The 130910-nt window shown below is 40.5% G+C and overlaps 4 protein-coding genes across 7 annotated transcripts; 3 read left to right on the top strand and 1 right to left on the bottom strand.

Moving 5' to 3' along the window:
• Window positions 1-31021: 31021 nt before the first annotated feature.
• Window positions 31022-72442, top strand: PPP3R1 (protein phosphatase 3 regulatory subunit B, alpha). 2 transcript variants are annotated; one of them, XM_086631877.1, is made up of 6 exons: window positions 31022-31102; window positions 55174-55213; window positions 64406-64582; window positions 66856-66915; window positions 67861-68045; window positions 70271-72442. In XM_086631877.1, exons 1-6 carry the CDS (start codon window positions 31100-31102, stop codon window positions 70316-70318), a joined length of 513 nt encoding a protein of 170 aa, XP_086488003.1. In that variant the 5' UTR covers window positions 31022-31099; the 3' UTR covers window positions 70319-72442. The 2 variants fall into 2 exon arrangements, with proteins under 2 accessions (XP_086488003.1, XP_086488002.1); XM_086631876.1 differs by lacking the exons at window positions 31022-31102; window positions 55174-55213 and adding an exon at window positions 57620-57792.
• Window positions 72443-73953: 1511 nt separating this feature from the next.
• Window positions 73954-80111, bottom strand: PNO1 (partner of NOB1 homolog). The gene is made up of 7 exons (XM_086631096.1): window positions 79926-80111; window positions 79638-79787; window positions 76741-76824; window positions 76023-76083; window positions 75157-75274; window positions 74547-74617; window positions 73954-74245 (listed from the first exon to the last, which is right to left on the bottom strand). The coding sequence occupies exons 1-7, from the start codon at window positions 80109-80111 to the stop codon at window positions 74178-74180; spliced, it is 738 nt and encodes a 245-aa protein (XP_086487222.1). The 3' UTR covers window positions 73954-74177.
• Window positions 80112-80275: 164 nt separating this feature from the next.
• DNAAF10 (dynein axonemal assembly factor 10) lies at window positions 80276-88219 on the top strand. Its single transcript, XM_086631091.1, has 8 exons — window positions 80276-80467; window positions 81389-81489; window positions 82519-82649; window positions 83118-83219; window positions 84448-84563; window positions 84897-85031; window positions 86485-86582; window positions 87328-88219. The coding sequence occupies exons 1-8, from the start codon at window positions 80276-80278 to the stop codon at window positions 87533-87535; spliced, it is 1083 nt and encodes a 360-aa protein (XP_086487217.1). The 3' UTR covers window positions 87536-88219.
• A 12773-nt stretch (window positions 88220-100992) lies between these two features.
• C1D (C1D nuclear receptor corepressor) lies at window positions 100993-115692 on the top strand. Of its 3 annotated transcripts, none has more exons than XM_086631873.1 (5): window positions 100993-101024; window positions 110243-110389; window positions 111729-111795; window positions 112269-112324; window positions 115157-115692. In XM_086631873.1, exons 2-5 carry the CDS (start codon window positions 110243-110245, stop codon window positions 115352-115354), a joined length of 468 nt encoding a protein of 155 aa, XP_086487999.1. In that variant the 5' UTR covers window positions 100993-101024; the 3' UTR covers window positions 115355-115692. The 3 variants fall into 3 exon arrangements, with proteins under 3 accessions (XP_086487999.1, XP_086488001.1, XP_086488000.1); XM_086631875.1 differs by lacking the exon at window positions 100993-101024 and adding an exon at window positions 105580-105660; XM_086631874.1 differs by lacking the exon at window positions 100993-101024 and adding an exon at window positions 108135-108149.
• Window positions 115693-130910: the final 15218 nt, after the last annotated feature.

Genomic DNA, 130910 nt, shown 5'->3' with positions numbered 1-130910 from the left:
ATCTATCTTAAAATCATACAGTATTCTTGAAAGATATAGCAGCCATACTTAATTTAGTTCTTAGAGTAAGAGTTCTGAGGGTAATCTCCATTTTTGTTTTAATGACACATTCCACAAATCAGTGAAATCCTGCAAATCAACTTTTTCAAGCCTGACCACTGTATTATACCAAAATCGACAGGATTTCTAACCTGCACTCAGCAGTGTCAAGAGAGTGCAGATCCCAGTGCATGTTTATACATGCACTGCACTCTTTCAAACAGAGATGAGCATGTAAGCATTTGCATGGTTATGACTCAAGGTGCTACATAAACACTAAACCAGTGTTTAACACATACAGACAATGGAAGTCAAACATATCTTTTCCTTTGGTAAATAAAGCAGGGAAACAAATATACTGCCCCATCCCCAACTTGGGCTGAAGTAAGCTGTCGGTTCTTGCGTGTCTGTTAGTTCCTTTGTGAATAATTTGTAAATTGTATATGTAAATGGTAACCATGACTTTTGATCTTTGTAATAAAGGACTTCAACAATTTCTTCTCTAGTACGACCATCTAAATGAGTCAGAAATATTGTTAATCAAAAAAGGCAGTGGTTTTAAAAAAATCAGGCAGCAGAGGGTACATAGTCAGTGCTTTATGAGAATCCAAAATACGTCATAATCTTTACCCAAAGCTACTGTTTCTAGAAAATAGAGATCAAATGTGCTAGAATGCAGAGAATTAATGTGGTAACACTCAACAGAGCTTACTGATCAAATTCAACAGCATTTTGTTGCATTAACATAGTGTGGAAAGTAGAGATTCAGGACAGAAGTGAAACACCAAAGAAATATTTTCTTCCATTGAATTATTAATCAAAAAACTGGACTGTTTGCAGATTTCTACTGAGAAAAGAGCCTCACAGTAGCACTAATGTAATACACGGCTAGAGCAACAAGCTAGCCAGCTCCATCTCCACTTGGAGGCAATCTTACACAGGCAAATTTCACTGCAATGAAATTCTAGAAATAATCTGTGTTAACTTCTTTCCTAGACTTTTCCTAGACTACAGAAAGAATTCTTCAAAATGAAAAAAAAAATCAAATGGAACAAATTCAAATGACATCTGGACTTCAGACAGAAGTGTTATTGCCAGCGCTTCAGCAGAAGTTTCCAGATAACAGGCTTCAATGATACCAAACTTCCAGCTGTCAATCAATTCTATCTCTGCACTACTAGAAAGCTGGTTTATTCTGCAACAGTTGGCATACTTGGGTTCATTTTGTTTGTACAGATGAACGGAAAGCACATCAGCAAGAAATATGTATGACAAATTAACAGAGAAACTTCTGTCCTGCTAAAATTAAAATATGTAAGACAGGCTTTCACTTTGAGTTCAGCTTCTATGAAATCCTTGGCCCACAACGTCCTAGCTCTCCAGCACTGAAGAAATGTTACAATAAATAAATCTAGCCTATCCTGGCACAGGAGAGCTGTAATTCCCAGCTAGCTGAAAGCACCCTCATCCCAAGGTAACTCATGCCCATATTATAGAATCATAGAATGGTTTGGGTTGGAAGGGACCTCAAAGATCATCTAGTTCCAACCCCCCTGCCATGGGCAGGGAAACCCTCCACTACACCAGGCTGCCCAAAGCCTCATCCAACCTGTCCTTGAACACTTCCAGGGATGGGGCATCCACAACTGCTCTGGGCAACCTGTTCCAGTGCCTCACCACCCTCAGAGTGAAGAATTTCTTCCTTATATCTAATCTAAATCTGCCCTCTTTCAGTTTAAATCCATTGCCCTTTGTCCTATCACTACATGCCCTTGTAAAAAGTCCCTCTCCAGCTTTCCTGTAGGCCCCCTTTAAGTACTGGAAAGCTGCTATAAGATCACCCCGGAGCCTTCTCTTCTCCAGGCTGAACAGCCCCAACTCTCTCCACCTGTCAAATTAATGTCAAATAGGGCAGCTCTTTTCTTACATCCTAGCAAATCCTGTAGCAATTCAGTTCAAAGAGCAGCCAAGAAAGAGACTGCAGATGGAGAGAGTTGCTTTTATAGTGAAGGAGAGAAGAGCCAGACCAACGGCATCTTGCAGGCTCCGCATCCTGAGACTGAACATTGCTGCCCAGGATTGCAGCACCCGTTTTACAGACAGTGGCAGCAATAAAAAGGATGAGGATCCATTAACAGCTTATCTCGGGGAAAGTGTAAACGGCATTTATCAGCTGCTACAGCCTTCTCCCCTAGATGAGGTTTAAGCACACAGAAATGTGGCTGGATGGCCTTGCATTTTTCCTAAATAGAACTTTATTCACGTGGTGTTTGTTGAGTATCTGTGCCACCAGTGCTTATACTCTGCAAATGTAAAGCAAAATAGTCCCATCAACTTGCCCTTGCTCAACAAGTGCTTTGCTAACAAAGCAAATGCTTGTTCCTAGAAAAGGAGACTCCAAGACTTTAGCAGTTCCCTCAAAGTAATGTTTTGAATTTCTTTCATCCAGGACAACTCTGGTAAATATTCATACAGCTTGAGTCACTAAAAAAGTGTTGCTGTGACAGGCTGATGCATTGGATCAGCACATTTCATCTCCAGACAAGTTTGCTCTTTACACAGCTTTTTCTAATTAGTATTTCCATTTTTGTACAGAACTCCAAAATTCAGAACAGGACACACTACATTAAGCTTAAATATACATATTTTTTAATCCAGTACTATGTCAGAAAATGCTTACAATGTGTTAGTCCAGCTGAAACCACAAAGCACCCGTATCTGAAGGTTTTATTCAGGAGAGACTTCAAGATTTTTCTCATTAAGTGTCCAGCTTTCATTTTCATAAGAAAGATTGAAACAAATACAGTGCATCTTTCAGAGTCACTTTTTCACCTACGTTTAGGCAGCAGTCAGCACTTTCAGACTGCTGAGTAAAAGGATCCGAGAGCAAGTCCTTAGTCATGATTATTACAGTTGTGATCCTGCATGGGGCTTGCATTAGATCATCAGCCTTTGCACAAGGCTTTGTGTTTAGCGCAGCTACTCCAGGCTTTGGTGTATCCTAACATCTGACTGTATCTGAAAAAGAAATAATACTGCTAAAGTCTCCCTGCCCACTAACACACACTAGGGAGGTTTCACTGGCTTCCACTGAGGCTCTGTCCATTGCTGTGCAGATGCAGAGTGACCCTTAGCGACTCCAGATTAGCTGTCCTGGTTTCAGCTGGGACAGAGTTAGTTTCTCCTTTTTAGTAGCTACAACAGCTCTGTGTTTTGGATTCAGTATGGGATTTGTTATGAGAAGAATATTGATAGCACGCTGATGTTTGTAGTTGGTGCTGAGACATCAAGGATTTTTCAGCTTCCTGTGTTTTGCCAGCATGCAGGTGTGCAACAGGCTGGGGAGGGAGCATGGTCAGGACAAAGGGCCCACAACTCCTCTTATTATTTGAATTTAGGATTGAGAGCTAAATTGGCAAATGGAATATTCCATATCATGCAACATAATGCCCAGTATATAGATGAGGGTTGACTGGGATGTTGGAGTTCTCTCTGTTCTAGGGAAGACTCTCTGTCTCTTCTCAAGACTCATGGTCTCTCAGAGTTCTCTTTCTCATCCTCTCACTCATCTGGGATTGCAGTGTCAGGACTTTGTTTCAGGATCACTTGCTGGGACAGGCACTGGCCACCAGGTGGTGAGCAGTTATACTGTGCATCACTTTTTTGTGTATATTATCATTACATCTATTTTCATATATTATATCATTATTACTTTTAATTTCATATTATTATTAAATTGTTCTTATCTCAACCCACAAGTCTCCTTCCCATTTCTCTTTTAATTCTTTTTCCCATTCCCCTGGGGACGGGGAAGGATGAGCAAGCAGCTGTGCGGCATTTAGTTGCCGGCCAAGTTAAACTAAAACACTAGCAGAGTATCAGAAAACTCTTCTTACTATTATTACATCGTTTATTACATTCTTCCTGTAAAAGATACGAACAGAACTCCTGTACAATGAAGCTGTAAGTTTTGTGATACAAGGCTTTTACATGCCAGCAGAGGTTGGTTTCCATTTGGTTAAGAGCACCTGCTTCACATGCTATGTAAAATTTTGACATGTGCTTGTTAAAAACTATTCTTTTAGAGTCTCCATGTAAAGCTTTGATTAAATAAGGAAGTGGCACACTGTAAATGCTAACCCCATTTCCAGATCTGAAACAAGTGCTGTGGCTTTCAGAATTCAAAGCACTGAGCATTGCCTTAACAGCTGTGTCAACCCTGAAGCACAAAGCAGCAGCATAATGAGTCTTAAAACATTCATGTTTTCCCTTAGCTCCACAAAGCTCACAAGCAATGATTGGAAAGTCCCCTTAGTGCAGTTAATCCAGATCTTTGGCCAGGAGAGACAGGCACTCCTGCCCACGGGCCTTCCCTGCTGCTTGCTTGGCAGCTTTCGCCAGCATTCCTTGGACTGCTTCCTTTTCTCCTCTCCCTGAGACCAGCATTTAAGGCTTCAAATGCCTGTGAGCCTTGGCTTTCAGCCTTAGAAGACAAGGCTGCATCAACCCAGGAAGAGCCAAACCAGTCCTCTCTGCATCGTTTTCTCTGTCCCTACCTCAAAGTTGTGGATTACTTCTCTTGTTAGTCAGCACAGTTTAGTTCTGCACACTCAGGAAGGATAATCCCATGACTGACCTTATACATTACATGTAACATTCTCTGCCTCTTCCTGCAGAAGGAATTCACACGGATTGCAGCTGTATCCCAACTGTGAATAAGAAAATGACCAGCTACCAAAAAAATAAAGAAGTGAAGTTGGACTACACAAAGGACTGCTGATGGCCAGTGGTGGAGCTCCTGCAGCATCTGCCGTTACAGTGCCGAGGAACTCGCACAACTACATACACTGTTTCCACAGTGCTTTAACACTCACCACATTTCTCTGTATAGCGAGTGAAAAACCATGAGCTTTTGTGAGTTCTCCCACTGCAATCATTGGAGTTTGTAATCTTTCGACCTGCAGTAAGTTGCACCACTCAGGTATGAGCGCAGAGACATAAACAGATCTCCATCAGAGACAAGGCTTAAAAGCAATGACAGCTTTTTTCATCAATGCCAAAAATCTTAAATTAAAAAGCAGCATCTCTGCATTGACCAAGTCTAAGGCTTTGATGTTCTGTTTTTCCTCATGGACAAACTTGAGTCCCAGTGCTGCCATATATAAGTGCTTCATATGCTATCCATAAGGCCGTTTTTTCTCTCCCCTAGAGAACTGACGCTCCCCACTCCCTTTATCCCAAACAGCAACGAACAGCCTGGTCTCCCATCCGGTAACTTCTGCAGCCTTTGAACAATCCTTGGAGAAGCAATAATAAACTATCAGTTGATGATGATGAAGACAGCACAGGCAATAATCATACGACTGTGTTGGAAGTAAGATGGACCTTCTGCCCCTTCTCAGCATGGTGACTGCAAGGTTAGGTGCCATCCTGCTGTTTTTGGGAGCGACTGCGGTAACTTCTACAGTAATATCTACATGAAGCTGCAGCGTACGTGCTACAGGAACCAAGTGTTCTCAGAAGCTTGAACTGAATCATTATGAGTTTTATGTGAACCCCAGAGGGCCTTGTCTGCAGAGAAGTGGCAGTAGCATGCCATAATATCACAACATATACTGTTTTCTGACTATGACAGAACTCGTGGAATTCCACTCAGTCTAAGTTGCTATGTCAACAGATTCATCTAAGGTACTTCCACAGATTTATTGTAGAGAAAAAGTCCCAATGAATTCTATGTATAGAAAATATAGACTAAAGTTGGTGGGTTTTTTTTTTTATGTGTCTGGGTTTTTTAGTTTTTAATTAACTGTATTATTTTTACTTTTAGCTTCAGAGACATCTTTCTGCCTAAATACTACACTACAGGCAAGCTGAGCAAATGCAATACCACTGTGTGAAAAATCTACTGCAGTCATCCCTGTTCTGCATGGAAACCATGCGACTCCAAAGATTTTTGCAGCATTAAAACAAACACAAAAGCCTTCATATGCCTGTCAGTTCTGTTGCAGACTGAACACAGTTCAAGAAGCTTGCAGCGTTTTGTGTATCAGAACAGGGCAATAGTCATACATAAATGTGCTGATCATCTTGTTTTCAAATGCGCAATGCTTACACTAAACTTTGCTACCCTTGAGGCAGATGATTAAGAAACCAAGAAAAGGTGCCAAATGCACTCCTGGTACAAAGTTCCACCAAAACGTATGGAGTTAACATGAGGATGAATTTGCCTCAATATGCTAAAATGTACATTAACTGCCCTTGCTTAAAACAGAACTAAGAATTTAGATCTAACCAACCTCCAAGGTGGTTGGTTGTTTTAAATATAGCAAAAAGATTTCTTCTACAAATCATTTGCCCTATCTTAGAAAGTGATTTCTTTTTCTCTAAGGATCAAGAACTAACATTTTGTGCTTGCATACAGGTACAGAATCAGTTATATAATGAGCTAGCAGGCATGAAAAATTTCTTGCAGTTTTTTTTTTGTTTTTAAAATAAAACCAGTTATCAATTCTTATTTCCTTGTGCTTGATCTTATAGCAGTCTTCCTGTATGTAAAGGAGGCCTACAGGAAAGCTGGAGAGGGACTTTTTACAAGAGTATATAGTGATAGGACAAGGGGCAATGGCTTTAAACTGAAAGAGGGGAGATTTAGATTAGATATAAGGAAGAAATTCTTCACTCTGAGGGTGGTGAGGCACTGGAACAGGTTGCCCAGAGAAGTTGTAGATGCTCCATCCCTGGAAGTGTTCAAGGCCAGGTTGGATGAGGCGTTGAGCAACTTGGTGTAGTAGAGGGTGTTCTTGCCCATGGCATGGGGAGCTGGAACTAGATGATCTTTGAGGTCCTTTCCAACCCAAACCATTCTATGATTCAGCCCTGCACTGCCAGCAGCTGCAGCAGTCCCCAAGCACAAATAAGCAAGCAAAGAAGGAATGCTGCCACAGACTTGGCTCCAGGACTGAGATACCATCCAAACAGCACAGGAAGGGGACTATTAGCCATCTTGTCAGTCCTCCTATAGCCTTGATTCTTGGAGAACCATTATTAGGACAGGTGAGTACACGTTTCTCTTCCACGCACTCCATTCTACAAATCCACAAGAGATCATGCCTTATCTGAGACACCAGCTTCTGTCCAGATATCTAAAGGGAAAACGGTGGAGGCACAAGAGCTTGGAGTCATGGTACTATAGAGAAAGCGAGACAGACAGGAGAATCTCAGAGCATATCCAAAGACACTTGCACTTTCGACCCACAGGTAGCAGATCAAACAGTCACTAGGAGTCTTCATATGAAAATACAACAATATCAGAGAACCCCTCAAAAAATTCTTTTGGTAGTCTCCATCTCAGTCACCTGTAACTCCTTCCAGGTTATGCTATAAAGACTGCTCCTAACCTCAACAATCTCCTATAGAACCTCCCACAGTTTTTATTGCTAAGTAGCTTTAATCTTCTGGCTCACTAAGCTACATATCAGTAACTTTCCACAGATTTCACACCAATCTCAAAACTTTTCAGATCTCACTAGAACATTCTCCAGGCAGCCAGCAGTTGCTAGTGAACACTGTCATAGCCTACCCACTATTCCCTCATGTCTCATCTCATCTTTCATCCATAACAGAGACAGAAAAGGCTTTCTCTTCTCTCACTATTTGCTGTTCAAGACTACTCGTTTGCCTTGAAGGCTCTGCAGTAAGTAGCTATTTACAAAACTTGGAAGGTCCTCACTCATTCCATAACTTTTAATATAATAATCCAAGGGGGTGGGTGAAGCAGCACTTATTCCACATTATGGGATGGGCAAGAAAGCCCTCATGCAGAGGGCATACCAACTGAGTACATCAACACCCTGCGGAGCAGCACCCCTTAGACTGGGAAGTACTCAAAGCAGAAGCTGGCACAGCTTGGACAGGCAGGGTTCATTGCTTTGATTTTGTGCCATTTTCTACTCTGGTTCAGGCAGCACTACTGCAGTCTTCGAGCTGCATTCCTGTAAGGCACAGCTACAACAAAAACGAGCAAGTGGCTAAGGAAATCAAAGAGCATTTGTTAGTTCCCAGGTCAGGGTGCATGTCCTGCCTGAACCCAAATTCAACACCACGGTACAATATGGATGGTAGCAATCTCCTTCCTCCAACAGCAACCTGTATCACTATGGCTAGGCTAGCATCTTAGCAACTGTCTCACCCACCTTTATTCTAATTAAAATATCAAAATGTGGACATTAACCATGTTCCATCACAGCCTCCTTACCTGCTATGTCACTACTGATTCTGTAGAAGAGCAGGCTGTGAAGAGGGATAACCTTACACTGGGAGAAGAGGCACAGATTCCTCCTGGTTAGCACATACCACCTGTTTTTACCTATCTGGCTCAAAAAAAAAAAGATAAATCTAAACTGTTTAACAATCCACCATCTTCTGACAAGTACTTCATGCAAGCTACACTTGGCTGTGAAAAATCCACAGACTGAACTCCAAAGTGGTTCTTTCTGCAGAAGGCATCGGTTTCACATTGTTCTTCCTACAGAAAGGAAGTGTTTTCTCCATCAAGACAGTGTAAGGCAGTGGAGGAAAACTCAGAGACAAATTTCACTGTCACTGTTCCCACTTGCTTGTTCTAAAGACTATTAATTTTATTTTTCAGATTCTTAATTTCTGCATGCTACAAATCTTGAGGTGAGCCAATAATTTGTGTGGACGAACAACACAATTACTTAAACAGCCACCTAGTTTTCTCTTTTACAGTACGTATGGTAAAACAACCAGTTCTCCCCTTCTGGAGCGAAAGATGACAACTCACTTACTCATATGCGTGTGCACACAACAAGCACGTGCAAAGAAGTGTTTTAACGTGTTGAACATTAGCCCCAATTTTAAAGATTATTTACAAATAAAAGAGCCAAAATCCAAATTAACAGCAAATTCAAGTGTCAAATTCAGGAAATCTCTCTCCTTATGTGCTCATTGTAAGTGTCATGCAAACACCTTTCATTCCACAAGATTCAAGCTTGCTCTACTCCACATTTTGTTTGATACTGGAGAACTTCAATTGGGGAGAAAAAAAAAAGGCAGAATCAATTTCGTTTTTTTCTTACCCTCTGGGCTTTTATTGAAAAGCCATAGAAATGAAAGATTAAATGAGGTAATGGTCCTGAGGATGCTGTGAAAAAGTAGGCTGGCTCTATCATATCTCAGATCAGTTACGACTTACCTGCTGTGTAGCCCCTTTAACGCAGAATTCCTGGAGGAGGACAAAGCTCTAATGCAATCTGTATCAGGTAATCCAATGCAGTGCTTTAAAATACTGCAGAAATACAAGAACAATTCTCCACAATTCTGTTTCACCTATGGTCTACAAATTTTTAAACAAGACTTCATCTAAAGTGAGCAGGTATAAATTATTAGTCATTACAGTCAAGAATAAATGTCCAGCTCTGGTAAGCTTTCTCTCCTGTATTTCTATCATTATTTTGATTCCCACAGCTCTAGTAAAAAGGAAATATTAACTGCTGAGGATTCAGGGATTTGAAGCAACGTTCTTCCAGCTCACAGCTGCTTCACAGAAATCACCATTATGTGAATACTGAAAACATAGCAAAATCTCTACTTTTGTTCTTGGTAATATATCACAATGAACTGTAGAACCTACGGAGTCTGATTTCCTGTCCGTCTCCTGTGGATTCTCTGATGTTTTAATATTACAGTTCAACACATATTGCAGCCCCTCTGTCATTATGGACACTGATTTCAGCCACCATACTCGGAGTTCTATGAAATTACGTATCTGATCAAAGTAACTCAGTATAGGACCTCATCCTCACTTTCAATTTTCATGAAAAGCATTTAACATGGGGTGGAGAAGCACAGAAGACGACAACAACAACAACAAAATGTGCTCAACACAAGATCCAATTTCTTAAGAAACTAGAATACAATTGCCAGAGAGAAAAAAGCAGCAATCAAAATACTCCAGGCAATCACTAGTGGGTGCTACTAAGAGGAAATATGTACCATGAAGGAACTTTAAAAACCCAGGGGCTGTCAGCCACATGAAAAAGACTCCCCATCCCATTTGTAACTGTGTAGGCAACTTTTCCTCCCATGCAAACATGCTACAGTCTTGCATAACACCTACTGCAAGTACTTGGATGCAAAAGGAATCCCCTTTTGCTGAGTTAATTTTAATTCAAATCGGCACATGAAGAGCAGCAGCCCCTGAGTGCTCTGTGGTTCAGAAGGAGATCAGAGTCAGACAGACATCCAGGGAGCTCAGACAGTACTGAACCTCACTAGCAGGGCACCTCTGCCAGCATCCCTCCTTACCCAGACTTCAGCCTTCATTGCACGCAGCCTCATGAGAAGTTTCCTGCTTTCCCACAAGTTCAGGAGCTTTCATTTCTTGACGAGCACAATCATTAAGGACTATTCATCCAAGCTATAGCATCTTCATAGTTCTTATGAGGATACTACTTTCTTAACAAAGCAACTAATTCTCCACTTCAAAGACACTCCAAACTGTGTGAAAATGAGCAGCTACACCATAAATTTCTAACGACAGAACCAAATCTCACTTCACCATTACATATCACAAAGAATGCACCAAATCACATGCTTCTGTAACCAAGCTGTGTCAACGTTGCTGTGTGCCACAAGCTAGAACCCAGCTAGCTCTGAACAAGATCAGAATTTAGCATTTTGTCAGTTAACAGGATCCCAATGCTCAATCTCGACACAGCATTCTTCTGCAGAGGGTCAACACACTGTGCTGTCTCAGTCCTCTACCTGGCAATGAATTTGATTTAGTAAATTTAAATCTCCACTGTAGTGCTAGATGATCTGCCTCTCCCCGCCCCCTTCAAAGTGCTAATTCTCAGAGGAATAACATTAGCATTTATGGAAGTAAATGCCTCAGGGTTTTACTAACGTGCTAATGAGCTAGAGCCTTCCACCTTCAGATGACAAGCATGAATTCTATTCAGCTCAAAGGTAAAAAACACCGTTTCTAGCAGAAATTTGATATCAAGATGAGTTCTAGTTCCAGCTCCTCCATCACAAATTCATCTTTATGCTTTCTGTGCAGTTGTATTTTCCGAGTCAGACAGGGCTTTGAGCTCAGCAGAGCCTTCCACCAAGGACCTCCAACTGTAGCAAGATCCAAATCATTTTGATATAGATCTTCAGGACATATATAGAACAGATTATTACACTTAGAGAAGGGAAAAATTAAAAGATTTTTTTTAAAAAAAGTAATGTAAGTTTTAAGAAATAGAATTTACAGAAGTGTCAGGAATACTGAGCTTTTTCTGCAAAGAGCTACAGAAAGCAAAATCTGCATAAATATCAGCTGCTTTAGACCCCTTTAACACTAAAGATTCCACTATGGCCACAATATATTAATTCAACTACCCAGTTTTGCTTCACACAGGAAACAGTTATAACAGATACACATTTTTAGAAAGAAGTCATACAAAATCTGAAAAACTTTCTTCGGGAAAAAAAACACGGAATAAGGTTTCGAATTCCAGTATCTGCAAACCCCTACAGGGCTTGTGCTCCTTTTTCCTGCTAATTTAAAATCACAGTACTACAACCTAACGTTGCTCCTAGTCACTGCAGAGGTTGCTCTGTTCCACAGGAGGGAGCTTTTCTCTTGCAAAGATGACTACATCTCTTTCACAGTTCTCATTTTGGAAACACGTAGGAGCTCTACACAGTTACGGAGTGCCCCGCGCCTGACAGCTTCCACACAGGATTAGCAAAGAAGATTCAGAAAATAAAGAAAAAAAAAAAACGTAAAACCAAAGATCAAGCATTTATAAGCTAAACTATTCTTGGACTCTTGTGTTATATCACACTATTACTACTCCCCACTTCGCCACCACTAATGCAATTACAATGTAAGAGCAGAAAAACCTGAGAACATCAAGTCCAACATCTTATTTCCAGACATATCTGACATATAAACTTCATTCATGTGACTGAAGTTATCAGCTATCCAGATAGTACTAGAGGAGGAACAATAAATCACAGTAATTGAAAGAACAAAACATCTCGAGAAGATATTAGGCCAAACAGATGAAAGAAATAACTGAATATGAATTGCAAAATATATTTTAAAGGACATAAATGAAAGCATTTCTCTCTCTGGACTACCATTTTTTAATCCAGCAAGTGCTAGCCAGCTTTTACTAGGGTTAACCTGAATGACTGCTTTTTCCAGAAAAAACAGTTCACTTCCATCATTAAAAATTCTGTGCTGCGCTTGTTCTGGAGCTCTGAGCTGCAATTTCTATCAAAGTAGCACTGTGCTGTCACCATGTTTCACAGCTGCTACTTCCACTACTGTTTCCTTAGAAAAAAAAAACAAAAAACTCAACACAAAACGACAAAAAACACACACCCAAACAAAAACTTCATAAAATGGAGAGGTGATGAGCCAAATGGGAGCAATGCTTAAGCTGTGCTGTTCTTACCATCTAACAGCTAGAGAATTTCATATTCCCTGCTGTCTAAGTTCCAGTCCAACGGGTATATCCTCCTGCTGATGTGTACAGCTAATTCCTGTCATCAACAGTGGGAACAACACATGCATACAGAGGGGACACTGAGCCCTTGAGGCCTGTTGCAGTGGTAATTTCAAAATACCAGGGTAAACGTATTTTGCATGTGATAGAAACAAGCCTATTTTGTAGGTGCCAGTTTGTGTTTAAGAAGGCACTATGGGTTTGTACACTCGGAGCACTACAGAGATACCCTACTCATCTAGTTTCCAGCTTTGTAAGAGTTTCAAGAAACAGTTCTGCCATGAGTAACTACCTACTACACACGCAGATCTATACACACAGATCAAAGCTCTGTGGAGCAAAATGTGGTAGAAAGGACTAGGTGAAATACATCTTCTGCTCCAGAGGTATTACAAGTTTGATTTATAACCAGCCAAACAAAAAATAGCACATGCTGCTTAAAAAAAACATTACAAGTCTTCCCTGTCTTCAGTACTTGCTAGTACTCCAAAGCCAACTATGGTGTAAGCACGCAGGCTGTGTTTTGACTTACACGTAATCAACACCAGTAAAGATAGATTCAGCTGCAGGTCATGGTCAGCTAAACACAAGGCTAAATGTTCAGTCAGAAAAGCCAGCTCTGGTGTGATGACTTAGTGGTGTTCAATTTTCTTTAATCAAAGCTCTATCTAACATTTTAGGAAAGAAAAAAACCCACATCCAAACAATCTGCAGACTGTGTCAAATCACACTCTGTGCTCAGGGTAATTTTTCAGAACCAAACTTTTCCTGTTCACAGGTAATTAACCTTGCAAAATTATCATGCTACATAGTAAACTGAAATTGCTAACAAAACACTAATAATGAAACAAACCAGGCCAGACAGTATAGTTTGAGAAAAGACCGCAACTCCTAATACAAGCAAAGGCAACCAGAAAGCCTTGTTTGTGCAACACTTAATAAGTCCCAGAGGGAAAAGGGACAACTGTGTAAAGCTGCCTTGGTTGTCCCTTCCCCCCACCCCCATAATTACATCTGTTACTGATGTTTCATAAAATGAAATGTTCAGAGAGTCTCCTGAAAGCTCAGTGTGAGTACCAATAAAGCTTGAACATGGAAAAGAGATAAAAAAGCATCCTCAGTGATACATTTTGGAAGGTAGCCAAGATCATCTTGGAAGGTTAAATCTCCTTAGGTCAAGTAAAAATCTTTACTGAGGAACACTGCATTTTCAGCACTCATTTGACTTATTTTGAGTACAAAGACTTAAAGTGAACTTGACATCAAGTTTCCCAGCAGGACTGTAGCTTGCAAAGACAGCATGTCAATATTTATACTCATTCCATGACTTCTGTTAAGTAGACTTTTTTTATTTTTGCTACATTTGAAGAGAAATCATAGCCTTTTTAAAGATCCTGAAGAGAATCACTCTCTTACAACTTGAAACTGCAACTGAGAACCACAGAACACTAGAGTAGATTTTACTCCAAGATAAAATGGCAAAGGACAGAGTACAAACTAGGTAATTAGAACTCAAGTCTGGGAAACCAGAATTACTTAGTTTAACTCCAGTTCCAATAATCACTTTCATAAACTAATCCAAAATGATTTAACCAAAGCTAGATACCTAGAATCTATAGATTGAATTTCAGAATTACTAAGCACCCATCTGCTTTGCTTTACTTGAATGAAAAAGGGACATTAGAAGATGTAAGAATCAGAAAAACCTTCAGGTAATTCTGAAAAGGGAACAATTGTCCCTTGTTATTTAAAGCATTTCCTAATATTAAAGATCCTTCAAAAATTAATTCCCTTTCAAATAAGGTTTAGAAAAAACACATGCCAATTAAAACTTTACCAAAAACTTTTCATTTCCAAGCATACTTAGCAGAAACTAAATATTTACATGCAAAATGTTAACTGGAAGTTTGGCATGTTAGTAGCCAGAAATTCTTGTAACAAAAAATTTTCTACAAAAAACTGTTCTGAAGAGTTATTTCTCCAGAAGAAGTCTTTGATAACTAAGATTGTACTTAACTAAGGAATATTATAGATTACTTACCGCTGTATCATGTCTGTAAAATCAGTATGGCTCACAGACATAAGCTGATAAACATGAAACGTGGTGGAGTTTTTTTCCTTTGAAGTATTGCTTTCTAACAAGATGAAGGGTTAAAATAATCATTCGGCTCTCTAAGGTTCTCTTATTCCAAATTAGCAAATATAAATGGTAGGGTATGATCCTTACAAAGCTACATATCTGCTTAACCCTGAACATTAATGAGTACCAGATCTTTTATCCCAATATGGTTCCTTTTTGTGCTACTCTTGCATAGGAAGCATACCACGATTTTAACTAAAGAGGATATGACTAGAGTCCAACTTCAGTCTCCAGAGGGCACGATTTAACTCCTGCCTAGCAAAGCAAGCACAGAAAAAACAAACGGTTATCAGGACTTTTCTGCTTCATTTAGGCTGCTATTTGAGTGTGAAACTTGAACTTTGGCAACAACCGTGCCTCCAGCTTAGGAGACAAGTCAATACATTGATTTGGAAACACACTTTTATGGAACATGAGACACTCATATGATGCTTGGACATCATTACAACATGTATGAAGCTTTACAGAAGACACTGAATCCTTTCAAAAGTTTTACAGTCCAGAATGGCTTTATTTAAGGTATTTGATCTGCCTGGTAGAAGACAGCATTTAGAACATCCATGTGACGCACTGCCATCTGTGAAATATTCACGAAGACAAAAGCATTTTACTTTCCATACTTCAAATACAACAATTAAATAAGACTAGGAGCCTGTAAAAGTGCCTGCATTGAACTGTAAGTAACTAAAAATCGAAATCCTCCATAAAAATACCTCATATTTAAGAAAAATTATTTAGAAAGCAGACGGGCGTCTTCACTGAGTTCTGAAACATATTGATCACATTGAGGCAGAGGAACCAAAATTGATCCCTTCTTGGTAGTTTAGTTCCACCCTGATAGACACGAGTATTGGAATTATTCCAAATTGCTTTTCATCTTGTCTATAATGGGAAATAATACTACAACAAAAACAGATCAGCAAAAGTAATTACAATAGAAAAAAGGCCGAGTCCAGTTGTGATAAAAGGTTTCAGATCCCCGTCAGGTTCACTGGGATTTGAGAGTGCACGAATCATACTGAGTCAGGCCATAACTCTATTCTATCTCCAATTTAATACTCTTCTGTGAACTTCTGCACAAGTATTTGCAACACACCAGAGAGCTAGCACAATCCTCCCCCCAAATACAAGTTGTCTCAACTTTTCACTGAAAACTGGGGCAAAAAAATCTGTTCATAGTACCAGAAATAAGTTTGGTTTCCTGCACACTAATATTCCGTATTTGTTTGGCTAGTCTTGAAAAAGTTGAGACTCTAGTAGAAGCTTTTTATGCAAGTGGGACAATAAGGTGTTGGTCCTCTACGGAATTTTGGTGTTCAACAAAAATTAGGTTTATATATCTTCCCTCCTGTAAGGATAAATAATTTTTTTTCTTTTCTGCTGTGGCCTGTTTTCACACAGAGAACTTACTAGAATTTTGCTCGTCAAATGGAGCTGATCATCACTGCACACATCTTGTCCCTTGAAGCTAGCTAAAAAAAAAGCTCCTCAAAATGTCAGTGGCAACAATACTCCTTCTCTTGGTCACTGTGGGTTTTTGAGGGGGTTTTGGTGTTTTGTTTGTTTGGTTTTTTCCAAGCTCAAATAGTTACTATTGAGTTACATTCCCTGGAAGAGTAATAGGAACTCAAGTGTTCCAGCAACAGCGTTCTTGTCATCAGCAGTGCCAGAAATGTCATGTGCACAGTTCATCTAGGAGGCTACCAGATCACTCGATCTGGCTAATAGATGAAAACCTTGCACAGTACTAACACTATGTATGGAGAGCTGCAGACTCTCGTTTTCTTACATGTATGCTCTTTTTTAAAACAGTGCTCAGAACACACACCAGATGTCTTTATTGGAGCTGCAGTCAAGGACACATCAGCTATAATGAACCAGTAAAATTTAACTGCTGCCAACAACATTCTGCTTCGGTCTACAGTCAGTTTGAGTTTCTGCCCAAGCACTAAGCTGCTTCGTCAAGAGTCTTCAAGTTTATTTTGCTTTTACTGCAACTCCTCACTGTGCACTTGCGCAGTAGTAAACATGACCTTCACATCGAGTGGAAGTCTGGCAACAACTTGATTGCAAATGTAATCTACAACAGCCACAAAAGTTAACCAAGCCAAAAGCAGAGTTAGAGCTCTTGAAAACTCAGACTATAAATGGCTATACAAGATCACACTTTGCACTGCAGTTTGCTAGCATGATTAACTGTAGTGCTGTGTTACACCTGCAAATCATTTATCTTTTTGCAAATACTGCAGATGTAACAGATGCCCCAGTACCTGACTGTCTTCAAATCAGGTAACAGTACAGGAAGAGTAATAAATCAGTGGTACTGCTTCAAACATCTACTGTTAAAACAAGTATGCAAGTCTCCATGGGATCAGGACCTTGGATGAAGAAGTGATGACCTACAGCGTGCTGGAAAATAAAATGGCACCACAATTTTAAAGGCTCAAAATGAAGGCCTGGTTAATGTAGCAGATAAAAAGCAAAAGCTCTCATCAAGTTTTTAGGATAAATATGTTTTAGAAGCTGAGACTGTAAAGTTTTGTAGTTATAAAACACATTCTATCGCAATGTTTCATAAGGCAGAGGGAGCAGCTGAAAAAGGAATACATCTGAGATGTATTTACAAATAGGTTACAGAAATAGCAAGCTACTACCCTTGCTGCTGTTAAAAAGAAATCTGAAGTAAAAAGATGAGGCTTCCCTGAACACAATCATCTATGTACAGATAAAAAAGATAAAACTGCAAATAAAGAGATACAGTAAGTTGATTATAACAGAGCTTCTGAAATGAACATCCCCATAAAATACCGTGGCTGCTTTTCAGAGGTCAGTGTATGAGAAGAGACATCAAATTTTCATCCTTTTAGCAGTTCTCTTTCTCAGGACAGCGCTTCAGTATAGGCAGTCGATATACTTGGCTCAGGAATATACTGCTAAAGTCACAAAAACACTTCAAATTAATACAGATTAGATCATTTCCTCACTTAAACTGGCTTAACTCCCAAGGCAATACCTGTTTTTCAACAATTTCAGCTACAGCATAGTCAAGCCCTGAACAAGCAGCTTCGGCAGCAGCTTTGTGATCAGCTCAATTTGTAGCTACCTCTCCCCACACTTAGCACAATCACACGTTCTGGACTCTTCTCAGTGCCTCACTAGTGCTCATGCAATCACGTGGTCAACCAGATCAGGACAACGATTTGGTGTGCGCTGATTTTTGGGGAGGTTATTTTTCAGTCACATTAGCTCCCTGTTGCCATGCTTGTAGCCACAGGGATGCAATAGTGGCGCAAGGGAGAGGTCAAGGTGTAGCATGGGCTAGCTGTGCCTCAACCAAATGTGAAACTGCACTTGCAGAAGTTCAGGCCTCAGCTCACTACAGTATTTGCAACCCTGCTCAAAGCAGAGCACACTGACTTGAGGCCTCAGTTACTATGGTGATGAGCATGGAATAAGAGTTTATATATAATTAGATAAATTCTCCCTCCAAGAAAGCAGTTGTCCTTCTCAAAGGCGGCTACTCTTTCTTCTTTTTAACTAAACAGATTGAGAAAAGCATTAAAATTTTAAAGCTTAATGATCACTATTATTCATTAGCAAGTTAATGATAATTTAAACCTGTGGCAAGAATGAAAAAAGCACACGAAAAATTAGTCAATGAGACTCCCATCTCTTCTGAAAACTAAACTGCTAAACTCCCTAGAGATGAAGTTGATGCTTGGTTTCACACATTTTAGGTTTTTGCTTAAGAGAAACAGGAACAATTAATAAAACTCTATCTCTTTGTTTAACAAAGCTTAAGAAATACTTGTTGAATAAAAAAAAGAATATATGAGTCCTTTTCGTCTGTGTAATCGCTAAATTAAATCACCCCTACTTCTGAAATATAAGCAGTTATTTCCTAACTCTAAGCCTACTGTAAAAGCATTAAGTTGATACAAACAAGTTAATTTAATTGAAATGCCTAGTTCATAAACTCGTGAGTAGCCTACTTCCTTTTTCAAAAGATTATGAATCAGTAATTACAATAGAACCATCTGCCACAGATGAATATTCTGCCTAGGGTTTTGGGGAACCCTTTGCCACAATATTTATGTTTAACTTGGACTTTTTTTTATGAAGAAAATCCAGTCCTAAAATGTGATAACTAGTCATATTCCTTAACATCTAAAATTGCTTTCAATTTAAGGAATACTAAATCCAGAGTAGACAAGATGATTTCCTAGGATCAATAACTATAAAAACTAACAACAAAACTTAACCAAACACTGAATTCCTCCCTGAAGAAAAACAAATAATTGGCAAAATGCAGCAGAATCACTGCCAGCTGATGAGCTGCCTCATTCTTTCCACTATGATGCCATCTGTTGCCAGCTCTTCCCTGTCCACAAGCACCACACTCCCTCCGACTCTCAGCCTGATCCAGATCTAGCCCCTAGTTTCAAGTCTGACAATGAAATCCAGCTTTACTCACCTGATGGGTGTCAATAACTACACCTGTGGTTGGAGGAGGTGCTTTGGTGACAACAGGTAAGTAAAGAGGCTTCTACTCACAGCCACTTACTGGCTGTTTTCTTTCACTGGAAGTTTCTCCCTGCTCCTCAGTCTGCCAACACAACTACAGGCATATTCCCTCCCCAAGCCAATCGTTGGAGTAATTAACTTCAGAAAAACTTCAGCTACAAAGTGTTTAACTTAAGAGGGATAATATTTTAAGAACTGAGTTAGGAAGCAGCCACAAGCAGGTTCATGCAAGTCGATCATATGGGTGAAACTTCCACTAAGAAGGGCAAAACTAACACTGTGCACTCTTCCTGCAGCACAGCAGGGGCCAACGTCCACATCTGGCATCTATCCACACACTATCACCTAGTAGTAAAGAATAGTGAGCTCTTATCCCTAATAAAAATCACTGAACAACATTTGGTCATCCTTTACATTCATGCTGCAAACTCCTCCAAGGCAAAGACTTCCTTCTGTGCCTCGTGCACCCGGCTGACACACGAGAGAAGAGGAAGATGCACAGCTGAGGGATTTTGACTTGCTCTAAGAATAGGCCAAATGCCTCCCTCCAGCTCGCACGCACATCTACTACTGAAGACAATGCAGACATCTGAAGGAAGAAACTCGAATTAGAATCTGAATATCTTTTCAGAGACCATCTAAATCAAAACCAGATCTTCTCAACACCGAGGTTACTGCCTTAGCATCTTCTATCAAAGGACTTTTAAGTGACATTTACACATTTATAGACCTCATCTCTGGTTATTTAGCTATAGCCGCAGATGGCTGGGTGTTATTGCAAAAGGCAATAACAAGATAATTAGGTCAAACTAAATCGCATTTTATCCTTAAAAACCATGTGTTACTATTAATTCACAAAACACTCATTTACATTTACGAGATAATCCATAGCAAGGAACCAGACAAACACTGACACTAGAGCTATCAGTTGTGCTGAGAGTCAGGTAAACTGCTTATTGTGCAGCTAAGCAATTTCAAAGTGGATTTTTGTTAATAACTTGAATATTTTGAGTTGTTTTCAAAATTATGGTACACAGTCTTAGAGATCCTGTTTTCATTTAAACATCAAACAGTAAAGAGTTTAGCTGAGTATCTTTAGTTAAAAAGCTAGATTCACCATGAATTTAGACTGCAGTACCCAAGCAAAGAAAACATGCAGCTTTTAAGATTTTTCTCCCTTTTAATAGCTGACATTTCATTAGTGAGCTATTCTGTTTCTCTCTTATGAAGATTTCTGCAGATAATAAAAAATTCACCTAATATTTCACTTTGAAACCAAGTCAAAAAATCCTTATTTTTTTTTATTTTTCCTGTACAAAAAAGTATTTAGGCTAAACATGTCAAGCAATGTTGTATTTACCATATATTGGACAGATTTGAACATCATGTACTGTTTTGTAAGTAATTATGGATTTTACTATGTAAATATCAAGGCACGTATAAATACACTACGTATTTGTATTAACAATTTCTGAATCCCTCCATGAAGCAGTGCTAATGCCTTTCAAAGAGGATATTTCAAAAAGAGGTCTTAAAGTTTACATGTTCACCTGAGATACCTAGTGTGTAAGGTCACGTAGCAACCAAGTGAAAAATTTAGTGGTAAAAATCCTCTATTTAAACTCAGTGGTATGAACAAGAATATTAGTGGAGGTGTTCTCAAAGCAACATTCAGGAAAGCATGTACACTGGAAAACTTGTCTTAGACTTTAGGGTTAACACTTATCTACCTCATAGATGTTCAAGGGATCAATTTGTTAGTAGTTCTAGCAAAGAACCACTGTGGTCCTGACCAAATTTCACATCCCAAACTTTACAGGGAACTCAAGTACTGAAATGCTTAGTAATCCCACAAACCAGAACGGAAATAACAGGGTGTAAGCTAAACCTTATGCAAGCAAGAACATCTGGACCCGTTCTGTGGGTCACTTCATCACTACAGCAGCAGGTGGGAACACCAGTACAGAATGCATTAGGACACATTAGACTAAGGTCAAAGTCCCCCTCACATTGGACTTACAGGTAGGATATAGGCTCTCCAGCATCCTGAAAGGGAGGGGGCAACAGGGGCTGCCCACAGCAACAGCCTTTCATTGGTCTGCCCAGGGATGCAGCACACTTCCAGCTCAAGGTCTTGTCTCAGTGGAACCAGACAATCCCTGGGAAAACATTTATATTTCTTAACTGGAAGTTACCTGCAGAGTTCCCCCCAGCCCAAACTCTCTCAAAATATAGTTACCCCCAAACTGTCATGAGACAGATACACTCCAAGATACATGAGAGAGAAGACTCCAAGCTGGCAACTCACAGAGATCTTGAGCAAACACTTAAACTGGCTACCACAATGCTAAAAACTGAGTATTTTAAGCTCTCATTATGTTCTATAGCACACATCTACAGATGTATGAATTCAGTCAGAATGAACACCCACATACTCACAACAAGATAAACATACACGTTCACTAAGAAATTAACCATTTGAGCTGTAAAGCCTGCACTGAATGTTACTAAAATACCAATAAACTAAAGGACTAACCATCAGGGAGGCACGTTCTTCCTTCACTAGTATATAAACCATATACTTAATTGAACACTCTACAAACAAGATATGTTCCCAAACCTGGAGTTACAGTAGTGCGAGTTTTCCAGTTTTTTTTTTTTTAAATTCTTACACACATTTCACTCCACAGTAACATGAATTAAAAGATGGCATAGTCCTTGGTTAAGTTGTAATTTAGCTCAGTTACGGAACTCCCAAGAATTCCGTGCTTTATCTACAGATCCCAAGGGCTTTATTTAGAAGATTCCAGCTCTGACTGCCTCAATGGTACAGATGATTTTCATCCTAGTACCACAAGCTTTATGGGCTTTAGACATTCTCTGCTCTTTTCTAGAGCCTTCAGGGGCCTTGATCAGCTAGCAGCATTTCCTTTTAAAAAGTCCATCTGCAGGATCTGGGAGGCTCTGAAAGCAACACAGCTCAGATCTGGGGAAGTATTTTATTTTGTTTTAAAACATTGCTTACTCCACACAACTATTTCAAAGGCTCTGACCTCCCAAGGTTTGCAACAGAGTTGTAGGCTATATCCAAAGGCTTCTGAGCGTTGACAACCAGGTTATGCTTCCCTGGAGAATTAATCTAAAATATGCTCTATTTATCACTCTCAGAACAGCAGTGCTTAAAAGAAAGAATCTAACAGCCCACACAAGAAGGGCTGCAGGTTGCTCTACATGAAAGAGCATGTATGTGCCTGAGAAAAAGAGGAAGCCTCCGTACACCCTGGACAAATTCTCTCACTGTACCAGATGTGCGTACATCCAGCATGCTATCAATCAAGACTGTCCAGTTCAGCAAAAGGAAAAAGGGGTTCACTCCCAAGGTGGTTACATCCATGTTCCTCCTCCTTCCTAACAGCAGTCTTTCTCTTTTCCCCCTACCCCGCACTAAATCCAGTAGTAACTGCCACTGTATTTGATCCACAGAAGACTCGGAACATGTTCCCTGGTATTGAGGCTACAACTAGTTCTTTTCATCCCGAGGTATGATTACAGGATGCAGGCACAGGGAACGGAAGCTCTCGGTAGCTTGCTACTGAGGTCCTCCTCAAAGTACCACCAGAGAGTTCACATCCAGCAGGGCAAGATAGTATCAACGACCTGTATTTATTCTTTGCTACACATGCCAAGATCAGTAAGCAGCACCCTGCCTCACCATGCCATGAAGAGTGTTTCTCAGAACGGTTTCTATTTGCAAGAGGGCAAGAACATAAACATCTCCCAGCCAGGTCCTACACTTTTAGCTCTGCCAGTTAGCAACAGGAAGGTAGCAAAATATTCCTGTGAGCACAAGTCAGCCAGAAAACTGCAAATTACCTTGACCAAAAAGCCACTACACAGTGCTGTTTATTCTAGTCCAAAACTGGAGTGAGCTATAACAGGAAAAAGACACTGACTGCAACTACACTGAGGAGGTTTGTCAGAATGGCAGTACTGTCTCACCCACAGGCTACCGGTACTTCGGGAATAGTGGGTCCAGCAGAACTGCATGCACCTCAGTAAATCTTTGTCCAGGTTCAATCCCTGCAGTTGTACTCAGAGGTAAGATGTTTATTACAACACTAAAGAAGTTTCTGCTTTAATTTTTTTTAAATACCAAGAGTTACATGCATTACAGAGCTTTCACAGCTTTGTGAAGTACAGTTGTGTACTCCATCTATCTAGGCATTAATTCTCCATTGCAATTTTACCAGCTATCCCTACATCTGCAGAAAGGGTCATGTAATAACTTCAGCTGAATGGGAAAAGACATAAAGTTGAAGTTCTTTACATGATAATATGATTTTTTTCCAGCACAAATAGATTAATTTCATTAGTATTATTCTGATAATGAATAACCTGCACTATTATTTTTTGTGTAATATTGTTTCTTAAACCTCCGTTCAGTTCTTTATGCATAAACACACGCACTCAGGCCACAAAACGTTCTGTTGGGTTCCCCACCAGCTGAAAAGCAGTAGAATCACTACTGGTCGTCTTCTTCCTGCCACAGAGCAGGTTTACAGGAATGGGTTTTTTGAAGCCAGATTTCACATCGAAGACAGCCTGGAGTATCTCTTGTTGTATGATATACGCTGCTTAAACTGGGAACAGCACAATTGAGGAGATCATCATCCAGTGGTGAAATTGTTTGGGCTGCAGTAAAATTCCAGTGGTGGCACTTCATGCTACAAAATCTGAAATTGTTTTCAGTGTGCAAAGCAGGCTGCGAAGTAAAATGCACAATTTCCAGAGAGTAGAATTCTTCCCTATTGACAGGGGGAAGAAAAATAGTATTGTATGACTAAGTCACCCAGAATTTCATGGTATTTACCTGGGAACTTCATTTTCATTATGCATACCTTTTGTCTGCAGGGAGACAGTAGTGGGGTGGAAGTCTGATATGAAAACATGAACAAAAATCTTTATTCTGACTTTTGAAATCTCCTCTGGAAATTCTGCAGGTCTTTCCAGAAAAGGAGATCTCCGTTTCTTTTTTTTTTTTCTTGTGGGAAAATTCAGCAACAGCATGATTGATCAGAATCTAATGTTAAATCCACTGAATTTATCAATCCATTACACACCAGAAAGCAGATGGTACTTTGCCAAATAGTAGGATGCAGCAGCATCATTACTTAGAGCATACCACAGTAACAAGCTGCACCTCATCTCTGGCAAGCGCCCCTTTTAATTAGGCAGTCTTGTGCAACATGAAGGCCCAAAGACTTAAATCACACAAGATCTTCAGATTAACACAGATTAACAGCAAGTCTAGCCAAGTTACAATTCCTGTAAGGGATTCTTTAACCTCTGTGCAAAGCAAGAGCTCCCAGCAGCTGTAACGACTCCACACACACAAAAAAAGCTGCAGTCTTTTAACTACTCTTTCTCTAAGGAAGAGAAAGATGCCAGAAAGCAAAATCTTTTTATTAGTCCTTCAGTGACCATACTATGCTAGAAGCACAAAGACCAAGCACTCAGTGACAGAATCTATCCCCTTCCAGCATTGAGGTGAAAGGATAAAACCCAGGATGTTCAAACACTTCCGATTCAGGACCTGAACCTGCTTTATGGGAACAAAACACAGAATCCCCATCCAGCAGCATGAGAGTAACTGCACTCTTCTACTGAAAGCAGCAGAGCAGGACCGAAACTTGACTCACCACCAAAGAGCTGAGGCGATTTTCTAGTGCACTGCTGCAGATACAGAATATTTCAAGACTACCACGGTAAGAAAAAGACAGTATCCAATAAGGACCCCAACATTGCCACACAGGCACAGAGGACAGACTAAGTGTTTTGCACCTTGAAAAAAAAGCACCACCAAACTCAGTTTCATCATGTCTAAAGTAGTAAAACTTGTCATGGCTATAAAAATACAGGTAGTATTCTGTATTAGCACCAAATTTGTTCCTTGAGAGTTTAGTTGCACCTTCTGAAAAAAGTCACATCCTGTGGCAAACAGACCTAGCTAGGACATGGGCTTATACTCTATCCTATTTCTCAAACTGAAACTACAAACTACACAGTGCTCAATAGGAACTTCCAAGAAAGTCTCTGCACAGAGCAGAGGAACAAAGTGGAGACTCATGTGTGCAGCACTTAACTCAGTGCAGTCACATCTCCTCAGCTGAGGGGTCCTTGAACATTTACATGAATACAAGTGATCACGTTGCATCATGTTTTCCTTGAAAGCTCTAACAAGCTACTTACTTTTTCACACAGACGATGGCACTGCAAACAAAAACATATTACATGAGCACTGAGATCATGGCAATCAAAGCTATGGAAAAACGCACACCTAAGATGGATGCAGTTCATCATATCATACTAATGCAATTATTTGTCTCTTCCATAACAACAAAAAGGGTTAATAGACACAGAGCTTCATATTACATTCATTAAACTTCCCACAACACATACTATGATATGCTAAAAGGTACTCTACATGACAACATCTATTTTGATTAGTTTTGAAAGAGTCAGATTACTTACTGCTATTCAAAATTTGTCCCCAACTCAAGCTTAGGGGATCAACAACCAAGCAATTCCCCAGTTTTCTCTCTGCCACAAGAAAAAGAAAGAACAAATTAAGACCTTTTGACGTTGTTTCAGTTCAGACTCTGTTGTGTCACTATTAAATTATTGGTTCAGTTTGCTGCATGAGTCACCATCTTCAGAATTTGTACTGGCCCGAACCTGAACCAGTCGGCCAACACATGACCAGTTACAAAACAGGTACCACCTTAAAATAATTCAAGTGATTGTTTCCCCAAGATTGAAGTTACATACATTAATAGCTCATTAATATCCTGCACAGGCCAATTTCTGCTGCCTAATCAGTTACTGCAGGAAGATAAGAGCTTCACAAGTAAGTCACACTGATACACGTGTATCTCTAGCCAAGTTAGACAAAAGCAATAAGCCTTTGCAACGGTGGTAGACGAGCAGATCAGTGAAAAATCAAACACTACTCGTGCTTGCAGCATTTACCTCCAGTTGTTGTGAGGTCTTTGAGCAGTCAGCCCACAGCTTTTAGCAGAGCTTCCCAGAACAAATGTATCAGAAAAAAACAGCCAATTATACCAACCCCAGCTACAGCTGGCTGCCATCAAGAAATCTTATCAGCTGCTAGGCAAATGAGATCACTACATGAAATTATTATGCCAACAGCAGGGTCTCAAGGACAATGTAACCTTTTAGTCTCAATATTTCTTGCAAATTGTTTCCATATATTGATTCTGCAGAGAGCTATATGATATAGTGATACAATTACAGGGTCAAAGACACAGAAAGCATTTTTATCCCCAGTTTATTCTAGCCATAACTGGCAGCAAGTCTAGGAAGTCAGAAGACCACTCTTCATAACCCAGTTAAGAAGGAGAAAAAAAGTTTCATGCAATGATTTTCAATCTGTAGCTTTAAGTCCTGGGGGCTGTTAATTACCACCAAGAGCTGAGGACACCCAAAGAAGTAATTCTACTATGAGGACATTTAAATCACACCATCTTGGGCAGCAACATCCATAAATCAGAAGCATTCACAACCACTGTTTCAGTGAATGTGCACATGGTAGAGAACTTTACATCCACACCTGCTCTTGTGATTTGAAATCCAGCCTTCTGCAGTGATGCAAAATGAACCAACAGGTAACCAAAAATCACCCCATTAACCTACAGCTTCACAACGATTCTGTGGCCCTCACCCTTCTTCTGGTCTTAAGGAGAGTCCTGTTCTTCACTGTCTAGGTAGAGAGCGAAGTGTTCCCCTGCATCCCTAACCCTTTCATTGGACTAGTTTTTTCAGCTGTGCCTTACTGCATCTGGAAAGTATCATCTCCTTCTCCTCCCTAACCTTGGCAATTTATACATGCTCTCACAAAAAAATGCAAGAAAATAAGGGCAGGCTCCCTCTGATTTCTTTCAACTGAAAAGACATATGTAGGTGTAAGAGAGAGACAATGAGAGGCACTTTACCTTTCCAACCATTTGTCAGTTCTAGTCAGTATTGTATCTTTAGATTTGCTTATTATTCCACCTGTTATTGCAAATGAGATGAGTTTAACAAATATGGTGCATTGGTTTTACAGACATGGGAGTTCAGGACCTGCACTAAGAGGGCAATTTGAACACGCTGAGAAAGGATAGCTTTCTGTTTTAAAAAGGCTTCCCCCACCCACTGTGGCTGAAAGCACTTTCCCTCAAAGCCAATTCATAAAAGGTAGCTTTCCTTTTTTCCTTCTAGGGCATTATAGAAGAATAAGAGTTTATTTGTTTTTATAAACCACAACAAGAATCCACAGAACACATATGCTTGAAAAATCATGTATTTTCAAGCTTTACTGCACTGTCCCAAGAGTTTACCTGCTTTGCTGGGAAAAGCTTCTTACAGCCTGTTAAGGGTCAAGGCAGAAGATTAATTAATTAGGTGGCAGCTCTCACCCTGGGTTACAGAGAGGGGAATGCTCCATACAAATTGCATCCAGCTACATTTGTGAGCAAGGGATGTTTATATGAAGACTAGCACGAGGCAAGACAAAGAAGGATATGCTCGGGGGATCAAAGACACATGCTATATTAAAAAAAAAATATCAAAACTTATAGACAAACAGCACTTCAAAAGAAGCATGCTATGAAAAGAACTGCAGCTAGAGTCCAGACACATAAGCAGGAGCATGGAAATTGTTTTCCAGACATTAGGTCAAGCCCTGTGCAAGCCGTGTCATTACTGTTAATAACACTGAAGAACCAAAACAAGTACAGAGTTTACACACCTGTTTATCTGTAGCTGAAACAGCTTCCAATTCTGTGGAGATACATATTTATCCTAGTTTGAATGGTTGTAATTATGCTGCAGAGGAGCTTTACAAAAACCAGAAACTGACAAAATACAGCATTGCCTGAAACTTACTTTAAAAAAAAATTCAAGTATCAATATTTGCAAAAATACTAGACAGAAATAAAAATTATGTAACTTAAAGTGTCAAATGCAAGTCACAATTTTCTAGACTCTTATCTACATATTAACAAATGCCATCTTGCAGTTTTTAGCTTATTTTAGAAGTCAGATATAAAAGTTACCTTGACACATTCACACAACAGAAATAAGAATTAAAACCCAATTAGCTCATCTTTGTATGGCATCTAGAGGTTCAAAACCATGAGCAGTGACATAACCGCATCACAAGGTAAAAATTATGTTGTTCTAAGTTCTTGGCTGTCTCTACCTGGAACTTAAAAAGGTAATAATTAAGGTATTGCATTCCTCATTTCTGTTTATTTTAGTCCCATTGCAATACAAATTCTAGCCATATTCAACTTCACATAGCTGATTTTACTCCAGATTTGCGCCTGCTAGATAAGGCTGCAGTAACAGAGATGTAAGCAGCAAGACTATTTTACATCAGAAATTTTCTTTTGGAAATCTGAAGTTATTTTTTTTTTTTATTTCTGGCTAGACTCCAGTCAGTTTTAATATCAGTTTTCAGTGAAATCTGGGAACTAGAATTCTACCTCCCCCTCCCAAAAAAACAGAAAAGAAGAGTTGTCCTGGCCACCTGTATCTCTTAGTAAGAAAAGGCAGGAAATTCCTTCCCTGGATCACACCATTTTACCACGTTCTTACCAGCAAGGCCTTTTTTGCTGATTTGCTATTCACTCAAACCTTGCAGTTATGCATTAGTGTTTGTTTCGCTTTCTGCTGGTGCAAATTACCTCTTGTTCGCCACCACTTAGTCTCACTCATCACCATATTCTTAATTTACTTACTTTGCTAGATTTTTTAATGCAATCTCTCTGCTCCACTCCTGGTTCTTCCAGTAAAGCCCATCCCTTTCTGCAGATATGAAGGCATGCTGAATATCCATTTTTGAAAAGAGCCTTCACCAGTCATTAATAATTTCTAAGAACTGCACATTGCCATGCTTTGCTTCAGTCTTTTAAACGACAGCTTCTAACCTGTTCTTGGACTTCATGGCCATCCTTACTTATATATTTTCATAAGCAGGCTTCCATGTTGGAGATTCCCCATTCCTCTGAGCATTTGCGCATCAGCATTTGATTCCAAGATTGCAGGATTCTCCAGGAATTCTTAAGGTAACCTTTGCTAGCCTTAGATCGGCTCAGACTCCCACAAACAGGGCAACAGTGACAAGGCAGTTCCTTTTCCAGAAGAAGCTGCAGGGAGAGGAAATCACCATTTTAGACTGGAAAGCTCATGCTCAGCTATGGTCTTAAAAAATTAACCTGGTTTTAAAATAATAATCCAGTCTTCCCTTCTCCCACAAATTAGGTTGCCGTTCACCTTGAACTCAGCAGGATAGATTTGCATTTCCCTGGCAAAGTATCTAGCTATTGTGAGCCAAATAGCAAATGCCTGAAAAATAGCAGCATCATGGTACTGAATCTTCTCTCTGGCAGTATTAACACAATAATATTTTATACGTAATTATTATTTTCACATCACCACTTCATTTGTCACAGTGTTATGTGCTGTGTCATGGTGCTCCAAAATAAACACATTCAGCAGAGCGAGCACAGAAAGAAGGGCAAAAACAGCAAAGGGAATGTGAAACCAACCTATCTCTACTTGCTATTTTACTTTACCCTTCACAGAGCTTTTTAAAGGTGTCATCTGGCCTACTTAAAATTTTACAATATAAAGAGATCACTCCCTGAGGGTCAGCCTTACTTATGGAAGCAGTTGCATTGCCCTAAATCTTGCCTTAAAGGGGTTACTAAGGCTGCATCATAGTTTGTATTCAACTGTATCAGTAGTTTTATTTTGTAAATGATCCAGGGTACAAAGCATTAACTGCCAGCATAAAGCCACAAATACTCATGTAAACACTTTTAAAAATTATCTCAGCACAATTCCTTCAGTTTTGTATAATTAACTATTAAGGCTACTGAAACACAATCTCCTAAAATCTGTTAAGCACTGAGCACCTTCCAACCTCGATAGCCTCTTGCATGAAAAACTTGAGGAAAGTAGTAGTCAGAACACAGGAAGAGCCGGCCTCTCTCAGAGCCACACTTCCAAAGGCCCACCTGTGCTGAGCTTTCTCTCTTCCTATAGCTTTTTTCTTTTTCTTTTGCAGAGAGCAAAAGCAACACAAGGAACAAGAAAGCAAGCTAGAGGAACAGGAGCTCCAGCAGCACGGCTTATAAGGCAGCTGAGGGGGACCAGCCTCAGCAGAGGGTGTGTGGAAAAAAAAAAGGACAACCAACAGCTCTAAAAGCCCCCAGAGCACCTGAGGGAACCCTTCCCCAGGAAGGGGCCTAAAGGAACAAGTACAGGCCTGTCCTGTGGCAACACCCAACCCACACGGCCATGCAAAAGAGCCTTCTCCTGGCAGAGCAATCCCTCAGCCAAGACTCCCACATCCCAGTGCCCACATAGGCTTCATTCCGCAACCCGAGAACGCAAAAAAACAGCTCCCGCCTACCCACACCGCCCCCCGCACGCCCTCCCGCCCTCGCCCCGCCGCCATTTTGTACTCCCCTCCTCGCCCCTTCCCTCCCCCTCCTCGCCGGCTGACGTCACGGCCCCGCCCCGCCCCCTGCGAGGGCGCCGCTCCGCGCGGCGGGTGCCCGGATGTGGGAGGCTCCGCCCCCGCTGCGAAGCGTTAGCGCCGCGCGCGCCCCCTCTCTCGCCTCTTGCGCGCGCCGCCGCGGGTCAGCGGGAGCCAGTGCCGCAGTGAGGGAACCGGGAACGGGAGCGGAGCCGGAGCGAAGCGGAGCCGGCGGGCGCGGCGGCGGCGCTGAACACGGACAGCGAGGCCGGGCTCGGTGGATTCAGCTGCGGGGGAGACGCCTGACGCCCACCCGCCGCCATGGTGAGGACCCTCCCTCGCTCCCCCTTCCCGCCGAGCCCCTCGCTCCCGCCCCGCCGGAATATTCCAGACCGGGCCGGGCCGCGGGGGCGGGGGGCGAGTTAATGGCCCTGCGGCCCGGCCCGGCCGCCGCTCCGCCTCGCTGCCGCTGCCCTGCCCTGCCCCTGACCCGGCTCCTCCGCCTCCCGCCCCCGAGCCGTCCACGTCCTCCCGCGGGCGAGCGCCTCACCGGGCTTCCCTCTCCCTCCCTGTGGGCCGCCGCTGCGGCCGCCCTCCGGCTCTCCCCGGGGACAGGCTCGTCCCCCCGCTTCCCCTCAGCCGCCCACGGCCGCCGCCTCGCCCCCGTGCGCTCCGCCGCCTCCGCGCTCCCTCCCTCCCTTCCTCCGCCCCGGCAGCGCTCGCCCTTCCCCTTCTCTCCTTCCCCGTCTCGCTCCCCGGCACCCCCTCGCCTCACCCCCGCCCACGGACGCGCTTCCCCTTCCCCGTAATCCCGGGGTTAGCCTGCCCGGGCCGCGCTTCATCTGTTTTCCAGATGTATCCATAGCGCGGTGGCGGCGGTGTCTTGCGGGGGTTGTTTGGCCATCTCGATAGAGGATTCCCTCCGCCCCCTCGGTGCAGCAGCGTTTTTCGGTTCATGTGCAGACCGGAAAGCTGTAATGCACGTAGCCCATGGCAGGGAGATGGGCTGGATAATGTAGACTTGAATTGGCGCGGCTTTGGCGAGCTGACCTTTCAAATATGATAGGCATGTAGCTTTGAGGCTGCAGGAAGGTGTGTGAGATGTCCAGGTGTGTGTATTTGAGTTGCTCTGTGGTTTTTTTTTTTTTTTTTTTTTTTTTAAATTATGGTGATTTAAATTTCCCTTTTACTGCCGTAAAATTAACGCAGAGATACAGTATGGAGTCCTGTAGTGTTTTACGTCGACACTAGGGGTGTCTCCTGCTTTTCACCACTGCCAAGAAATCAACGCCCTTTTTTAATAAACATTTATTTTAGCCTAAATTATCCAGTACTCTGGCTGTAGGAAGACTTTGGCAATATTTTGGTTTTACAGCCAGAGAAATATAAGTGGTTTAAACTTTTTCATTCTTAACCCTTTAAGAGCAAGGCCCAGCTGTTTATCACCTTTCACATTAGACCTCACAGAGCCAGGGACCCAAAAATGTGTTTCACTTTATTTTGAAGCAGGGGATTGCAGTCTTTCTTTTAAAAAAATGAAGTTTTAACAGAAGGTGATGCGCCGTGCTCAGGCTGTCTTTGTGTGGGCGCTTTAATGTTGGTTAGATGCACATTTGGAGAAATATTTTGAAATGCCTAAAGGTTTGGTTTTAATTGGGGACTAAATGTGTTTACTGAATGCCTTCACATAGTCTTGGAGTGCATTAAGACTGTGAGAAAAGAAGGCTCGTGTTCTGAGAACAAGGTATTAATGAAGTTGAGACATAACAAGGAAAAAGTTATGATTAGGCATTACGCCATGGTTGCAACACTGCTAATTGCCATGAATGTATAGATGAACAGTGATCGTCTTCCACACATGAGTTGTGCTCATATTGCTGTTAGTTGGATCTTCTGGGAAAGTTTTGTTCTCAGACTTACCTGATATGAGATATGCTAACATGTGTAAAAAGAAAGAAAATGTGATTTAACCATGATGCCTGTATGCATATTAGTGATCTGTAATGAACCTAACTTTCATGTGTGATTAACTTTGGTTATTTTTTTTTCTCTGTTTTGTTGTAACTAAAGCCGTCCTAGCATCTCCTGATGTTATAACCATGTTATGACTCTGTGACTTCTTGAACAGTATTTGCGCATGATCAGTTGCAATGTGTAAATACAGATGCTGAGAAAAAACGTATGCTGGAGATTATCTCTACCAGTAAAGGTGTTCATTTGCTCACATAAGCAGTAACAATACCAGGAGAGTTTTCACTGTAGCTGTGTCAGTACACTGGTTCTGATAACACCTGCTCTTAGGTGCCTTGTAGTCTGAAAATCAAGCAAAACTAAACAGCTGATAAACATTAAAAAAAAAAATTCATTTAAGTTGCCGTTCTTTTTACTGTCATTACCCTGTGGATGTTTTCACTGAAAGAGTTCACTTTTAATGAAGAAGTAGAGTAGACCTTGTTTCAACCTTTACTTTATGAGAAGAGAGCAATTCTTTTTCACAGTTTGGGGTAATATTTCTTTTGTGTTCTTACAGGACCAGAGAGCTGACAGTTGCAGTGAGGAAGGAGGTGAAAGCATTGTTGTGTTCATAGTAGGTAGCTTAAGACAAAACATAAACATCTAATGAGTCAAAGAGTGTAGTTCTGGATGTTTTGGTATAGCCAGTTCTAAAATAGTCTATTGGGCAGAGTGCGTAAGATGATGAGTCCATTACATAGTGTTAAAAGTGATGGTGATATGCTATTTCTGTCAGAGTTGACTTAGAAAATACTACTCATAGGAAAAACTTGCTAGAAAAAGGCAAATAGCACAAATAAATGCTGTTAAACAATCTTGATTTTAGATGGATAAGTTCTGTTTTCTTGGAATGGTCCACATTCTGGTTTATGTCCAGCTCTTGAGCTTTATGGTTGTGAGACAGAAGATAGAGAATGCCACAGGAGTCACCCAAACGATGTTACGTAGTGCGCCCATCTTCTTAGCTAGACTCTGTTCAGTTGTTGTAACTTACTTTACTTGAGTAGTGGTGCTTCTGGTGCATTTTCTTCAGCTGAAGCTGATCTAACAGTGTTTCTAAATTACCGAAGCCAGGAACCACTAAAACATTTTTCCCAATAAAACAAAAAAAACCCAAACAAACCAGAAGACCATCTTGAGCCATTGTTTACTGTTAAGAAGGGAGGGTATCAAATAAGTTGATTCTTGGCTGAAGAAAAAGCTAGTTTATTCCATTACCAAATCATAATTTCACTGCTATTGTTACAAACATCTGAAAAGTTAGTTCAGTTTTGTAACAGGTGGCAGGAACTGAGAGGCACTCACATGGTCGTATGTCTTACAGCCTACTGGTGGTCTTCTGCCACAGGTGGAATAACTGGTCTAAGATTCAAACCGTGATGCTCATGGTGTAGGTCTTGAAAAGTATTTGGTAGGCTTATTAAAGCCAGTTTGTTTAATCAAAGATTTTACTTTGGAAGTGATTTTCAGAGGTAAAGTTTAGAGGCTAATTTGAATATGTAAGTTTACTTAAATATGATCCACAAAGGAAGATAGGTCATGTTGATGGAGGAGACAAGAGACTTTTATAAAGTAATTGTATTTTTTTCACTGTTTCTGTGGCAGAAGTAGAATTCCATCTTTATATGGTTAAACTATTAGTTTAACAATAGAGAGGAATGAAATTGAGTAGTTAAGGGAAAATGGTTTGAGGTGGGCATGCCTCAGGAGCTTCGGAATATTCCTATTCTAAGGCATCTGACTTAGCATTAAAAGGGAAGCTTTAAGAGACTGAGATTTATAACATCTAAAATTTTTTTTGCTATTCATATCTTAAAGAAGACAGGGCTGTGTTCTCTTGATCAGTGCTAGAAAAGGAGGCCTAAGTAAATCTGGTATTTCTGGGGAAACAAATGAGGCAGAAATGGCACATTTTAGCGCCAAACTATTTCTTGATCTGCTTCTGCCTCCTCGTTTCCCGCATTTTTGTATGTCAGAAAGACATACAAACATACAAGATGTTGTTAAGGTGTAGCCAGGCTACTATAAGAAAATTATTTACCTGTTTTTCTTGGCATAATGCATACTTACAAGGGAAATGAATGTAGCAATGAAGATCTTGACGCTTTCTTGCAGCTGGGTGTTGAATCAGTGCTTACCTGGCAGTGTTGCAGAAGGAATAGCTTTTAGTAATTGTAGGTATGCCTAATAGTGTTCTCCTACTGTAATTAGTAAATTACACTTGCATAAGATTTTTTTAACATTGCTTTGATTTCCCTGATAATAAAAGATTTATTTTGCTTTCCCTCTCCTTTCTTACTGCCTAGATTTAGCTGAGTTTTGTTAAAGAAAACTGTATCCTCTCCTAAAATGTTGTACGTCTCGATGGTGGTTGAGCATTAAACTGTTAAGGCTTTGGTTTAGTTACATGAAATGATGACCAAAAATTGTGTTCATAGGAAAAACTTTTTTGTAATTCGAGCTAATATATGACTTCTTGAAAACAATTTGCTCTTGATTTCCTTGCTGCTCCTCTTTCCTCCTAAGCCTGTTCTCCCTCCTCTGGGTAGAAAAATTACACTGCACTGCTCTTTGTTGATTAGCAGCCAGTTTATTTAGTGACACATTTTCCTATTTTGTTATCCTTTCTTTCTTCTGGCCTATATGCTTTTCTCTTTTCCTAAGCTTGTTTATTCCTGTGTGTTCCCTACAGAAAGATCACAGGGGCAAAGAGGGCCGGCTGTTCCCGTGCTTCCTACATGCTAGTTCCTTGCCAGAATCATCAGCAGAAATAGGGAAAGTGCTACTGTTAGATGTCCTTGTCACGTTCAAACTCCTCTGCTTCTGGAGAAGCAAGCACTGCAAGGATGGGGGAGTAAAGATTGAAGTGATGGGGAAGGAATGATGAGAGGCATGGATCTGCCTCAAGAGAGAGGAGTGAAAAGTGCTTATGCTTAAAGGTTACGCAGTTGGAACCTTCTGAGCAGGATATTGTAAGAAAATAAGTGCCTTGTTTTACTTGCATGCCCCTGTTAATTAAAAGAGGGGAAAAAAGGTTGGAACTCCTGGAAACTGTAAGAATTTTATTGGCTGACTTGATTATATAAATTACTTAAACATGTTCTTTCTTCCTGAAAGACCATAAGAGCTTATCTTGCTGTGCTGTTGTGAAGCTGGTAAATATTGTCCTTGTTCTACAAATGAAAAAGGTTGAGGTCATGGCGGGGTAATAACTTACCCAAGGCCCTTTTTATTGTTTGTTATACTAACATTAGTATGTGGTGTCAGAAATGGATAATATGTTTGTAGCTCTGAAAATAAGTCTAAATCAAATTAATTGCTACGAATTTTGAGGTCTTTGGGCTGATGAATTATTGGAGTTAGAATGCAACCACTGGAAAACTTACTGTACTCTGCCTGGCTTAAGGCATGTGGTGGTGTGCAGTGGTTGAAAGCTTGGTCATACACTACTTTCTTTCAACATCTTTGTAGCATTGTGTTAGGCACTTAAATTGACTTGGAGATTAGACCTGGAAATGGGCCTTTTATATCCCATAAAAGCTATTCAGTTTTTAGATGTCAGTAGTCTTGACAACAGCCGTTTGAGACAGATGTGCTACAAAGATTGTCTTGCTCTGCTGAATGAAGTGGGACTGACTTGGATATGGATCAACATCTTTTAATTTGGAATAGGTAGATCTTTCACTGTACCAATTTGAGCATTTTGGGAATGTATTCACTGCTGTTTCCCTGGATCAATGATCAGGGAACTTAAATGACTTGAAATTAATCATTTCGTAGTGATTTAAGTACAGGACTGGAAGCAATATATTCTGCGTGACGTACGATGTAGCTGGATTATTTTGGTCACCATGTGAAATACTATATTTCCATAGTAACATTGAATATCGAGGTAAGTTTAACCAGGGTTGAACTTAAACTATGGCTTGTCGTCCTATTCAGGTCTGTTCTATATAACTGGAATGACAGAAGTCTGTGGAGAGGGTTTTTTTTTTTGAGTTTCAAGTGTGTCTAGGAATAAACCCCTCATCTTTCAACTGGAGTAATTTTTTGAGTGACAGTTCTTTTAAATAGGAAAATTTAATCTTGACATTTTATGTAGCTTTCTAAATGCGTAGCCTGAAAATTTTAATCTGGTAACTATACTTCATTAGGCCTTTTTCACAAACAAAAGACTATTAAAATGTTTTATGTATTGATTTTAGATTGTACCTAGCACAGCCTCAAGTGCATTGTTACTTTAACTGCTTGGGAAGACTATGTAGATGGTGCAAAACAGGCTGAAGACTGTCTGACTTGTTGGTAACTTGGCAATCAGTTGGCACTGTTGTTGGCACTCTGTCCCACAATTAAGGAAGAATCCCTAACAAATAAATAGTAATCCTTAACTGCAGTAAAGAAATCTCAAAAACCCTTTAAATGCTTTGGTTTAAAGGACAGCATTGTTCATGAACTGCCAATAAAAATCTTGGCTTCCAAGCTGTAAACAGGTTGTGCCAGTTCATATGCTCAGGTGAATTTGTGAAGCCTGCATTGATGGACGTTTTTAAGAAAACTGCTAAGGCAAAGAACCGGAACTTCTCCAGAAAGTTGTGCCTGTTTTTAAAAAGCTTATGCCATCAACATGAAGTTCACAAACACTTTATATCATTGTCTAGGGTACAGTAGGAATTGAAAAAATGTAGTAAGACATTTGTTAGTTAAAGAACTGCAGTCAGAATTTGGGAGGGGCAGGAAAGAAAAGGATGGGGTAACAGATAGGAAGCCCAGAAATGAAAGCCAGGGTTAATACGTTTCTGGGAAGAAACCCAGCTACTGGAAAAGTGGATTCAGCTGTGATTCTTGCAAGAATAACAACTTAGGATCATCTTTAAATGCTCTGGAACTTCTTTTCTTCCACCAGTGTGTTTGTGACAAATATGGAAGCTTTTACCCATTATTTTAAGTAGCTGGAAACTTTGAGAAGGAAGACCTCAGCTACAGTGCTCATCTTTTTCTACCGCTTCTCGTTGTTGCCCTGTGTATTGCTCTTCTGTGTACATTTATCAGGTGTTTTGTGTTTTTTTAATAGGTAGTAAAAGAGAAAACAACTGTTGTTTCACTGCTGACTGCTTAGGTTCTGAATAGCATCACTGAAGGTGAAAGAAGTCACTTGAATTCCCCCTGCTCAATGATACTGTGGCTAGCAGAGAGGACTTCAAAATGAGTTTTTTTCTCCAATAAACTCCATGAATGTGACTTCAGGCTTGAGCTTGTGAAGGAGAACTGCTTGCGCTTTGTAGGCATCATGACTGAAGAGCTTTTTCAGTGGTGTGTATGTAACGATGGTCTCGTGGGGAAGTTTAATTTAGTATTGAGCCACTACTTATCAGGCTTAGCACCTTGATGTCTGAGCAGTCATGGGTCAATTTTGTTGATAATGCTGAAGGAACACTTTACAGATTTCTCAGATAAAAGCTTCATTGCTTGTAGATCTGCTAACAATTCTAGACAAAAATAATGATAAATAGGAGAGCTTCTAAACAGCAGTAACAAAAAATGCCATATTAATAAATAGACTTGATTTTTATATTTAAGTAAACTATTTTAGCACTCTAATCACTGTTCTTCATAGCAATATCTAGTAAAATTAAACTTCAGTAATTCTCTTAAAAATCGTGGTAGTTTTCCTGAAATATTTTATTCAAACAAGAAGTTTGTTTATTTTGGTAACAAGATTAAAGCATTTGCATTGAGTACTGCTGGTGTTAGTTTTTTATTTCAGACAGTGCATTGAAAAATCAGGTTAATGACAAATGTAATTTATAAAATATGAAAGCTTGGTAATTTTGAATCTCATGTTGTGCTGAATGTTAGAGTCCTGCTCTAGTGTTGGTGCAGCTGAGTTTGCCAGAGCTCAGTTCTGAAAAATTCTCTGTTGAGAGACCTTGAAAAAAATGAACACTGAGCTAGAAGGTTGCCAGATTCCCTTTCTTGGTGAGAAGACAAAAAGTCACATGAGTAAAAGGGACTAAAATTATGGGGAAGTAGAAGATGGTGGTTTAAGATTTAGGCATCGTATGTGATGATGTAGTAGTACTGTAAACGCTCTATAGTAGGGGGCAGAGCAGCTAAAGATTCCAGAAAAACTGGCAAGAGTTGGACTGAGTGAGCAAGTGGGTGGTTTTCAGCAACAGTTTTATCTCGACTGCTTTCCCAGAGGTATTGTTTAGCATCTGTGCAGCATCATAGATGTTTTGTGAAGTCAATCCATCTTACCCAGCATCTTGCAAAGAGCAGTTAAAACACTTATTTTAAAATTAGAAGAGTTCTTTGATTTGCAGTTCATCTTACAGACTGGTGCACAAATGTGTACGTGTTATATGCTGCCTTTAAGGTTTGCAAGCTGTAAATTTTTGCAAGTGTGGCCTATGGAGAGATAAGATGGTAGCCTGTGGCTCTGTGGGCAGATTACCTATGCATGCACAGTTGCGTCAAATAGTCTTTGGGGAATGGATGCAGTTATTTGTTCTCTGCCTTGGCTAGGATGACTAGACTCTGGATTGTGAGTCTCCAGAGCAACCGGTAATTACTACTGGAAGTCACTGGGGCTCTGCAGGGGTGCATCTACTTGACTACTTTTGGGACCCGTGGACTGTATAAATAGCAGTAATTTTTCTAATGCTGCTTTGTGTGTACTTTTATGCTTCCTTTTATGTACATTTACAACTTAGGAAAATTTATAGCTCTTCAGGACAGCTGTTTTAATTGTCTTGCTATTACAAAGCTTAACAAGCTTTGATTCCTGACAGGATGAAGGAACCTTTTCTTTGGCAAGTGCTATGAATCTTTATGAAAATAATGTTAGCATCTATAAGTAAATGAGATTTTGGGTAATTCTTCAAGTATTTGACATATGATTGTTTATAAGCTACTGAAACTGGGTTGGAATTAGAATTTAATCTTTTGAGTATGCTTTTATTAGCTTGGACCAAAAGTGCTAGATGTCTCTAATACTGAATGTTAAATATTTGCGTTCCTGTACATAAATGTAAGAAGCAAGTCAACTCCTGTCCTCAAGAACTTGACCTAAAATATTCTATAATTGCATTTGAGTATTACTTTATATAACCAGCTCCTGACTGGACACCACTTCTGTATTATGATTAAAAAAAGAAGTCGTTGTTTTCTCCATGACACAGGTCATAGAAAGGAAACTGTTCCAAGATTCTGGAATATTCCGTAGCAGTGAAAACCTTCATCGAAAGCAGTGTGTTATTTTTCTGTGTTTTACTATGTTTCATTTTGCTTTCCTTTGATTGGGAATGTTATAATAATGATAATTGGCAGACTTTGGAAATCTACAGTGCGTCTTTTTCAGAAAATAAATTCCTGATTTGCTGGAAATTCTAAGTATTTAGTTAGAATGGAAGCTGGTAGTGCCTGGAAGACCTTTTTAATGTTTTGTAAAATTCTTGATATTTTAATTACAATGGTTTTGATCCCTCTGTAGTGGATCACAGTGTTGGTAGGGCCTGTTTTCAAACCACATGACTCATCTTTATTCTTTACTGAATTCTTCATCAGTCCTTGAGTGGCATAAACTAAATCAAAGCTTGTTAAAATGTCTTAATTTAATAGCTGACAGCTATAAGTTCTAATGAAGTCATTTTCCTTTTGGAAAAAAAAAAGTAAGTATTAAGACTAGTGTTAACTATTAGATATGGTTAAGAATGCTGGAATGCATTCTCTATTTTGCCCATTCTGTATCTGTGCAACAATTCCCCTTCCATGTGGTCTGCTTCTTCCTTTGGTTTGTGTATCCTGCCCAGTTTTATGTCTTTGCCTCCTTGATTGTTTTCTGTTGTCAGTTCACGAAATCAAATCCCATCCCATTTTTGAATTCTTTTCTGTTTTCAGATACTTGTCCTTTACACAATTCTTTACAATGTTCTTCAGTCACAATGTTCTTGTGATAGAATGTGACTGACATTTTATTGTCTACTTTTCCTTTGTGATCTTTTGATGTACTGTTTCCATTTTCTCTTTTTTTTTGTTGGCCAGCCACAAGACACTTAACTCCTTTCTTTCAAACTCAGATTTCCCTTTATTTCACTAAGTGATGTTAAACTATTTCTTAAATGGGAGAACAGCTGGTGACAGCATCTACTTATGTGACCTGTTTCTGTGCTCTTACACTGTTTGAACAAGTACTGTGCATCGACCCGTGTGACTTGCCTGAAACTTCAAGTCCTGGTGGCATAGCCTATGTGAATTGGTGATGTGCTCCGAATTGATACTTAAACATTCCACCTCAAGGGAGTTGGACTCTTTTAAACTGTTAGTAGGCTGTTGTATGCAGTACAGCTGCATCAGCTTGCTTTTTCCTCCACACCTTCGTAGATCCATTTAAAAATGTCTATTCCCAAAGCTTTCAGCTTTGCAGTTCGCTCATTACTGAACACACTGTTTAAAAACTTAGGATAGCCAGTTGGTTGAGAAAGATGCACTGGTCACATTGTTCTTGAGTATTTACAACTGTCCTGTGAATAGGAAACTGTATTCAACTGAATTAGTCTTTTACAGTAAGTAGCATAATACTGTTATATGATGTGGTATAATCTGTCATCTTCATTTCTAGAATGTATCTTTGCTGTTTTCTTTTCCCTCTACAAATACCACTTGCCAGCAGCACAGTGCATCTGCTACGTCTAAACCTCCTGCAAAAAGTGAAGCCTCCTAAATTTACTTTGACTGATACTGATCCCCTGTTCTTTGCTTGCACAAGTCGGTGAACAGTTTGTGGCAAAGGAGCTTTCACAGATGTTGGGAACAAACGCATTAATTTGTATGTTTGTTGATTGCTGTCAGAGGGTAACATGCTCCATTTCATTTCCAACCAGGTTCTCACCTTTCATATTTGCCTCAGCCCGGTACGTGTGCGAGATATAATCTGATCAGTTACAAGCAGGCCTGTAGCCATTTCTCGCAGAAGTTAGGGAGGAGGTTTGTTTTCTCTGCTAGGGGTTCTGTGACTACTATAGCTCCTTCTCTGCTTTTGGAGAACCCTCTGCAAAGAGAAGTTTTATTACTCCTTTCTAGTACTCACAGTGTTGCTGAGGAGTAGTAGTGTGAAACTGATCTAATGATTATCAGTGTTCTTCCTGCCCGTAGTTAGGGCTTTCAATGCTACATCTGATCATCTTGCTAGAAGCAAAATCAGGAAGTTCAGAAACTTCAGAAGACTGGGCCACCCTTAGTTTTACTCTTTTTTGTTTGTTTGTTTGCACTGTCCTAAATCATGTTTTTATGAGGTGTAGAGCTTTTGATTCTGCAGGTGTTGATAACACTTGCTTTTAGCTTTTTGAAAATTACTCCAAAATAAGTTTAAATTTGCAAGCATGGTAATAAGTAGTATTCCTTTAAGTGACAGTAATTTCCACAACAGGCTAAAGTGTATGTAAAAACCAATGCAGAGGAAAAAAGCCTACCTTTCACACCCCTCATCAAGCCAGTGGCATGAAAGTTCTATAGAGAATAGAACTAATTTTTTGACTGTTTCTGTTAGTTTTGGAGAGAGGTCTTGAACTACCAATTAACTTGGCAGAGTATTTACTGGGATTGTTCTAGAGAGCTGTTTGCTGAAGCTCTCAAGTTCTTTTTGGTTTTATAGTACCTGGAAATGCTGAGAATTAAATTGGCATAATTGAAAGCAGCCTCATGAGAGTATACCTATATATAGCAAATTATATTTTGATATGGCTTTAAGTCAAGTTAATATCTTCTTGTGAAGTAACTGTCTGTTCCTATTTTTATGTAGGTCAGCCAGTGATTAATTCTCTGTTTTGCTGGACCAATGTTTTATTGCTTGGTCTTTAGAGTGGAGGTTTTGAACATTGTCTGTTTTCTGCGAAGGTACTTCAGACAAAAACTGTTTTATTTAGAAGTTATTGTGGAGAAAGGGAGAAGCTGAGAGGGCTTTAATTGCCTACTAAATATTCTACATGTAAAACTGGTGTTTTGACTCTTTAGATGCAGTTTTGCATTTCTTCATTTGACACACTATAAGGTGCTAAATTATAGCTTAAGTATCATCTGTTTTAATTACTAGTGAAAACTGTGTGACTTCGTGTAGTCCTTCCAAGTTCTTAATGATGCTTGCATACTTTGATGTAATGTTGAAAATGAAGTTTTGTTTCCTTTGTTCTATATGTTACTTTGTTTTTCCAAATCCGAAGTTGTTCGTTCACACCAGCATGTATGCAATTTACAGTTTGCAGTTGCTTGTGTTTTCTATATTCATATTCACCAGTGAAGGGAAAAAATTCCTTCTTATTAATGAAATAATTAAATCAGTGAAGATCATAAATGGCCAATATCTGTTTTGTATCCATGAGTATCCTGAAGAACAAGATCAACATAGAATCATAGAATGGTTAGAGTTGGAAGGGACCTCAAACATCATCTAGTTCCAACCCCCTTGCCGTGGGCAGGGAAAACCTGCACTACACCAGGTTGTCCAAAGCCTCATCCAACCTGGCCTTGAACACTTCCAGGGATGGGGCATCTACAACTTCTCTGGGCAACCTGTTCCAGTGCTTCACCACCCTCTGAGTGAAAACTTTCTTCCTTATATCTAGTCAAAATCTCCCCTCTTTCAGTTTAAAGCTGTTGCCCCTTGTCCTATCACTACACGCCCTTGTAAAAAGCCCCTCTCCAGCTTTCCTGTAGGCCCCTTTAAGTACTGGAAGGCTGCAATAGGATCACCCTGGAGCCTTCTCTTCTCCAGGCTGAACAGCCCCAACTCTCTCAGCCTGTCTTCATAGCAGAGGTGTTCCAACCCTCGATCATCTTTGTGGCCTCCTCTGGACCTGCTCCAGTAGCTCCATGTCCTTCTTGTGCTGGGGACTCCAGAGCTGAATAATATGCTTTGGTTCTTGTTTCCTTTTAGTATGTCATCTAAGTTTGATGCTATTTCTTTGTTATTAAGATGTTGACCCCTAACTCTTATAATCCTATGATACCTTAGGCACTTGTTATTATCTTCAGTCACATTTTATGCTTTTCCCTGTGCTTTTCATTATGAGGTTTTTCACTCTACACTTGCAAACAAAATTGCCGCCTTCTAAGTGTTCTGAAACTCTTCAACTCCACTTTTGTTACGCATACAGATGTATGTATTTTGATAATTTTGTCATTGGTAGGTCTGTTGCCTTGCAGTGTTCTGTGTATGATCTTGTTTTCATTTGCACGAGCACGGGCTTTGTCAGTGTAACAGCACTGTCGTGGAGGGGATTGTTGGGAAACTTCACTGCAGTTCCCTTTGAAGCTGGGAAAGGTGGCTGCTGTGGGCTCTCCTTTAGCTAAGGACATTGAATAGACTTCAGTGAAGAGGCTTGTGTAGTAAATGGTAAGAGGTTTTACTGATGAAAGCAGTACACTAACAAAAGTAGAACAACTAAATTCGTGTCTTGCAAATTTCCTGTGACTTCTCCAGAAGCAGTGGAGGACCAACCTGTCTCACCCCAAAAACTTTCTAATGTGAACTCTTAATTGCATCAGAACTTACTTTGATTTAGTAGTGACAGAACTTAGTATTGTTTCCCTACTGAAGGTTGAGTTGCTCCAGAATCTTTCTGGGAAACTCCTTTCCTTGGCTTTTGAAGAGTTCATTATTCATTTATGCACTTAAAATCACAGGGTTCTGAGAATTTTCAAGAATGATGCAAGCTTTAGAAATGCCAGCTCTGTAGTGATTGCATAAGTAGACTGTGTTATTGCCTCTCGAGTGCAGTAGCTGGGAACTGCCAAAAGTGAAATTGTCTAATGGCACACAGGGAATTGTACCTTAGCTCATAAAGTTAACGCTTTAGTTCCCGTGACTTTTTCTCTCAAGTTCTTTTTGCAGATTGCAGTGCTTATGCAAGTTTTTGCAATGAGACATCTTGTTATTTTGTGAGAGAGTTTGTGGTTTCTTGTACATAAGAGGTTTTGTTTTTCTTCTTCAAATAACAAGATTTATTTGTTAATTTTCTAAATGTGGCACAATCTTTTCTCTGCCTTACCTTGTTTTAAAAACTGTACTACATTTGTCTCCTGCACTGTTAATTATCTCCACCTGACATTGCAAACTCGGTCAGCGAGGTCATTAAATAGAACAGAAAACTTGGATGTTCATACATTATAAATGCAACAATGGAGTTATATTAAGTTTAAAGCAATCTAGTTATCCTTTAGGTTTTTATTATTTTTACATCAAATGCATACAATAACTTCTGGGGATAGACACATATCTAGTGAATGGGATTATCGGTGCTGACTGTATGCTCTGGCTTGGTGGCTCCTTGTCCCTTCCTAATTCAGGAAAAGGACCTTGCAGTAAAACTGTTTTCCATCTGTGATTGTGCTTTCTTCTTAAGCAGTTTGTAAAACTGCTTTCTTTGGTGTTTCTACTGGGTCTTTATGTCTCGTTCTGTCTTAGGTGACAATTTTTTTCTTGAAGGCACTTTCAGTTTATCTGCAGATGACCAGATACTGTTGTGTGTATGTATAGATATGTGATCAAACCAAGTACTTTATCATACCTTCAGGGTCAAGCAAGTTTAGATTTTTGCTGAAAACTCTGTAATTGTAACTGAGTTCAGACAGGAAAAGCTATGGCACTTATGTACATGAATATAAAATCATATAATCCCTGCTATAACTGGACAGACTTTACAGATTGCTTTTCAGTCCTGAACACTTCAAATTCAAAACATTATGATTTAAAATGAGTGCTTTTAGTCTGTTTGACTGATATGTTTTATTTCTGTCTTTCCTTTAATATTAGTAAAGCAAAAGAGTGTATTAAAGACAAAGGCTGGACCCTCTGATAATTATACTCCTAATTCCTTCAGTTTTCCTGTCTGGTAGAGGCTTTGGCTACAGTACCTGTCTCTGATTTCAGGTTCACTTCTTGCTTCATTGGTTTAGGGCTTCCCTGTGATATCCTAGAATAGCTACTCAACTGCGGTGGCCTTAAGCCATTAATATCTCATTTTGGAGGAGACCCGTGGACAGTGGAGGATTTAAATAAAGCATAGCAGAAGTGACTGGCCAACTGCCAGCCAGAGGACAAGTGGCTTCCCTTAAAATGACTGACAGTGCTTGAGCAGAGCCATGACTGGATTAGATGGTGACTAAGGAGTAAACTGTAGGCTTTTCCTAAGGCTTGTACAGTCCTTCTTGCTTCCTGCATCCTGAGGGAGGATGTGGTAGAACCTGATCTGAGAGGGAAGAATCTTCTGAAGAATCATCACTCGTTTTGTTATGAACAAATGGAATAAACGTATCTAAAATAAGATTTTTGTTAATAAGACTTTTTCTTTTTTACATGTGGCAAAGGGAATTATAACACTTATTCCATGTACTTGCAAAGAACAACAATGCCAGAATGCTGTAACAGCTTTAACCTGACTTGATCTCTACTGTAATCCCAAATCCGGCAATCCCCTTTGCCTTGGTTCATTATCTCTGATGTCTGCAATTTAAATGCTGTGTTCAAGAATTAGGTATTAATCTTTTTTTAAGTTCCTCCAATACTGAAGGTCACAGAGTGTTTTAGAGGCAGGATTAACAAATTTAGGCTACTTTCGAGATAACAGATCTAAAACTCAAAATCTTCTTCTTCCTAAGGTAAGTTAAAACAAGCTGTGGGGTTTTTTGTGGTTTTTTTTTTTTTTAGCAGTGCCTTTTTTTGACTACAAAATGCTTGTAGCCTTCCTTGATACTTGCTGTTAATCAGCATTCAGGTGAGATACTGAGTTAGAATATTAACAGCAGCCGTAAGGCCTGTGCCTTGAACCTTTGTAGTTTCACCTTTGAGTTAAGATTGTACGTAAAAACTGAGCACTGATACAAGTTCAGTGTTTTATGAGAATTCCAGTAAACCTTCTAAGAAGTGTAACTGAAAGTGTTGGGCAAAACGTTTCCGTAGCTTCAAGGGACAATTATAATTATACTCATCAGCAGGTACAGAGGAGAGCACGGTTTACGCTGTAGTCCCAGAATGGAGGCTGTAACCGAAGATGAAGGTGGAACCGTAACAGAGATGCTGAGAAGTTGTGAATGTATCATGCTAGGTAGCTGTATCCTCCTGAAAATTGTGGCTACCAGAAAAGGGAAAATGCCTCTACCTCCTCAAAGGAAACCATAAGTCGATTGGACAACAATGTGTTAGCGAAATATAACTGTAAGGTTTTTTTTTTAAATCCCAAATGAAGCTTGGTCCATTTTATCTAGCTCTTCTAGATTATCCTTTTAGAAAGGAAAAGACTATTAGACCTTCTAAAGCATTTGACACTTCAGCTATTACATTATCTGGGCCATTAAAAACATGCTTGTTCAGGTATTTTTAACTCTTGCAGAATCAATGTTTAAATAATATTTGTGTATGTGAATAAAAAGTAGAGGAGAAGAGGTTGGCAATTCCTGGGCAAATTTAGAATTTAAAAATGCGTACATTGTTGCATTAAGGCTCAAGAATTAGATGATAGCAGTTTTCAGTTTCTCTCTGTGTATTTCTTTGTGGGACACGTTTGGTCTAGTGTCTTCAACATGAGAAGTTTCATGTATTGTGTTGTAGCTGAGTCAGGCGAGTTAAAAATCATTAGAGAAATTTCTAAATAAAATAGATTCTTGTTTATTTAACTGGAATAACTAGCATTCTTGCAACTGCGCCCCCCCCCCCCCCCCCCCCCCCCCCCCCCCTTGCTTTATGGGTTTTCCCAGTGACCAACAGTCATAGTTAGGAAAGCAAATATGCCTCAAAAACATTTGGAATAACTTAAAAGAAAGTTCAAGTGTGGGTGTTTTGGTTATTGTTGTTTTTTTGGTTTGTGTTTTTTTGTGACATTTAGGGTGCATTCTAAAACTTGGTGGGTGTTGAACCCATTTCTTATCTCTGTATACCTAGGAAACTCTTACTTTTAACAGTTCATAGGAAGTACTAACTAATACCAAGATTTAAGGTCAGTACATAAATTTCATAGTTTGCTTCTGTAGATGTATCTTGTGTTCAAAGGTCTGGGAGGAAATACTGGAATGCATTGCTGTAGTATGCACCTGATTTCTGGTTGACTGAAGAATTTAAGGGACGAATGGTGGATACTCTTCCATAACAGTACTGTTTATTCTTTTGCTGATATTACATTGTAAGATATATTTGGTGAAGACCATATTCTGTCTTTGTCATGACCCATGCCATTCTGTGAATTCAAATACATGATGGCAATTCTAGCTGCTGGAGTGTTGTTAATAGTAAAAATTACTGATTTTAATGGGAAGTTTTACTTGAATTCAAGCAGGAGAGCACAACTCTTAAGTACCTGCTGAATGCTGGAGTCCTTTACTGTCGCACCTGTCTGCTACTTACTGCTGCTTCTATCTTTTTCTTCTTTGCCTTTTGTTTCAGATTTTTTTTTTTCCTGTAATCCCTTGCTTGTCTGGATACCCTGTAAGAATTCCTTGCTCGTTTGTAACCTGTTTAATTCCTTCTGTTGCACACGTGGACAACTGAATGTTCGCACTAAAGGGTAACAACGTGGCCTGATTTGACAGTCCAGATACCAGAAGGGAATGAGATGGTTTCCACCTTTCAGGTACTATGTTGGACTTTTGGACAGACAAGATGATGGCTGTGAAATATGTGGTGGGACTTTTCCACAGCTTTGATTACAAAAATGAGTGGGGCATAAGTAGAGCTGAGGTGGTGAAAATTGGGTAATTGTGAAGGTTCAATAAATAGTGTCTTAGTTGGATTCAGCTTGCAAGTGTTGCATCTTAAACTGCTGTCATACTCTCTTAGCTTCAGGATTAGAGGGGCAAGGAATTAGGCTGCCCCTCAGAAGAGTGAATAGATTTGTTGATGGCCTGGAAAAATGATGTAAGATTTGGAAGTATAGTAGTACAGCACACTGCTAGAAGATACTTAATTTTGGGATTTGCTGAATGTGAGGCAGATGTCAGGCATTTTTATATACTACTTTAATTCCTTCTGTGGATCACGCTCTTAGAAACTAGGTTGAGAATGCGAGGTCAGCAGTGAAACTGTCACTGCTCTTGAGTTGCTCCAAATTCTTTTAATGCCCTCCAGTTTTTTTGGCTTCACTTAATTCTTTTGCATCACTATATCTGACTCAAGGTTCGTGTGATCATAAGAACGTCAGAGGTGGATGTATTTGAGTAGAAGTCTTGTGCTAGAGAGCTGCTAATTCTGAAGAGCCAGTATTTGGGGGAGTTGCACTTGGTGCCTGGAATACTTTTATGCAAAGCAAGTACTTAGTAGTTGCTTTGCATAAAACAATGTAAAAGTCACCAAATTGTTTTAAATGTTAATTTCTAAATTTGGGCATTCAGTCTGCACCATTATCAGCTCTTAAGTCCAGTCTGGTTTTGGGTGTGTTGTAATATCCCTGTTTTAAGTAGATTTCTTTTAGTAGCTGCCATGAATAGCCTAAAAGGTGACTTAATTACTCAGAGTCAAACACAAATGCGAAATTTCCTAGCAATCTGGCCTATGATATCTGCTTTTTTGTAGTGTATCTATTAGATATTCCTGTTAAATATACTGGAAGATAATCAGTAACATGTATTTTTTTTTGTTCACAGGCTTCTCTAAGGCTAAGACACAACTTCTCTGTATTGAGTTGTTTGAGACTGTTTTGTTTTATTTTCTAATCAGATTTAACCAGAAAAAAGCAAAGTATATTCACACTGTTTCTGAACATTGTAGATGAAGATGTTTTTCTTGCTACTTATTTCCACTCAAACCTTATTCCTGTTTGTCTTGTTTGAAGCCATATTTCTTGTGGTGTCTACAGAAACTTTGGGTTTGTCTTTTATCTGTGCTCTGGTAAATTCCTTTTGGCTTTAATTGTTCTGGTAAATCACGTATGAAATGTACAAATTACAGCAGGTGAGCTCTTGCATATTTTTGTGATTTTTGATTTAATTCAGAAAATCAAATACTAAGGTGGCTTAAAGCCTCTAGGCTTTGTCTGAAATTCGTTTTAACAAATACATAAACCATTGTGGATGTGTCTGTGTGGCATATTCTATTCATGCAAAAGTTTTTGCAGCCTTGATAACAAATACCATCCTTCCTAGTTTGCCAACTTGTGTGGTGGTTGTTGATGAAGAATACAGTGCCAGCCTATGACAGCCAAAGCCCTAGTAACTTGTTAAATAGGGGCCATTTAAAAACCAAACCAAACTTCCCTTCAAGCTGGCAGCTCTTCATTGTCAAAGCTTTGTGAAAATGGCAAGACATGGAAAATGAGCTCAGAGGAGGAGGAAGAATTCTCTGCAACAGGTAATTTTCATTAATTATTAATTTTGGTGGTATGAAGAAGAATGAGAAAAGACAGCGAAGCATTTTGTGTGGTTGTGGAAGAGGAAGAAGGGTCTTTTGAGTAGGCTCTTTTAAAATGCTGACTGCCAGCCTCTGCCATCATCTTCTTAACACTCCCATTCTTTTCTAGTTGTAGTAGTGGATGATGGAAAACAGCTTTTTGTGTAACTTGAGAATTGAAGTTGATTATCTTGATGATTCCTAGTTCTGACCCCCAGCTGACATGGCTTGGTTAACTGTTTCACTTGCACACTGTAGTTTCTTTCTGGTGATAACAGAGATAATTAGTAACGTAGAAGGTGCAGGAGCAAATGCAGGAGGCACAACATATAGCATGTTGACAGCACCCCATGAGGTGCCCATGTGTCAAAAGTGCAGACACATTAACGTTCCGCTTTTGTGGGAAGCTTTGGTGCGCAGGTGTCACAGCCACCTGCAGCCTCAAGGCAGGTTGCACGTTTAAGGCCATTTACAACAAGGATTAGCTTATTAAACTACTTTTTATGTTGCTGCAGCAGTAGTAGTAAATCTTGGACAACCACTGCTGTACATTACTAAACAGATCTTCTTGTTCCTTTTTGAAGTAATTCATTGGCTATGGAAACAAATCAAAAGCTTTGAAACAATCTAAACTGTTCCAGGAGTTCATTCGTAGTTGTAGTCCCTCACACACCACCTTTTGAGGACTAAATTTGAGATGAATCCTAAACTGACATTGTGACTTGCTGGCATTTAAACACATTTTCTGCTTTTATAAAAGCAGAAAACTAATTGAAGGCTGCCAGTATAATAATTTCAGTCTCTGAACTATTTACAAGATGATGTACGTTGGGCAGAAAAGTAACATACAATCAAACTGATCCGGAAAGTATTCTCCTAAAGTATGTCGAAGAACTGTTTTGCAGTCTCATGTCTTACTGTGTACAAACTGTTTTGTATAAACAACTTCAGCTCAGAATTTAGATTTCGTTGCTAATTTTGCTGATTGAAAATTTCCTTTTTATTTTCTATCCACAGCTCTTCATGTGTTTCACTGAGAGGAAACTTGTCAAGATAATTGTCCTTAGCTATCCTGCCTCGGAGGAGCCTATACAGAACTGATCCTAAGAACAGAGAGCGATTAGTATGTGAAGTGACTGCCAAAGAAAGAGAAATCAAGAAACACATTGTCATGGATAATCTACAGAACAAATAAAGACTAAAGTCCATTAATAGGTTATCCTTAATCAGTAATAAGGCACAGCTGCTGAAAGGAGAAAAGGAGAATAATTACTAGAGAATAAAATTGCAAAACCCCTTTTTATTTTTAAAGGAACAATCTATGTGACACAAACTTCTGAAATACTTTAGTGACATATTTTGGCCTCCCTCTAGTAAACTGATATTTCTGCAGCATACAGAATTTGGTCAGCCTTCTGTTTGTAGATTTTGCACTGTTCCTTGACCTGTAATTATTTCTGTCTGTAGTCATGATTTTGCTGCTGTTTAAGCAGAAATTAACTTGCAGGGATCTAACAACCTTCAAGAAAATTTCAAGACTATTCTGACAGCATAAGGCTGTTCAAAATACCCATGTTCCAGCCACTTGTTCTAATTGTGTCACTTGAGAGAAAAGAGTTGAGCTCCAGCAGTATGGTAGGAATACCCAGATGCAGCTGAGGAAAGCGTGTTTTATACCAGGCGTAGGTGCCAAGTAAATCTCTTGCGGAGTGTTGATGCTGTACGAGCTGCGTTTCTTCAACAAACCGTGTGTCACTCATTTCTCAATGTGCTAATATGGTGTGTATGAGAGGATACTCTCACTTCATGTAAGGTGTGCTAAATATATGTCTAGCAGGGAATACTAATATTATGATGAGTTTTTTAAGCTGGCAATCCTAAGAGTTGTATCCGAGCCTTGTTACTCTGCACGTTTATTTGTAAAAATCAACTTCTCTGCATCAGAGATGAAATGCTGTTCGGAGATTTTTTACAATGACTTGTCTTTATAAGTGAATGTCATTATCTTAAAACTATAAAATAAAAAAGTATATGTCAATGCAATGTTATCTTGCTGAATAAGTTTATAATTATGATGATCTTTTGCGGTAACTGTCAAATTTCCTGTTAGTGCATCCAATCACAAAGTAATATTTTCCAGTATTCTTTGGAATGCTATCTAGTCCTAGTGTGAAACTTGGTGACTCTTTGAATTCTTTGCATTAAAACTGTACAGATGAAAATGTGTACCTGATTTTTTTCCTTTTTCTTTAAAGGCTCATTTGATACTTTATGAAGCCTCATAGCTGTGCTTCCTTCTGTGCTTATTTTCCTAAACATTAATGTGGATGTAGCTCTAGACCTTTCATCCTGCTACCTGTCTATTCTTAAGCAGCAAGAAAACGCTCAGCCTATTTAGCACTTGTATTTCAGGGCTTGTATTGTATCTCGGAGCGTGAGCACATACTGATCATATTTGGGGACAAATAAGTGACCTTTTTGTACTGCTGTTCAGAGTATGAAGAATGCCCTGAAGACGAAATCATCATCTTCATCTCTGAGGATCACGTCTTTGGTGTAGAACAACACCTTTTTGTCCTGGTCACAGCTGTGCAAACAGGAATCTTGGCATGAGGAGCTTGAACATGTATTTGTAGAAAAAACCCACAGGATTAAAATCTTCTTAAAACGTAGTAGACTTTTGGTTCTCCTGTGAAGATGAACACTCAGCATGCTTATAGCAGGTAACTGTTTTTTTTAAATACCTTATATAAATACTATGTAGCAAATACTGAATAATCATGTAATTTTTACATGGTCACTTACTAGATTTTTTAAATTTTTTTTCAGATATCCAAGTTCCAGTCCTGGATAGGTAAGTATTCTTCACACTTTTTCGCAGTAACTGTTACACAGAAAAACTAAGCTGAAGTTTATTCACTTTTTTCTCTGCTCTCCAAATATTTTTTTAGGCTGCTTCATGTAGATAACGATTATGCTTAGTTTGTGCATCTAGATGCATAGTAAGACTCCTTATAAACATGACACTTTTCATGAGCTGAAAAAAGTTATTCCCATTTTTTAATTTTTCCTGCACAGTTTTCAGAAGCACTTCATGCTTCTTTAGGCAGATTGATTTCAGTAGCCTGTACTAGAAATTAACTTTCTCTCCACACCTGAACGAGGGTGTAAGTACTCAGAACAGTCTTATAATGTAGTTATGATTGTATATTTGTATGTGCATAAGCGCACTGGTTTTAATTCAACTTTCTCCTTTAATTTGCAGCCTTCCAGTCTGGTGTTTTTCTTGCCTCTTCATGACTGCGTGTCTTGAGCAGCCTAGCTGGATCCCCTGGTTCCTGTTTCTTCTTGTTTCAAAATTCTGCTTTTTCCCATTTTAAATCCCCTACCCTTTTATGTTCATATACATACACTAGGCTTTTACTGCCTGGTTTGGTCTTTGCTGTTTTTTCGGAGACTTTGATTGGATTCTGTCCAAGATTTTCCATGTGTTCTCCTGGCTTCCCTGCCACAGTGGAATAAGTTTCTCTTGTAGAATATCTGTCATGCTTCTGAGGTTTTAGGGACCTGATGGTCCTTGTCTGTGTTTCTGTTCTCCTACTTTGTCTTGCCCTACGTTGACACTGGGGAAGAAGTTAAGGCTGTATCTTTCTACTTATAAAGCAAATGTGTTAACTTTTCTAAAGAAGCACGAGAGTGGGGGATAAGGAAAGAGACTGTGTTCTGGAGGTAAAAAAAGGCAAACATCACCCCCCCCCACCCCCCCCAAGAACACATCTTATCTCAGACATGTTTGGATTCACAAGATATTTGTTCTGCCCCTTTCTGTCCTTATTAGGAAATGCAGTTGCATGATTCCAGGCTAAATGCAGTTCTTCCTTTTTTTTTTTCTTTCTTCTGTCAAGTAATCTCTGTATTTCTGTTCAGTTTTGTATGATTTTAAGAAGTCTTTCTGTGCACGTGCTCAGCTATGGAATCCCTTATGCTCCATACCGTAAGAGAATCATTGCTGAATAGAATGTCTTAAACTAATCTTAAATATGTTTTGTTTTGTTGTATGAAACACTCTCTTAAAAATATTTTTTTTGTAAACGGTTATGAATCTCTTCAGTTATCTGGTCACTCCTTTGCTGACTGTTTCTGAAAAAATACTAAGCATGTGTGTATTGTGATCTTCTCTGGTTCCAAGTGAGAGGCATTTGGGAAAAAACCACCACCAGCTTCTAATTTTAGTGCTTTTTGGCGTTCATGTTGCAGTAGTTTTGGATTTCAGTATGTGCAACTTCAAAGTGACTGTACCCTCAAAGTTTTAATTTATCTTGCTATGACTGATGTAATACAGCAAGGATTTAAAAATCTGAGTTTAACTTTCCATTCAGCTGCAAAACAGGAATGTATTAACATAGTACGTTACAAAAATACTTAAATGTAGAGCTGTTACGTCTGAATTTCTAGTCATGTAAACCACTTTTTTGCATCATTCTTCCTGTGTGAATCCTTTTTGGGGGGAGTGGGCAGGTGGCTCTGGGGAGAAAAGATGGTGCGATTGTCTTATGCTAATTGAGTAAGGTTTGTCATGGTAATTCATAAGGACGTGTCTGTTTCTGTGTATGAAATAAAATGATAAAGCAGATTATGTGAAGTCTTGACATTAAATACTATTTTAACTTGAAAAGCAGCATTTGCACAATATATAAATAGTGAGTTTGATTTTTGGAGTTTAGAATATGGGATTGGAATTCTTATCATGTGGATTACTGGTATTTTCAAGGGAATTCTCATCAGAGGAGACCTCTCAATGTTTTTGTATTTCTTCGTATGTTTTGGTAACATAGACCTATCCAAATAAAACACTGCCCGTGGTTGTTGGGTTAAAAATATGTTGTGGTTTTTTTTTTTTGTAAATAACCATGTATCTTGTATTGCCTGAGACCTTTACAGTCCTAAAACTTAAAATAGTTCCTCTAAGCTAACTTGGGAATAATTGCAACTTTGTTCTTTTTTTGTGTTTCAGGGAAATGAGGCAAGCTACCCTTTGGAAATGTGCTCGCACTGTAAGTTTTTTAATTGCTACATTACATTGTTAGAGGGGTTAATGTTATTTGGAGATCGATACTTAAAACTTTCATGTATGAATTTACTGCTTGAAAAATTATGCTGTTTATATACTGACCAAGAGAGTAAAATTTTAAGGTGAAAACTTCAAATAGTACAGCTTTGGCTGTTAGACTGTAAAAATCAAAAATCAGTCAATCTTTAAGAAAAGATAAAGATTTTTTCAGTTTTTCTGTTAGAATATGAAAGAAACTTATGATAATGATAGTTTTGATATCTGTACAGTGAGGTGTTGGAACCAGTAGTTCAACTGGTGGGGCTTTTCCATCAGTTGCAGCGCCAGTTCCTCAGGTGTGGAACAGTTTGTGGTGCAGCATGTGCTATGTTAGGAGCAAAGTACATTGCCTCAGCTGTCTTTGCACCCTCAGAGGAAGCAGAGGCTGAGGCTAAAAGAGTTTTGTTTTTTTTTCTGTGTATGCTTGCAGCCAGGTGTTCAGGTGAGAAGCCACAGTGGTACTCACTTTTGGCCACGTGATCATAAAATTCATGACTCTCTCCTGTGGGGTTAGTCTGCTCTGTAAAAATAACAAAGTATTTCTTGCCTAAAGCTGACCAAAGAAAGGGTTGTCTTGTGAAATGTCCCTGTGGTGGGATGCTAAGTGTACTTTTAACTGTTTTTTTTTTTTTCCTGGACTGTTTTTCTTCAGCACTAAATAGACCTGCGTATGTATGTATGGACTGCTTGATAAAATTCCCAGTCTTCGATTAATCAGGCCTCGTTCTTAAACAGGATAACACATCCTTCAAGATAGGGACCGTCTTCTAGGCTGTTTTCACAAGGCTAGTCATAACTGAACTCCGGCTCTCGTGAGTCAAACACTAATGCAGAATAAATAATCGTGGAGGAATCCCTTTCTAAATAATTTTTTCAGAGAAATGAGGCTTTTGCTAGTAATTTGCAAATCCTCTATGCTTAATATATACGTCCTCATGAATTATGATTTGAGTCATCAGTTTGTAAACACTTGAGAATCTTATCCACAGCACTACATTGCTGTGTCATGCTCTCAGTGTATATTTTGGTAAATATGACTATGTGGGTGGAAGTTTCTCATTTGATGAAGAGTTCAGAGTCTTTTTCTGGATCATATGTATTGATCTTAGGTTACTGCTCCATTGGTCAGTTTTTCCTTAGTGATAAACTGGCTTCAGAAGATGATTATTTTTTTTTTTTTTAATTAGATACGTCTCTGGCAGAGTTGTGAGCAGTGTGTCGCCATCCTTAACTTTGGATTCTAGGATGAGCTATATTTATTGGTAGCTACTGCCAACCTAGAGGTTTATTACTGAGCTTGTTTACTGCCTTTTATTGCAGAGAAAGGGAAGATTTCCACGTTACATTCTGTGGCTAAACTGTATTTTGAGGATATCGTGGTGTAAATCTGAGGTTCCGCCTGATTAAAGATTTTTCTGCTTTGATGGCCCTTCCCACAGTGGAGAGAAAGTCAGCTGCTTCTCTGGGCAACACAACTCCACACACTGAGGAAGATGCAGTTATCTCAGATGTCCCTTTGCTTGGTTGTGCCTGATCACTGGAATGATTGCACTGTGCTTGAAGGTTCTGCGTGCGTGAACATCCTGAAAGAGCAGGGGTGTTTTGGGGCACAGATGTTACGGTAGCCTGTCCTGAAGTAGATATTCATCTTGTTCTTCAAATGTTAAGTGTTCATGCTGCTTCCAAGTAGTTGTCACCAACAGGGCGAAAGCTTTTCAGGGCAAGACCAGACAATGTTTGAAGATAATTTGATAAGAATTCTGAATGGTTGGACTTTTGGGAGACTGTCAGTTAGCAATAATGTATTTATGCTATCTGAACGGTGGCGTTGGGTCGTAACCTCCGCCTGGATCCACACTATTGTGGTGTCTCATTTCATAATAACTTTGTTTTAAAGTTGGGAGTTACAGGAAGCAAATTCAGGGTACTGTGCAGATGATGCAAACAATTAAATAGCTAAGAATATTTTTACTCTTTGTTTTAGAACATTAGTTCTTTTCAGTGAGTGAATTAGTGTTCTTGGATTCCTTAAAACAGTATGTTTTTGTTTCCTCAGCTGTGCTGTGTCTGAGAAATTACTGAAAATCTAGTGCTATTTTATGTGCTGAAAATTCGATGTCAGCCAAGCTATGTCAAATTAGCCATAAGAAAAATTTTATCATAGCAAAAAGCTGTGAAGAAAACTATTTTATAGTATAGTAAACAGTATTTATAGTATTTTAGAGTAGAAAATAGTAAGTAGTATAGTATTTTATAGTATAAACAATATTTTATAGTATGTTATGTTTTGTTTTTAGGATAAGGAGACTAGTATCTCTTTTCTAACTTAGGAAATTGTAATTGACACTTCTGAAGTCATGAAAAGGATTAGGCCAGCTGCATGTAAGCATATACAAGACAAGTGGTTGAATGTGTTCTCAAGGGCGTCATCTTTTTGAAATCTGATCTCCAAGTCTGAAATGGCTGTCTTGGTTGCTACTCTGAAACATTATATTCGTGAATCAGACAGGACTGTACATAGAGGTGAGAGCTTTTGCTGAAGGTCTGTTTTATTTTGAGATCTCTGCAATCCATTCTTATGGGGAAAAAACCCACTTTTTTTAACCTGGAAACATTTTAAATGAATTTCAGGACATGTTTTATTTACAAAAATCTTTCTTCTAATACCTTAGCGATATTCTTGTTTACAATGATCTCATATTTGAAAAACATATGGAAACTAGGCTCTCTGTGACCACCCTCTGGTCTGTTTTTTGTTAGTTATAACTTTGAGCCAGTATTTTAAGAGTATCTGAAAAGCCAGCCTTTTAAATACAAGTTTTTAAACATTTAGATTTCAGCAGTGTTCAGCACCACTTTGCTGAGAGGTGCAGCTTTTCTAAGGTTTGTACACTTTGCAGGTGCCTGCGTAAGCGTTGGGAGCTCTGCAGCACGGAATGTTCAGTACTTCTGAACACATGAGCAGTTACCCTAAATGCAGTGAATTTCAGAGATCTGTATTTTTAAGGCATTCTTTACTTTTGACTGTCATTAATAGGAAGCTAGTCATGTACCTTTACGTTGACTAGAAAAAAAAACATTAAGATGTTTTTCTGAAATTAATTTTTCCAACGTAGAGCACAGTTAACTCCAGAAATTAGCTTTTAATGAAGCTTTTTGAGTTGTCACTTAAATACTTGTTATACTATCTGAGCATCAGTTACGGGAATAACAGCTTGAAACAAACAATTGTTTTAATAACATCCTCTGCTGTTGTGTTGGGGGAAAGGAGCGGGGTATTAAGGAGTATGTAGCAGCAGATTAGAGAGTGTCCAACTGGAAGATAAAGCTCCTGTACTAAAATGGGAGTTAAAAGAGAGCGTTTGCATGTGGCTTCTTGGAAGCATGGAGTCCTTGCATTTTTAACCTGATTGGTCCCGTTTTTTACATGTATGCAGATGAATTCAAGGTACAAAGCAGGTTTTGTTGCCTCTGGAATTTTAATACTTGGATGGAAGAGGAATCTTTTGAAAATACTGATAATTCTTTAACAAAAAAATCTTTAGCACTGGAAGTGCTTAAAAAACCCCACCTTGTTGTTCTAGTTACAAGGTGAATGAAATTCAGAATGGATTATGAGGTGAATAATTGTGTGCTTTAAAACAGTGAATAATTTGAGTTTCTACAGGGCTACCAGCAAAGCCTTTTAAAGAAAAACATTTAACAGGTATTATTTCCAGGCAGTTATTGAGTTGGTAAGCTCAGGCATCGGTGCCAAGCTGGTGGGATATTTTTTGATTCTACTGAAGAGCACAGGAAGCGTAGAGCCTCATGTCAGCTGGTGAGAAGAGCACAAAAAAGGCTCACTGGAGTTTGAGGAAGCTCAGACCGCTGTGATGAGTCACAGGCAAACTCTAACTCAAGTGATGTAAACAAAGCTTGAGCCTCCTTATTTTGCTTGGTGATGTTGTCACCCTGTTTACACTATTGTGGACTTGGACCTCTGTGGATTTCCTAGTGTTTTCATCTCTAGCCTGATCTCCTGAGCTGGTCTTGTGAAATTGTGTCTGCTACTGCCACCATCAGTCCTTGTGGCTCAGGTACCCTCACTGTGCCTTGTGTTTCCAGTGTAGCTTCAGGATGCTTGTGTGGGCACTAGGTTGCCTGTAAAGGAGCCCTTAGAGATGAAGGAAGGAAATATTTTGTTCAGGCTCTGATAAATTTAATTTGGTGCTTTGTTCTTCAGTGATAGCTATGTGAAATTTTAACAAAGTCAGTCTGTTGCTAAATACTGAAGAAGCAGCAGTCTTGTGAAAGAGGCACATCTGTCATGGATGAGGACTGTTCTATCTGTGCATTCGTGGAGGAAATCCAAACAAAAAATGAATAGGATATTTTTTAAATTTGTTGTTATATGTAAATGTTTGCTATTTTCCTTTATAAATTCAAAACAAATCAAGCAAACAAACCCCAAAACCCAGAGAACTTTCATGGTTTTTAGCTAAGTTCAGCCCAGGCAGAGAGAGTCAGCAGAAATGACAACTGTGAATTGAAGGAAGAAAGAAAAGAAAAAAAATCAGGCAAATTTAAAATAAGGATTATAGTGTAAGGCATTAATCTCTTATTTTATGTTCTTATTGTACTATTTTTAAAGCTATTTTATGAGGATAAAGATGTTACTGAAATACAACTTTTAAAAAGTGTATTAACTTTTTAAATTTCAGCTTGTGGAAAAGTTTCTAAAGGTGGGTGTGGGATGCTTGTATATTTAAGGAAAAAAATTGTTCTGATAGGAAATTATCATACAGTCAGTTATGAAACACTGATCTGCAGATGTTGTCTTATCCATATATGTTAATTGCAAACAGTCTTTTGTGCTTGGGAACTATTAAAGGAAACTACTCCTGTAGTTACTTGGATTTTTCATTATATTCTTCTCCAAGTTCTCTCATCCATGGTGTGTCCATTGCCAGAAACAAAACGTTGGACGTGATTGATATTTTTTCAACTTTTGGCAGAGATACTAATTTTTTCTGTTCTTTGACTTTTTTTTTCCCCCCAAGAGTAGAACCTCTCAGCATTCTAATGTAAGCAAACCCTTTGCCTGAATGTGTCAAGGTTAGGAATGAGAAATTTGTAATACCCATTTCTAGTAGAAACTGCTGCTCAGCATCTGTACCTGGACTGTGTACTGCAGGTGAACTGGGATTGACCATACGAGCTATGAAATTGGATGTGTGTATGCGTGGAGAAAGAGTAATTAACATTTTTTTATTTATGAAGACTTTTAAATTTCATAATTTAGGCAGTTGTTGCTTTGTTACAGTTTAGCAAAACACACACAAAAAATTATTGAGAATCATTCTTATCTTTAAGATTCTTGTCTTTATCATCCATAATCTTGACCTCTTTGACTACGATCTTTAAAAGAAAACAAAAATAAGTTGGGGCTTCATCTTTCCTGAAGCATTGCTGGTTTGTAAGTTTAAGTATCTGACTAATTGCAAATGCAAGGCTTAACTCAGCAGTGGATCTTACGCCCAGCAGACAATGGCAGAGCATGTACTTCCAGTGTGGCATCGCTTGTTAACATTGTGCGCTGTGGATCAGTCTCTGAACGTCCCAATAAAATATTCTTTTTGGATTCGTATTGGTAGGTCCTGCTAAAAAGATGAGCTCCAGATAAAATACCTTTCTGGCACAAGTTTGCTTTCGTAGCACATCTTGTGTGGAAGATCCTGTCTCTTTGCTGGAGCCAGCCAGTGTGATGGCAGAGTTGGTCTTGTCTGTCTTCCGTGCCAGCTGTAATAACCCAAAGCTGTGTAGCAGTGTTTGTCTGGCTTGCACACGTGGTAGTTGGCTCCACTTCATCGCAGAACATTGACAGAACTCTGGGTCACACTTCCAGCCTTAGCTTGTATGCTTGTGAGGAAAAATATCATGGACTTTAGCTCCCAAACCAGGAAATGGAGTCGTGAAATAAGACTTGGCTTAATGCTACTTTGGGTTTCTGAGAAAATGACACTGTCTGATGACTTCAGGCCTTCAGTCTGGGCTCAGGCATCTGTTTACATCCTCATTTGTAAAAATGTCGTTGCCGCGTTCTGATACTTGGGGTTTTCTTAGGTTTAAGTTAGAAAGGTTTCAAAACTTGCATTTCATTAACTCAGCAGTTTGTGTGGCAAGCGAGAAGAGATCAAGTGATGTTAATGGTTCCTTCACTTTTCTCCATTGTGATTTTTGTGAAATTACAGAACCATGAAGTATTTCAGGTTGCTTAGGAGGCTTTAGTCTGTCAGTTTTAGTTGGTGCTAGTCTTTCTAGTAATATTGGAAGTGAGATTCCACTGATCTGGTAAGAGGACAGTAGTGCATTATATGCACCTTAGATAATACTTTTTAAAAAAAAAAAAATTAAATTTGCTGTTTAGTTTTTTAAAGTGAAGTTATTTTTTTTAAAGAAATAATGCATGTACCTTTTATAATTCTTGTTTTTTCCGGTAGGAAATAGTTCTAATGGTAACCCTTACAGAACTTATCTCAGGGTTTCCCAGCGTGAGTCCTAGATTCAATTGCAAACTCCTGATTTCAAAAATAGATCATTTGTGAGGGATTTGTCTTAACAAAGTAACGGCCAGTTACTTGAAAGATGTTGCAATATCTGAGTCCGGGTAAGGAAGTCTGAGAGTTGTGATTGAACCAGGACATCATTTTAAACATAAAAGTAGAGAGAGACAGATGTAATGGCTGGACAAGTCCTTACATGCATTATTGTAATATAAGTATAAATTACATGTATTCATACATTTGTTTTCCATTGGAAAAGGTGTTTCCATATGTAGTGTAACAAGCCACGCTTAATGTTTTTGTGCTTTTTCAAATGCTTATGCTGTGAGCACTTTTTTTTTAGGATATTAACTCTTTGATGTGAGCTGCAAGTCTGGAGTAGAGCTTGCAGTACAAACGAGATGCCCACCTTAACAGGTTGCCAAGGTGCCAGCTGTGCCTTAAACTGTGGTGGGTCTGACAACTTTCTGGCGGCAGGGCAGGGAGTGAGGATGGATAATGTGTACCGTTCCAAGGACTGACTGACTCCATTTACAGCTTTAAGATTCTGAGGAAAATGGAAACCAAGGAGTGTGTGTGGATGGAAGCAAGAGTTGACAAATGCCTTCAGTGTATTGGTGAGAAGCAGGCTTTTGTGCTGCCAGAACTCGTAAGCAACTGTAGGGGCTAGTTGCCAGTGGAGCTCTGCTTTGCTGTTCTCTCTTAACACGTTTTTCTTTTACTCTGATGATTATGTTCTACCTATAGCTCACCGTATAGTGATCCAACTCCTTTGGCCCGATTCCCGGGGGTTTCGGTGTACCTGCGCTGGCAGTGACGATGCTGCGGTGCACTGCCGTGCTGTTAAGAGCACACCTTCAGTCGTGTTCTGGGCTTCTGCATAAACTGGTGGAAAAAGGAATGTGGCTGTATTGCAGTGGTGGGCCTAATTAACCGAAATACCCAGTTGGGTATTGGAAACTGAGGAAGCTACTTTAAGCCTTTGCAAATACTGTTTAGCCTTACTGTTATAGCCCTGGAGGCAGAATCAGATCTGTTGCTTGCTGTCCTTGCCCTCTTCCTCTGCAGTTGCGAACAGTTAACCAAGACTGACTAACTGCAGAATGTCAGAATTCACTCTTCAGGCAAAGTAAATCCTGAGAGAAAATCATCTCGTGCTTCTGGACTTGTGGCATGCTCTCTCCCTTTTGTTCTGAAATGCTGCAGTGCTGTATATCTCTGGATTTGTGTCTCTCTGGTTTTTAGACAAGGGTGTCAAGAAATTTAAGTGGAACTTCGTTACTACTTTGGTAGAGGATCAGGTCTCCGAATTGGCTACAATTTCCAAACATAAAGCTCTGCGTGTTGGCTGACCTTACCTATTGGAAAGACTAAGTGCTGTCTGTTTTTATGCTGTGCTTTTACAAAGGCCTGAGAAGGTGTTAATGTGATGTGAAGGGGATCAGGTGGTATGTAGGTGCCTTGTAGAAGTTAAGAAACAATTTCTTTCACTATTGGAGCAAATGCTAAATGGAGCTAAGAAATGTTGAGGAGACTCTTGGTGTTAGGAAAGAAACGGATACGGGGAGTTTGAAAGCTTCAGGTTCTGTAAGGTGTGCTTGTGGTTTGCTTTGTGCTGGCTGCTTTCTAGGACTTTCCAAGAACCTCAGTTCCTCCTTCATAGCCAACCATGGTGAGAAACTTGTGAACTAACTTTGCCCTTGTAAATCAAGCTGCTGATAGGGAATTTTCAGGTTGTTACAGGGAGAAAAATTCAAGCTTTTCAGCAGTAACAGAGTATAAGATTTTTTTTTTTTAGAGGTACTTAGAGATTAGCAGATTTAGTCTAATCCTAGTAAAATCAGAGGTGTAAAGTAGGGTACTAAGTATATATACAAGTATCCTCTTTAAATTTGAAGAGGATAGATGAGGTGGTACTGCTGCAGAACCTGAATCTGCTTTGATTTCTGGGACAAAAAAAATAGATGTATGCAGCTCATGGCTACAGGTATGTCTATTTTCTGTTTGAGGTGGAGAAAAAAAAGATCTGTCTGGGTGATGTTTTGAGTAGGAGAGTGATAACTGGTCAACAGTGGGACTGTGTTAACCTGCTTAACTTGACATGTGTCCCAGGAGATCTCTCATGTTTGGTGTGCTGAAGAACCACTAGATTTGCTAATATGTTTACTGATATAATTGTCATTCTAACTTATGTTAGTTTAGTGTAAGCATAATTTTTAGCTTCTTCAAAGAAAACTCGGTCTCTTCTTTAATTTCTTCATCACTGGCATTTGTAAGAGCTGTCTGACTAAGACTGGCAAAGCATCCTTAATCCTTAAAAATGTTGTGTCAGCATGTGGTATTCAGTGACTCACAAGGCTAACCGTATTATGGCTGGTGCAGGAAGGAAAAAAGGTAAAGTTTAAAATGAAAAGGCTTGTGTTTGTCATTAGAAATTGATCTTTATAATAATCTTCCATGAGTGTTTAATAGTTGTAATCAAGTAGGAGAAATTTTGGTAGGAAAGCAATGAAATGTGCATTGTTTTTATCTGGCAAAGGGTTTTACTGGAGCATTTCTGAGAATAGGGGTGTTGGTTTTTTCCCTTTCAGTTGATGCTGATGAGATAAAACGACTAGGAAAGAGATTCAAGAAGCTTGATTTGGACAACTCTGGTTCTTTGAGCGTGGAAGAGTTCATGTCTTTACCTGAATTGCAACAGAACCCATTGGTACAGCGAGTAATAGACATATTTGACACGGATGGAAATGGAGAAGTGGACTTCAAAGGTAAGACACAGTGCTTTGTGACAGGTGGTGGCATTTTATCGGAATACCTGGAGCCTTGGAATTCAAATTTTGCTTCAGCTGAGAAAGGAGGGGTGAAGAAAACTTGTTAATCAAAACACTGTGCTAATTCCTAGTGAAACTGAATACCGGTAAAACTGGTTTCTCTGGCGCATGATGGCAATGCACTCCTGAATGAAATGCTTAAAAGAGCAGATTATTTAGTAATAGCTTTCCAGGTTGTGCTGATTTAGCACTGCTCATTAAGTGTCACTAATTCAGACCCTCAATTGTGGTGCTATTCTTAGGCTGAAGGGACTAAGACAAAAATGGGATAGACTAAGAGGTGTGTCTGTGCAAAAATTGTATTTATCCAAATGTTATGTGATCTCTTTTGGAGCATTTTGAAAATAGTTTCGTAAATAGTGAAAGTGGTCCAAATTTCTCTGTTGATACTTCCTTTACAGGATTCTTTTTCTCATCTTAGGTAGACAATTCAAGTGAAAAAAGTTTTGATTTAGTACATTGCTCCAAAATTTTATACTTATTTTAAATATTCATGATTAAAAGGGCCAGCAGGCTAAAGGTCCTCATTACCAGTTTGTGTTAAAACAGTCACTGACCCTTAGAAGTGATAAGGTCTGTAACTTATGTTCAAGGTAATACTTATTATCTCTTACAGCTCATGACTAGAAAAGGTTGATCAGTTTCTGTTGAGATTTTTTTTTTCAAAAGTTACTGACTCTCCTTTATATTGACAGACCGACATTTTAAATAAAATGTTAACGTCCAAAAGCTACTAACCTTTACAAAACCCTTTAAATTTCTGTAGGGAGAACTGCAGTGTAACTGGAATATTGAGATTTTGAGACTTTCTTGGTCAGTTTCCAAAGCACAAAACATTGTATATAACTGTCCAAAATTGCCTTGTGAAAAATAGGCAGTGAGGAAAGATGGTGTGCATTGTATGTGACACTGAGCTGTGACTAATATAATTACCAAGAGCTGTTCCTCTTGAGGGGAACAGGAAGTTGTCACAACCAGTTTTGTGTAGTAGAATGATGCTGCTGCAGTAAGTGACAGTGAATGCTGCTGTTGTGGTCTGGCCAAGTGTAATTCATTTAATTTCGTTATTTCTGTCTCGGAGGGAAGCTCAAAGGAAAGGTTTTAAATTGAAAGAGAGTATGTTTAGATTGGACGTAAGGAAGAAGTTCTTCACTCTGAGAGTGGTGAGAACAGGTTCCTCACAGACGTTGTGGCTGCCCCATCCCTGGGAGTGTTCAAGGCCAGGTTGGATGTGGCTTTGGGCAACCTGGTGTAGTGGAGGGTGTACCTGCCCATGTAAGGGGAGTTGAAACTAGATGATCCTTAAGGTCCCTTCCAACCATAGCCATTCCATGGTTCTATGACAAGGAAAATTACTGGTGCGAGGAATTTCGCATTCTTTTGTTGAAAGACCTAAACATTTTTTTGTTTTGTTTTTTTTTAGCTTAATCTTTAAGCATAGTGGTAAAAAAAAAAAAGTTATCAGTAAAGAATTTTGTTAATAAGTCATGTAAAAATTCTTGATGTAATTTCAGAAAACTTGTTGAAACGGTGGTGGCCTTTCAGCCTGTATTGCTGTACCTGTGTGTTATCTCTGTGCCGGAGTTTAGGTTGCAGCTTTGTACTCTTGTCGTTTTTACTATCCAGAGCTCCAGGGAGTCCACTTACAGAAGCTCGTGCAGAAACATCACTGGCCAGGGGTTTATGTTTTTGGCAATTCGAGAGTTTGCTTGTAAGATAATGACTTCATTGTTAAATACTGTAAATTTTCTTTTTACTCTATTTCTTATAGGAAAATGTATTTTTTTTTTTTAGAGCACTTTTCAGTTTGATGTAGTTCTTGCTTCAAATTGAGAAACCAATCTGGAGAGGAGCTGTACAGTTCAACTCCCCAGTTCTAAAGTTATCTCCAGTTACTGGAGTAGCTTTAGTAGAGATCTCGATGGAGTTCTATATCCGATTCCGGCAGGAGTCTATTTCAGAATTACTTAAATACCGGTGTGAACAAGTCTGTTCAGTGAGTGCAGTGCTGGAAACGAAGTACTTACTGCTAAAGAACATAAAGTATCAAAGTATGTGGACCTTTAGGTGTCACAAGGTAGAAAACATTTTAAAAGATTTTTAGGGTAATTTAGATTGGTTTTGCAATTTCTAAAAATTTCTGAATGTTGATTTCTTTGGTTTATTAAAAAATACACTTTTTCGTAAATGCTTTTTCTTGTATTCTTTAGAATTTATAGAAGGAGTCTCCCAGTTCAGTGTCAAAGGAGATAAGGAACAGAAGTTGAGGTGTAAGTATCTTTATTTTCCTTAACAAAAAGTTTTTTGATTCTCAAAATTATACTTCTGTTAGGTAACACTGAGAAATCAGCAAATTCTTTTAAAAAGTGGGAAATCATGAAGGTAGAGTGTAAGCTTTGGCACACACTGTCATTTGTGTGAAGAATTTGCCTGCACTGTGTTTTGTGGGCAATGTTTGAGAAGGTTGCCTTCTGAGTATCTTCAGTTGCTTCCCACTTAAAAAAAAAAAAGTAATTCATGTAAAGATACTTAGTTCACAAAACTGCATAGCAATGTGCATTGCTTTATGGGAGCATAAGAATAATATTCCATTTTTTGCTACTACAGTAGAACAGCACTAAATTCTTGTTTTGAGAACACCATCTCAGGAACACAACATGACTTTCGGAGTGGGGAAGGGATAGGTTCAGTCATGGATGTAGCTTTCAGTAAGATATAGGTTTAAAAAAGCAATCTGCTGTACTGAAATGTTTAAAAAATAAGTTCAGTCTTAATGCCAAATTGCTTGCAGCAAAGTAGCCAGGTGGGATTTTGATTTATCTGTTTCCTGGAAGGTTGTAATTTTTTCTGCCTGCAAACGAGCTGCTACCTGAGCGCTTTACTTGTGGCGGTGAAGATTTTCCAGTTCAGTGTTTACAGAGTTCTTTTACTGCTCGTGCTACACAGTCTCGAGTGATGTTTGTAGAGTGAGTTTTTTATTTTAAATTGGATAGTAGCACCACTCATTGTATTGTTTCTGATATTCTGTGGTTTTCAGAATGAAGCTGAAAGGCTGCTAGAAATCTCACTTAAAACACTGTATTTTTCTCTGTTTGTGCAGGATTGTGTCATCACTTATTGTTAATACAAAGTACATTAAGCGTATTGCTCTTTTCCAACCATGGTTGTTACCAAAAGTTTTACATGTATAATATATATTTATTTTTGTTCTGCAGTTGCTTTTCGCATTTACGATATGGACAAAGATGGTTATATCTCAAATGGAGAGCTCTTCCAGGTGCTGAAGATGATGGTTGGGAACAATCTCAAAGACACTCAGTTACAGCAAATTGTAGATAAAACCATAATTAACGCAGATAAGGATGGTGATGGAAGAATATCCTTTGAAGAATTCTGTGCTGTAAGTAACCTCTAAAGAAAACTTTGATAATTTGGAATTTTAAAAAGGAGGAAAAAGGTAAACATTATAAAGGATAAGGTTATAAAAGAATGTTTTTTCTGACCTCACAACAGTTGCCCTTTGACACAGCTTTCTTATGGGTGGTATTTATTAGTTGTCTTACGACTTCCAGTAGAGCAACGTGTTTTATGACAGACGAGCAAGTCAGGAATCTGTTCCTTCAGGATACAGACCTCCCATTGCATCTAGCGTGCCTGAAGAAGATCGCTTCATTCAGAGCACAGCAACTTTTACAAAGTAATTTTCTGGGTCGTTTTATGACATACTGAACACAAGACCAGTCTTAATTATTTTTGTATATAGACAAAAACGCTAGCCTGAAATGAAGACACATGTTGGATTCCAGTCTCATGCTGGCAGAAGACAGCAGCTTTAAGGATGAGTTGTGAATGACTGGTTTGTCAGAGGAGGCTGGTTTTCCCTGTTCTCAATAGTTAAATTTGATTTAAAAAGTTGGTTTAAGTGTCTCTAGCTGCTTAATAGAGTACACTGAGTGAAAAAAAAGTCAAGGCACGGTGGGTGGGTGTGTACAGCCTGCTGGGGGGCGGGGGAAATGCTGCAAACCACCTGAAAGCTGTAAAACCAGAGTACGTCATCGTGACGCTTTTTGAAAGAGAGATCTGCTGTCAGAGGTGTGTGTCACAGGGGTGAACTTCAGGTTAATCTCCAGTCTCTAAACCAGGTGTCTGCTCCAGATGTCTCCTCCCTTTTAGAGAGGTTTATCTTTGCAGTGAGAGCCCTGGGGAGATTGCCACCATCTGCAGAACAGGGGGATTTGGTGTCAGTTGCAGGGAGAGTAACCCCTCAAGGCTGCTTTGGAAAAGGCACGGTTAAAAACTTGGGGTTTTACTGAACAGAATGCTTGAATGTAGCACTTGAGACTTGAAATGGTTGATTTTTCACCCATGTTGTATATTTGTTTAATTAGCTGACAGCAAGTTTTAAATTCTTTCTTTCTTTAAAAAAAAAAAGTGAGTGACAGATAAAAATGTGAATGTTTGAAAAATCACAATAGTGAGTATTTACACATGAATTTTAAGTGGTGCATTAATGAACACACACCTGGGTGGCACAGTTTGAGTCAACAGGCACTCAAGTGTTGCTTTTGTTTCCTGCTCTTTGAATTTACAACTTCAGTTCAAACATAACTTGTTCATACTCAGATCGATGCAAGTTCTGAAAAAGGGGGGGGGGAAAATCTGCCCTCCCCCAAAAACTACTCAAGCATAAAGGTTCTGTTGTCTGCATGCTTGTGGGGTTTTTGGTGGGCTGCTTTTTTTTTTGAGTTTAGCTATTTTTGTGGCATCCTGTGAAAACGTGTGGTCATCTTCAAAGAACTCAGAATGAACTGCAGCCTGCAAACATCTAGATTAGTGAAATACCAGTTTATTTCTTGCACTGGGCTGTTATCCTCTATCTGTCCATCAAATATGATGTTGCCCTTTCTTCTCTTTTGTCCTTGGGCTTCTGCCCAGACTTCCTGTCTTCTACTACTGTTTGATTTGCCTCTACCTTTCTTTTAATTTCTTCAGTTTTTGTTGACCTCCTGACAAGGCACTTTTCATTCCTACGATCTCTTCTTGTCCTCTTGTTCTTGCATTTTACTTTCTTTGAATTCTGTGCCATCTATTTACAAAAATACGACTTCTTTTGTGGCATTTGGCCTTTAAATTTTATTTCTGCGTTACAAAACGTTCCTCTGACAAGGCACCTTTCCGTTCCTTTCCCTGTGCATGAATCGTACGCCTTTGGACACTGGTGATTGTTTTTTGGGTGCATGCAGTTTTCTTAGAAATCCTGCAGCCCTTCTTGAGATCCTTTGCTTCTCAGTTATGGGGTGTTTTGGAGGTGAAGTTAGCACTTCATTTAACATGCTGAAACAGAACACAAGGTCAAAATATGAGATGGGAGAGGAATGCCAAAATGGTGTAATTTGTAATGTTTTTTTAGGCCCTTCAGTGTGTACATCGTACTACCATAATTGCTTCAGTTCATACATAATTCATTCGTGTATCTCACGTCCTTGTGAAATGTAAATTAGTTTGGAGAGGCCGGGGAAGTACAGTGATTACGATCGACCTGAACACATCTTCTGAACAAAGCGTGTTCTTCGTATCTTGCTGACTTCCAATTCTCATGTTTCTGAACATTTATTTTTCTCCCAGGTTGTAGGAGGCCTAGATATCCACAAAAAGATGGTCGTAGACGTGTGACTCTGTAGGGCACCACCCAACACTTTTGCTTTCTTCTCCATCTCTGAAGATCTGCTCAAGACGTCCAGCAATGCTCTCTGTGTATTTAAATGGAAGTATTTTTCTCTGTGAAGCCACATTTTCCAACATGAGCCTCATGAAGCCAACTAAGTGTTATTGAACTTTTATTCTCTCAATAACTCAGTGTAGCACTTTAAAGTCTGAAGGACAGCAAAGATGGAAAGAGCATATCAGTGTGGTGGAGAAAGGGAAGGGGTTGGCTTTTTAATTTATTTTTCTTCATCTTTTATAACAAGGAAATATCTATCTATATATATATGTGTGTGTGTATTTATATATAGATATATACGTAGCTTTCTATATGTAGTAGCTAGGTGGGCTTTAATTTAATATACTTGATTCAGAAACAAAACTAGAGTACAAAGTGCCAAGCAGAATATTAACAGTTCAATATATGGATATACATCCTTACTTTTATTTCACACAGTTTTATATATATAGTAGAAGAATGTAAAATTTTAACTGGGTGTTAGGTCAACTCTTTTCCTTTTCCTGTGACTGTTCAGATGTTTCTATATATTGACTGGCTGACAAAGCATTGCTTCTTATTAATTCACCTTAATTAACGTTTTTTGTAACACAGGAGACTAAGTTTATTTATACCTGTTAATATATTACCAGGGACTGTGTCTCTTTGCTAAATAACTTAGTACAGTTTGACTTAATACGAGAATATAGTTTAATGCTGCTGCCAAGCACTCGCCCTCGTGCGCATACAGCAACTGCAGAATGCTTTGATGGCCGCTAGATTCCGCCACCTCGGAACTGGGAGCAGTTACAGCTGTCCTGAAGTTAAAGCAAACCTGCTGCTCTGGACTCATTTTAGACCCAGCTGCTCGAGGTGGTAGGTGCATTCATTATTTCCTCTGGCGCTTAGCTTAACGGAACTAGGATCGACGCAACCGCGCAGGATTCCCGTCTAGTTATTTCATACGGCACGTAGATGATGAAACGTTCTTGCCATTCAAATTCAGTTGTCCCAACCATGGTAGGTTTCCCCTCTGCGTTTAAAGAGTACTGCAGGTAGCATAAATAACTGGTAATATTTTATATATATATGTATATAGGATTCATACAGGGGAAAATCTTGTAAACCTATGCCATAGAGGAGGAAAACTTCACACTATCTAAATTTATACCTCTTGTGGTTCTCCAGTCCTTTGCCTGGAGAATTTTTTTCTTTTCTAGATTTGTCCATATCATAATTTGTAACGGATGGTAACTTGATATATTTGTGTGATATAAAAGTAGCGAGCCATGTTTTACAACTCTATATCATCCCTTCCCTTTTCTGCAATGGTACTATTGGCTGGAAGAAAAACATTTGCTAGATTTTTTTAGGACAGTACATCTTTCCTGTATAGTAGTTTTTTCTATTAAAAAACATTGTTTTATAATCAGCAGTGGAAAGTGCAGGTTGTCTGAACCTACTTCAGTCGAGCACCTGTCTGCCATGGCTGTTCCTTCAACTGAGTGCTGCACATCATGGGCTCTGTCTGTGAGAGAGAAATCCAGGTGCTTGGTGTCCTTGCATGACATGAAGTTTTGCATGTAGATCGATTTGAAATGTTCCTCTTGTTTACATAATTTGCATAATTTAAAAGATAATGTTGCCAAACTTTGGTAAATGTTAATGTTCAAAAAGAAAAATCTCCACTACATGTAACTTTTTTCTTCCTCTGGATCAGTACGTGGCTTATAATCCCAGCCAGTGGTTGTATCTGTTCCAGTGTCAACTGCCATGTGCTCTGCTTCAAGGGGGAACTAGTCTTTTGTGAATTTTTTGTACATAAGTATTTGTTACAAACATTTTAGCAAATGCTTTCAATTTCTCTTACTTGCTTGTGCATATCTTGGCTGGCATTATAGAAATTAGTGCTACTGTTATTTCCTTAGGGGGATTGGAAGGGGAGGGATGAGGTGGTTTTTTTTTTTTTTAGTTTGTGTGGGGAAAAATGATTTACGTTGAATGTTTAGTTTTTCCTCTGCATGCTACATCATATGTTGTGGGAACTATAAGAACCTTCATACTATATGAATACAAAATAAAATATTTGAACCTTGGCTGGGTGCTTCAGTATTTACCTCGACCTTTCTTGTTCAACTTCAGGCAGCTCTGCACCCTGCTCTGAAGAAAAGAAAACTTGCCGTTCACAATTTTTTGTCATCTCTTCAATTCCAAACGTTTATTGAAAAACTGTACAGGGTGCGGTATTCCCCTGAACACTTCCAGGCTTCATTTCAGTGTTCCAAGACCACTTAACGTATTTTTCTCTCAAAGACACATCTGGGTTCTCTTGGCTACATGTCCAAATCAGGTAAAATACCTTGTTTTAAATCCTACTAAATTCAGAATGATTGTAGAAGGTGGTTTAACAAACAAACAATAAAAACCCCTAACCTTAATGTAGGTGGAGAAGGAAAGGCAGCTTCTTTCTCAAGGAAAGGTCTGAGAGCTTGTGAGTGAAAACAATCCTCCCTGCAGCAGGTGTGTCCTTTACAGAAACTGTTTGCTGTTGCTCTCTGTGTTCTCTGGGCCTTCTGCACGCTGTCCTCTCCCTTTCTGCTGCCGTTGGTAGGTATCGGTGTGCACCTGCTTGAGGATACTGGTTAGATTGCTTTCGTGTGTCCTGGCCTCCCTCCCCTCATCTTTCAAGCTAATTGAGGTAAATGACGTAAGTAACCAACGAACAGAAACTGTGCTAATCAGGCAGGTGCACAGTTTTACCTGGAGGTGCTCAAAAGGGACACTCTCCCTTTTATAGCTCAGACAGCTGAGAGCTGTACCTGTACGTAACTCTGAGTCTTACATCTCTTGGCAATTGAAGCCTTGAATGAATTTGGCTAGAATAATAATAATAATCCCATACTACAAAGTGCTGCACTGGAAACTCAGACATTGAGAGAAATACTTACTCAATTTCCCAGTGTTTTTATAATCTCAGTTCAGTTTTTGGTTTTGTTCACAAACCCAAACTGAATTATGGTGCAAGAGGCTTGGCAACAAGTTTGGCTGGCAGGGTCAGGAGAAGAGGGCCACGTGTAAGTCAAACTGGGACTGTGGCTGGGCTCTATGTCATCTCTCTCTGCTCTGTTGCATGCATGTAGCATTTTAAGGAGAGACAGCACTCTGCAGTTGTCAGTGCTCTGGTACAGGGGCAGGTACTTAATCTGGCACCTCTCAGCTTCACTGGGCTAATCAGTCATGAGAGAATAAAAAAATAAAATCATATAAGTGCAGATTCTAGGATTAAGCTCAATATGCTGTTTACCTCTTTGTTTTCTTACCCTTTTTGTGTGGTATGTTCACATATCACATAGTAGAAGAGGTTCGTTGGGCAGCCTGCCATTGACCTTTGCATTTTAGGTTGACTCTTCCTTTTTCAAGGAAGATACTGGTCCATGATGCGTGGCTATCAACATGTAACTGTGCTGGTTCCTTTAGGCTCAAAACATTAAACTCAAGGTTTTCAGAAGTGCTGAGAGCAGTCTCTTAATACTTGGATGTTTAGATAGTCGGTAATGAAGCATGTTTTTGTTTGAGGTTAAGTTTAAGTAAAATCAGGTACCTGTACTTCTGACATAGACACAGCCAATTTAAAATAACTTTTAATGACTGTACACAAGTGTCAGGTGTGTTCAAATCAGATGGTATGTCTGAAGGAAATCAGACTCCACAAACAGTCCTGCTTTTCTTCTGGGCTTCCAAATTAAGCAGAAGACCGAGCACCAGGCCTCTTGTGCGTACAGAAACCACAACTCCCAGCCCCAGTCCTTAGTGGTGCAGCTGTGCTGCAGCTCAGAATCTTTCAGCTGCTCTGCTGGCCACTGCCCGAATATTGCCATAAACTTTTGAAGGAGGACTTCCTGCAGAAGAAACCACAAATTCAGTCAAAATAGCCCCTCAGGGAACACTGTAGCTAAAGCAAAAAGCAGAAAATCTTCCTTCTGCACCATGGAGAGAGGTTTGGACCCAGAAACAAAGCCCTGGGCTCCCTGCTGCTTCCCCAAACCATCTTGTAAAGGCAACAAGACAATTCCCAGCAAGGTACCTGCTCCGAATGCAGGTGTGGACACCCCAGGGCAGAAGGCAAGACGCACAGAAAGCAGTTTCTCAGACTGCAAGATGTATTTATTTGTAATGGAGAAGATAACAGGACTGACTTACCTAAAATTAGATTGCAAATAGCTGTTCGTGCCATTTTAATGTTCTGAAAAGATCCCAAAATATGAATTTTCCTGTAAAAAGCAGTCAAAGTAGCATTAGTTAATGGGAAAAAACCCTCCCTGTGATTATGTAGTCAATAGAACATGTAACTTGGAACTGAGAGATGAACATGGAATTTGAGATGGGTTTACTACTTCCTTTTCCACATTTGTAATTAAAAAAGCCCCAAACACTCCCAAATCAGAAAACCTACAACATAGACCCTGCACTCTTCTAAATCCTATATAAAATAATCTACAATTCCCAAGTTTAAGTGTAGCAGATTTACGAGGAAAACATTGCTGTGGGGTTGGTGGGTTCAGCTTTGATGATTCATAAGAAGGAACTCTTGCGCTGTGTAGCATCGCTCTGTTCTAGGTGTGCTGGTCATCCTCCTTAAAAGGTCAACCAAATACTCAAAGAGGTAACGTTCATTAAAAATAAGACTTAAATCACTTGTCTTACTCCTGCTCTACAACAGTTTCAAAAAATCCCATCTTTGTTCCTGGAAGAGGACATGGATGAATTTAGGGACTGTGCTTGGCCGAGGATGCAGGAAGTCAGTACTTACGCGTCAGCAAGAACTATCCGCGTCCTGGTTACGTTTTCTATGGTGAATTTTGTTTTCCCGCCTTTCCCTGCTATCCTCCCTATTGCTCGGGACAGATGATCTCCTTTCAAAGGTTTGACTAAAACAAGAATAACACACTCAGTAACAGCAGAGCGGTGTGTATTTCTGTAACGCTTCCCGTGTTCAAGTCACTGGAAACACCTTAAGTAATACAAAAGCAACTTTACTACAGGTGAAATACATACAAGCATCTGTATTCACATCCAGTGGTACGTGACCATGGGCATCAGAGGAATTCTCACAGAGAACTGCCATGGAAGAAGGCATTCTCTTTGTTACAGGGCGATTAAGATTGATGGAAGAAACAGAGCCAGCGTGCACACGATTAACACCAGTAGAAATGAAATCGATCACATGTAGATGCTGCTCTCCTTGGAGAGCTTGCTCCAAGGAGTCCCAGTAACGTGAAATAAGTGTTTCTGTTGCTTGTTTCCCACCCTTTGCTGTCAGGATAACGGGAGGAACAAAGCCCAGTCCAGTTTAAAAATCTAGAGGATGCATTCCCCAAAATACTCTGCGTCACCTTTAAGTTTAAAATGCCGTGACAAGAAAAATCCAATCAACCTGATAAAGTGACATGCTTTTAAGGATGAAGTTTGGGGGGTTTTGTTGGGACAGCTTACAGAAATGACAACCCTTTCAAGCCACCTGTACGGAGACAATAACTGTACGTATTGGCATGAAGGTTCTCCTGATCCCTGAGGGTAAGTGACATGAGTGGAGCAGGGGGAAAAGAAAAAATGACAAAAAATACATTTGCAGATGGTACGCACGACTACTTGAATACCACAACAAAAACTACTTACCATCTGTAACTTCAAATGATTCTAGGAAAAGATCATCTAATCTGATGAGAGCAAGAGCATCCTAAAATATGAAGAAATTAGTTATCAGCACAAGTGTTGCAGCATCATGAGAGTTGCAAACTTACGTTTTCTTTACGTGTACAAACAGATGACATCATTAGTATTTCCCCACCTGACATGAAACAAGGGTCTGCTCAAGTTAGATCAGCTGTTTTTCCAACAGCAATACAAGCGTTTATTTCTGTGCAGAGAACCCTATGAACGCTTAGACCCTCCCCACTCACCACAGGCCCACCTATCTGAGCCAAGCCTGTGGCAACCAGCAGCCTGTACAATGCTGCAAAAAGTGGTTTTGTTTCTTGGAGTAAATTCTGAGTTTTGAACAGGCTGATGGTTACTGACTGGGACTGAGCAAAATGAACAGTCTCTACATATGCAGAGCACCTCAGAGCCAGACAGAATATAATTTCCTGCTTCCCTTTCACATGCCACTAAGTATTTCCTCCATTTCATTATTTTACTTCTGTTTGGAGGTTACCTTTTTATTCTCCATTAGCTTAAGAAATTAGACTTCCACTCCTGTCACAATCTCAAACATTTATTTCTAGAAAACCACCTAAAGATTTTTCTTTTTTTCTTACTATAATTTGCAGAGGGGCCAAAGTCTGCACGCAAGCAAATTCAAGCACTCTCACAATTGAGCAGTTGGAGGACTCACCTCTACTTGAAACCCAAGTATAAATGCTTTCACAAAATCAGCTGCTTTTGTTAGAGCACTGAGATCCTTTGTCTCCTGACAAGTCTGAAAGACAAGAAGTTATGTTTGCAAATCAAGACCATGCAAATAGGATCAGGACTTGGGAAATCTAAGAGATGAAGGCTAACCATCAAAAAGCCACATTCAGGTAACGCTCCTATATTGTGTTTTACTGAAAGACCCAAGTGATGAACTTAGTGCTTCCTCATAATGTTGACCCTCAACCACAAGAATGCACCAACTACCAGAGCCTGGGTTTGGAGGGGAGGAAGGGACCTCAAAGATCATCTAGTTCCAACCCCCCTGCCATGGGCAGGGACACCCACCACGACAACAGGTTGCTCAAAGCCTCATCCAACCTGGCCTTGAACACTCCCAGGGATGGGACACCCACAGCTTCTCTGGGCAACCTGTTCTAGTGCCTCACCACCCTCTGAGTGAAAAATTTCTTCCTTATATCCAATCTAAATCTGCCCTCTTTCAGTTTAAATCCATTGCCCCTTGTCCTATCACTACACGCCCTTGTAAAAAGTCCCTCTCCAGCTTTCCTGTAGGCCCCTTTAAGTACTGGAAGGCTGCAATAAGATCACCCGGAAGCCTTCTCTTCTCCAGGCTGAACAGCCCCAACTCTCTCAGCCTGTCTCCATAGCAGAGGTGTTCCAGCCCTTGGACCATCTTTGTGGCCCTCCTCTGGACCCGCTCCAGCAGCTCCATGTCCTTCTTGTGCTGGGGACTCCAGAGCTGAACACAGTATTCCAGGTGGGGTCTCACAAGAGCAGAGTAGAGGGGCAGAATCCCCTCCCTCAACCTGCTGGCCATGCTGCTTTGGATGCAGCCCAGGACACAGCTGGCTTTCTGGGCTGCCAGCGCACACTGCCGGCTCATGTTGAGATTTTTTATTAAAAAAAAAAAACAAACGACCAAACAAAAAACAACCAAAGAAAACAAAACAAAAAAACCACAACAAACTAAACTGCAACACAGAACAGCAGAATAAAAAGGAAGGATGGCAGGAGACAGCTTGGGGAGATAAATTTATTCTAACAACAACTTCCTAAAGATGTTTTAGCGGGTGATTAGAAACATGGACAGGCTCAATAAAACACATGGGACCAGAGAAAAAAGATATTCGGAACAGGAACGAATCGACCTGACACATTAGCAAGTGTTGAAGTGTTCAAGTTTTATACTCCTCCCTCCCCACCCCCTGCATCAGCAGAGGCCACAGGATTTGCTTCCAGGGGGCATTTTTTTCAGCTCGTGTTCGAAAACAAGGCCAAAGCATTCCTCTGCTACCAGTGGAAAAGTTTGTGCCCATCTGCCTTTACTGATCCTAACAGGGACAACTTAGACAGGAGCAGTCTTTGAAGCTGTAAGAAAAGCAAAGCAGGAAACAATAATTAAGGAAGATAATTATGTTAATGTCTGGAATACATCAAAGGTATTCTGAAATGCCATTGACAGCTCCCACGCCACGTGGAAGAAATGACAGAAACTCATTTCAAAGTTTTCAGTTGTTTTAGACTCAAGATAGATACGGGCAAAATTCAGTCAGCTTCATCAAGAAGAAAACTATCTGCTCTTCTTTGATTCCATATCAAAGAGCCATGTTAAAGTCCCAGGTTTCTCCCCTGCACCGTTATGCAGTGGAATTGCAAAAGCTCCTGCTCTGCCCCACCTCCTCCTTCAAGTTAGGAAGTGCAAATAAGGGATACTTCTGTCACTGCTCCTCCAGTTGCTACCCTTGAACTTGTGGTAAATTTCCAGGTTAGGCAGCAAAATCACTGCTGGCGTCTGTATTTTCACTGTTACGTGATAAAATCTCATACATCAACACTGCTAACACAGTAACTTGTACATCAAAGGCACAGCACAGCTTGGGACATACACTTAAAAACAGGCAGCCTGAATATTCCTGAGAAAGAATAAAAATGAAGAATGAGCACCTACAGGATTTGCAATTCCAGGCTGGTATCTGCGCCCTGAGCTATTTCAGTGCAAACCATTAAAGAAAAATCACAAGCTATGAAACTACAGGCCCTTATCTTCTGCCACAGCCAGAAGACATCAGAAGATTCGGTGGCCCCCGCAAAAGACACCGTTAGCTCAAAATTGTCACATGTAAGTACTTAGTAGCCTTAAATATCTGGAAAACACTGGATTCCAAAGTCATATCTGGCAAGTAGAATCATAGAATGGTTTGGGTTGGAAGGGACCTCAAAGATCATCTAGTTCCAACCCCCCTGCCATGGGCAGGGAAACCCTCCACTACACCAGGTTGCCCAAAGCCTCATCCAACCTGACCTTGAACACTTCCAGGGATGGGGCATCTACAACTTCTCTGGGCAACCTGTTGCACTGCCTCACCACCCTCTGAGTGAAAAATTTCTTCCTTATGTCTAACCTAAATCTGCCCTCTTTCAGTTTAAATCCATTACCCCTTGTCCTATCACTATATACCTTTGTAAAAAGTCCCTCTCCAGCTTTCCTGTAGGCCCCTTTAGGTACTGGAAGGCTGCTATAAGATCCTAGACTAAGATTTTTCCTTAATTCTCAAATACATAATTTTCTCCTGTAAAAACTTAGAAAAATCCCAAACCCACCGCCTTACGCTGGCTCCTTCCCCGAGAGATTAACACATTTAAATTTTACGTGAAATAGCTTCCTGATTCTAAACTGACAGATTTTGATTGCCAGCGAGAGTTTTCTGGTGAGGCGAACCTACGCGGCTGCCATTTTTTCCGGGGGATTTAGCACACTTCCCTCGTCCTTAACAACACGGCACGGGAACACCGAGGAGGAGAAGCAGCGAATTTCCGGCTATAAGCTGGGAAAGCAGGAGCAGGAGCTCGCTCTACCTTGATTTCCACGTTCCTCGTTTTCAAATTGAACCTGATTTGAAGCTGCAAGTGCTCCACGATGGGCGTGTAGATTTTCATCCAGTTCTCCTTCAGCGGGGTGTACCTGTTGGCCGGCACCGGCACCTTCCTCACCTCGCCTCTGCCGACCTGCCGGGAGAGAGGGCGCTGAGGCGCGGGCAGCCGGGAACCGGCTTCCCCGCCGCGGGAGCTCCGGCCCCGCGGCCCCGGGCGCTCGGTTTCTGCCGGCACCGCGACCGGCTGCGGCTGTTTCCGCGCCCCGCGTACCCCGAGCGCCTCGGCGGACACCGGCGGGAAGGCCGGCCTCTTGCTAGGCCGCGGCTCCGCCGTGTCCATGGCGGCCCCCGCCGCCGCCGGCGGCTCCTCCGCGGCCGCCCGCCGCTTCCTGCGGCTCCGCTTGGACAAGACGCTGGTGAAGCCGCCTTCGCCCGCCGCCGCCGTCTCGGTCTCCATGGCGACCACGGGCGGGGAGGCCGTTAAGAGAGGCGCGCGCTCCCACCGGCACCCCGCTCCTTCCGTGCGAGCCCACGTGCCCCTCAACGGCCGCCGGAAGTCACCCAGCGGCCACTTCCGCCCCGGCCGCCCGTTTCCGGCGGTGCCCGCGGCGGCGGGGCGGGATGTCGGCGGCGGCGGGGCCGGAGCGGCCGCAGCTGGTGGCGCACGTGCAGCAGGCGCTGAGCTACACCGCGTTCGACTGCAAGTGGGTGCCGCGCAGCGCGCGCCTGCTGTGCCTGGGCAGCGCCGCGCGCGGCACCGGCCTCCTGCAGCTCTACGAGCTGCGCGGCGGGCGGCTGGCGCTGCTGCGGGAGGTGAGCCCCGGGGAGGGGGGCGGGCCCCGGGCGGGGGGAGAGCCGAGCCCCGGAACGCGGGTGGGGGTGTGCTCGGCCCGAGCGTACCGATCCCCTTCGCGCGGCCGGGCCCTGGGGGGCCGCAGCCCCAGGCAGCGCCGGCCCCGATGCCGCTCTGGGAGGGAGATCCCGGCGCTTGCTCGGAGCCAGCGGGGAAAAACCGGGAAGAAACGCGCGGTGTTCGGCCCGGTTTGCGCGTTAAACCGGCCCGTCCCGTCGTTCGTGTCGCTCCGTTTACTGCCGCTCGCCTGGCGTGCGCTCCTTGGGCTGTTGCCATGGTTCGCGGTACAGGGGAAGCTGGAGGCTCCGGTTATATTTTTTTTTTTGGGGGGGGGGGGGAGGGGGGGGTGTTGCTTTGGGTTTTTTACCTCAAAGTGACCCCTGAGGACGCGCCAGCGTTCCGGGGTAACAGCGCCTCAGGTCACGAAGACCCCCGGAGCCTCCAACAGGCTTTCCCGGTTACCAAGTTCCGCAGGGACGCGCAGTGACGGTGCGCACACACCCTGCTACGGAGTGACAGAAACCATGGCTTAAGTCCGCCTTTCCCGGCGTCCCAGCGGGGCTCTGGGAAGAGCTGGGATTCTCCTGCATTATGCTTGCAAATCCGTAGAGATAAAAGCCTCAGAGTATCATTAGCGAGCTGCAGTGCAAGGGTTTGTGTTTTTTTTAAGATTCCTAAACTGTAGTCTCTGCTTTTCTGTGCACAAAGGAATAAACACAAAGTGCAATTTGCCTTCGATAGCGGTTCCATTGTCTTTTGTGCTGATTATCCTGTGTGCGTTTCACTCAAGTCTGCCACCCGTGGACTCCCGCCGCCGCCGCAGTCTGGGGTTGCGTTGCTTTTTTCCATGTGCTGACCCAGAATGTATCCTTTTTTAAAAGATCGAAAAGGCTAAACCTTTAAAATGTGGAACTTTTGGTGCTACATCTCTGCAGCAAAGATACCTAGCTACAGGAGATTTTGGTGGAAACCTTAACATATGGTAAGCACGGACATTCTTTTGAAGCTTTTTCGTTCGATGATGTATGTGTCTGCCTGAACTGAGGTTTCTGGGTGTGACTGGCTTTTGCATAAGATGCTCTCCGTGCGGCTCGTGGTTGGGACCCAGTCGTGTATTGGAACGTGCCTGTTTTGTAAAAACAACATGAGTTCTGCAAAAGGGATTAATTCAGTGCTGCTTCACTTTGCATCCTCTGCGTGCAGCCACAAAAACCTCTTAAAAGTTCTTCTAGGTCCTCTTCTGAAAAAAAGCTTTCGAATAGAAGTGCAAATGCCAGTAAGAGGTTGTGTTCAAGCTGAATTCGGTGTCTAGATTAAATACATATTTTTAATCTTGAAGCTTCAAATGTTGTTTTGAGGTCCCTGAATGATTTGTATAATTAATTTGCTTAGGTTATCAAATAAAGTTATAAGGTCAAAAAGGGGTTGTAATATTATTATTATATTTCCCTTGCCAAGGAACTATTGGTCGTGTTTCACTGGAATAGTAAGAATGACAGGGATTAGTCCCTAGCTGAAAGGTGATTAAAAATTCAAAATAAAATTCTGAAGGATTCTCAGTGGATGAGAACCAGTGGTTAAGAACCGTGAAACCCACAGTCAGATGCAACTCTTCATTTGAAGAGCAGCAGTCAGAGCTATGGGGATCAGTGAACAAGGTCATTGTATAAACTTATTGAAAATAAAGCGGATTGGAGCATTTTGATCTATAGCGTGATTCATTTTGAGCCCAATGTAAAAAAAGGTTCTTAAAGGTTGCTGTGGTGAATCCCACAACCGCCTTTACAAACAGGGAAGTCCAGAACTGAGCGAAAACTTTAAGACAAGTCTAAAGCAGTGGCCACAGAAGGAATCGAACAAAGACTCGTGGATCTTAATGTTGATACCCGTATTTTGTTCCCACTGTTAAGCCGAGCTTGTGTAATTTGTGCTCAAGTTTCCTCTCATTTTTATATGAATCCTGAGTGTCAAGGAAAATGCCATATTATCTGTTCTTTTCTTTCTTGCCTAGGAATTTAGAAGCTCCTGAAATACCAGTGTATTCTGTGAAAGGTCATAAGGAAATCATAAACAGTATAGATGGTGTAGGTGGCTTAGGAATTGGGGAAGGTGCACCAGAAATTGTGACTGGCAGTCGAGATGGTGAGTTAGCGAACTCTGAAAAGTCTTTTCAGTTATTCCGAGAAAGCAGCCTGCAAGCTTCGATGGCAGGGCGCCGTCTGCCATCCGAACTAGTTCCAAATCCATTGCAACTAGTTCTTCGTACGCTGTCTCTTGAGTCTTGCTTGGGACACATTGTCTCTTAATTCTTTTAGAAAAGCTGTAGATCAGCAAAAGATACTGTTGTCACTGAGCGTGGTGGGACAGAAGGAATACAAAGCGGAATAAAGGCAGAACGTCAGCTAGAGAAAATATGTCCTTCACAAATACTTTCGCTTGATTTCCGTTTTCTTTTTTTCTATCCACTAAATGCAGTCTGGCTTTCTAGAATTGAAAGAGGTGTTCCAGTTTTTTGAATGATCAGGCTGAAAAGCAAAGGCCTTCCTTGGGAATATGAACGCAACGTGACAGTGCATCCATAATACAAAATCCATTGTCCTTCTTTCACAGGAACTGTGAAGGTATGGGACCCGAGACAGAAGGATACGCCTGTCGCTAATATGGAACCTGTACAGGGGGAGAGCAAAAGAGACTGCTGGACAGTAGCATTTGGTAATTTATCAGATTATAACCATCCCTCCCTCTAATGTGACTGTGCTTGGACAATTATCAAAGTATTTCAGGGTGTTATGGGATAGCTTATTTTGTATGGACCAATCAGTAGCAGGTTTTGCTTTTCAACGTTGTCAAATCTGTGTGTTTTTCAAAAGAAGCCAGTTTTGTGGTAGTTGGGTTTTGGACTCGTTCTCTTAAAAACTTTTGGTCCCTCATGTCACAGAAAAGCTGTGCAAGCTTTATTTCTGTGCCTAGGAATGTAAAAACAGTATATCCAGCTGCGTTGTGCTGAAGGAGTTGCAGTGCACAGGAAAGCAGTTGCTGCTGTCATGTAGTTCCAGCTATCAAGCATTAAGGCATTAGTTTAAGAGAAGATCCTTGAAGCTAAGAGCTAATTAAAGACAACAGAGATGCTCAATGTGTGCTCCGTGTTTTTCCTTCGGAGAGAACAAGCTGCTTGCGTTCTACAAACTGCTAATAAGCGCCTGGATTATAGTAAGAAAATTGATAGTAAGGAGAGGATGTTTCCTGCCAAGTACGTGCAACTGTAATGCTAATTGCTGTTGATATCTTTGTCTTCTGCTTTGATGAACAGAGAAGAAAGTGGCCTTGTTTTCTTCAATTTTCTTCTGAGTTACTGAAGCTTGAGCCACGGCCATGTTCATCTTGAGCTATGTGCTCTGGGCTGACGTCTTTCAGACACTGATGTGCTTCCTTGATGCTATCAGCTGAGAGTTTTTGGGAGCAGGCTTCTGCATCTGTCTAGCGATGGCCATGGTAACACGCAGGGCCTCCCTACGGGTCTGTGTCTGCAGAACAGTCGTCTTGTCCCGCTAACATTTCATGCTGGAGAGGCTGGTTAAGGAACTGCTTCCTGCCCTGGTGTTTGGGGAGCATGGTTTGTAGCAGATGATTTAGAGAAGGAATATGTTTGTAGAGGTCAGTGAGAACAGTGTGCAGTACTTCGTCTGTGCAGTTTAGGCAGTGCTTGGCAGGGGGAATAAGAATTTTGTTCATGTTTTTCAAAGAAACAGACTGCCAGTTTTGAAGCTGTATTTTCTACACCTTTCAGGTTTGAAAACCAAACTGTTCATTAAATCTTAATATCCCAATAGTAATCTATTTCTGGCATAAATGTAAGTTGAAATTGCAGGCTTAGGAAGTCTGAAATTTACAGGCTTGACGAGGGTTTCTGTGTTCTCATTCATTCTCTCTCTGTGCCCAGGCAACGCTTACAATCAAGAGGAACGTGTTGTATGTGCTGGATATGACAATGGGGACATTAAATTGTTTGACCTAAAAACCATGTCGCTACGATGGGAGACCAACATTAAGAATGGGGTAAGGAAACCATAAAAGTATTTTTCATTCCAGCTCCTGTGCAGGATGGAAAAATTAAAAGGCCTCTGTCTATCTGAAATCTACTCAGAAGGCTTTTCTGCTGAGATTGCACCAAGGAATTGTTTTCTTGAAGTTCTCAGGTTCTTGGTCTGGATAGCATGGGGTATTTTTTCAGTGGATTCATGTTTTCAGATGATTTTGTTATTTCCAAGTTGGTCGTGATATCATTGTAAAAATAACCAATGATTACTGTGTATTTACAAATCACAACCTCTCCTTTTTTCAGGAGTTTCTGAATTTCAAGACCAAATATGTTTGTTTTAATACTTGCAGGTTTGCAGTGTGGAGTTTGACAGAAAAGATGTAAATATGAACAAGCTAGTGGCCACATCACTTGAGGGAAAATTTCACGTTTTCGATATGAGAACTCAGCATCCAACCAAAGGTTTTGCTTCTGTTTCAGAGAAGGTATGGGGAGACAGGGAATTTCTTACTAAGAGACGAACTTTTTGAGTATATGCTCTCAAAGTACTACAAGTCTGAAACTATTGTCTTTGATAGGTAATAGATGCCCAGGTTACTGGGGCACAACTGTGCGGCAGCGGGGCTGGCATGGCCCCAAATGCAAGCAGTGAAAGGGCTCCTGTGCATCCAGCTGCCAGCACTCACCCAAATTTCATCCCTTTTATAACCTGAAAATTTGGGCTTCTCTGTGCTTTGGGTCCTGTTGCGGTTGCACCTCTGTGCACTCAGCTGTGCACCCTCGTCTGGAAGTCATGTTTACTACAGGCCATATTAAATTGTGATGAGCATGCAGATTCAAATCTTAAATATATCCCAAAATAAAATGAGCCCTCTGCAAATGCTTTTCATCCTGCAGTCACCAGACCTCGTGTGAGTCATAGAAATCATTATTTTTCTTCAGAACCAAATATTTTTGGATTGGGATATTGAGAGCAAGTGAAAGGGTATATAGGAGAGACTTAGTGGCTTGGAGGCTGTTGACAGGAAAACTCTTAAAACCTTTTTCTTCCATCTGTGACTACTGCATTGATTAGTCTAAGTTCTTTATAAAAAGCACTTTTTTTTTTGTTAGTGAACAAAATCTGATGATAATTAGAGAAAAGGAACTTTTGTGGTTAAGTTCTCCAGGACTATCTAAATTAGAAAGAGCTGAGTTTCAGCTTAATATCTTTAAATTAATGTTTTCCATTATTTACTTCTACTATTTCCATTTCCAGTATTTACTGAATTAGTGTTTGTAATAGTGAAAACGTGAAAATGAAATTTATGTTTCATTCACTGCATTTAAGCTTTTCCATTTAGACATTTGCAGACAGATACGTGTTGGGGTTTTTCCCGAAGTGATTTCTGTTGCTGTGTGATCTTGCTGTTCCCTGGCTGAGACTCACATTTGAATTGTAAGATGGTTTGTTGTGTTTGCACAGCGTTTGTAGTGTATTCCTTTCCAGTAATGATTTTAAGAGACGTCAGACAAGGAAATTAACCTTGTGGTCACTGTGTCACCTAAGAGCCTGAGAATCCTGTAGTTCCAGAGCAGTTCCTAAAGACATGCTTATGCAGCTGCTTTACCTCTCTTTAACCTTGCTCCCATGGCCAGTCTCAAAGAAGCTGAAGTACTGGTGAGGGTTAGTTTTGGCAAGGCTGCTGCCTTAGCCTGCATAAGAACAGGGCGTGCTGGAGGCCTGACTTGGCTTCTGTGTGGGAACTGGCTGCTCCTGTGGCAGCAGGTTGCAAGGCCAGGGGAAGGGAAGGTACCTCAGAACGGACGTTCCGATATCCACCATGAGAAGGCAGAGTTCTCTTCATGCAAGTGACTGCTGTTTTAAGATTCTGTGTCCTTTCTTGTGAAGCTCATTCATAACTGACTTCTCTACAATGCTGTTTTTTTTTTTATTAGGCACAAAAATCCACCATATGGCAGGTTCGGCACCTACCACAGAACAGAGATATATTTATGACAAGTGGAGGAGCTGGGAGCCTTCACCTCTGGAAATAGTAAGTGATCACTCTCCAGCCTGAAACAGGGGGGATCAGAAACCAACCACTTAATGTTTTAAGGAAGAATCTTCCTGAAAATGATCAGTGGGGTCCTGCTTCCAACCTTGGAATATCTGGTTAAAATTACTGCTTACAAATGCAGTAGAAAGACTGATTTCAGTGTCAGTACTTGATCTGGAATCTTGAATTCATCCCTAAAAGAATGTAACACCACAGGTGAATTTTGCCCTTGCCAGTTTTCTTAACAAAATTAAGATCTAATTATATCCTCATTTAACAAGGTGATAAATGGAGGAAAAATGATTTCTTAAAAATCTCGTATGGTAGTAGTTATGTCTGAGAAGAATATTGAAAGCTTGGACTTTTAATGATTCTTATGTGTACATCTTCTGACATTGCATGGCAAAATAATACAATCGTCCTAAATGCAGTGACGTAGGTGTGTTGAGTTTCAGAGGGATAGCTGAGATGAAATTTTCTTGCCTTTGGCAAAAGCCAAACAGTTAAAAAATGAAAGGGCTATAGGAGAGAGGTGTCAGGATTCAAAACTTCCTGCCTCATTTTTTTCTTTCATGAAATATTTACTAAGTATGCAGTGTAGGTATAGCTGGATATGATGATTCATTAAGACATTTATTTGCATTACCTTGACAGAGGAAACCTTTCTGTTGAAAATGAAGAGGATAATGATGAGTTTGTATCAGTAAATTTTAAGCGTGTGTTTTACTTTTCTTATTGCCAGTGAGTACCCAGCTCAGCGCTCAAAGAAGGATTCTGAAGGAGCTGAGATGGGGGTGGCAGGCTCTGTCAGCCTCTTGCAGAACGTGACTCTGTCAACGCAGCCGATTTCTAGCCTCGACTGGAGCCCTGACAAAAAGGGACTGTGTGTTTGTAGCGCCTTTGACCAGACTCTGAGGGTGCTGATAGTTACGAAGCTTAACAAAGTTTGACAGGAAAACTAGAATTTCTGATGAGAAAGCAATATAGTTTACAGTCTGTAAATATGGGAAGGAGAGCCCTCCTGTTTCTAATTTAACTTCTCCCTTATTAAAACTGGATTAAAGAAATAGAAACCAGATCTTTCTATTGAAAGCTCAGACACATGCAGGTAGAGTTGTTTGACTGACTGTGCCACAATGACTTGAAGTTGTGGGGGCACAAAACTTTTACCTTCCAGAGATGTGAATTTACTTTTAAAACTAAATGTGCCTTTGTGTTAATGCAACCTGTAGTTTCAGAAATCACTTTTAAATTGTTTGTGTTCAGTTTAATCACAGTGTGAATCTCTTCACACTTGTTAAATGGTTTGGCTTTTTCACATATAACATTGTCCATATGCTTTCATGCAATGGACACTACTATATACTCCCTCAGAGAAATTGTTTGTGTTATTGGATATGTTAATTAGAATATTTGTTAAAGAGACTTAGGATTCTCTAATACACTATAGAACCTATAATGAATGTGGAAATATTCAGGTTTAATGGAATAAGCTTCTTATTGAAGATCGTATTGGAATTAAACTATTGAGCAAAATGCACTAGTTTATTATTTTAGTTTGGTTTTGTAACAAGTTTTTATGTTCTGTTGTTTTTCTGTCTGTTTGCAACTTCATATTCTACAAATAAATTAATATGGAGTGTTGTCTTAATACAAAGAAAGTATATTATTCAGATATCTAGAGATTTAGAGAAGGAATATACTCGTATAGATTTACTAGAACAGCGTGCAGTACTTAGATAAAACTTAACTCATTTTGCAGCAAAAGATACTAAAACTTACCTCGATCGTGAAAACTTTATAAGGTAACCAAAGTACTGTCTCAATTTTTTTAAATGGATTCAGTATTTGTTCAAAACTTGACATGACAGTAGCTTTGTTACTGTAGTTTCACCCCACGCTTCTCCTTGTAACTCCCCTTATCTCCAATGTGTTTCTTTTCTGTTTCTACCAGTGCATGCTGCTGCCAGTTCTTTCTAGCAGGCATATCCAGTCACTGTCCTCTGTTTGTGGATGTACAGTGGGAGGTTTCTTAATTTCAGTAAGCTCTATGGATTTCATTTGTCACTTCTCTGTCTGGTATTAGCTTTCAGCTGACTAATATGAGCCTGTGCAAGTTTCAGGTGAAAGTATTTAACAATTTCTGAAACCAGATTGTGATGGGATAACCAAAAAGCTCCTGCATGGCCATTTGCAAAGAACTTCTGTTTTCTTAGGTGTCAGAATAAGGAATTGGTATTTGACAAATACAGGTGAGTCACCTGCACCTTATCGAGCCTGATCTTCCAGGAGCTGCTCCTGAAAACTAGAGGCTGCTCTGCAGAGAGAGAGGCAGGAACCGGGACCTTATGTCTGTACTGGTTCTGCCACCAACTGGCGCCCAAGCAGGATGCAGAAGAAACGGGCCAAATACTGAAGGTTAAGGTAGGGAAAAGTGGCAAATGGGGGAAGTAGTGCGGAAGCCAGAGACCACTGAAAGTAGAATGGGAAACTGGGTTAAAGGAGAAGTGAGGAGCTGTAGCAGAAGGGCAATGCTAAGGCTGCAAACCTGGTGCTATGTGATGTCCTCAGGTTCAGACGACTTCTCTGATCCAAGATTCCAGCTAAATACAAGTGAGATAGCATAGTCCTTATTAACTCCTGGATATGTTAATTGATTAAACCAGATGAGGAAAACGAGAGCTGGCACCTGTGGGTAGAAAAGGCTTGCAGATTGTTACACCTTGTGGGATGGAGAAATCGTTAATACTTCTGTAGCAGAGAGAAGCCAGCAGGAAAACTGCAATAGACCATAAACCCAATGTGTCTGTGGAGGTCTGTGGCTTTAGTAGGTCAGTGATCCTCAGCTCTAGCTTACCTTCAAATTCAGGCTCCTGCATCTCGGGTTCAGCAAGGGCCAGCAGAGATGAAAGCGCAGTAACAGATAGTAACAAACTGGGACGTGTCTGAAACTGTAAGAAAAGTTTATTTCCAGTAAAGCAGCCCTTTGGTTTGACCAGTGGGAATCCATCCCCCTGTGAGGGAGGCATCTTGCCCAGCAGCTTGGCACATGGAAGGTTGCCCCAGTGTGGCCAGAACCATGGAGATGCCCTGGTGAGGAAGGTTCCCAGTGCAGTGGGCCGGCACCAGAGCTGCAAAGGTTGAGCCCAGAATTTCAAGATCCCTGAGCAAGGGAACGAGGTCTGTCCGTCTGTCAAAAACGTGCTGTGTTAACCTCTGGTGCCGGTGGACACGCAGGTTTCACGAGCAAATGGCAGGTTGTGTAGCATGTTAGGTGCGCACAGGTCTGCAAGTGTTCTTTCAAGGGATGTAGGCTGAATTTTGGGATGAAAGTGAAGATTTAGGAGATCCAGCTGTCTTCCCTAAGACTTGATGATTTGCTTTCAAGTGTAGTATTTAGTAGATGATTTTTTTTTTTTCTGACACAAGTAATCCCATCTGCTTGTGTGCATAGCGTAATGCTGAGAGCATATTCTGAACTTATTTTAAATGTCCCTCATAGGGTGCATCCCAGCTGGAAGGAATAGGGAGAACTACTGCTTTGCAATCTTGGCTGCAGCTTGCTTTGAAAAGCTAGGGCTGTGGAGTTCAGAGAATCAATTCAAGGGCTTTGAGTCTAAAAAGCACTGTTCAGGGACAGCCTCCATTAGCTTTGTGCTGTAAATAAAACACTCACTGAAAGGTATGCTAGGCAGCAGAAATTTGTGGAAATAGCCTTTCTTTTTTTAATAGTAATTCTGAGTCAAGCACAGAGTAAGGGAAGAAAAAGCTCTCAGTATAGGTACCTGAGAGGGAAAACAAAGAACTCTGAGTGCAGGACTGGGCTCTTGGTGGTATTTTTATTACATACTTGGCCTGCAGCAAAAATGTCCCTTACACAAACAGCTCCTAGTGAGCCGACATGATGGTGATACAAATTAGAACAAAACTATTAAACAACAATTCTTAAAGCTCCATGGGCCTCCAAAAGATGAAATGTGTGTTACCTCTGGGTACTTAATTTTGGGATTCATTTTATTTGTTGTTTTGAAAATGAAGGAATGCCTTTTACTCAGGAGTAGCTGGTTTCATGGAAGTACATGATGGTTTGCACGGCAAGAGTTTGCAAAAAGCTAAGAGAGCTGGAGGGATGGTGGATGAATGGTAGTGCTGTCCTTGTTCAGGAAAGGTAAGTGGCTGTATCTGTACCTAAAAAATGCAAGATACTTACTGGCTGGAGAGAGGAGCTGTTGGTAGTGCCTGTACTATGCTGTATCTCCTCAGCAGACTGGATTTCTGCTGTTCCCAGGCTAAACAAGAAACTTAAGCAGACCAAAAGCTGCCTGTGGCAGCCTAGCCTGCTCTATTTATAGGCCTTCCCCCTCTTGCTGAAGACTGGCACCTTGCCTCTGCAGCCTGGAGGCTGAAGAACTAAAGTGTGTTCTAAATAAAATCATAATGCATCAGAGATGAAATGCACAGGGCCAAATCTGCTGTGACGCAGCGCCGAGGAGCACTCTGGAAAACCCCTGTCTCGCTACAGGCCCGGGCATGGAATGTGCTACTGAGTTTGACGGCTTCACTGCGCATGACCACAGTTAACTGGTGTATCTGCTTGGCAGCTATTGCTTGTTTCCTGTGCAAACCATCCCTCTATGCTCATGGGAAAGAAAAACCTAATTATGGGCATGACTGCAGCCAGAATACAGGCATGTGTTACACAGTTGGTTTGTTTTTTTTTTTACCAGGTGTTGCCCAAATCCCTACCTATTACAAATCAGGGTTTTTTTCTTTCACATCAGTATAGTTACTTCGACTTTCACCATTTGTGCAGGTCCTTGGAGATTAGGTTTTCTGTGCAGCTAGTCTATATTTGGCCCACAGTATATAGTTTTCATCACAAAAACAATTATTTACAGCTTAGCCATGATTTAGGTTGAATTTTAAGAAATAAAGGCAAATTATAACTCTGTATGGGAAGCTACAATACAGTGCACTCTCAAGATGGGTGAAACATCACCTGTTGTTGCTGATTTTCAAAAAATTCAGCTGTGATATAGAAGGTACTCAAAACCAGAATCAGCAACAAAAGAGCCACGACAGAAGACAGGACGGAGGAAAAAAATTAAGTAGCATGCCAGCATTTGAGAATTTACCCAATGAAATTAGAGCGTTAGTTTATAATTACTTATTGCTTGTGCCATCCAAGATAGCAACTGTTTAACTCTGAAGGGCAGAGTTGAAGCAGGGAGTAAATGGCAAACCTGTGAGGTGTACGGCATGCACTAACGTTTGCAAGTGCACATGCTCTTGCCCCTTCACAACCACCGAAGCTGTCAGAGATGTCATGGAACTGGTGCACAGAAGAAATTGTGTCAAAAAAAAGACAATCTGTCCTCCAGTGATAACTTCAGACACAGCAGATACAGCTTGCCAGTAGATTTCAGCTCATCTTGCCTAAATTATTGCCATCAAGTGTATTCAATAGCAAACAGAGATTGTTTAGCTAAGCTGACAGATTTGTAAGTAAGAAGCTACTAACTTGTGGCCTGGATGTTCATCACTGTAATAAAGTTCTCTAACTGTAAAGCTGCTATCGACAAACTGCGAGGAAATGTTGATTTAGTACATTTTGGTGTTTTATTCCAATTATTAAGCCTGCATTTTCTTGCTCCTGATGCCTTTACTGCTGTGTTTTTAGTAGCAGGCACTCCAAACAGAACAACTTCCCGCTCCTCAAAGAATCTCCAGATCACAGTCCATATGTCTGGAGTGTATTTAAAGGCTTTGTGCACACAATGTATTTTGTAGCAGCAAAGATAGCAAATACAAATCCCAGTACTTTGGGCAAGGGCAGCTGCCAACTCAGGCAGGAGCCGAGAGCTGAATTAGTTTGTGTGCAGTGTAAGGCATGGCTGTGGGACTGCCTGTGGCAGCGCAGAGGAAAGACCAGATGGGATTTCTGTGGAAGTTGGCCGGAGCTATTTGGTGACTTGGTGATGTGGCCAGTTTCAGCCTTGGCCACACAAGGTTTTCATTCCTTGCTGACCTTTTTGGGAGGACCTGCTTCTTGTCGCATAGCCTGCCCTTGCAGTTGCACAGCATTGTCCACAGAGGACACTGGAAGTGGGTCAGTGTTGCTTGGCGCCTGCAGGAGTACCCAGGGTCTCAAGGGCAGTGAGTAGCTGCCCCGTGTTCTGGCCTTCCTCCTCCTCAGCCACCAATAAGGCAATTGCCAGTGAAGAGGCAGAGAAGTTTTGCAGGACCCTGCAGCAAAGGGGATCACAGTGGAGTATCTCTTCCCTATAATGCTCTTCAGTTTTACACTCTTAACTAGTTGATCTGGGCCAACTAGCAACTGGCCCAATATTCGCTGGTGTGATCCAGGACTATAGCATGACAGTGAGCTGTTCCCAATAGGCAGCCTGCATGTGGCAGCCCTGCTTTGGAGACCAGCTCAATGTAACAGTATGGTCACAAGCTATGCCAGTTGGTCTCTGAGCCAGAGAACGAGCCTGTTGCTGTTTAGCTTGGTAGTACAGCTACGGCCTCTGGGACGGATGCGTCTGATCCAGTTTACTTCCAAGAAATCTCCTTCCCTCCTGCCTGTACTCCCTGCCTCCACAATGTTAGTAAATCTTTAGTCACCATCTCCATGTCTGGGGATTGCAGAGAGAGACGAGCTGCAGAACCATGTGGAGGAGGCACCTGTAAGTTCCCTCCTCTATTGAGCTGGGCAGTAAAAACAGCCTGTGCAGAATGCACAGACTGGGGTTCCTGTCTCAGACCAATGGCTTCTTCCTCTCTTGTCGATGTGCAAGAGGCCACTCAAGGGTGCCAGCCTCTCAGGGTATTTCCTCATCAGAACATTACACCCCGACCTTCTTAAGCATGGCAGTAAAGCTGTTCTTCATCACTATGGAAAGCCCATCAGCAACATAAATAAAACAAGCACAGGCAAGCTCTCCTAGGTTGCTTGGGATTTTAAGGTTATGAAACATTTAAGACATTCTGTGAAGCCAGAGGATGCGTGAGTTGCAGAATGGCAGTAAGGCCCACAGAACTGCACAGCAATTGAGACCAGATAGGACCTTTTTGTGTGGCCGTGACTCAGAACCAGTAGCTCAGCCTGTTTACCAGCTCGCATGTATCAGTTGCCCCCTATTAGACCAACTCTTACAGTCTTGCAGTTGAAACTACTCTGGTTAAGTCTCCAAGTCCCAGCTGCTTCCAGTCCCTCCTCTTACAGGCAGGGGCTGCTTACATGAAAACCCACCACTGGCAACATTTGTGTTTCAGAAAATATCAAGGAGCTGATTTTTTTGTGCGAAGGTTTCCATCAGCACAGAACTGCTGCTTTACCCTCACTCTGCACAGATGTGAGCGGTTACATGTGGCACGGAGCCTTACTGAAGTTGTTCTTATTTGTTGATTTGCTGGGAGGGCTGAGGGAGCTGCACCCTCTTGCGCCCTTCCCTGTGTCACAGAGCCTGACAACGGAACTGTGCACCTCTTCTACTGCAGTTGTAGCTGTTTCTGCCTCTGATTATGCTGGGATGTTGCTCCAGCCTGTCCTGCATCTGTCTGCCAGAAATAATCCAACACTACTGATGTGTTCTATGCACTAAAGGCTTTTTCCTCCTACTTTCTTCATCTTTTGACTTTTGCTTATTGTTTAAGATTTCTGAGACAGAGACAATCTTCTTAAGAGTATTTCCAGCTTGGAGCACCATGAGGCTTTGGCTTCTAGGCAGCGCTGCAGCAACAATGAAAATAACAATAAAAGGGAGGTGCAGCTAATGAAATCTGTTCAGTTCAGTTGCATCCCATGCTAAACCGTTCATTTTCTGAGTCATCAATCTTCCTGCAGAGATGACAGAATCTGTCCTTTGTGTTTCTTTCTGGCACAGCTTGACCAGGCAGGGCTTTGTGGCCTGTTCAGCAGATGTGGGGGACAGACCCTTCCTGCTGCCTTGCAGCAGTACACAGTGGCACAGACCTGTGGCATCTTCGTATGTGGCAGTGTTTTCCCTTCCTGGCATTCATATTCCTTTCCTCCCACATCCTGTTGTTGCAGAGTGTATAAGAAACATAGGAATGGCCACACTGGGTTAGATCGAAGAGCCTTCCAGTCCTGTATCTGGCCTCTTCAGGGGCCATGTTCAGATAAATAAACATAAAAAACTCCCTTAAAATTACAACTGCAATTTGGATCCTAAGTTTAATTTACTCCTAAAGTTGTCCTAAGCGTCCTGCTAAAATGAAGTCGGAGTATGAAACAGATGGTTCTATTGAATTTATGCACAGAAGCTAACAGGTGAGAATGGTGGAATGCTAAGACATTTAGACATAAACCACAATTTCTAATACAATTTACTTCTATAATCTTAGCGAGAGAGACAGCTATACAAAATTACAGCATTACATACTAATTGGAAGAAATGTAATCTTAGAACGATATCAGAACAAACACTTTACACATGGTAGATTGCTTTCAATTTATTTCTACAGTTTCCATATATAAATGCCTATAACCTAATAGATATATCTACATTCAGCAAATAAAGCTTTGTATGTAAAGTAACCAGATATGGTACCCAGCACTTCACCACATCCTGTCATTTAATCTAGTTGGCATGAACACAAGCTCTTTTGATCTATACTGTCTTTATCTCAGTGTAGATCTCATCTTCCCTATCTGTTATGTTATAAAAGCTTTAATCAGAGAGTTTAAGCTAGTCTTATTGAATTATATTATTTTTCCTCCCTAAACCAAAGCTACATCAAGCTCAGTTTCCTTCTTCCCATGTATTTTTACATCTGTATTTTGATTAGAAATGTTATGTTTCAAAAGGGAACCAAGAGTCTTCGTTTAGTAGGTTTAAAGTCATTCTAATTTAATTCGAGCACAGAAAAAAAAGACATTTCCAGAGCATTTCAACTGAAAGGTGAGTTTAAGTTCACCTGGGCTTAGGCTGCCACATACAGTGCCCCAAGTCCAGCAAACTGGTTTACAACATGGAAAATTTTGGAGATTACACTTCTTTTCTACTGTCTGAAGTGTCACTGCTACAGGTTTTTTAGTTCCTGAAGATGAGACATCCCTGTGGGTTAGCCTCAAGACTCTTATGCCTCTTCTGACCCTCTCTAGTGGCTGAGGCACAAACCTGACAGCCAGAATCTTCTGCTCTCTTCCTGGACTCACCATCCGCCTTGCAATAAATCACTATATACCGTCTATTCCTGCCCCACCTCCTCACTCCCTGCATGTATCTGGTCTCTGTAGAACACAGGCAGAGACAGAAGTTACCATAAGCATGCCACTGAGCCAGGCAGCTGCCTGTAACTGTCCTTTTGCAAGTAGTTGTTTTCTGATATGTCAGAGGAAACATCAGGTACTCACCCTGAGTGGCATGCGCACGCAGGCAGGCAGGTACTGCTGAGCAGACGTTCACGCTTCAGTTTACTCCTGCTACACCCTCTCCTGGTAACTTGCTGGTCTGTCTGCACATCAGGTTAGATTCATTAGATTACATTGCAAAGAAACAGGCCTCTCAATCACAAAATGCCTATCCCAGAAATGCCCAATGTGGCTGAGGCCCTTCAGACACAAGTGAACTACGCATACTAACATCTCCCAAGCTGGTCTGCTTGCTCTGACGTGGGATTTTGAAGAGCAACTGACATCATCTACCTGGATTTATCCGAAGCATTTGATACTGTCCCACATGACATCCTTGTCTCTAAACTGGAAAGACATGGTTTTGATGGATGGACCACTCGGTGGATAAGGAATTGGCTGGATGGTTGCACTCAAAGAGTTGTAGTCAACGGTTCAATGTCCATGTGGAGGCCTGTGACAAGTGGTGTTCCTCAGGGGTCAGTACTGGGACCAGTGCTATTTAACATCTTTGTTGGAGACATGGACAGTGGGATTGAGTGCACCCTCAGCAAGTTTGCAGATGACACCAGGTTGTGTGGTGTTGTGGACACGCTGGAGGGAAAGGATGCCATCCAGAGGGACCTTGACAGGCTGGAGAGATGGGTCTGTGAGAACCTCATGAAGTTCAACAAGGCCAAGTGCAAGGTTCTGCACGTGGCTCGGGGCAATCCCAAGCACAAGTACAAGCTGGGCGGAGAATGGATTGAGAGCAGCCCTGAGGAAAGAGACTTGGGAGTGCTGGTGGATGAGAAGCTCAACATGAGCCGGCAATGTGTGCTGGCAGCCCAGAAAGCAAATCATATCCTGGGCTGTGTCAAAAGAAATGTGGCCAGCAGGTCGAGGGAAGTGATTCTGCCCCTCTACTCAGCTCTCGTGAGACCCCACCTAGAATACTGTGTTCAGCTCTGGAGTCTCCAACATAAGAAGGAAATGGAGCTACTGGAGCAAGTCCAGAGGAGGGCCACGAAGATGATCCGAGGGCTGGAGCACCTCTGCTATGAAGACAGGCTGAGAGAGTTGGGGCTGTTCAGCCTGGAGAAGAGAAGGCTCCGGGGTGATCTTATAGCAGCTTTCCAGTACCTAAACGGGGCCTACAGGAAAGCTGGAGAGGGACTTTTTACAAGGGCGTGTAGTGATAGGACAAGGGGCAATGGATTCAAACTGAAAGAGGGGAGATTTCAATTAGATATAAGGAAGAAATTTTTTACATTGAGGGTGGTGAGGCACTGGAACAGGTTGCCCAGAGAAGTTGTGGATGCCCCATCCCTGGAAATGTTCAAGGCCAGGTTGGATGAGGCTTTTGGCAACCTGGTGTAGTGGAGGATTTCCCTGCCCATGGCAGGGGGGTTGGAGCCAGATGATCTTTAAGGTCCTTTCCAACCCTAACCATTCTATGATTCTATGATTCTATGATTTTAAAAGGACCGTCTCATACTCTGCTTTTTAATTACTTTGGCCATAACTTGACTTTAAACCTGCTATACCAAGAACTGTCATGAAATGGTCTGCAGCTCAGGCTACTCAGGTGCAGACAAACTCACTCCTGAAATAGTTTAAAATGTGACACTGCACAATTTTAGACAAACACATTTTAAACACAAGCTACAGACTGACCAGAGGTAACACAGAATTTCTCAGCTTGGCTCCAACGCAGCGTAGGTGTACTCTCACTGACTTAATCTCAACGAAGTCTGCGTTGATTTGGCATTTTCAGCACGGTTGCTGAATCTCTAGAGGTTTTAAGACAGAGACTGACAGAATAAAAGGGAATGTTCTCTGTGTTTGGATGTACTGGCTTTCCAGTAATTGCTAGAAAGGGCTTATGGTGGACACCTGATGAAAGTGTCTCCTTAGAAAGGCTGAATTATTTAATGAAGTATCTCTGCTCTCTCGTTAGGATGCATTAAAAGGCCAAAAAGAGCGATTAGTGTCAGAAGCAGCTGGAGTTGCAGATGGAGCAATTCTATGGCTTTATTTTCTCCCTTAGGATGAGTATAGATGCGTGTTGCAACCACCTTTTGCTTTTGGTCTGATTTTAGTGTCTGTATTTTAATCCTGCCGATGACTTATTAACCCTTTTGTTACAAGCAGCTTTCTAGCATCCTTCTTTGTGTTCATACCAGATTCACAGCAGAAGAACCTAGGCTATTTTTTAATTTATCTTGTCTTCTGTACGAGCATCTCCTTTTTCAGTGGCATTGTTTCTGGGAGCTGGAGTTGTCACAGCTGGTCTGGACATCAGGCCGTGGTGCTTTGCATGACCCAGGCTGTAAGCATAATGTTTTCAGTGAGGTCAACACTACGGGATTTGGCCTCCACATCTGCTCCACAAATAACATTGAGTCCGCAGGAGTCAATATATGGTTTGTACAATGAACCAGATACATCATAATGAAGGACTAATTATGGTAAATATTCCTGTCACTTTGACTGCTTTGGAGAAAATATTCAGGATTGTTTTCTGTTCTTTTGGGAATGACAGAGAAAAATCAATAATCATTCATAGGCCTCTCAAATGAAATGGCTTCCATTAAGTACCGGATGGCAGTATAGCTTTTCTCAGATAAGATTTTTGTATAGATATCCACATATAAAATCATAGTCTATTTTCAGAGTGGCACCAGCATAAAATAGTTTGATTATATGAGCTGTATCTCAGTCAGATTTTGGCTGGGATAAACGTAAAATCCTTAACTCCTCACTCTCTGCTCTTGAAAACCAACCAAGCAACACAGCCTTTTTAAGCAGAGAACGAATGCTGATATACCTAGTAAGCCTCTGAGTGAACTGCCTCAAGGAATGCCAAGACCTATGGCACTCAGTATAAGAACTCCAGTTACCCGAACAAAAGTACAAAACTGTAGTAGTTTGGAGCTAGTAGCAAATCTATAAGAAATGCAAACCACTAGAAGGAGACAAAGAGCCACACTGTATGGCTGTGAAATACTCCGACTCCAACCTGTGCTGCATTAACACTATACGTGGTTACAATCTTCTACAAACAGAGTTGGTTGAATCTGAACATTGATCAGCACGAGTTGTGTTTTCCTTTGATCTTATAATTGAAACAAAATACTGGGTTTAGGAAATAAGACTCTGGCAGAAACTTCCTACCTAATGTCTGGTAAATCAATTAAGTCTATGAATCAACTTCCCTCTGTGTATTTCTCAACCTGTGGTATGTGGATACAGAGGTAAGAATGAACTAAACATATGTCAAGCATTCCGAGGTCCTTGTAGACACTCGGCGCTCTGGAAGTGCAAAGTATTATTTTATTTAGAAGTGCAGGTCTTGCTATTTCTCTGCTAACCTTCAGACTGTTGCATTTCTGAATTTTTCAGAAAAAAATCTCTCCTAAATTCCCGTTTACCTACAGTGCATAATTCTGTAGTTGTACTAGTAAAAATGAACAAGATAAAATAATTAAGACTGTATTTTTGAAAATAAGAAATGGTTATGAAAATTCCGTGAAACTTCGTATTATTACACTAAAACTGTAGGAGTACCATTCCCTACCCCAGTGGTTCTACTATCCATATGTATGTCCCGCAGCCAGCTGAAAGGCTCTTAAAGAATTGCTGCGTTTGCTGTTTTCACAAATACTGTTAAAAAAAAAAAAAAATTGTATTGCTTTTGCAGCTATTTATAGTTGAAACTGAGAACCTAAACCTCTAAATCTCCTGGGGGAAAAGGAGATGACAAGATGTAAACAAGTAACTACTCTACCTGAAGATCTTTAGATATGCTTCCAGGTGGGAGTAGAGGGAAAGACTCTCATTTGCAGTTCATGCTGATATAATTAGAATAGACATAGTGCAGCACTTAGATGTAAACCAACTTATTAAAAAGCAAGCTCACTTTTGCAATATTTTAACTTACATCGAAGGCACAGAGAAGTGTGCTGAAGCCAGATAAGACCCCTAACTTCTAGTCCTGTTTTCCCTACAAATATGCTCTTCCGCTTTCCCCAGCCTTGACCTCGTCCTTCTTAAGCCTGGACCTGTTTTTCTCTTCCTCTAGAAACCCTGATGCTGTGCAAGCCAGCTCAGCACATTCCCTTCGGGCAACCAGCCATGGTTTAATCAGCCACATACACTCTGGCACAACCTATGGTTGAGAACAGGCCCTCTTCACCCACACTGAAGGATTCCAGTGATCCTATCTTAATCTGCCTCGGAGGGGACAGGCTGCAGACTTTAGTTCCAACAAGCTTCAGAGGAGATTGTGAACAGAAAGGAGGCAAAAGAGGTCTCTGGCTAGCAATGCCAATACTTCTGATGTGGACACTAACTTCTGTTTTACTATTTATCAGAATGTAAATCTGTAAAATGCGGATCTTTCCCTTGAGAGCCACGGATCTGTTCGTACAATCTTCCACTCAGCAAGCTCTTGCAGTCGAGAAATATTACCCCACTGCATTTTGAACCCAGATTTATTTGCTGAAATCTTGAGGAGAAACACAGTGGAAATCACAACCAAAACCACTGTTAGAAACCAACCCTCGTTCGAGGATGAGGTGAAGATGTGCAACCTCAGTCAGGAACTGCTGCCCTCCCCCTGGGATGCCTCCGTGTCACCAAGGAATCTCTGGCATTAAGGGACCACCTCTGAAACCAGTTGGTGCCTCGCTTTTTCCAGGAAGCAACCGGTAGTGTTTGGGAACAGCCGGAGGCATGTTTACCTCCTCCGCTTACAGGAGCTGGCTGCTGAAAAGCATCTTTTCTGCCCTAAGCGAGCGGCCCCGTTCTTATTGTTACGGACGGAAATCGCTGTCCACCGCCGCAAGCGGCGCGTCACCGGTACTGCCACCACAGGCGGTGCACACCCGCAGTACGGAGAGGACCGTGTGAACGTACGAGGAGCGGTCGCCCTCGCACCCGCCCCGATAACCCGGAGAGCCCCACGGCTGACACGCGCGTGGCCACTGACGTCACCGCTGCGCGCCGCAGGAGGCCCCACCCCCTCGTCGCTCTCCGCCGCCGCACCGCGGCGCGGGGGGTCGGGCCGGCTGCCGGAGGTAAGCGCGGCTCCTCCCGCCTCTCCCGTGTGCTCGCCCGGCGCGGGGGGCTGCAGAGGCGGTGTTCCCCCCGCCCCGAGCTGGGCCTGCCCGCCTTCCCGGGAGGGGCGGCTCGGGCTCTGCTGCAGCCGGCGGGCCGGGGCGGTGGCGGGCCCGGGGCCGGGAAGTGAGGGTCTGTCGTCGGGGTGGAGTTAGGAACGCAGTCGGGTCGCTTCCTGTGGTGTGAGGGCTTGTCGGAGGCGTTTGGGAAGAGGGGAGTGCGCTGTCGGGAGTCAGGGCCTCCGGGGGCTGTTCCCAAGCGGGTTGTCCTGACCCCGCAGGGGTTCGGCCCGTTGGGAAGGGACGCGGAGGCGGGGTTGGCAGGAGGGGGCGGCCGCGCGGCACGGCGGGGCCGTGTGCGGCTCCCAGGGCACGTCCCGCTCCTCTGGGGAAGTCTTGTGACTGAACGCGTTCGGGAAGTCGGCTCGGATGCTAAAATCCCATTTTACCGTGTCCCGAAAGGATCGGTGAGGTGTTTCGTCTTTCACAGAGAGGTGCGAGAAGAGGCGATTTTGGCTATAAGCTGTCGGGAAAGCCTCGGTTTTTACGCTTACCTGCTTCACCTGGTTCGCGTGCGGTCGGAGGACCTGTGTGTGGCCCTCGGAGCTCAGCTAAGCTTCCAGGGGAGCGGGAAGTCAGTGTAAAACCATCCAAGTTGTTCTGCTGTCGCTGCCCAGGACGCGCGGACATTCCTTCGTAACTCGCAGAACGGAGGGACAAGCTGTGTGTGGTGCTGATTTTGTGAGCGTACATACAGTTTAATGTGTGACTTGTTTAGTTATTCCTGAGAAAGGGAATGTAGACCATAGGTTTTCCAGCTGGAGGCCATGCCTTGAGGATGGCTGTACCTGGGCAGGTTGGACTGTAGGCAGTAAACTCTTACGTTCCTATTAAAAGTTGTAAAATAGAGTTGCAACTGAAGGAGCCTTGAGAACTCGGGAAGTGGTGTAAGGAGAGCGTGGTTTTCAGAAGGAAGATACGGTTTGCATGGACAGGCCATAGTTAAAACAGTTCATCAGCACTCTTTTCCTGTGACAGAAGGACACGTGACACTGAAATTTTAAAATCTAAATTTTAAATCTAAGCTCCAGTACTTTGTAATAAAGTAGATTTGCTTACAGTTCTCTCACGTTGCTGCGAAGGCAGAGATGTTCCCTTCCTTTTGCTTTGTCACAGCACTCTGACTGCAGCTTTAGTTACTGCTAGCAACTTAGAAGGGACTTTGACTTGCAAATTAAACTTTAGATTATGCTAATTAAAAGGCCTCATTTTTGAGACAAACAAACATGGAAAGATTTGACTGCAAAATAAATCAAAATTGAAAGGTGTCTGGCACGTTTCTTCGTTTTAAAAATATAAAGGAACACTTCCAATCTAAAATACTTGGATATTGCTAATCCTGGGGCAGTATGACCCTTGCTAAAGAAATCAGAAAGCACTTAACACAAGGCTGTACCCCAGAACAAGAGAAACTTGCAAGTGATTGTTAGAATTCTTAAGCTTCCTATCAGAAATGCGGTGCAGAAATCACACAAACCTTTCCGATAAGCACGTTCCTCTCTGAAGTGGTTTAAGTTTTTTTAGAATCAATTCTTCACCTGTGCACAGTTGGTCTGCTTTTCCTATGAACTGTCAGCATTTAGTAAGATTGTTTGTTTAACAGCAGCAGTAGAAAATTGTGGAATGGAATGGTGAACTGAGGAAAACATCAGTTCCTTTAAATAAATAAACAGTGAACTGGAATGGTACTGGTCACCACAGCTGCAGGTAGAGACTGCAAAACCAGAGCTGGAAAAGGCAGCACAGAATAAAGAAACAAAGGTCACTGATTGAGGGGTAACAACGAGAGTCAAGCTTGATATTGCTAACTTTAGAGGTGATGCCAAGGGGGATGTGATAACAGACTGTGAAAGCTTTGAGGTTACGGGCTTTATTACCTTTGTCTGAGCTCTCTTTGTTCCCTGTAACTTCACTTTTCCTTATTCTACATGCAGGCTTGCTGTGAGGCATTCTGCTGGGCCTCACGGTACACATTTAGCTCCCCATGCATACGTTTCTGCATAAGCTCCATTTTTCTGTGCTGGGAAATTGCTTGGGTTCCTCTTTCCCAGCTTCCTCTATTCTCCCAGTTTTTTGTTCCCTCTTCCATGTCAGGCTGTGGTTACTGCCATGCCCTTTCTTCCTGTGCCAGGCCAGCATGCATCTCTGTTCTCCATCCTACGATGTTTTATTTCATCTAATTCAATCCCTCTGAAAAGTCCATGTCTCCAAATGAATTTTCCCTATTAGTCCCTCATTTCTGTGATTTTGTGCATCCCTTCGCCAATAGTAGTTGATCTCCTTTTTGTCAGGTTCTCAGCTGTTAAATTCTATTTAGGGGATAAGTAGAAAAGATTTTTGTTGTTTTTCTTCTGCCTCAATAAGATCGATACGCGTTCTTGTGTGATCTAATCTAGGTGGTCCTGCTCAGGCAGGGGGATTGGACTAGATGATCCTTTGAGGTCCCTTTCAATCCCTAACATTCTGTGATTCTATGATTCTGTGATACTTAGAGCGCAATGTCCCACAGTTACTGTGTTATAATAAGCCAAAAAAAGGGGAAAAATACTTCCCGTAGTTGAACGGAGTCTTGTTAGCACAGTCCAATAATGAGCAGCCAAAACTAGACTGGGGTTCTAAACAGTAGAGAAAGGTAAACACAGGAAGTTGAATTCTAATAAAAGGAAGTACTTCTTGACACATCGTGGAACTGGTGGCTCAAGCAAACAATGGAGCCTAGCAGTGTAAAAGGATTAAAAGACTCGTTGGCTTTAATCCTGGCTATTCATGGTACTGATACTAGTGGAGGGTGGCAGCAAATTTTCGAAGAGGTAGTAAACTCCATCGTTTCAAGCATGCATTAGCTAAAGACTGGAGGCAGGTTATTTCCCATTCACTGCAAATTTGGTAGGACAGAAGGATTCCGTATGGATTGCTGTCAGGAACAAAACCCCATTGGAATACAGAGATGCTGAGTTTCATCCGCCTTGACAATGTGTGAACTATTTTATGCAAGGAGACAATATTTCACTGTACAAGAAGTTCTTGCCAGGTTCAGTGCAACCAAAAAGTATGTTTTAAAGACCAGTTTAGAGGAACAAATTTACCATCACTTTAAGGCCCCAGTCTTGAACTGAGCTGTGCTAGCAATAGTCTGTGACAGCTTTTAGGAAGACCTTGCTAAGACGTGTTCTGGACATACCTAAGGAAAGCTGGTTTTATCATGGTACTAAGATGGGTGTACTGGAGCTGAACAAGAGCCAGGGTATGTTGGATTTGTTCAGAAGAGGAAATTTCTGTGTTATCAAAGATGTGGAATCTAGGACAGCTGATTGACTGCAGAGAGAATAAAAATGTTTCACAAGTCATGCAGATCGAGTTGAAGGTTTACATCCGAGCTGGTTTGTGTGGATGTAGTTGGGGCTGCAGCGAGTATGGGTTCTTTAAGCCAAGCTGAGATACCCGTTTTCTCGTGTGATATCCACCGTGGGCTGAAGTGTAAGTAAGCCTCAAAAATATTATTTCCTCCCTTTAAATTTTTGTCATCTTTTAAGATGGATCAGAAGAAACCTTGCACATCCTCTACAGGTTGAAGAGACTTTATCTCAGTGGCATCAGCAAGAGCCTGATGGCTGTGAGCTGTTTTGTAAGGTTCTTCTGTGCACATTGAGATGCTGACTGGAGCCTAGCTTCGAGGGCAGGGTTAAAAATGATTGGTTGGCTGTTGCCTGATTGTAATGTAGTGCAAATTGTGCACTGGGTAACTACCATGGCTTGAGATGGGATATTTTTAAGGGAATCAAGATAAGGCCTTTGGTGCATCCTTGGTACTTCATGGTAGGCTTAATTACTTTTGCAGTGGAAATCTTTCTTGCAAGCAAGATTGTGAGTTGACGTTGCAAGAGTGCTCTGACTAATGGTACTAGATGTGCTCTCCAGCTGCTCCGAGCTGGCTTGAAAGGCATCAGTAGCGAAACAGGTCTGTGGACATGGTGATGACTAGTGGACAACTAATTATTTATTATGCAGCAGTAATGCTGAGGAGTCTCTGTCACAGATTAGAACTTGTCATACTTAGAGCTTTGCAAACATAGAATAAAAGTGGGTTTCTCTGCCCAGAAGAGGTTTGCGATCAAAGAACTTAGTCATGATCTCTGGTAACTTTAAATTTAAGATACTTGTTCCTTGTTGCTCTGTTATCCTACAGCCACAGCAGTGAACCATAGTGCTAGAGCAGAAGGGACATCTCTGCTGTGCTTGCCCATCAGCTATGTTCACTGCAGGTTGTGAGTCAGAACTCGGGAGAGGGAGGACAGTGTCAGTTTTTAGGAGCTGACAGAGATGGTTTGTCATACTGATGTTGCTCATGCATTTGTTTTGAATTGGAGAGCGTTTTTATATGCCCTGACAAAAACATTTTGGGTTCATTTTGTTTTTTCTCTATATAATCTGTAAATATCCTTGAAAAGAAGGAAAGTCTAATCTGATTTTTGTTAGAAGAATAATCTGGAAAAATAAAAGATCTGAGCTCAGTATGAAGACAAGGCTTAAGAAATAGGTAAGAATTAACGTGAAGTGAGTTGCAATATTAAGCAGAATGAAGGATGCTAATTTACTTTTGTATCTTCTGTTTGCATGTTACAAAATACTTAAAATACATCATTTTTATCCTGACCTTGGCAGTTTTAATTCCAGTTGAAAACCTCATGCAGGACATTAACACTGAGTATTTTTTAATTCTTTTGGAGTTTCCTTTTGCCGCATTGATATATGCGTGTAGCTTCCATTACTTTTGCCATACATCTTCAGGGAAATCTCTCCTGGAGGTACCCAGGGCCCAACTAGAGTTTATATCTTTCAGTATGACAGATACAGTTTTGCTGTGGGGGTGGGCGGGAAGGGAGGTTCGGTTTTGCTTTTTAAACCTGCTGGCAATTACCTTCTAAGGCTTATGTTAAAACACCAGATATATTCAAAGATTATTCATAAATGCCACCTGCAAATTGTCTGCAGTTTCCCTTTTCCTTTTCTTACCTTTGTATGGCAGTCATGGGTGTGCTTTTCTTGAAAGGTGTCTGCAGAATTTTTCTCTTCATTCTCCTGAAAGATAAATGTGAAGATGGACGATTTCGCTAGTTTTATTGTGCACAATCATCTGTATTTTGTTTTTGTTAAACTTTCTAAATACAACATTTAACTCAGTTGGATCTTAGATCAGTAGTCACATTAGCACTACAGCAAACTGCTTCTGGTTGTCACCTGTTTAATTTTTTTTATACAGTCTGCAGAAGATGATTTATTTTCTCTTGCTTTCTTTTCATACTTATGCCTTTTCTGTGCTTCATAATGTCTGATATTTACCTTTCTTCCCTTTTTGCAGTTTTAGTGTATTGCTCTGATTTATACTGTGTTGACTGGAAAGAAAACAAGGTGTTCCTTGTTACATAATTTTACATAAATGTAGTCATATTTCTAAATAAATGAGGATGTCTTCAGAATTTTTCAGAAATTTCAGAATATTCAGAAATGTTCCAGCTGTGGAAACTCATTTTATGAGACAATTTTTGATCAGACTTAAATGCAATCAGTTTCCTCATGAAAAATGGTTTACTTTTGTGATTTTAAGTCCTTTTCTTCCTCAAATATATTTCTCTTTTATGCTGTTTTCCCAAAAACTACATGGTGTTTTTTGAGCTCAGAGTTAAAAGGGAAAGCTGTTTCTGGTAGATTGATGTTATGAGGTCATACCATGTCTTTCATCACTATTTGTTTGCCTCAGTGTCCTTAATCAAAGTAGGCCTTTTCTGTTTTCTGTTTATGGGTTGTGAACTCTTCTTTACATTCTCAAAATTAAAGATCTTATAAAGTATATTATCATCATGCACACAACCACAGATTATGTTCTGCATCATGTTATTACTTGATAATGAAAATGCTGTCTTATCCTTATTTCCCTTTGACTTTCCCATTATTCACATGCCTACCCAGCAAATATTTTCATAAATTCTCTTATCTGAATATTTGCACTGTCCTTAATTATTTAAAGTGGAACCTCTGTGCCAAACAAAATTTGGTTGAAAGGCAGCAAATCCAAGAGAGAAAACCTGCATAGTAAACATCAATTTCAGCAACTGAATTAACTTTCTATTTGTTCAAAATATAGAGAGGAACACTTGTAAAACTTGAGAAGAATCTTGTTTGTGGTTCAATAACTGAAACCTAACTATTGAGGGCAGTATAGCCTTTAGGTATGTTTAGAGAGTCACTTAGTACCTTCCATCCTTGGCTTTGTCATTCTGCAGGTGTGACTCCGCAGTCTGGGTGTTGATTTTGGCAGAAACAATTTTGTGGAGTTTCTAGCGTACATGTTTTCTAATGTAGTGTAAGTTTGTTCTTGTTGATTTAATGTTATCAAAACTATTTCAGGCTGTTGACTGCTGCCTTATTGTTGGCATGTGCCAACACTGTAACATATCCTGCTTGGAGATTAGTAGCGCTGAAACAACAGTCTAATGAAAAGAGAGAGGTCCCTACTCAGCAGGAGTAGGAACTTGCTAGTTCCTGTTGAAATGAACAGAAAACTCAAGTTCAACAAATTCTTCCGCCTCCCTGGGCAGAAGGAGTGGATTTATCAATGAACACGGGCTAATACGCAGCCTTGTTCCATGGAAGGCTGATGCATTTTTTTTTCCTTTCCTTGCTAATTGGCAGTGTCAAGTTAATACTTTGTGATAGGAGGACAAAGTTAATTCTTTCTGGTTGATGAGACAGCAGTTGTGGAAAAATACATTTTGGACTGTATCTGTTATTTTTCCTTCTATCTTTCTAATCTTTCTCTGTCTTATTCTTTAGGTCTACTTGGGATACTGGAAAGAATATCATGTATGCTCTAGTGACTGTTTATCCTTGCAACTGCTGTAAAATAGCTTGAGGTAGTTTTAATTGGTAACACATTCCTGCTACAGGAGTTTGTTGGTGGTTTGGTTTTTTTTTTCTTTTTTCCTGCAGTTGCTGTATGTCCAGATAGAGAGAAGTTGGAATTTATTAGTATGTTCATGCATGTCCATCAAATTAGGACCACAGTAGATCAAGTATTGTAGTGATGGTAAACTCTGTAGCTGATTGTTGGATTGGATTACGCCTCTCTCCCTGTATGTGTAAATGTGTACTGACAGATACCTTCTAGCCAGGCTTGACTGTATTAACAGCTGGGAATTCTAGTTTCTTCTGTAGCTTTGAGAATTTTTTGTGCTGTCTTATATGACTAGAAGTTAACAACAGACAGTGTTTCTGGACTCTTTTAATCAACCTAACAAGGGTGATTATAATGCAGGTGGCCAGGACAGAATGAAACACAAGCCATACTATCGTAAATGTCAGAAATAATTGTACTAGTATTTTGCCTTTTCATGGGCAGCATCTTGGAGGGCCAGCTCAGCTTTTTTGCTTAGGTCTGCTGCAGCTGACTGGAACAGTATTTACGTGTATGAGTTACGTGTTGGGGTAGGGTGGAGACCTTGAACACGTTATGGTTAGCGTTGCGATTCTGTACTCAGTCTGAAAACCAGCTCTGACCAGGAGTCATGCAGCTGAGTAGAATCATAATTCTAACCTATGCCAACAACAGCAGTGAAACTGGGCTTGTTAACTGGCTGATTGTATTTCTGGAATCACGCTGGTGCGGTTAGAACTGGAGTTGCAGACAAGCTTGAGTAGCTCTGCACTGTTTTTCCTCCTGTTTGACCTCCAGGAGACAATATAAATAAAAGAAACCTCTCTCACACATACCACGCTCTTGCCAGGAAAAGGGAAAGATCAAATCTTTATCTAAAACAAACTCCAGTGATGTGACAGCTGTTTGCTGTTTCCTTGCTGTTTGCACTGGCTGTGTGGCTTCGTGTTCATAGATCAAATTTTCAAAGTGTAGTTTCTCCAGTTTATGTTCTCGCTCTCTGTACTCAGCGGCTGGGTAGTGGGATTACCACACTGATCCTAAGTAGGAAGGATTGCAGCGATCCAGGTGCTCCCACTGTTCTTGATGCAGCTCACCAAATGGGCAGGAAAACCACATATTTCTTCCTCTCTTCCCTTATAACATTGAAAAAATTGTTGCTTAATGAGTAGAAGTTGTAGAAAGTAACACAGCTTTAAGTAACATTAACTCCCCAAGAGAATGTGTGATTTTTTGATTTGAGAGGAGTGAAAGATATCGATGGTAAGCCAGCAGCCAGATGGCTTGGCAGTAGCCATGCCATGTTACCATGAATGCGGAGATCAAAAAAGAAGTGTTTTGGGATTTTCCACATTTTTGTTTATCTCACAGTTGCTGTGCATAGATGCGTCTACAAGATTTCCAGAGTATTCTGAAATCCCAAAATCTCCTCAGCTTTGTTAAGAGTTATATTGCAGATTATAATACCCCATAGAGAATCGGGAAAACTGGATACAGAGTTCACAAGAATTTCTTGGACCAACTCCTAAATTTAGCATTGGAAGATGTAATTGACCTTGACATAACTGGTGCTGCATAACCGCTTTAAAGCTGAAGTAATGTCTGTTTCTAAGATAGGCTGAAATCATAACCCTGGGTTTTTTTTGTTTGGTTGTTTGTTTTTTGTTTGGTTGTTTGTTTTTGTTTGGTTGTTTGTTTTTTGTTTGGTTGTTTGTTTTTTGTTTGGTTGTTTGTTTTTTGTTTGGTTGTTTGTTTTTTGTTTGGTTGTTTTTTGTTTTGTTTCGTTGTTGTTGTTGCTTTTTTTTTTTTAGTGTCCTGCCTGTTCTTGGTGTAGCTCTTTATATACTGTGATTTATAGAGCACTTCCTTTAAACAAGCAAATAATTTCTTTCTATCACAGACCATAAAAGCTAAATACTGGTTTGGGACTGTTACAAGAATAGGTACTACAGTCATGTCATTTGTAATGCTCCTTCATGCCATTTTGCACAGCAACTAGGAGATATCCCTGAAATTATAGGACCTTTAACTGTGTCACTATTGACATTACCTGCTGGAACTCTTCAGAAGCAGGCATTTCTTATAATATTTAATGAATGAACGCTCATGCTTTGCATTGTAAAATACAATCTTCTGACTCTGTAGGGACTTAATGAAAAGGATTATTAGTTTTGTTTCCTCTTTCCAGATGGAAATGTCAGAAGATGATATTAATACGGAGGAATACCCCACTGAAATTCATGATTATCTTGCAGCATTTGAAAAATCTCTTGGTTCTGTAGATGAGATGCTGAAGAAAATGATGTCAGTTTCCAGGAGTGAGCTTCTTGAAAAGGTAAATAATCTTTTGACAACCTTTTTGTTATTAATCCAAGAATACCTGGGAACCCAAACTGAAATAAAAAGGTCTGTTAGGCTAGCCACTGCACAGAGAAATAACAGACATAACGCTTCCTACCCTTGATTCCTAATATTTTAAATTCTTACATTTCTAAGATATCCAGATGGTCTTACAAACTAAACAATGAAATATATGCTCTTCCGAGCTGAAAAGTGATGATCCTTCCAGTGAGTCATTTAGGTAGCGGACATTCTAGCTTATTTCTGACCTTCCTTGAAGTGCACACTGAGTGCTCTTTCATAACAGAGAGGTCATTCACATTTTTGTCTGAGACCTTTTCCAAACAAACTTAATGGAACTTGGTATACCCAGAAGGATGTAAAGGTGAACTGACAGCAGTGAGAATTGATCTAATTCTAGAAGTCTAGACTTAGAGAACCTGGTGCTTGAAAAACTGAGCTGTCTCCTCCAGCTATGTTCTAAGCACAAGTCTGTAAAATGTGCGTTTTTTTCAGGGCATAAAGACAGGGCAAGGTACTGCCTGAAGACTTCGTACAAGCCTCTCTGCCTTTTAACATTTAAAGCCTAACGTGTAATTTCTTTCTTTAGGGCAAGAAAAAGCCAGCACATGAGGGAACTTCTTTATCCTCTGAGGATTTCTAACACAAATAAATTATGAAGAAAACAGTCTTGACAACACCGATCTTTTGACAGTATCCATGTTAGAACTAGTGAGCAATGATGTTATCAGAGTTTCTGGAAATCCTATAGGATTGAAACAATAAATTGACTTTGACAGTCAAGGAAAAAAAACCCTCATTACCTTTATTCTTCTTTTTCTTTACAGCCCTAAGTATTCCAGCATGCACTGAACACACAGTCTACCATGTGTAGTGTTAATGTTCATTGACTGTCTGTAGCATACTATATCCACATTTGAGCTTCAGCAATCTTAAGACTTTTTTTTTTCTTCCATTGATAGCAACAACTATTTTGATTAAATTTCTGTGGAAAAATAGAGAACTTATTTCTGACTGTAGGAACAGTAGTCTAAGAGCTCCGTGTCAAGAGATTTTTGTGCTTTTGGGCATATGGGACTGGCATTTAACATCAGACTGGGAAAACGACCTGTATACTCGCAGAGGAGAGAATGGTTCTGGGATGGCACGGAAATAGGCATAGACATGGTCTCTGTGAGCTTGTGGTGCAAAAATGGGCTCATTCAGCGTGTATTTTTCCATGAACGCATTCACAATTATAAAATGTGCCTATTACTAAAATCTGTGCACATCTTGCTTAAAAATGTGCAAATTTGTTTTTTTTTTCATTCTAGTTAGAGCCTCTTGAGCAAGCAAAGCTGGATTTGGTTTCAGTGTACACATTAAATTCAATGTTCTGGGGTAAGTACATGGAAGGAGGAAAAAGTAGTATTTATGATTGCCATTTGAACACCTTCTAGACAGCTGCAAAAATTAAATAATCATATTTCATAGCCAAATAATTAGAAACTCGTAATTACCCTGAGGACCCAAATTATTGCCATCTGTAGGGTAAATGATATTGAAACTCCAAATCAAAAATTGCTGTTTACAAAAGCTGTCTTTTTACATGCATGAGGATTTTTCTTTCTCTTTTTTTTTTGTGGCAAGCTTTTCTGTCCTTTTAAGGACAGAAAGTTTAATCATGTTGTATTTTTTTGTTTAGCTGCAATATTTGATGATAATAGTTTGTCAGATACTTAACAGCACAGTTAACTCCAATTTTTATTAATGGTTTTATGTGGAAACTACAGTTTGTCTATGTGACTGATTGACTGGGTCCTCAGTCATGCCAGCTTTCAATTTCAAAAAAAACATGTTTTTTTTTCTTGTAGTATATTTGGCTACTCAGGGAATCAATCCAAAGGAACATCCAGTGAAACAAGAATTGGTAAGATTCTTACACTGCGTGCACTGCAATATCTTACTTGGCCAGGACAGTTAACTCATATAGAAGTAAAAAAATATTTATATCTATGTTTAAAATTGATATGTAGCCATAATAGCATGCATATGCTACCTGGTGCTATGTAACTGTTCATAAGTGCTGCTGGGCTCTCTAAATTAAGTCAGTCGTATTTTTAGTTCCAAACAGGACTGTTTAAAGCAAAGTTGTAGAGTGTGCTGAAATTAGAAAAGAACAAGAAGAGAATGGTGTCATCTTTTCTTTTCTCTACCTTTGTTTGAGAATTGGATTCTGAACAGAGCAGCTTTTCACTTCTATCTGTTAAACGGAAAAATGTTACATGACTGATAGTAATTTATAACTTCCAGTACGGCATTTTTTTCTTATAAATACTTGGAATCATGTTAATCTCTGAGGCTGCCTTTTCTTACTTTGTATGACTCTAAAAGTATAGTGTGGTTGATTTACTAGGGAAGACGGGAAAGAGCCCCCTCCCCCTTCCAAGTCCTCCATTAATTCATTTTCTCAGCAGTAAAGAATCCAGTTCAGCAACAAAGCTAAAAGCTTTTTTGGCACCAGTTGTATGTGTATTGTCCAGTAATTCTGCATTAGTGACATATTTACAACCTGTAATAAATCTTTTAGGTTTGTCTTTATATTCCATTTAGATGCATGACTACAGTATAGAAGGCTGGCTATCTTGAAAATTCTGCTGACTTAAAAAATCAAATCATTTAGCCTGAAGAAAAAAATAGAAATCAAAACTTATAGCTACCCATTTTAATTCCTGTATAAATGAAAATATTAAATGTGGGTAATTGTAAAATACTTAGCTTAAATGTAATCCTTACATAACCAGCGGAACGGAAGATAGGACTGAAAAATGTGGAAAGCCAGCCTGAATAACAAGAATACTTCTATTTTTAATTCTGTGAGGTTTTCAGTAGTCTAGACTGTATCATATTAAAAAATGGATCAGTTAATATTTCATGAGCTTTCAGTCAGTTTCTTGTTCCTTCTGTATTATATACTGTCTGAATATTGTGTTAATTTAGCGATACTAAAAAATAAATTTTATCTTTTCTGCTATGGATGTTTTATGCTGGTATTTTACTTCACAATTGCCAATTGTTTTAAGTCTGAAGAATGAGAATTATCATAGGCTAGATTCTTATCCAGTTCTCTTTTCCAAGTACCAAGGTGAATGAATGCACCTTCCTTCCTTCCAAGAGCATTATTCTTATTCATGTGGAAAGGGAATAAGAAAAGATTTTTGTCACAATTGTTTTGTTTTTAGAATTGCTCTCCTTGTGTCTGTACAGGGAATACAGGGAGATTCAAACTGTATTAATAAAACTCAAATTGAAGCTATCAGAGTTCATTTCTTTTGTCACGTTGATGTTTGTCAGCTCCTTTTTCCCGTGTTGATACATGTAGGTTTGCCATCTGTTCTCATTAGCCATCTCAGTCACCAAAGAAATATTACAGTCTGTCATTAGTTCAGACTCTGTAAAGCTGTCCTCATTAAAGCCATGTTTTTGATATGGAAAGAGTGGCCAACATTTTGACAAAGCAGTTGCTTATAACGGTCGCTGAAGAATTGAAAATCAGTTCTGTAGTGCAGGTCTTGTAACTTTTGTTCCAGATTCAAAAGGCTGTCCATGGCTTTGTGAGAAATGTGCAGGTTACATAACATCAACATTTATTTAGTTAGCAGTATGCATAAATGTTCTATTAATCCACATATATCATTCACGTATCAGGTAGAGCGCTCATATATGTTACTGTTGTCTGTATTACAGTTACACCTAAAGCCCTAGAGTTGAAGGCCATATTAGGCTAAATCTGTAGACATGAAATCTATCAGCCAACCTTTAATATATTTTACAGAATTATTGTACATGTCCTCTCTAGTCAGTGAAGAGAAGCAGGCACTTAACAGAGGGTGATTCCCATCTTAGAGGGGTTTAGTTGCCCTCTCAAAGTAATTTTCTTTATTGATTGCAGAAGTAGATGAGGATGAGTCGGCACATAAATGAGATTGTTAAACTGGGAGATTATACTCAGGTGGGACTGAATCCAACCTGCGCTTTGTTCAAAAAAAGCTCTAGACACCAAATGGCCATGGTAGGTTAACACAGCAAGAAAGTATCCCCTTGCTTTATGGAGTGGCAGTGGAGACAGGCTTTTTTATTTATGGTCATAAAGGGAAGTTCTGGTACAGCTGGAAATTCATCAGGCTGCCTGAAATAAGCCCCCTTGACCATTTCAGGATCCTAACCACAAGACTTGCATGTAGTTGCATGTGTAACACCTTTGATTTTGTGTAAGATGCTTTTTGGCTTTGCTTGGACATGCTGAATTCTCTTCTTTTTTTTTTTTTCATAGACCGTAGTCAGATAGTGTAATTCATCTATAAATATGTCAAATATCTAAATACTATTTTGCCGTCTTTATGTAGGCCAAACTCCAAGTTGAGTTCAGTATTTTGTTTTCTAACTTTGCTTGCAAGAGCAATTCTCATCTCACTGTAAATTAGATGCAGAGTCTTCATCTCTGTAGGACTTCATGTTCCTATGATGGTGGATGTCATGCAAATATTAGTATGGTAGGTACCTGTGACGGAAAAATCTGCTAAAGAGGAAGCCTCAAGTTTGCAAAGAGCGTAGTATATATATTTAAATGATGCTATTTTTCTAGTTATTATAGTTATAGAAATATACAGTCTGAAAAGCTTCCACTCATTCATTTTATTTTAGCAGTAATCTTGGGAGAACGGTGTGAACTATACTTTTCCTTTTTTTTTCCCTTCCCTAGGAGAGAATAAGAACATACATGAACAAGGTCAAAGAAATAGCGGACAAGAAAAAGGCATCCAAACTTGATAAAGGAGCTGCTTCTAGATTTGTAAGAAATGCACTCTGGGAACCAAATGCTGAAAATGAACACACCTCCAAAACTCCTGCTAAAGGAAAAAGAGAAAGATGGACTAAATTTTTGTTTCCCCTTACATAAATTACAGACACCTAGAACTTATTTCAAAACTTATTTTGCATACTGTATGCATCTTGCAGAGGTGCCGTATAGAAACATCTTTACTATACTTGACTTCTCCAGGATTGTATTTTGTCCAGAACACTTGTCACTGAGGTGATCACATTATATGTGTATCTGAAAGTGCCATTTGATGCTACAGAAGTAACATTTCGTTTTTCAAATAATACTGCCCTGACATACACTTGCTGGTAATAGATACTAGTGATGGTTTTGCTCATAATGCCCAATAATTTTTTTTTACTGCAGAATGATTGACACTTTTTTGTATGTATTTAATCTCCTGAATATTAAAAAGTTTCAAACAATGCTATCCAGTTTGTGGTCTTTATGCAAGAGCTGTGTTTACTTTCTCATTACATCATTGTGTGAAATGCCGTACTTGTAGAGTTTTGTAAGGTTTATTCACTGTGTTAAACTGTTTCCTTTACAGCTTCTGAACTTGAACATATGCCATATTTCCTTACTTCTGTTGCCTCTGAGAAAACTGAGCTTCAAGGGCCACAAGCAAACAGCCTGGATTCCACCCTAAGCCACTGTGTCTAGTCAGCGGAAAAACAGATAGCCCCAAAGGGCAATTTGTAGGGCCTGAAAAAAGGAGCAAGCTGGGGACAGCTATTGGGAAATAGCACATGCAGGAACTTGATTGGAATTTTGGCTGCAGTGCTCATCTCTTACTGCTGACGCTGAGAGAGAAAGAACTGTGCTCTGAGGTGGTAGGAGTGTGGTCGTCTGTTGCTATTTCTTCAGTCTTCATCAGGGAGGTGTTCTCTGGTGCAGTAAAACTACTGCTCAGTTTTCAAAATGCTCTATTTGTTTTCCTAAAAACGTGAAGCTTAGTTGTTTAGGAGAGGTGGTGTGTTAGTTTCTTCAGAAGAACCTCACTAGTTAATTTTTCAATACACTGCAAGGCAAAACTCAAAATTCAGCTCAAAAGCTATTTAACAATTAGCTGTAACCTAACTACTTAGGAAAAATGGATACTTCAGTTCACCAAAATGCAGTTTGGGTAGCAGTGTACAAAACTGGTTGGGAAATATTGTTGGTGTGAAAGACTAAATGTTAAGAACAAATGAATCCAGTAAGCCTACAGTACTGGAAGCGGAATGATATTCAGTGGATGGTTTCTGTCCTTACAGAGCTGTGCTGCATCACGCAAGGCAGAATATGGACTAAATTGAAGCAGGTGCCAAAATGAAGGTTCTCTTGTCATTTACTATCTAAAAATACATATTTGAAAGCAAAAGTTCAATACATTGACAACATTATTAAACTCAAATAATTTTTGCATATCTTTAGAAACTTTTTGAGTGACTGGTATGAATTTACGCATTTTTGTTTGTGATAAATTCTTTGAATAAATAGCAATTCCTTCAATCCAACTAACAAGAGAACTTGCTTGTATATATGTTCATGTAGGTACCTAACTTCTCTGCCTCAAATCTGCAGGACTGCTCATGTGAATATGCATGTGAAAGGCCCCTAAACATTTGCCAGCTGAAAGCTAAAATGAGAATGTTTTATTTCTACGGGTTAATGTCATGGTTATGCTAAATGAAAGAGCTGTTGGACTCAAAGAGTGGGGTTTTTTTTTGTGTGCAATTAAGGTTAAAAATGCAAAAGACCTCAAGTATGTTCTTGACCTAAAATACCAATACTCATGTAAAGCAGTTCTTCTCTTGGTGTGCTCAGTAGGTTTGGATAGAGTTTATTTGGAAGTCTGTGTGTCCTGTCTTGTACCTCTTTCAACCTGATACTGCCAATGATAGCTGTAGACTATTATAAACAGATTTCTGGACTTCGTGTGGATGTGGAGGTCTGCATGTGCAAAGCATGACATTCAGAATGTTAATCTCAAAACAATCAATTTTAAAAAATAGAAAAGCCAGGTGTCCTATGAACTAACTGAGAAGACAATAGGATAGAAGTGGTCTGAAGTGGCACAAGCCAGAAGCACTTTAACATAGAGATTTTCTGGGAGATAATGTCTTATACTTTGAGAGGCCTTGTCTTGAGGAAATGAGCAGCTCAGCTTGTATTTACGCACAGTGCTGTTAATTAAAAGAGAACTGAAGGACATTTCCATTACATGTTTTTCCTCCTAAGCTTCAGTTATAGCTTTTGTTTTTAAAGGGTAATTTCTGAAAAGGATCATAATTCATTGTCCAGTAGAGTACACAAGTTTCACTGGTAAATGTTTAAACAAGAATAATGCAAGGCTATTAGCTAAGACTTACTGAGGTAGATGTCCGTCTGGTATAATTAATTACAGGTATCTGGCATTTGTGATAGGGCAGTTTAAACAGATGTAACAAATGCAACTTTGTAAACTTTTTTTTTTAAGACTTATATCATTCAGCATGACTTCACAGCCTGCATTTGTAGCTTTTCTTTCTTAACACATGTCCTGGTTTTAGCTGGGACCAGGATTAGCTCTTCTTTTTAGCAGCTAGAAGAGCTCCGTGTTTTGGTTTTACTCAGAGGCTCACTCTGAGAAGAATGCTGATAGTGCACTGATGTTTATAGTTGGCACTGAGGTCTCAAGGACTTTTCAGTCTGCCGGGTTCTTGCCAGTGTGCAGGAGCACAACAGGATAAGAGGGGAGTATAGCCGGGACAAGGGGTCCACGACTCTCCTTACGATTTGTACCTGAACTTAAGATTGAGGGCCAAACTGGCCAATTAGTATTCCATATCATGCAGCGTCATGCCCAGTATAAGAGTCAGGGTCAGCCGGAAAGAAGAGCTTTCTGCCCTTCCGGGACTCTCACTTTCGGGTGCTCAGAGTGTTTTCCCTCTCTCTCTCTCTCGCTCTCTGTCTCGGGGCCTCCCGTTCGTCCGGGATTGCGGTATCGAGTTCCATCTGTTTCGGGATTGCAGTTTCGGGACGAGACAGGCCTCGGTCAAGGGGTGGTGAGCAATTACACCGTACATCACTCGTTTGCATATGTTTATCCTTGTACATATCTGTATATACATATATTGGTAGTGGTAGTAGTAAATTGTTCTTATCTCAACCCTCGGGTCTCTTTTCTTTTTCCTCTTTGATTCTCTCCCTCATCCCTGAGGTGTGGGAGGGTGAGAGGGGACTGTGTCGGGTATAGTTGCCGGAGCAGCCTAACCCACCACAACACATGGGCAAAAACCCAGACAAATGCCACACAAACCAAGAAGCGTTAACCATGCGCGTGTTATTCACTAACACCTCTACTAGAAAGAGGCTTAAAATACAAGATCATGAATGCTAAGTGGTTTTTATATCCCTGAAGAGTTCTTAGAACATCTAGACTTCAGGATAGGTATTTAACTTTACTGAGTTTAAAGTCATGAAATGGCTGGACTGAACGTTGTTCGTCAGTGTTCCTCTCTGAAAAGGCTACATGAATATTGGAATAAAAAATAACGACATTCCTGACTCAAAATAGGAGGCTGGCAAGAAGAACATTTATTGCAGTGGCTGTGTGCATAAACCTGTATGAGCCATAATTTGTAGAATGGTTCTACAGGGCCTGAAAGGGAAGGAAAACATCTGGGAGACTTGTAGTCGCGTTGCTGTACGTGCTGAATGTGGTGCAGAAATACCAATTCTGCATTAGTTAATGCCAGTGTAATGCAAAGAGTTGATATTTAATAGCAAAAGTTACTAGTACCAGTGAATTAAAGCGTTAATATGCTTAAGGTATTTTGAGAGAACATGAAGGTGTGTGTGATGCCTCCCTGCTTTGTCTTGATTTTGCTATAAATATATTATGGGTTAATTAATATTAGTTAGACATACCAGCTAAGGGAAGCACTAACAGAATTGCTGTTTCTGAGAAAGTTTTTAATTAGTGCAATGACAAAATTATGTAAAATTCTTAAGTTTTGATAGAAATATATATGTAGTTGGACAGACTGAAGGGTAATCGATGTCAAAACTAGAGTGTTTCATGTTCAGGTTTTTAAGTTAAAAAGTGAAAATTGTATTTATTTTGTTAAAGGTTCTGTTTTGATACATGCATTTAATGTGTTATCTGCTCTTGGAACTTGCACCAAGAAAGTGATGAGGTTGGTAAGAGCACGTGAATTTAGCAGGTATGACTAGAATTAGATACTAGGTTGCACGGAGAATTTTCCAGTTTGCAAAAAAAAAAACTTTAGAAGAGAAATGAAAACGCAACTCAAGATTTTAAGCCCCACTAGTGTTAAATAGCTACATTAAAATAGCAAACAGCACTCAAGGGCATCTGGGAAGCTCTGTGCTTAGAAAAATTTGGAGGTCATTGGATAGTAGAGACTTGACTCGTTGACTTTAAAGCCAATGGGAGACTTTCCACTTGGTCCTCCAAGACTTTGGTCCTTGAATTACTGTGGATTCATTGAGCTGCTACAGTTAGAGAGGAAAAGTAAATTACTCAGTTGTCAAATCAGTGGCTCAGGACTTTGCAGTAGACGTCTGGCCCACTACTTGGGTGTCTTTTCAGTCAGTGAATTATCTTTTTCTTAGATGCATCTTTACAAGTCTAATGAAAGATCTCCTCTCCACACACCTATGCTTCTCAAAAAAACATGGCAGGAAGAAAACTCCACGTCAATAACTGTCCCAGCCACGTAAAGAGATTTTTACCGTAACAAAATGGGCATCTTTTAGCTGAGAAACTAGGTCTCCCCACTGTGTAGAGTTTCTGCAGGTCTACTCTTAGAAAACCTTTCTTTCTGACAAGAGTTTACTCTGGCTGCAGACAAAGGAAGACTCTTACTAGAACGTAAATTCGCACTCTTACAAATGCTGGCCATGAGTTGGGAAGGCAACACATCACTGGTGCTTGTTTCTACTACTTCAGTATTTTTATTATTGGAGAACTGCATCCTCAGTGTGTATGTTTTATTAAGGCATCTTATTTTTTCCTGGCCTTGAAAATCAATACTAGCATGAAGCCTTGTCAGAAAATATTAATGTTGCAGTTTCGTTGGAAATCTCCTCATTGCATAGTTTTCTGGAATGATAACAGTTAAACAAACTTAATTCTTTCAGAATTAAGAATTCTCTTGGATTTAAGAGGGTAGACTGTAATTAACTTTTAACTGTGGGGCTGGGACCATTAAAAATGTAAAGGGAAATCCTGGTTTCCATAGTAAATGACATACTTTTCCCAGGGATTCATGAAGACCTGGTTCTGCAGCCCCAGACGAAGAGACCTTGGTTACCTGGATGAAGACTTCTATCAGCTGTTGGCTACAGGAAGGCTTTTGGGTGTCATGAACAGCAAACTTCAATCTCTTACTGGAAACAGGGGTGGAGGTATATTGGTGTAAGTGGCATTCTGTGGTATAGGGTTCCTTCTGGCAAGATCCCACTGAAATTTTAACTCATTCATGATTCTTTTCTACTGAAAGCAACTACAAAAACCCCTTACACCTAGAAAAAACTTTCCTCTGTTTAACATCGCTAGAAGCTGGGATATGCACCCAAGTTATCCGTAAAAAAAAGAAAACTTGATCGCAATGTCATTTTCTTTTTCCATCAGACGTGGCTGGCTAGTAATGTATAGCTGCTTTAGCGAGTTCAAGTGTAAAGAAACAATAGCAAACTATTTTTGATGCAAATCGGAAGTTGAAAAAAAATTAACTTCAGCTAAACAGTGACATGCAAATCAGAATATAATTGGAGAAATGATTATGAGGCTTTGTGGAGATGTTCTGCTTCTCCAAAAGAGTAAGTCTGACAAACTTCAAGCCAAACCTTCCAACTTAGAAGGCCAAAATAATTGAAACTGGTTGCATCCCAAATGTGGGCAGATTATTCCTTTGTCATAAACTGAGATGTGAAGATGCCAAAACAGGGCATTAATTAAAAAGACTATATATATTTCTTAGTTAGAAGTTTACTTCCCAGTGCTTAAAAAAAAGTGTTAGACTACAGCAATTTAGGGGAAATAATAGAGAAAGTAAATAATGCAATTTGTCATTTTAGAATCATATGTGACGCATTAGGAAAAAATGCATTGAAGTTCTGCAGTGTGACAGAGTAATTTTTCTTTTTGCTAATTAGCTTTGAGTGATATTCCTCTCAGAGAGTTCCAGAATGTCCACATGAATGCTTTTGTTTTGCAGATCACTCATAGCATCCTTAGCATTAGTGGTAGTTTGGGGTTTTTTTCCCCTTCAATTTCTGCTATCCAATATGACGCACTTGTAATATTTTACTGATAGAACAAACAGTTTGCCTTTTTGCTGACTTTTAACCTTCCCTGTAGGAGAAGATTACAGATCTATGGAATAGTTCGTGCTGGTGATCCAAGAAGCAGACCTTGAGCTGCTCAGTTTTCATCAGCTGTACCAGAGGGAACAGAGCAAAAGCTTGTTTTTACTACTAAGCTGAGTGAATATGGCGTGGAAATCTTGTAATGGCAAGGTATCAATTTTGTAAAGTGATATATTTCAGAGGGGATACTAAATTTGACTGTGAATAAAAAGCTTTATAAATGGAACATTTAAGAGGCTATCTTTTACTTTTCAGTGTAGGGTTGCCTTGACATGCATCATTTCAATTTGGCAGCCCCAGCAAATGGATGGAAGCAGTTCAGTATGATAATTCAGTATTGCCAAGAGGCTTCTTCTCAGTCTAGTGTGGACACATTCCACGGACGAATTTAAAGCCTACATTAAGTGACAGAAAATGGGTCTAATTCAGCACTACGTTGTTCTGGTTTACATCAAGATAACCTTGATATTGAAGGTACCTAGATGGGATATTCAAAGAGAACAGGAACAACGAAATAATTTTCAAGCTAAGGATCACCTCAAATTCGTAGTGATAGATTTTGCATAGCCATGATCCAGAATAGGCAGAAAAGAAACTCAGCTATGCTTGCAAATAAACTCTTTTAAAGTAGTAATTCTAGGGGCAAATTCTTAGTTGCTGTTTACCAGCAGTCTGTTGAAGTAAATGAGCAGCTGCTGAGATATGCAAGTGAAAAAGTTGTCTGAAAAAGCAGTAGTCTTTGATACTCTCTCATTTGATATGAATGTTCATTTCATGAATGTGTTGTAGTCTTTGTTTCCTACAATGTTTATTTTTATTTTGTCACTTGAGTGTCTTTTGGCCTCATAGTAACAAATGAGTCATTGTTTAAAACCACAAAGTTACTGTCCCCATTATTAAAAGGTGAGAAGGAGAAATGCCTAGTTACAAACACTGTCAAGTTAGAGAGTGTAAACAATCTTTTAATTTGTTGCCCTGGGCTGACAAACGTACTCCCCAACTCACACATAAGACAAAACATGTTTTCTCCTGCAAGGTTTCCATGGAGAGAGCGTTTCCTCAAGGCAGTTAATCTCATGAGGTGCTGTCTGTGTATGTACACATTACACATCCACCTGCACGTTATATATCTCCTAAATGGCAGTAAGTTCTTCTCTTAGTGTGTAACAGAATACAAAGTGTGTATTAGTGAAATGCTATTGTTGGAGACTGGGTATAACATCACAAGCTTAATTCTCTATTGCTTTAAGTCAGTTTAACTCTTGATTTTGTTAGGGCCACAGCAGCAAAAATGCAACACGAACCAAGAATTTGGCTTTATGTAGGTCTGAATGTCTTTATGTAACAAAAGCAGCACTAAAAATCTAGCTAATTCTAGGTCATTTGCTTGTCTGTTAGTTAATATCCACTTCCTGGATGCTTTGACAGTGTTTGTTAAGCTTTGTTTACCTTTTGTTATATACCAGGCTTACAACTGATACTTCTACCCAGTGCCTCAGCTTGTTATGGTTCTGTTCCCAGATGTTCATAATTTTGCCAGCTTCTACCTACTTGCATTGGACTTTTTCATGTTTGGTCTCTGCCATGGCTGATTTTTTTTTATTTTTTCACAAAAAAGGTTGAGCAGTTACTCTTTCAGTTGTTCAAGAACATGGTTCGTAAAGTACAGGCCACATTAGCAATGTTAGCTAAAACTTCTGACCATGTTTTTCTTAAAGTTGCATTGAGGTAAAAATTTGAAATGCATTATCAGAATGTTAAAAGAAAGTTATCCTGATGAAAATCTATCCAGATTAGGATTCTAGAGAAACCTCAGAGAACTGCATGGTAGATACTGGCCCTTAATTTGCTTGTGTTCCTATTTTCCCATGCATGGTCATCAGCATTACTGAACTCCCAGCACAGTTTTGAAGCCACAGATTGCTTAGGGAGGAATATGGGCTTTGCAATTGAAGTCCAGTTTATCTCAGATGATGTCAGGGCCCTGTAACATACTATATTTGCAGAATTGCAGACCTAGTACAACTTTGCAACTTTAACAGCATTGTTTTGATGTAGCTTATTTGGATTTCAGATTTAACCAAGTTAATGTAGACAAAGGATGCTCTTATATGTATCTGATTAATTTACATTATGATCACACTGGAGTTGAACTTCACACCAGTTTAACTAAAATGGGATTGATTCGCATGTGTCACCTTCCTAAGACATAACTCCAGTGAAAGTGTACCTCTTTTCACTGTTGAAGTATGCTGAATGTATTAGAAATCTGAAACAAATTTCTGTCTCAACACAAACCATAATGAAAAGAATGGTTACAGTTGTTATACTGAGTGGTTTTTTGTTTATTTGTTTTTTCCCCCCTTTCTTTATTTCTTTAAGCTGTGAAGCTGCTCCAGGTTTGAGCTGGTAAAATGAAGTCTGCTCCATTTGATGTATTCTTTTAATAGGTGTTCTTGGGCTGTGTAGAATGAAGCATCCTATTTTCTGGAAGACACTCAGATCATTAAAGACTAAGAATTAGATCTCATCCCTTATATATAGAATTACACAGAAGAATTTTGGTAGATAAGTGAGTCATTTCTGGGCATAGGTTAATATTTCTAGAGGTACCTGTATGTTCTAGTGCTTTTTTATTTTCCCTTCCTGAAACCAGGGCAAACTGCCCACATTGAGACTTGGCCCACTTAAAAAAATGTAACAAGAAAAAAATTAGCTTGGAAAATCTTTTTCTTTTTTTTTGTCCCCTGCCACCTTGGTGAGGTTGTACTATCAGAAAAATTAAGGGCTAGATTTTGCCCTCGCATTTGCTTGCATAGATTTTTCAGAAGGCAAAGAGGCCAGATTCTGACATTAGCTACAGTGACTTCTGACTCCATGGCACTTCCATTCCCATAGCAAAAAGCCAAGATATAATTGAACCAAGCCTTCAGTTAATGCATAGTGGTAAGCTCATCTGTGTCCAAAAAGAATTTGAGGTTCAAAGTCATTTAAGACAAAGCCTGTACTGGGTAGCCTGCTGGCCTCAGGAACCTCAGTGGCCATTACCTCAGCTGGCAAAGATTAGTAACGATTTAGTCTATTCAAGCATCTGAGCCAAAGTCCCACTGACAGCAGGAAAAAAAAAAATGACAAAAAACCAAAAGGTGATTCTCAGCTTGGTGTTAACTGGAGTGACTTTGCTGGTAAGATGAGTGTTAACACATCTGTGGCCCCCATGTTGTTAAGATATCTGAATATTTCTTTGTGACATAACTGAAGAATGAATCTTAATGCTTAGGTTTTGAAAAGCATCTGGAAAATGAACCAGACAACCACAAGCTTACAAGTTTGCCATTTTAGTATAGCTGATACTTCCCTATTTTAGTAGGTTAGATTACTTGTATAAATTTAAGAGATGTAAGCATTATTCAGTTTGATTTCAGCACAACAGAGAAGGTATGTAAATCCTCATAGAATGGTTTGGGTTGGAAGGGATCTCAAAGATCACCTAGTTCCACCGCCCTGCCATGGGCAGGAACACCCTCCACTACACCAGGTTGCCCAAAGCCTCATCCAACCTGGCCTTGAACACTTCCAGGGATGGCGCAGCCACAACTTCTCTGGGCAACCTGTTGCAGTGCCTCACCACCCTCTGAGTGAAAAATTTCTTCCTTATATCTAATCGAAATCTCCCCTCTTTCAGTTTAAAGCCATTGCCCCTTGTCCTATCACTACACACCCTTATAAAAAGTCCCTCTCCAGCTTTCCTGTAGGCCCCCTTTAAGTACCGGAAGGCTGCTATAAGATCACCCCGGAGCCTTCTCTTCTCATTTTTAATTACCTTTGTGCTTAAAGGCCATTTATCTCTTTTTCAGTCTTTCATCTGCTTTTCCTATGTCCGCCTTCAACATAATTCAACTGCATGGCTCTCCTTTTGCCTCTGAAATTAGATTCAATAAAAGCAATACTGCCAGAAATTCTTCAGGGTTTCTCACAAGTTTGTGCTCCTTGGGCACATCTGTGTGATATTACCTAAATGACAGCAATTGCTACAAAACCAAGATCTATTAAAACAGGGAGAACATCTCATAGTAGGTTAAATTAGTTTAAAACAAAAGGGAAGGTGAAGAGCATATATATCCCTCAAAACCAATATGCACTGTTAGATTCCTTTGCAGCATCCGCACAGAAGCATCTCTCTCAGCACTCTCCACAGAATCTTCGGCACCCCTCTAGAGTGAGCAGCACTTCTGCCCCCAAACCATCCATCCATACCTAACACGATAAACCAGATGTTTGTTCCTTTAACCACTTGATACATCTCAGCAAGAAGTGGTTGACTTCTCAAAGTTGTAATCTATAGCTAGATTTTAACTTTCATGGAACATAATCAGTGATGTTATCTGCTTTGGCATAGGTTACCTTGTTTAAATACACAGGTGCATTATGCATGGTTTAAGCAAACATAGCAGCCAAGTTAAATGGTTCACCAAAAGACTTATTTGCCTTTTTTTTTTCTTTCTTTTTTAATTAGGGCGTAACAAAGCTGATCCCCTGATGAGGCTATTACTTACTTCAATCAGCACTGCACTTCTAGGCTCAGCTTACAGGAAGCCATTTTCCTGTACCTCACAAAAACCCACTCAAGAGGCCACAGCTGCCACCTCACCTCTGTCCCTTCCTTCCCCAGCAGATAGACTTACACATCCCCTGCACATCACATCCTCAAGGCATCCAAAGCTCACCTTGAACTTGGCGGTTGATGTGTGTGCTTATATGTGTTCTCACCCCTCTGCCCTGCCCCAGGTAGCGGCAGCCTCTGTGCGCCATTTTGTGGTCAATCGCCGCCCAGACCCAGCGCTAAGATGGCGGCGCCGCCTGGCGGGCTGTTCCTTGCATGTACAGGGCTGTGAGCCGCCGTGTTTGCCTCTCAGCGTGTTTTGTCCTGTCCTTTGGTTGCTCTAGAGAAAAAAGGTAAGATTTACTCTTCCTTGCCCCTCTTATATCCATAAAGCATACCTGTGTCAGTGGAGATGCAGCTCTGCAAGGAGGCAAAGTGGGGTAGTGTTACTGTGGAAATGCATTTAATGTGTGAGGAGCCTCTTTTAGAGGTGCTGTGTGGTGATGCTGCATATTTGTTATTTCCCCACTCTTTTTTTCCGTTTCCCCAGGGTGTGCCATGGGTGGGAGCGCTGTGGCAAGCTGCTCAGAGTCGCTTTCCCTGAGGACTTCACTTTACCATGGCGGCAGCTGTCGTCTCCCGCTCCCTGCAGAGGCTGAGGGGAAAGCCGGAAAGCAAATTTGGACCAGGCCTTTGACACATGGCGTCAGCGACAGGCTCTTTCGTCGAATTTTAGCCTTTCTGTTTCTTTTCCACTTGGTGGCAGCAAAGGAGCATCAAACAGCTGGAGGCAGGGGCGAGAAGTGGTTTGTTTTAAAGCCGTAGAGATTACTCCCGAGGTTCAGGGACGGAGAAGTAAACTCGAACAGAAAAAGAACTTATTCTTTCAGAGTCTTTAAAAATACAGAAATGTTGCATTTCTAAGACAAGTGAAACTGCTGCTCCACCCATCAGGTAGTCATAGTTAAAATGCTGCTTTTCTTACCTTATTTCTTTTTAACAAGCTTGTGTAGTAAACTGCATCGTGTCTTTTTAGCTTTGGCAGATTTTAGCGTCTTTTTATGAGCAACCAGTTAAATTCCATATGCTCTGCTTAGTTTCTGTCAGATTTCTTGGAGAGGTTTTAAAAATGGTGTGTGTATGTATATACATAATGTAACGTAATCTCTGCACAATTGGAAAGTAATACATTGATGTCTAAATTCAGCTGAGTTATAACCTGATTCTACTCACACTTGCACCTCTTTTATACTCATGGAAGTCTGCTGATGCTGATGGGTTTCTTTCTAATTTACAATGATGTAAGCAAGAAGCAGATCAGGTTCTTTATGCTTCCGCTCAGGATCCTGGTAGATTACAAGTATTGAGTGGAAAATGCAGCATTTCTCAACTGCAGACTGGAGGACAGGACCCCAGCTGGTGCAACAAGCCATGCCCTGTGTACTCTAAAGGCTTTGCGCTTCTTTGGGAGTGAAGTGATGTGGATTTACCACAAGGGCTAAGCAGGTGTTGGACTTGTCTTCCCTGCTTACTGCCTATCAGTCCTAGCTGGCATGATGTGTCATGCTAGGCGTGTTGTTTGAGGTGAGCACATCTGTGCAGTGCCCCATTCAGATTAGAGTAGTGTCCCTCCCAATGGGAGTGAAAAGATGGTCAAGGGCTGCAACCTTGGCCAGCAAAAGTAGATGTTCTTCTATTAATGGAATGATGCTGGTTTTCACCAGCGCAGGATGGTAGCCCCAAATACCTACTCTTTTTTGTAACTTTATCTAGGAAGCTCTTTGAGGCAAGGTCTAATTTTCACAGTGTTTGTTCTTTGCTTAGCATCTGGTCACTGATGATTTTCATACCTGTGTTAAACTAGCAAATAAGCACATCACAGATCCAAGAAACTTGTATGTTAAGTCTTGAATTTTGCTTTCACTTATACCACTATAAATCCTGGATATCCTGATTGATTCCTGCAGATTTACCGCCATTAAATAATAAGGCATTAGTAAAGACTTATTTTAAGAGCTTCCTTAGGCCTGAGGTTTGATTCTGCTTTGAAGTAAGTCAGGGCTGTATCTAATGAAATCACCAGTAATTATGTAGTTGTGAAATCTCGGTGAGGGCAATAGACCTTGTGTTCTGTTTACATTCCTTGAGAAAAACTTCTGGTGATTCACCCCTCCTGCCCCAGTTTCCCGACTGAATTTAGAAGGAATGCAAAGTCAAGTCCTTTAGCTTCAGTCACAGCCCATTGACACATGTAGTTACTTGAATATCGGTCATTCCTTTTTTCTTTCCAGAATTTCAGCAGTATGAGTCTCTTTGAGGTTTTGCTCCTGAATCAACGCCATTGATATAACATTACACTGGCTGAGTCCTAAGATGAATTCCGTTTGTATCTCAGAGTGTGAATGCAAAACAGTCAGCTCCCAGAAGAAACCCAGTAGAGAATGAATACTAGCTGCCAAAGCCTTTAGCTTTTATTTTTTTTTAGAGGGAAAACAGATTATTATGCATATCTGTTGAGAAAAGGGATTTTACTCTTTCTCCCTCACTTTTCTTCATAAACAATGTGTCTATACCTGTGCTGCCTCCTGTAACACTCCTGAGTAACACAGGGAGGGAATCAGTGTAACTTAATTTAACTTTCTGCTTTTTAGTGGGTGCTGTTTTCATCTAGTGAGAGAATTCATTGGACTCTTCAAGGTCAGCAGAAAGGCCCAAAACTTCAGTAAACTCTGGATTGGGCCCATCTTCATGAGTGATTGGAAGAGGAGAAGTTAAAGAACAAAAACTTTTGAATGAGGCAATTAGCTGAAGGGGAATAGCAGTTTGCCATTAATGTTACCAAGTAAGACTTTGCAATGATATCTGCAGGTGCAGAGGTCTAACCCTCCTATACCCCCAAAACCCTCCTGAAAGGATTGCAAACAACGCTCCTGGGCTTGGATTCCAGCCAGCAGCATAGAAAATAGAATTGGGAAAAGAAAAGATTAACTCTTTTCATTGCATTTCCCTGAAAGGGTAGTTAAGCTCAATTTTACCCTGTGAGGATAGGTCCTTCCAGCCCTGCAGTGCTGCAATGACACCCAGTAGGCAGAGCACTTTACCACTGTGGAATAGGTTGGGGTTTTTTCCATAGTCCCTATGAGGCCATTGTTACTATTGTTGTCTACTGTAGACACACATGGAAACTTTTTAAAATTTTATTAAATTAAATTCGTTAGGGAAAGACGGCAGCAACAGTTGAAGTGATATCATTTTGATTATAAGTTTATTATGCCTTGATGATGGATGAGTCAAGGAAACAGACATTTTTCATGACAGCACCAGGTTAACCTTGCTGGTTGTAGCTAAATATAATTTTCCAGCTGTCTTCAGTGTTTATGGCAGTAAGGCCTTTGTGTTTAAAACTGTAAGTTCTGCTCATACCACTGAAGGGACATTATATTGAATTATGCCAGTTGCAGATGGGGCCTTCATGCATGGGGCCCATGTTTCAGATGGAATGATCTTGAATGGCAAACATGTTTTCAGCAGCATTTTAGGGTGAAAAGCTAAAGTACTTTCAAATTAAAGACAGTGCCTTAAGCAACCTGAACTTTCTGGCCTAGAAGACAGGACATCTCCCTACATACATCTGTCCTATGTATGTAATGGGACCCACACAGATGTCTGAGGGGAGGATGTGAGCAAATGAGTTTAGATGATCCCTCATGTGAGGGGAGGGGAAAGGATGGTTTGTGTCCGAGGTGGTGTTTTTGCTGAGGCAGCCTTCCTGATACTGTGATTTTAGGGGAACTCTCTTAAACTTTGGTTGTAGTGATAGATGTCAAGCAAGGTAAGCCAGGCTTTGTATTGTCCCTGTTAGTGTAGCCAAGGCGAGGCTTTTACTTGTGATGTGTCTTATTCGCGTTGTGTTTCTTAATGCCTTTGTAGTCAGTGTATGTGACGGACTTCTCCCCGTCCCTGGGTACAAGTTTGATGCACTTTATTTTTGAGGGAAGGAGAGCTGTTTGGCCTTGCTTCAGCCTTGTTCAAGGACTGTCAAAACATCTGTCAGAAAAAGGTGAGAGAAGGTAATGCTTACATGCTGTTAGACCACCTGGAGTTGCCTTCTAGGTGCTGTTGCTTCTCCTCGTGCTGTGCAGCATGCCTAACCTGGCCTCTTGTACTGCCTGTGGATATTGTTTCATTGTCTGAGGGTATATTCTCTCATCATCAGTCACTAGAGCATCAGAGTACTTCTCTGTAAAACTGACAGCTGTAAAGAAGTCCTCTGTGGCCATCCTGGCTCTGACATTTTGTTTCTACTCTTCAGATGCGTCTTACTGCGTTGGGCTCTTGGTTGTGATTTATAAAATGACAGTAACCCGTTTCCTTTGCTGTTGGCATTGGTTGGTGTTAAGTGTGAGCATGGAAAACAATTTGCTCCCATGAGTGTTATTTTAGGGCTCTTGAGGGTTTTTTCCCGTGCATTTTGAGTGTGAAACCATGCACCCTACTTTGAATAACTCATCATCTGAATAGCTCCTCCTTCTTTTACTTTGAGATTTGCATTCTGCGCTGATGCAGTTGGGAATAGATGGTCACCAGAGCAGTGTCTTGAAACGGAATATTGTGTTGCCCTAGATTTGAAGGAGAATAAGGCTTATTTTCTATGCAAATAACAGAATAGCT

This window comes from Tauraco erythrolophus, chromosome 2 (genome assembly GCF_009769465.1).
Source record: "Tauraco erythrolophus isolate bTauEry1 chromosome 2, bTauEry1.pri, whole genome shotgun sequence".
Taxonomy (NCBI): domain Eukaryota; kingdom Metazoa; phylum Chordata; class Aves; order Musophagiformes; family Musophagidae; genus Tauraco; species Tauraco erythrolophus.
The sequence above is the reverse complement of the archived record's forward strand: the minus strand, read 5'-3'. Positions and strand labels throughout refer to the sequence as shown.

Excerpts from the sequence above, each read along its gene's own strand:
- PPP3R1 (XM_086631876.1), top strand. The coding sequence starts at position 57,729 with ATGGCTGTCTTGGTTGCTACTCTGAAACATTATATTCGTGAATCAGAC. Across the intron at positions 57,793-64,405 it reads AGACAGGACTGTACATAGAG|TTGATGCTGATGAGATAAAA; the intron begins GTGAGAGCTTTT and ends TTTCCCTTTCAG. Across the intron at positions 64,583-66,855 it reads TGGAGAAGTGGACTTCAAAG|AATTTATAGAAGGAGTCTCC; the intron begins GTAAGACACAGT and ends TGTATTCTTTAG.
- PNO1 (XM_086631096.1), bottom strand. The coding sequence starts at position 80,111 with ATGGAGACCGAGACGGCGGCGGCGGGCGAAGGCGGCTTCACCAGCGTC. Across the intron at positions 76,084-76,740 it reads TACTTGGGTTTCAAGTAGAG|GATGCTCTTGCTCTCATCAG; the intron begins GTGAGTCCTCCA and ends TTCATATTTTAG. Across the intron at positions 75,275-76,022 it reads ATCATTTGAAGTTACAGATG|TCAAACCTTTGAAAGGAGAT; the intron begins GTAAGTAGTTTT and ends TTCTTGTTTTAG.
- DNAAF10 (XM_086631091.1), top strand. The coding sequence starts at position 80,276 with ATGTCGGCGGCGGCGGGGCCGGAGCGGCCGCAGCTGGTGGCGCACGTG. Across the intron at positions 82,650-83,117 it reads TGTGACTGGCAGTCGAGATG|GAACTGTGAAGGTATGGGAC; the intron begins GTGAGTTAGCGA and ends CTTCTTTCACAG. Across the intron at positions 83,220-84,447 it reads CTGCTGGACAGTAGCATTTG|GCAACGCTTACAATCAAGAG; the intron begins GTAATTTATCAG and ends CTCTGTGCCCAG.
- C1D (XM_086631873.1), top strand. The coding sequence starts at position 110,243 with ATGGAAATGTCAGAAGATGATATTAATACGGAGGAATACCCCACTGAA. Across the intron at positions 111,796-112,268 it reads ATTAAATTCAATGTTCTGGG|TATATTTGGCTACTCAGGGA; the intron begins GTAAGTACATGG and ends TTTTTCTTGTAG. Across the intron at positions 112,325-115,156 it reads ATCCAGTGAAACAAGAATTG|GAGAGAATAAGAACATACAT; the intron begins GTAAGATTCTTA and ends TCCCTTCCCTAG.